The sequence below is a fragment of the Panulirus ornatus genome, chromosome 12, assembly GCF_036320965.1.
Source record: "Panulirus ornatus isolate Po-2019 chromosome 12, ASM3632096v1, whole genome shotgun sequence".
Taxonomy (NCBI): Eukaryota; Metazoa; Arthropoda; class Malacostraca; order Decapoda; family Palinuridae; genus Panulirus; species Panulirus ornatus.
The window spans coordinates 70,117,103-70,261,281 of NC_092235.1; the positions used below are offsets into that span (position 1 = coordinate 70,117,103).

The 144,179-nt window shown below is 48.4% G+C and overlaps 3 protein-coding genes across 11 annotated transcripts; 1 reads left to right on the forward strand and 2 right to left on the reverse strand.

Moving 5' to 3' along the window:
- The first annotated feature begins 7,941 nt into the window (after positions 1 to 7,941).
- Positions 7,942 to 66,169, forward strand: LOC139752222 (uncharacterized). Of its 2 annotated transcripts, XM_071668236.1 has the most exons (13): positions 7,968 to 8,072; positions 35,407 to 36,330; positions 42,541 to 42,665; positions 44,182 to 44,358; positions 44,999 to 45,311; positions 47,757 to 47,890; positions 48,334 to 48,427; positions 50,155 to 50,294; positions 50,661 to 50,798; positions 51,977 to 52,410; positions 55,529 to 55,675; positions 58,113 to 58,191; positions 61,335 to 66,169. In XM_071668236.1, the coding sequence occupies exons 2-13, from the start codon at positions 36,303 to 36,305 to the stop codon at positions 61,416 to 61,418; spliced, it is 1,893 nt and encodes a 630-aa protein (XP_071524337.1). In that variant the 5' UTR covers positions 7,968 to 8,072; positions 35,407 to 36,302; the 3' UTR covers positions 61,419 to 66,169. The 2 variants fall into 2 exon arrangements, with proteins under 2 accessions (XP_071524338.1, XP_071524337.1); XM_071668237.1 differs by lacking the exon at positions 35,407 to 36,330 and having other exon boundaries at positions 7,942 to 8,072.
- A 307-nt stretch (positions 66,170 to 66,476) lies between these two features.
- LOC139752221 (uncharacterized) lies at positions 66,477 to 116,934 on the reverse strand. Of its 4 annotated transcripts, none has more exons than XM_071668233.1 (10): positions 116,777 to 116,934; positions 88,611 to 88,992; positions 87,580 to 87,658; positions 86,786 to 87,010; positions 81,611 to 81,750; positions 81,134 to 81,271; positions 74,860 to 77,579; positions 72,658 to 72,816; positions 70,250 to 70,328; positions 66,477 to 69,021 (listed from the first exon to the last, which is right to left on the reverse strand). In XM_071668233.1, the coding sequence occupies exons 2-10, from the start codon at positions 88,689 to 88,691 to the stop codon at positions 68,941 to 68,943; spliced, it is 3,702 nt and encodes a 1,233-aa protein (XP_071524334.1). In that variant the 5' UTR covers positions 88,692 to 88,992; positions 116,777 to 116,934; the 3' UTR covers positions 66,477 to 68,940. The 4 variants fall into 4 exon arrangements, with proteins under 4 accessions (XP_071524334.1, XP_071524333.1, XP_071524335.1 ...); XM_071668232.1 differs by having other exon boundaries at positions 116,694 to 116,934; XM_071668234.1 differs by lacking the exon at positions 116,777 to 116,934 and adding an exon at positions 105,461 to 106,000.
- Positions 116,935 to 124,381: 7,447 nt separating this feature from the next.
- On the reverse strand, positions 124,382 to 142,341 carry LOC139752224 (uncharacterized). Of its 5 annotated transcripts, XM_071668238.1 has the most exons (11): positions 141,437 to 141,510; positions 139,853 to 140,047; positions 136,833 to 137,795; positions 134,374 to 135,421; positions 133,603 to 133,827; positions 133,192 to 133,331; positions 130,046 to 130,183; positions 128,365 to 129,149; positions 126,775 to 127,179; positions 126,009 to 126,138; positions 124,382 to 124,716 (listed from the first exon to the last, which is right to left on the reverse strand). In XM_071668238.1, the coding sequence occupies exons 3-11, from the start codon at positions 136,884 to 136,886 to the stop codon at positions 124,636 to 124,638; spliced, it is 3,006 nt and encodes a 1,001-aa protein (XP_071524339.1). In that variant the 5' UTR covers positions 136,887 to 137,795; positions 139,853 to 140,047; positions 141,437 to 141,510; the 3' UTR covers positions 124,382 to 124,635. The 5 variants fall into 5 exon arrangements, with proteins under 5 accessions (XP_071524339.1, XP_071524341.1, XP_071524340.1 ...); XM_071668240.1 differs by lacking the exons at positions 139,853 to 140,047; positions 141,437 to 141,510 and adding an exon at positions 142,113 to 142,341; XM_071668239.1 differs by lacking the exon at positions 139,853 to 140,047 and having other exon boundaries at positions 141,437 to 141,512.
- Between the last annotated feature and the right edge of the window lie 1,838 nt (positions 142,342 to 144,179).

A 144,179-nucleotide genomic window follows, 5' to 3' on the forward strand; every position in this document is an offset into this window, starting at 1 on the left:
GTCTGTCTGTCTGTCTGTTTGTATGTCTGTCTGTCTGTCTGTCTGTCTGTCTGTTTGTCTGTCTGTCTGTCTGTCTGTATGTCTGTCTGTCTGTTTGTATGTCTGTCTGTCTGTTTGTATGTCTGTCTGTCTGTCTGTCTGTCTGTCTGTCTGTCTGTCTGTTTCGCAAGTTTTCAAGTGACAATAAAAATGAAAAGCGGGAGTCTCACATGTGCTACCAATATGACACTTTGACTATACTCTGCCTTGGGTCTTATGTGGTCCATCAGTATGACCACTAACATGACCACCAACATGACCACTAACATGACCACTAACATGACCACTAACATGACCACCAACATGATCACCAACATGACCAACAACATGACCACCAACATGACCACCAACATGACCACTAACATGGCCACTAACATGACCACCAACATGACCACTAACATGACCACCAACATGACCACCAGCATGACCCCTAACATGACCACCAACATGACCACTAACATGACCACCAACATGACCACCAACAAGACCACTAACATGACCACCAACATGACCACCAACATGACCCCTAACATGACCACCAACATGACCCCTAACATGACCACCAACATGACCACCAACATGACCACTAACATGATCACCAACATGAACACCAACATGATCACCAACATGACCACCAACATGACCACCAACATGACCACTAACTTGACCACTAACATGACCACTAACATGACCACCAACATGACCACCAACATGACCAATAACATGACCACTAACATGACCACTAACATGACCACCAACATGACCACCAGCATGACCCCTAACATGACCACCAACATGACCACTAACATGACCACCAACATGACCACCAAGACCACTAACATGACCACCAACATGACCCCTAACATGACCACCAACATGACCCCTAACATGACCACCAACATGACCACCAACATGACCACTAACATGATCACCAACATGACCACCAACATGATCACCAACATGACCACCAACATGACCACTAACTTGACCACTAACATGACCACCAACATGACCACTAACATGACCACCAACATGACCACCAACATGACCACTAACATGACCAATAACATGATCACCAACATGACCACCAACATGACCACTAACATGACCACTAACATGACCACCAACATGACCACCAACATGACCACTGATATGACCACCAACATGACCACCAACATGACCACCGACATGACCACTGACATGACCACCAACATGACCCCCAACATGACCACCAACATGACCCCCAACATGACCACTAACATGACCACCAACATGATCACCAACATGACCACTAACTTGACCACCAACATGACCACTAACATGACCACTAACATGACCACTAACATGACCACCAACATGACCACCAACATGACCACCAACATGACCACTAACATGACCACTAACATGACCACCAACATGACCACCAACATGACCACTAACATGACCACCAACATGACCACCAACATGACCACCAACATGACCACCAACCTGACCACTAACTTGACCACCAACATGACCACCAACATGACCACTAATATGACCACCAACATGACCACCAACATGACCACCGACATGACCACTGACATGACCACTGACATGACCACCAACATGACCCCAACATGACCACTAACATGACCACCAACATGATCACCAACATGACCACTAACTTGACCACCAACATGACCACTAACATGACCACCAACATGACCACCAACATGACCACTAACATGACCACCAATATGACCACCAATATGACCACTAACATGACCACCAACATGACCACTAACATGAACACTAACATGACCACTAACATGACCACCAACATGACCACCAACATGACCACCAACATGACCACTAACATGACCACTAACATGACCACCAACATGACCACCAACATGACCACCAACATGACCACCAACATGACCACTAACATGACCACTAACATGACCACTAACGATCACCAACATGACCACCAACCTGACCACTAACTTGACCACCAACATGACCACCAACATGACCACTAACATGACCACTAACATGACTACCAACATGACTAGGGAAAACCTCAGAAATGTATCTGTACAAAACTCGTGACTTCTTGCTTTAGGATCTCTGGCACTGGTAATCAGGCTTGCACACCTGCCTTCATAACTCACACCTCATAAAAAAAACAATGGCGTAGATTTTGAGTTACAGAAAGTCTCAGGGAAGGCCAGGTAGTCCCAGTGAGCGGGGGAGCACAAGGTGCGGGGGATAAGGGAGGCCAGAAGGTGCGGGGTTGAGGGTGGCCAGGTGGTTCGGGGGTGAGGGTGGCCAGGTGGTGCGGGGGTGAGGGTGGCCAGGTGGTCCGAGTGTGAGAGTGACCAGAAGGTGCGGGGGTGAGGAAGGCCAGGTGGTCCGAGTGTGAGGGTGCGGGAGTGAAGGAGGCCAGGTGGTGCGTGGGGGGGGGTATCGCTGGGAGGGTGTAGTAAGGTAACGTTTCAACACAAGAGTCAAGGAGAAGAGAGGTACGTCCGTACTGTATGTATGTATGTATGTATGTATGTATATATGCATGTATGTATGTACGTTGAAGATGGAATGATTCATTCATTCTAGTGAACATGTAAGTTTCCTTGTAATTCTTAAAGATTATTAGAAACATCATAAACCATTATCCTCAGAATGGATGGTCTTCAGTGTCCGTTCTATGACCTTTATTAGCAAGTCAGTATGACATGTCATATACAGGAAGACCAAGAGCGCTGGTAACAGACGTAGCTGGGAGAGAGAGAGAGAGAGAGAGAGAGAGAGAGAGAGAGAGAGAGAGAGAGAGAGAGAGAGACTAATATCAATTTCCAGTCACTATCATTACCAGTTTTTAATTCTTTCATGTCAGTGATCTAGTCGTAGTATCAACAGCTGTTTGTATTAAAGCTGGTAGTTACCAACATTTGTTACTACTGATAGTAGTGGCTGCCAATAGTTATCAGAGATACTTTTGGATTACTATCTAAGGCATCGTTGTAGTCTCTCTCTTGGATCACCATCTCAGGTCTCGTTGTAGTTTCCATCAGTAAAGCTGAGAAAGTTATCATACACACAGTCACAGTGACAGCGCTCGTCTCCCACTTAGGCTCCGATCTTAAGGTCTACTCTGTGGGTACACACATCCTCCCCATACACATTAATGCACCCGTATACACGAATATACATGAATGGTACAGACGGGTCCTTCTACCACTATACATGCTAACCTTCCTGCGGACGTAAAGTGACTAATATCATCTATGTGAAGTTCCACTCACAGCATGTAAACTTCTCGAAGTCCCATGACTTGATGTCGCTATCTATGCATATGTTGGACTCGGTACATGTAACTAGTATGCATATACGTCAGGATGGGAACATGCGGGGGGCGTACATATGTCAGGGCTGAGTGGGAACATATGATCAGTCAATGTATGAGGGTAAAGACATGAGTTGCGTGAGGAACGCACGCCAAGGACCTCTGCAGGTGATCTAGTCTCAGCAGGAGAGGTTCGCCACCGCCTCACGTGAGTCGTTTGACTCAGTTCAGTACACCAAAATACGCCGACCTAATTTTCTCTCACTACCGTCCGTGGCTGTCTGGCATCCGTCCGTGGCTGACCTACTACCGTCCATGGTTGACCTTTCACCATCCATGGCTTACCCACAAGTGTCCATAGTTGACTCTGCTGATTGGTTACGGACGAATCACAAACTATGCAAATCTCAGCCAGTGACACGACATGTACCTCACATTACCAGGGCTACCAGGCACTCGACAGATACCTCAAATTACCAAGGGTACCAGTGACTCCATAGGTACCTCAAGTTACTAGTGGTACCAGGGCCACGATAGGTACCTCACATCATCAAGGGTACCTGTGATGCGACATGTACCTCAGGTTACCAAGGGTACCAGTGATGCGACAGGTACTTCACGTTACCAGGGGTACCAGTTGCATAAGCTGACCCATATCTGACGTAACGAGGAGTAGCAGGGAAGTACCCAAGACTACTTGACCTTCAAATAATGACCTATGACCCTCAGTGTGTTGCCGAATGACCTTTTGAGATGCAACAATGTTCTGCATCTGAACTAGGAAGTTATAGCGAGTATACTTGGCAGTTATATCACAAGACAAATATAGGAAGTATACCTTGAGGTTATACCCCATGAGGCGATTCTAGGAAGCATACCAGACAGTCATACCACACATGGTGGCTCTGGTTAGCGTGCCAGGTAGTAATACCACTCACAGTAGTTCTAGTTAGAATACCAAGCAGTCATACCACACATGGTAGCACTGGTTAGCATACCAAGCAGTCATACCACACATGGTAGCACTGGTTAGCATACCAAGCAGTCATACCACACATGGTAGCACTGGTTAGCATACCAAGCAGTCATACCACACATGGTAGCACTGGTTAGCATACCAGGCGATCACACCACACATAGTGGAATGTGGTAGCGTGGACACCAAGAGAGGATACCGGGCCACGTAGTATGTCCCACACAGCAGCCGTAGCCTTCAACAGCCCTGTCCTCCCACAGCCCTGTCCTCCCACAGCCATATCCTCCCACAGACATATCCTCCCACAGCCCTGTCCTCCCATAGGCCTGTCCTCCCACAGCCATATCCTCCCACAGACATATCCCCCCACAGCCCTGTCCTCCCACAGCCCTGTCCTCCCAAAGCCATATCCTCCCACAGACATATCCCCCCACAGCCCTGTCCTCCCACAGCCCTGTCCTCCCACAGCCATATCCTCCCACAGACATATCCCCACAGCCCTGTCCTCCCACAGCCCTGTCCTCCCACAGCCATATCCTCCCACAGACATATCCTCCCACAGCCCTGTCCTCCCATAGGCCTGTCCTCCCACGTTCCTCCACCTCTACAGACCTTTCCCTCAGCTACCACCAAGATGGACTGGTGGTGCAAGTACTAAGGTTTATTGTGGGAGGTATAGAATGTTGCAGGTTGTGTGGGGCGTGGGCGTGGCTAGGTGTGATCATTTGTGCTGGTTGTAGGCCAGTTGTGTGGGGGTGGGTATGGTCGTTCCTGGGTCTGATAAGTGTAGCGTGGCCATGTGTGTATGGTGAGGGTGTGGGTGTGGTCAGGAGCCCTAAGTGTGGGTGTGGCCAGGTGTGTGTGTATGTGTGTGTGTGTGTGGGCGTGGCCAGGTGTGCTGAGCATGAACGTTACCAGGTGTGTGGTGTGTGGGCGTGGGCGGGTCAGCACAAGGGTGCCTGGGGACAGACAGTCCCGGTCTGTCTTCAGTTTTTGTTTCTCTCTTGCAAATACCACCAGCCTGGAGGCCCATCACAATACCACCAGCCTGGAAGCCCATCACAATACCACCAGCCTGGAAGCCCATCACAATACCACCAGCCTGGAAGCCCATCACAATACCACCAGCCTGGAGGCCCATCACAATACCACCAGCCTGGAAGCCCATCACAGTACCACCAGCCTGGAAGCCCATCACAATACCACCAGCCTGGAAGCCCATCACAATACCACCAGCCTGAAAGCCCATCACAATACCACCAGCCTGGAAGCCCATCACAATACCACCAGCCTGGAGGCCCATCACAATACCACCAGCACCTTTAGGAATACCATAATACCAAGTCATTTGGGTACAGACACGCCCACACACCCACACATCTACAGCCACGCCCACACATCTATAGCCACGCCCACACAACCACAAATTTGCAGCCACGCCGACACCCAAAGTCATGATCCCACTTGTAGGCACGTTCACACAACTGCTGGAACCACTGTTGTTGCTGGAGTATGTGTGGGCGTGGTTGTATATCTGTGGGCGTGGTTGTAGGTGCATGTGCGAGTTTATAGGTGCATGTGCGTGGTTGTAGGTTTTGGGCGTGCTTGTAGGTAAATGGGCGTAGTTGTAGGTATATGGGCGTAGTTTTAGGTATATGGGCGTAGTTGTAGGTGTGTGGGTATGGTTGTAGGTGTGTGGGTATGGTTGTAGGTGTGTGGGTATGGTTGCAAAGATGACTGCAAATGCATAGGAGTGACACCCACCTTCGAGGTAACCATCATGGGCACTGTTGCCCACATTAAGGTAACCATCATGGGCACTGTTGCCCACATTAAGGTAACCATCATGGGCACTGTTGCCCACATTAAGGTAACCATCATGGGCACTGTTGCCCACATTAAGGTAACCATCATGGACACTGTTGCCCACATTAAGGTAACCATCATGGGCTGTCTGGTCTGATGGGACAAGTGTGTTACCTCATCATTTGTTCAGATAATGAACGTGAGGGAACGATCCGTGGAGAGGAGGAGTCGGTCTGAACGTAAGGTGTTCCACAGACTGGCTGTGGAAGGTAAGAGGTCCACAGACTGGCTGTGGAAGGTAAGAGATCCACAGACTGGCTGTGGAAGGTAAGAGATCCACAGACTGGCTGTGGAAGGTAAGAGATCCACAGACTGGCTGTGGAAGGTAAGAGATCCACAGACTGGCTGTGGAAGGTAAGAGATCCACAGACTGGCTGTGGGATGAAAGAAGTGGACGTTGAACCAGTCAGACCTCGGCTTGACAACTGTCACTCATTACAAGTCGGACGTGGAGGGCCGCCGGCTACTGCCTGACCCAGCCTGGTCGGGGAGCACGCAAGCAGCCACCTCTCGGGGCAGGAAGCACGCAAGCAGCCACCTCTCGGGAGCAGGAGACGTGCAAGCAGCCACCTCTCGGGAGCAGGAGACGTGCAAGCAGCCATCTCTCGGGAGCAGGAGACGTGCAAGCAGCCATCTCTCGGGAGCAGGAGGCATGCAAGCAGCCACCTCTCGGGAGCAGGAGACGTGCAAGCAGCCATCTCTCGGGAGCAGGAGGCATGCAAGCAGCCACCTCTCGGGAGCAGGAGACACGCAAGCAGCCATCTCTCGGGAGCAGGAGACGTGCAAGCAGCCATCTCTCGGGAGCAGGAGACGTGCAAGCAGCCATCTCTCGGGAGCAGGAGACGTGCAAGCAGCCACCTCTCGGGAGCAGGAGACGTGCAAGCAGCCATCTCTCGGGAGCAGGAGGCATGCAAGCAGCCACCTCTCGGGAGCAGGAGACGTGCAAGCAGCCACCTCTCGGGAGCAGGAGGCGTGCAAGCAGCCACCTCTCGGGAGCAGGAGACGTGCAAGCAGCCATCTCTCGGGAGCAGGAGACGTGCAAGCAGCCATCTCTCGGGAGCAGGAGACGTGCAAGCAGCCATCTCTCGGGAGCAGGAGACGTAAGAGAAAGAGAGAAGCAAGTGTGCGTTGAAGGAAAAAGTGGTTCAGATTGAGGAGTGAGAGAGGAAGGTAATATTTCTCTCGAGTAAACTGTGTCTGGCACTTGCCCAGATGTATGGACATGAGCAGCACAGCACACAGGGACGGGTCGAACCTACTACGTTGTGTGGTGACAAACTTGTTTACTCCATCACTATATAGTGAGTGACCACAACAGAGAGAGAGAGAGAGAGAGAGAGAGAGAGAGAGAGAGAGAGAGAGAGAGAGAGAGAGAGAGAGAGAGAGAGAGAGAGAGAGAGAATATTAAGGCGAAATTTGGTTTTGGAAGCAATGAGGGAGAGTGGATCATGTGGTGTTCAGCCGGAGATGTGGTCAAAGTGTGAGGTGAGACAAGTGGTGAGAGTGGGTGGGTTGTGTGATAAATGCCTGTACTGGAGGTGGCCCAGTCCTTGCATGTATTGCTGGGGTAGTCCTGGCTGTGTGGTACAGACAGGGATGGTCAACGTTGTTGTGGGGGTTGGATGTGGGTTGACCTGTGGTTGGGTGGGGGCGGGTGGGTGTGGGTGTGGTCCTAAGGCAGCCTTGGGTGGGGGTGGGGTGCCCTTGTCTCCACCACTGCCGTGGCTGGTCACCTGGTGGGGCAGTGCTGGCCCGCCTCCCACGCCCCACCAGTATCACTCTGACACTCTGGCCAAGCGGACCTCCCTCCTCCCGCTCTACTGTGGCTTGCCACGCGCCGTCTGCCTCCACCACAACACCCGCGTGAGTACCTATGCCAGCCACCATGTTTACTAACCACAGTTACGACTACTCTATAAGATATATATATATATATATATATATATATATATATATATATATATATATATATATGGCGTTTGCGGTTTGAATGGTTATTTGTATATATTCTCTGCAGTGTAAATCTTTTGTGTTGTTTACAGTGTAACTGGTTGTTTGGATTTGTTGTTTATAGTATCAATGGATATTTCTATTTGATATTTGCATTGTAAACAATTATTCATGTGTTGTTTATAGTGTCATTGATTGTCTGTACGTGTTGTTTGCTCTGGTTTGTGCCAGTGTCCCCTGCCTGTGTGGCTGCAGGAAAACAAGACAGTTAGTTCACTTGACTACCTGACATACTGTGGCTTTGTCGCGACGTGTATGTACCTGGTTGTGTGTATACCTGGTTGTGTGTGTACCTGGTTGTGTATGTACCTGGTTGTGTGTGTACCTGGTTGTGTACGGACCTGGATGAGTGTGTACCTGGTTGTGTGTGTACCTGGTTGTGTGTGTACCTAGTTGTGTATGTACCTGGTTGTGTGTGTACCTGGTTGTGTGCGGACCTGGATGAGTGTGTACCTGGTTGTGTGTGTACCTGGTTGTGTGCGGACCTGGATGAGTGTGTACCTGGTTGTGTGTGTACCTGGTTGTGTGCGGACCTGGATGAGTGTGTACCTGGTTGTGTGTGTACCTGGTTGTGTGTGTACCTGGCTGTTTGTTAACTTGGTTTTGTGTGTGTGTGTGTGTGTGTGTGTGTGTTTGTGTGTGTGTGTGTGTGTGCGTGTAACTAAGTATGTGATTGTTTATCTTCACATAATGGGAGGGAGACTCATACACTGGTGGTGTCCCATCTCTCATACAGTCCAGCCAGAGGTTTACAGTCGTTGGGTCTCATCTCTTAAACATTCTCTGCTGTCATACAACTTCGTAAACATATGTGTGGTGTCTCCGTTAACCAGGTGTCATCGATCATTCTTTTCCTATAAAGATGTTTATTTACGTCCTTATTAAGAAGTGCCTTCCTTGATTTCATGCTATGTCTTTTGGTTGCTCTGTCCCTACATATGTGAGAGAACTGTTCACAGTCCACTTCGTGTACTTCTTTTAAAAACTTAATGGTTGTGATCAAGTCACTCCTCACTCTTCTCTCTTCCAAGATGGTTAAATCTAAAATCTCTCGCCTTTCCCTGTGACTTAGCTTGTTAAGTCTGGTATCATGTTGATTGCTCTCTTCTGAACCTTCTCTATCAGCTCTTTATCCTTCTTTATGTTCAGTGACCAAACATGAGAAGCATCTTCTAGTCTTGGCCTTATGTAGGATGTGAACAGCTTACTAAATATTGTGAGTGGTGTACAATGAATATTGTGAGTGGTGTACAATGAATATTGTGAGTGGTGTACAATGAATATTGTGAGTGGTGTACATTGAATATTGTGAGTGGTGTACATTGAATATTGTGGTGTAATATTTAAGTGTGAACGATCTTCCTGAATTATGTCACACTTAACTGCGATCACACTGGGATCATGTCCCACAGTAAACTCTGGACAAGTACCACAATAAGCTGGACTCAGCTACCACAGCAAGCTGTGGTCAAATACCCCATTAAGCTGAGGACACGCACCACAGTAAAGTGGAGACAGATAGTACAGTAAACTGGGATATGCATCATAGTGTGGTAGAGACACTTTCTGTGTGGTAAATGTGACATTACTATGGGCTGTGTCATCTGCAGTAAAGGTAATGTAATGTTTGTTGTACCACGGTGTTGTGACTACTGTAAGCAAGTCACTAAGGTGGTCTGTTGTGACAGTGTTGGGGGGGGGGGGTACCGGAAGGTAAGGGTACGGTTCAGTTCCTGTAACTATATGAAGACAGATGACTGAGGGAGGGTAATGCAGGCACCAGGTCAGCTCCTGGACCTGGTGCAAGGTGTAATGCAGGCACCAGGTCAGCTCCTGGACCTGGTGCAGGGGGTAATGCAGGCACCAGGTCAGCTCCTGGACCTGGTGCAGGGGGTAATGCAGGCACCAGGTCAGCTCCTGGACCTGGTGCAGGGGGTAATGCAGGCACCAGGTCAGCTCCTGGACCTGGTGCAGGGGGTAATGCAGGCACCAGGTCAGCTCCTGGACCTGGTGCAGGGGGTAATGCAGGCACCAGGTCAGCTCCTGGACCTGGTGCAGGGGGTAATGCAGGCACCAGGTCAGCTCCTGGACCTGGTGCAGGGGGTAATGCAGGCACCAGGTCAGCTCCTGGACCTGGTGCAGGGGGTAATGCAGGCACCAGGTCAGCTCCTGGACCTGGTGCAGGGGGTAATGCAGGCACCAGGTCAGCTCCTGGACCTGGTGCAGGGGGTAATGCAGGCACCAGGTCAGCTCCTGGACCTGGTGCAGGGGGTAATGCAGGCACCAGGTCAGCTCCTGGACCTGGTGCAGGGGGTGATGCAGGCACCAGGTCAGCTCCTGGACCTGGTGCAGGGGGTAATGCAGGCACCAGGTCAGCTCCTGGACCTGGTGCAGGGGGTGATGCAGGCACCAGGTCAGCTCCTGGACCTGGTGCAGGGGGTAATGCAGGCACCAGGTCAGCTCCTGGACCTGGTGCAGGGGGTAATGCAGGCACCAGGTCAGCTCCTGGACCTGGTGCAGGGGGTAATGCAGGCACCAGGTCAGCTCCTGGACCTGGTGCAGGTGGGTACTCAGGGGAGAAGTACCACTTGACTTACCCAGACTGGGATTGTTCTGGTGCGCCAGGAAGTCGTGTTTCCGGTCTGGTGTGCTTCCTAATCAATTATCGTCAAAGTAATAATAAAAACTGGTAACGATGCGATGTCAAGCATGTAACACACAGAGAACAACACTTGCACAACATGACGCAAGCAAGGATTTCTTTTTTATTCTATCTTTTTCTCGCCTTCTTCTTTGTTCCGTAATTTCTTCTCGTTTTTTAATGTAGTAGTTCCTGGTCTTGCTTGCTTATCACACATATACTTCTATATTTCCCTCTTGCTCTGAGCAACACGTGTGGCGGCTGGCAGCCCCCCCCCCCCGACCTTATCTGTCTAGCGGAAGTACAGTAACAATTCACCCACCCCCACCCACCCCCACCCACCTACCCACCCCCGCCCACCCCCGCCCACCCCCGCCCACCCCCACCCACCCCCACCCACCCCCACCCCACCTACCCACCCCCGCCCACCCCCGCCCACCACCACCCACCCCCACCCACCCCCACCACCACCCCAACCCCCACCCACCCCCACCCCACCTACCCACCCCCACCCCACCTACCCACCCCCGCCCACCCCCGCCCACCCCCACCCACCCTCCACCGATGCGTATGAGAAACATGTCACAGATTCATTGCCAGCGTTACAGGACCGCGTGTGCACCAGGTGGTAATATATGACCACATGTTCACTAGGTGGTCACTTACAACCACGTGTATATGAGGTTGTCATATACGACCACGTGTATATGAGGTTGTCATATACGACCACGTGTACATCAGTTATTATATACGACCACGTGTACATCAGTTGTCATATACGACCACGTGTACATCAGTTATTATATACGACCACGTGTACATCAGTTGTCATATACGACCACGTGTACATCAGTTGTCATATACGACCACGTGTACATCAGTTGTCATATACGACCACGTGTACATCAGTTGCCATATACGACCACGTGTACATCAGGTTGTCACAAATTGAGTATAACTTAGACCAGGTGGTAGACAGTAGTTAACATCTACCATTTAAAACAAGAAAGTAGTTTACATCTACTATGTAACAGTAGACAGTAATCAATATCTATCATGTAACAGTTGACAGTAGTAAACATCATCTACCATGTTACAGAAGACAGTAGTAAAAATCTACTATGTAACAGTAGGTAGTAGCAAACATCTACCACGTAACAGTAAACAGTAGTAAACATCTACCACGTAACAGTAAACAGTAGTAAACATCTACTACGTAACAGTAAACAGTAGTAAACATCTACCATGTAACAGTAAACGGTAGTCAACATCTACTATGTAACAGTAGAGGGTAAGTAACATCTACCATGTAACAGTACACAGAGGTCAACATCTACCATGCATTACTACATACATCTTAACCGTCAGCTACAATAGTATTTGACCTAATATTAAACACGTGTTGTGACAGGTGTCGTGACAGGTGTTATGACAGGTGTTGTGACAGGTGTTGTCTCCTGTGCTGGTGACTGCTCACCCTCATGTTGACTCACACAAGCGGCCACTGGTCCCCCGCTGTATTGGAACTGATGATTAACTTTTTATGATATTAGTAAACTCTGTTGATCGTGGGAGTTGCATTTCCGCCTTGAGATGACTGTGTACTGAGCACACCAGCAGGGCGGCCCGGGTTGTGAGCACAGCAGCAGGGCGGCCCGGGTTGTGAGCACAGCAGCAGGGCGGCCCGGGTTGTGAGCACAGCAGCAGGGCGGCCCGGGTTGTGAACACAGCAGCAGGGCGGCCCGGGTTGTGAGCACAGCAGCAGGGCGGCCCGGGTTGTGAGCACAGCAGCAGGGCGGCCCGGGTTGTGAGCACAGCAGCAGGGCGGCCCGGGTTGTGAGCACAGCAGCAGGGCGGCCCGGGTTGTGAGCACAGCAGCAGGGCGGCCCGGGTTGTGAGCACAGCAGCAGGGCGGCCCGGGTTGTGAGCACAGCAGCAGGGCGGCCCGGGTTGTGAGCACAGCAGCAGGGCGGCCCAGATTGTGAACACAGCAGCAGGGCGGCCCGGGTTGTGAGCACAGCAGCAGGACGGCTCGGGTTGTGAGCACAGCAGCAGGGCGGCCCGGGTTGTGAGCACAGCAGCAGGACGGCTCGGGTTGTGAGCACAGCAGCAGGGCGGCCCGGGTTGTGAGCACAGCAGCAGGACGGCCCGGGTTGTGAGCACAGCAGCAGGGCGGCCCGGGTTGTGAGCACAGCAGCAGGGCGGCCCGGGTTGTGAGCACAGCAGCAGGGCGGCCCGGGTTGTGAGCACAACAGTAGGGCGATCCGGGTTGTGAGCACAGCAGCAGGGCGGCCCGGGTTGTGAGCACACCAGCAAGGCGGCCCGGGTTGTGAGCACAGCAGCAGGGCGGCCCGGGTTGAGAGCACAGCTGTAGGGCGTCCCGGGTTGTGAGCACAGCAGCAGGGCGGCCCGGGTTGTGAGCACAGCAGCAGGGCGGCCCGGGTTGTGAGCACAGTAGCAGGGCGGCCCGGGTTGAGAGCACAGCTGTAGGGCGTCCCGGGTTGTGAGCACAGCAGCAGGGCGGCCCGGGTTGTGAGCACAGCAGCAAGGCGGCCTGGGTTGTGAGCACAGTAGCAGGGCGGCCCGGGTTGTGAGCACAGCAGCAGGGCGGCCCGGGTTGTGAGCACACCAACAGGGTGGCCCGCGTTGTGAGCACAGTAGCAGGGCGGCCCGGGTTGTGAGCACAGCAGCAGGGCGGCCCGGGTTGTGAGCACAGCAGCAGGGCGGCCCGGGTTGTGAGCACACCAGCAGGGCGATCCGGGTTGTGAGCACAGCAGCAGGGCGGCCCGGGTTGTGAGCACAGCAGCAGGGCGGCTCGGGTTGTGAGCACACCAACAGGGCGGTCCGGGTTGTGAACACAGTAGCAGGGCGGCCCGGGTTATGAGCACAGTAGCAAGGCGGCCCGGGTTACGAGCACAGCAGCAGGGCGGCCCGGGTTGTGAGCACAGCTGCAGGGCGGCCCGGGTTGTGAGCACACCAGCAGGGCGATCCGGGTTGTGAGCACAGCAGCAGGGCGGCTCGGGTTGTGAGCACACCAGCAGGGCGGCCTGGGTTGTGAGCACACCAGCAGGGCGGCCCGGGTTGTGAGCACACCAACAGGGCGGCCTGGGTTGTGAGCACAGTAGCAGGGCGGCCCGGGTTGTGAGCACAGCAGCAAGGCGGCCTGGGTTGTGAGCACAGTAGCAGGGCGGTCCGGGTTGTGAGCACAGCAGCAGGGTGGCCCGGGTTGTGAGCACAGCAGCAGGGTGGCCCAGGTTGTGAACACAGTAGCAGGGCGGCCCGGGTTATGAGCACAGTAGCAAGGCGGCCCGGGTTATGAGCACAGCAGCAGGGCGGCCCGGGTTGTGAGCACAGCTGCAGGGCGGCCCGGGTTGTGAGCACAGCAGCAGGGCGGCCCGGGTTGTGAGCACAGCAGCAAGGCGGCCTGGGTTGTGAGCACAGTAGCAGGGCGGCCCAGATTGTGAACACAGCAGCAGGGCGGCCCGGGTTGTGAGCACAGCAGCAGGGCGGCCCGGGTTGTGAGCACACCAGCAGGGCGATCCGGGTTGTGAGCACAGCAGCAGGGCGGCTCGGGTTGTGAGCACACCAGCAGGGCGGCCTGGGTTGTGAGCACAGCAGCAGGGCGGCCCGGGTTGTGAGCACAGCAGCAGGACGGCCCGGGTTGTGAGCACACCAACAGGGCGGTCCGGGTTGTGAGCACACCAGCAGGGTGGCCCGGGGGTTGTGAGCACACCAGCAGGGTGGCCCGGGTTGTGAACATAGTAGCAGGGCGGCCCGGGTTGTGAGCACAGCAGCAAGGCGGCCTGGGTTGTGAGCACAGCAGCAGGGCGGTCCGGGTTGTGAGCACACCAGCAGGGTGGCCCGGGTTGTGAGCACAGCAGCAGGGCGGCCCGGGTTGTGAGCACGGCAGCAGGACGGCCCGGGTTGTGAACGCACCAGCAGGGCGGCCCGGGACCCTGATCCATATAGCCCCCCGCCATGCAACTCACCGCCCAGTTTTTTGTAAGAACGTAACTGGAACATTCTTGTTCACTGTATGAGTGTAGCAGTGCGTACTGTACTGTAACGTCGGCTTACCTGGATACAGGATGACGTGGGTACAGTATACCCATACTTTACTGTAGCGTCCGATGACGTGGGTACAGGTGGGCGGTATCTTCCTATACTGTAACGCGTGATGTCGTGGGTACAGCACTACCACACCTTGGTCTGTCTTATATAAGGTATCAACATGAAGGGCATCACTTGGCTCCCACCTTTCACACAGTGGCCACACACCAGGGCTGGGAGGTAGGCACACCAGCTCAACCCTCAACTTTCATCATCACATTGGAGAGGTGTATACACCTGACCACGCCCCGCTGCTCCTCATACACCTGACCACGCCCCGCTGCTCCTCACTTGTACAACAGATTCCTTGTCCACAACACAGTAACCCTCAGTGTTACCAACACAAGCAATGATTCAAGAGAACCATCACAAGTAACGCCCTCAGTGTACCATCACAAGTAACGCCCTTAGTGTACCATCACAAGTAACGCCCTTAGTGTACCATCACAAGTAACGCCCTCAGCGTACCATCACAAGTAACGCCCTCAGCGTACCATCACAAGTAACGCCCTCAGCGTACCATCACAAGTAACGCCCTCAGTGTACCATCACAAGTAACGCCCTTAGTGTACCATCACAAGTAACGCCCTCAGCGTACCATCACAAGTAACGCCCTCAGTGTACCATCACAAGTAACGCCCTTAGTGTACCATCACAAGTAACGCCTCTGATAAAAAACAAAACAAAAAAAAAACGCAGTTTCATGACGAAGAACAAGGGCATAGTGGAGGAGGCGAGGCCGACCTGACCCCAGCCACAAGGGCATAGTGGAGGAGGCGATGCCGACCTGACCCCAGCCACAAGGGCATAGTGGAGGTGGCGAGGCCGACCTGACCCCAGCCACAAGGGCATAGTGGAGGTGGCGAGGCCGACCTGACCCCAGCCACAAGGGCATAGTGGAGGAGGTGAGGCCGACCTGACCCCAGCCACAAGGGCATAGTGGAGGTGGCGAGGCCGACCTGACCCCAGCCACAAGGGCATAGTGGTGGTGGCGAGGCCGACCTGACCCCAGCCACAAGGGCATAGTGGAGGAGGCGAGGCCGACCTGACCCCAGCCACAAGGGCATAGTGGAGGAGGCGATGCCGACCTGACCCCAGCCACAAGGGCATAGTGGAGGTGGCGAGGCCGACCTGACCCCAGCCACAAGGGCATAGTGGAGGTGGCGAGGCCGACCTGACCCCAGCCACAAGGGCATAGTGGTGGTGGCGAGGCCGACCTGACCCCAGCCACAAGGGCATAGTGGAGGTGGCGAGGCCGACCTGACCCCAGCCACAAGGGCATAGTGGAGGTGGCGAGGCCGACCTGACCCCAGCCACAAGGGCATAGTGGAGGTGGCGAGGCCGACCTGACCCCAGCCACAAGGGCATAGTGGTGGTGGCGAGGCCCACCTGACCTCAGCCACATGTCTGGCACCAGTATCGTCCCTGTCTGAATATATTTTGTCTTGTGGTTGTTGTAACATTGTGGTTGTTGTAACATTGTGGTTGCTGTAACATTGTGGTTGTTGTAACATTGTGGTTGTTGTAACATTGTGGTTGTTGTAACACATGGCATGTCTGTATCATGAATCTGCTTTACAAAACTTACAGTTTGTGATCAGGTTAATCCTCATCTTTCTTTCTTCAATGGTGTTCACACTGGTGTTCACAATGGTGTTCACACTGGTGTTCACAATGGTGTTCACACTGGTGTTCACAATGGTGTTCACACTGGTGTTCACAATGGTGTTCACACTGGTGTTCACAATGGTGTTCACACTGGTGTTCACACTGGTGTTCACAATGGTGTTCACACTGGTGTTCACAATGGTGTTCACACTGGTGTTCACAATGGTGTTCACACTGGTGTTCACAATGGTGTTCACAATGGTGTTCACACTGGTGTTCACACTGGTGTTCACAATGGTGTTCACACTGGTGTTCACACTGGTGTTCACAATGGTGTTCACACTGGTGTTCACACTGGTGTTCACAATGGTGTTCACACTGGTGTTCACAATGGTGTTCACACTGGTGTTCACAATGGTGTTCACAATGGTGTTCACAATGGTGTTCATACTGGTGTTCAGAATGGTGTTCACACTGGTGTTCAGAATGGTGTTCACACTGGTGTTCACAATGGTGTTCACACTGGTGTTCACAATGGTGTTCACACTGGTGTTCACAATGGTGTTCACACTGGTGTTCACAATGGTGTTCAAGGTTTGTAGTCTTTCCCTGTGACTCATATCTTTTAAGTCTGGTGTCATCTTTAATGCAGTCCTCTTGTAAGTATAAGTACTTCTTTAGCCGCGGTGACTAGCGTGAGAAGCATATCGTAGTTTTGCCTTATAATTACTGGATAAAAACAACTTGCTAAATATTTCCTCATCTTCATACATGAAAGTTACTCTAATATTTACCAGGAGAGTTTGTCTCATTTTCTGTTCATTTAATGTGGGACTCTGGCTATAGGGCAGGGACGAAGTCAGCTTCTAAATCCCTTCCACGCATAGGAAAAGTTCTGATCTATCAACAGAAACAGAACAGACGAGCAAGCACAGGTGCAAGTTCAGAGGCACACTCTTTCAGTACACGGGGATGGATGCCATCAGGACCATAAGCCTTGTGGTGTCCACAGAAAGAAGGGCTTTTCGAACAGTCCGAAAAGAGATTACGGGAAGGAAGAGAGGATTAGCACACCAGCTGAAGGCATGTTAGTCATCCAAGGTGGAGTTAGAGGAGAAACGGGAACCAAAGACAGTTGCGTTATCTACGGGAGAGACAGCTATAGTACCGTCAGAACAGAAAAGTGAAGGAAGTTCTTAGCGATGCCCTTAGCTAAAGACCAGAGAGATCTGTAAGTGCATGACGAGAAGTTATCGCTCTTCTTTTAGATAAATGAACGCTTGGCCTCACGGATAACGTGCTTACAGTGATGACGGGCACTGATAAAAGCTGAATGGCAGCCAGAGAAAGGAGAGTTTTTCCAAGCCTGATATGCCTGATACCTTGCCTCAATGGCCTTGGAATAGGAACGGTTGAACCGCTGACTAGATGAAGAGGTCGTCTTGTAGAAGGAGGGGATAAATGCTTCCATTCCAGCAAGAATAACCTCTGCTATGCTCTCAGCGGAGACAGAAGCATCACCACATAAAGGACAATCATTTACCCAATCATTTAATGTCTGAGCCATCCCTCTCACTGACAGTAGAGTCTGGCGGGAACCCAGAAATTCTTAGCACCTCATGATGCCGTGGACTAGGAGGCCATAAGTTTGTTGGACTTGATCATAATTACATTTAGAAACGAATGTGTAGACAGGAGATGGCATGAGAACTTATGTGAAGAAAATAAGCAAAGTTTGAGTAGGTGTGAGCTGCTTGTAAGGAGAAGATGGCAGGACTAGCCCGGTGATCGTGGTTTGATGAGACACAAAGTAAGACCAGCAATCAAGGATGTAAGATGGTTCCGGTCACCACTTTAACGCTCCTCACTCAGGAGGGTAGTACCAGCCTGGCCGCTCCTGCCATCACACCATTACCTAAGTGATTTGTGATCATATACCAAGGTCAAAATTATGACAGAAAGATAGAGGCAGGTTATCGTTGTCTGTTGTCTTGTGTTGCCCAGCCTAGTATACAAACACCACAAGACTCAACTGTGACGTCATGGTAAGGTTCCTGCCTGATGGTCCGATCAAGAGGGACACATGTTCCTGTGAGGTATCCACAGGCCACAGCCTGCACCACCTCATGGTACATACAACATGGCTTCTTCAATACAAAACAATAGTATATCAATTCATGTTACGTTTTCTATATCACTACAAACTAACTGTCCTCTGAAGATGTGGTAATACACGAAAGCGCGCAGGATCTCGTGTTTCCTTTTCCATGTATATATATGTATATATATATATATATATATATATATATATATATATATATATATATATATATATATATATATATATATATATATATATATACACACACACACACACACACACAGACTTATTTCCTACCCTAAGAGTCCCTTCTGTCCTTATGAGACTCCTGCAGCGGCCAGGATGCTGGCCACGGTCATGTAACGTGATGTGCGGATATTTAGGACAGAAAGTGCAAGGAATTTGAACAGTAAATCGTTGTTGTCTGCCTTATCGTAACTGCATCCTGGTCATAAAATGTCCCAGGATATATTGACATCGTGTATGTATTACTGGCTAATGCTCAGAGCGTAAGCGACAAAGTGTGAATCGTGTTTGTGTGGGGAGTGTGGCTCCTGATGAGTGTATGTCTATTGGGTCCGAGTTTAAGACTGTGTTAACAACTTGGTTTGGTTTTGCTTGTCGGGTTATTTCGAGGTGTGTGTGTGTGTGTGTGTGTGTGTGTGTGTGTTTCGTTTGCTGTACATTTGCCTGGGATGGGGGGAATTGTGAGCGGAGGTCGCTAAAGTGTGAGGCAGAGGTAAGCTTTTAATTTCTACTTGTGGGTTGGTTATGGAGGGGTTAGTGTGGTAGGTGTCTAGTGATCTGGCGTAACACTGTGTGTCGAGTATGCTGAGGTGGGACTCTACTAGGAGGATCTTTGGTTCATCGGAAAGGTGTTGAGTGTCCATGGTTGCTGGCTCCCAGGGATTGCTCTGAGTGTATCATTTTGTGTGGGTTACACATTGGTTATATTTGCTCTTAAGATTGTGTAATGTAGAGGTGGACGTCCGATGTGGCTACTGTGGCACCAGGGCCATGTGCAGTGACTGTCAGGCATGTCATCTGCATATATAAGGAACTTTGAAATTCCCTGAGTTACTTGGAGACCGTGTAGGAATATATATATATATATATATATATATATATATATATATATATATATATATATATATATATATATATATCATATACTTGATCACCTTTTCCCGCGTCAGCGAGGTAGCGCCAGGAAACAGACGAAAGAATGGCCCAACCCACCAGCATACACATGTATATACATACACGTCCACACACGCACATATACATACCTATACATCTCAACGTATATATATATATATATATATATATATATATATATATATATATATATATATATATATATATATATATTTATTTTTATTATACTTTGTCGCTGTCTCCCGCGTTTGCGAGGTAGCGCAAGGAAACAGACGAAAGAAATGGCCCATCCTCCTGCGCACAACTCTATCCATAGCCCACGCCTCGCAACCATACAACATTGTTGGAACCACTATTCCTTCAAACATACCCATTTTTGCTTTCCGAGATAATGTTCTCGACTTCCACACATTCTTCAAGGCCCCCAGGATTTTCGCCCCCTCCCCCACCCTATGATCCACTTCCGCTTCCATGGTTCCATCCGCTGCCAGATCCACTCCCAGATATCTAAAACACTTCACTTCCTCCAGTTTTTCTCCATTCAAACTCACCTCCCAGTTGACTTGACCCTCAACCCTACTGTACCTAATAACCTTGCTCTTATTCACATTTACTCTTAACTTTCTTCTTCCACACACTTTTCCAAACTCAGTCACCAGCTTCTGCAGTTTCTCACATGAATCAGCCACCAGCGCTGTATCATCAGCGAACAACAACTGACTCACTTCCCAAGCTCTCTCATCCCCAACAGACTTCATACTTGCCCCTCTTTCCAAAACTCTTGCATTTACCTCCCTAACAACCCCATCCATAAACAAATTAAACAACCATGGAGACATCACACACCCCTGCCGCAAACCTACATTCACTGAGAACCAATCACTTTCCTCTCTTCCTACACGTACACATGCCTTACATCCTCGATAAAAACTTTTCACTGCTTCTAACAACTTTCCTCCCACACCATATATTCTTAATACCTTCCACAGAGCATCTCTATCAACTCTATCATATGCCTTCTCCAAATCCATAAATGCTACATACAAATCCATTTGCTTTTCTAAGTATTTCTCACATACATTCTTCAAAGCAAACACCTGATCCACACATCCTCTACCACTTCTGAAACCACACTGCTCTTCCCCAATCTGATGCTCTGTACATGCCTTCACCCTCTCAATCAATACCCTCCCATATAATTTACCAGGAATACTCAACAAACTTATACCTCTGTAATTTGAGCACTCACTCTTATCCCCTTTGCCTTTGTACAAAGGCACTATGCACGCATTCCGCCAATCCTCAGGCACCTCACCATGAGTCATACATACATTAAATAACCTTACCAACCAGTCAACAATATATATATATATATATATATATATATATATATATATATATATATATATATATATATATATATATATATATATATATATATATATACACACACAGACACATACATATATACACATGTACATAATTCATACTGTCTGCCCTTATTCATTCCCGTCGACATTCCATTCTCACCCCGACGGCGAGAATGGATGAAGACAGCATGTATGAATATGTACATGTGTATATATGTGTATGTCTGTGTATGTATATGTATGTATGTATACGTTGAAATGTATAGGGATGTATATGTGCGTGTGTAGGCGTTTATGTATATACATGTGTATGTGGATGGGTTGGGCCATTCTTTCGTCTGTTTCCTTGCGCTACCTCACTAAGCGGGAGACAGCGACAAAGTATAATAAAATGATATATTTGTATATATATATATATATATATATATATATATATATATATATATATATATATATATATATATATATATATATATCTTTTCTTTCATACTATTCGCCATTTCCCGCATTAGCGAAGTAGTGTTAAGAATAGAGGACTGGGCCCTTTAAGGAATATCCTCACCTGGCCCCCTTCTCTGTTCCTTCTTTCGGAAAATTAAAAAAAAAAAAAACGAGAGGGGAGGATTTCCAGTCACCCGCTCCCTCCCCTTTTAGTTGCCTTCTACGACATGCAGGGAATACGTGGGAAGTATTCTTTCTTCCCTTATATATATATACATATATATATATATATATATATATATATATATATATATATATATATATATATATATATATATATATATATATACCCTGGCCTTGACTTGACCCTGGCCCTGATACAGTTACTGATAAATATGTTAGAGATGTAGTGCCCCAGTAGAGGGGCAGGCGGGCGCCCCACGCCTCCCCCTGGGGCAGCGGTCCGGCCGCTGCAACAGCTGGAGTTTTTGCCTCGAGTGGACCAGGTTAGTGTATGTAGGTCAGGCTCACCGTTGCTGCCCTGGTTACCGCTGGCGTCCCTCCCGCCCGCATATCTCCTGCAGGCGGAGGCTCCTGGTTCACCAGGCGGTCAGAAACAGGGAGAAATGTGAGATAAATCCTGATACACATGTGAGCAGAGCCTTACTCTTGGTATGTGTGGGACGGCCGCCCCCAGACGATTATTCTACTGTCAACAAAATCATTAGAATGAAAGTTAATTTACAATGATGATGAGTGCGTTATTGTCTTATGATGATGGAGATGAGTGCGTTGCTGTCTTACGATGATGGAGGTGTTTGTTTTGTTCTCAACTTGCAATAAACTCACGATTTTTACCTTGTGGTGAGGAGAAGGTCATCAACAAGGCAGAAGGGTAACCTTGCTTCCTGTGGAGAATGTTGCTAGTGCAGTTTATGTGCAGGGGTCTCACATGGCTAAACGTTTGTATACATGTGGCTTGTGGGCACACCAGTGTCTGAGCTCCGTGTCTACAGTGGATACAAGCCGGCATTAGCCGACCTCAAAGACCCCACACAACAGGTACCCCCGGCCTGGGTGCTCATACAGCCTCCACCAAGATGACTTCCAGACTTGTGACGCTAGAGGTGTGGTGCGCTCAGCTCACACGATCCGTTAAGTGGGTGCGGTGTTGTGTGCTTGACGCACGTCATGGGAGGAGATAATCACGTACAGAACCGGGGAAGTGGGTGACCCATTCAGCCGACGTCCGTTGGTTCTCCATTAACCATGCCACAGTCGCCAGCACCTCGTCCGTTGCATGGTAATGCTTGTCCCCTGGGGTCGGCCGCTGTCCCCTGGCCAGGGGCGCCAGCCACCGTCCTGGCCTTCCTGCAGCTGCTATTCCTCAACATATCTATGGCCCAGTTTCCAGTTTGTCTAATGTTTCTTATGAGACGGCACGGACAGCTGAGGCCCTAATCAAGGCCGTCCCATTAACGATATATATATATATATATATATATATATATATATATATATATATATATATATATATATATATATATATATTTTTTTTTTTTTAACTATTCGCCATATCCCGCATTAGCGAGGTAGCGCTAAGAACAGAGGACTGGGCCTTTTTTGGAATATCCTCACCTGGCCCCCTCTGTTCCTTCTTTCGGAAAATTTAAAAAAAAAAAAAAAAAAAAATGAGAGGGGAGGATTTCCAGCCCCCCGCTCCCTCCCCTTTTAGTCGCCTTCTACGACACGCAGGGAATACGTGGGAAGTATTCTTAATCCCCTATCCCCAGGGATTATATATATATATATATATATATATATATATATATATATATATATATATATATATATATATATACACTAGTACCCATTTTATCGACCAACCCCTATGGGTGGATGAACAGCTGGATTGGTTGTGGACCGTCTGCCGCAACCAGCATTCGAACCTGTGTGTTCAACGATGGGCGGTCCGTGAATGCATCACAGTCAGGAGTGCTACACCACGGGAGTCCATAAGACATTTAGAATATCTTATCAATGACCACAGTGTTAACCATCTTATCAATGACCACAGTGTTAACCATCTTATCAATGACCACAGTGTTAACCATCTTATCAATGACCACAGTGTTAACCATCTTATCAATGACCACAGTGTTAACCATCTTATCAATGACCAATGACGGTAAGAAAAGCAAAATATTCACAAACAAACACCAGTTCTTTACTTGAGAGGTCAAGAAGGCTGGGTTATGGCACAGCAGGGTAGCGGAAGGTCACACTAGGTCACGGGGACTGGGTCATCCTTTGGTGGGGAAGTTTAGGTCAGCCATGGGAAGCCCAGCTTACCGGGGGAGTGAGGGGGGGGGGGGCGGGGGGGTGAGGCTGGAGACTGGCGGCGGGGGGGGTGTGGGTGGCTGGGGACGGTACTGGGGGTCAGAAGGGAACCAAGATCAGTGTATGTACTGCTGCTCATTGTTTACTTCCGTGTGATAACTTGTCAGGATCAGTGGATGTGTGACTCGGTGACCAGCTGCATAATGCATGTGACACGTTGGAAGAGCGAGCAGGTGAGGCTTACTGTAGGGTGGGGTAGTTGACATGTTTTTGGAGGATGTTGAGAGGTTCTTGTTCTTGTCCAGATCTGTTGACGAGAGAGAGAGAGAGAGAGAGAGAGAGAGAGAGAGAGAGAGAGAGAGAGAGAGAGAGAGAGAGAGAGAGAGAGAGAGAGAGAGAGGTGGAAGGGAGTGAGGGGGTGGGGGAGGGAAAGATGGGTCAGAAAGCGATGGAATTTCGTTACAGACGATGCCGGCAGGAAGTTCTCGTGCCTCTGGCTGCAACGGTTTCGTGAAACCTACATCTACCACACTGATATGTACAGGCCAAGGGTATGTACAGGCCAAGGGTATGTACAGGACAGGATGTTCACAGGCTGAGGTTCGTATATAACCAGACATTAGATCGTCACCGTAGAGATGAAGTGATAATGACAGGACGTATAACACAGCTGATCATGATGCCACACACTAAGCCACTCCTCCTCCTCACACATTGTAAACATCCTATGAAGGACAAGCCTCTGGCAGTCTGCAGCAGCTATCGTACATACAGATTATCATACCGGAGATATCATCTGTCAACGTGCAACAATATCTCTATATCTATCTGTCTGTATCAGTATCTCTAACTGTATATCCGTCTGTCTCTGTCTGTACACCGTCTATATATCTCGACTGTCCATCTTACTATCGATTTCTTGTCATCTTTTCGCTTGCTGATCTGTTTCTCTGTTGACACTGAGGTGAGACATGTCAATACTGAGGTGAGACATGTCAATACTGAGGTGAGACATGTCAATACTGAGGTGAGACATGTCAATATCTGAGTGAGAGACAGGTGGAGGGATGTCTTCATGATACAGATGTTGCTCCACCGGTGATCATGTTAGAGAAGGTAGTACTCCAGATAGAGAGTCTATCATGAAGAGATAAATACACCATCAGGATCACTGGCTGTTCTCTATGATGTACATAACCAACTGTGGTGTAGTGTAGGCTGACCACTGCTCCTGCAGCACAGCTGGCCACACCAGCGTTTACCAACTGCTGAACATACCAACTTAACCTGTATAGGTCAACTTAACCTGTATAGGTCAACTTAACCTGTAGAGATCAACCTAACAGGTAAAGGTCAACTTAACCGGTCTTGTGTGCGGACGGACGACCTAGATTACCGAACCAAATAATTTGATTCTCACTACATCTGGGAGGGGGGGGGGGGACCATCCTACCTGATATGCAGACTTAATGAACCACGTCCGTTACCTCCCCCCCACCCCCCACCCCCCCGCCCGTCCACCACGTCCTTCCTCTTCCGTCTCCCCTGGTCTACTGGGCATGCCTTGGCCACGCCCACCTGTGACCTTCGCTGGTAATAATCATTTGTCTTTCACACATTCTCTACACAAACATTACGTCACGTACATTAATGTTATGTCACGTACATTAATGTTATGTCACGTACATTAATGTTATGTCACGTACATTAATGTTATGTCACGTACATTAATGTTATGTCACGTACATTAATGTTATGTCACGTACATTAATGTTATGTCACGTACATTAATGTTATGTCACGTACATTACGGTTATGTCACGTACATTAATGTTATGTCACGTACATTAATGTTATGTCACGTACATTAATGTTACGTCACGTACATTAATGTTATGTCACGTACATTAATGTTATGTCACGTACATTAATGTTATGTCACGTACATTACGGTTATGTCACGTACATTAATGTTATGTCACGTACATTAATGTTATGTCACGTACATTAATGTTACGTCACGTACATTAATGTTATGTCACATACATTAATGTTATGTCACGTACATTAATGTTATGTCACGTACATTACGGTTATGTCACGTACATTAATGTTATGTCACGTACATTACGGTTATGTCACGTACATTAATGTTATGTCACGTACATTAATGTTATGTCACGTACATTAATGTTATGTCACGTACATTACGGTTATGTCACGTACATTAATGTTATGTCACGTACATTAATGTTATGTCACGTACATTAATGTTACGTCACGTACATTAATGTTATGTCACGTACATTAATGTTATGTCACGTACATTAATGTTATGTCACGTACATTACGGTTATGTCACGTACATTAATGTTATGTCACGTACATTAATGTTATGTCACGTACATTAATGTTACGTCACGTACATTAATGTTATGTCACGTACATTAATGTTATGTCACGTACATTAATGTTAGGTCACGTACATTACGGTTATGTCACGTACATTAATGTTACGTCACGTACATTAATGTTATGTCACGTACATTAATGTTATGTCACGTACATTACGGTTATGTCACGTACATTAATGTTATGTCACGTACATTACGGTTATGTCACGTACATTAATGTTATGTCACGTACATTAATGTTATGTCACGTACATTAATGTTATGTCACGTACATTACGTTTATGTCACGTACATTAATGTTATGTCACGTACATTAATGTTATGTCACGTACATTAATGTTATGTCACGTACATTAATGTTATGTCACGTACATTACGGTTATGTCACGTACATTAATGTTATGTCACGTACATTACGGTTATGTCACGTACATTAAGGTTATGTCACGTACATTACGGTTATGTCACGTCCATTAATGTTATGTCACGTACATTACGGTTATGTCACGTACATTAATGTTATGTCACGTACATTACGGTTATGTCACGTACATTAATGTTATGTCACGTACATTACGGTTATGTCACGTACATTACGTTTATGTCACGTACATTAATGTTATGTCACGTACATTAATGTTACGTCACGTACATTAATGTTATGTCACGTACATTAATGTTATGTCACGTACATTACGGTTATGTCACGTACATTAATGTTATGTCACGTACATTACGGTTATGTCACGTACATTACGTTTATGTCACGTACATTAATGTTATGTCACGTACATTAATGTTACGTCACGTACATTAATGTTACGTCACGTACATTAATGTTATGTCACGTACATTAATGTTATGTCACGTACATTAATGTTAGGTCACGTACATTTCCTATAGATCACCCGAATTTCCGATGTTTTGTGCGCGTGTGCAGAGGCTCGCCCGGTGCTGCCCCGCCCGGTGCTGCCCCGCTCGGTGCTGCTTCGCTCGGTGCTGCCTCGTTCGGTGCTGCCCCGCCCGGTGCTGCCCCGCTCGGTGCTGCCTCGTTCGGTGCTGCCTCGCTCGGTGCTGCCTCGTTCGGTGCTGCCCCGCTCGGTGCTGCTTCGCTCGGTGCTGCCTCGTTCGGTGCTGCCTCGTTCGGTGCTGCCTCGCTCGGTGCTGCCTCGTTCGGTGCTGCCCCGCTCGGTGCTGCCTCGTTCGGTGCTGCCTCGTTCGGTGCTGCCTCGCTCGGTGCTGCCTCGTTCGGTGCTGCCTCGTTCGGTGCTGCCTCGTTCGGTGCTGCCCCGCTCGGTGCTGCCTCGTTCAGTGCTGCCCCGCCCGGTGCTGCCCCGCTCGGTGCTGCCTCGTTCGGTGCTGCTTCGCTCGGTGCTGCCCCGCTCGGTGCTGCCTCGTTCGGTGCTGCCCCGCTCGGTGCTGCCCCGCCCGGTGCTGCCCCGCTCGGTGCTGCCCCGCCCGGTGCTGCCCCGCTCGGTGCTGCTTCGCTCATCATAGGTTTGATCCCATTGTAAATCTTGTCCAGTTCCGCCCTGGGTGGGGTCAGCCATGCATCACGATGGGTGTGTCATTCATGTGTTGATCGCCTCCTGCCAGGCCAGCCTAGCTCCCTCGCGTTCAGATTCTCCGTTGATCACGTCACCTCTGGTGGCGCTCATGTGAGTCCCTGGCCTCGGCCCGGCACACTTTATAACAGAACAGGAAACTTACTAATGTGTCACTATCACCCATGAATGTTTCCCACAGGTCGCCCACCGTGTGTTAGTGTGCTGGGGTTATAATGAACGTCAACATTATATTGTACAGAATATACAAGACATTGCGGGAAAGATGGCATCACAGGATATACCTTCATACCGGATGACTGACCCACATTGTCACCTTCAGACCAAACGTCCGCCACACAAAAATAGGAAAAATCCTCGACAAAAACTGTCCTGTCACAACCAGGAACAAGTTAGCTCCAGGTGAGGACGTCTACGTAGCACCGTCATGCTGGAGCGACTATCTTGGCGCAACCTTGACTTTATCAGACATTCCCAGTGAAACAGCGTCACACCTGGCCCTCCAGTCACTGACCGACCTCACCTGCTCACCTGTCACCACAACATCCGTGGAATGAGCCGTGCTACCACAACATCCGTGGAATTAAACATAGCATCAGGTGGCGTTTAACATAGCATCAGATGGCGTTAAACATAGCATCAGGCGGAGTTAAACATAACATCAGGTGGCGTTAAACATAGGATCAGGCGGCGTTAAACATAGCATCAGGTGGCGCTAAACATAGCATCAGGCGGCGTTAAACATAGCATCAGGCGGTGTTAAACATAGCATCAGGCGGCGTTAAACATAGGATCAGGCGGCGTTAAACATAGCATAAGGTGGCGCTAAACATAGCATCAGGCGGCGTTAAACATAGCATCAGGCGGCGTTAAACATAGCATCAGGCGGTGTTAAACATAGCATCAGGCGGCGTTAAACATAGCATCAGGCGGTGTTAAACATAGCATCAGGCGGCGTTAAACATAGGATCAGGCGGTGTTAAACATAGCATCAGGCAGCGTTAAACATAGGATCAGGCGGCGTTAAACATAGGATCAGGCGACCTTACAGACCAAATCGATCCTCGTTAAGCCTCATACTGCACAGCCAAACAAGATTTAGTTTTACTGAACTATGTAACTGTACACTGATCACCTTCACCATACACTGTCACCCTCGCTCACCATACACTCTACCTGGCCACCCTAGCAACGCCCACCTGGCCACCCCAGCAACACCCACCTGGCCACCCCAGCAACGCCCACCTGGCCACCCCAGCAACGCCCACCTGGCCACCCCAGCAACACCCACCTGGCCACCCCAGCAACGCCCACCTGGCCACTCCAGTAATGCCCACCTGGCCACCCCAGCAACGCCCACCTGGCCACCCCAGCAACGCCCACCTGGCCACCCCAGCAACACCCACCTGGCCACCCCAGCAACGCCCACCTGGCCACTCCAGTAATGCCCACCTGGCCACCCCAGCAACACCCACCTGGCCACTCCAGTAATGCCCACCTGGCCACCCCAGCAACGCCCACCTGGCCACCCCAGCAACACCCACCTGGCCACCCCAGCAACGCCCACCTGGCCACTCCAGCAACACCCACCTGGCCACCCCAGCAACGCCCACCTGACCACCCCAGCAACGCCCACCTGGCCACTTCAGTAATGCCCACCTGGCCACCCCAGCAACGTCCACCTGACCACCCCAGCAACGCCCACCTGGCCTCCCCAGCAACACCCACCTGGCCACCCCAGCAACGCCCACCTGGCCACTCCAGTAATGCCCACCTGGCCACCCCAGCAACGCCCACCTGGCCACCCCAGCAACACCCACCTGGCCACCCCAGCAACGCCCACCTGGCCACTCCAGTAATGCCCACCTGGCCACCCCAGCAACACCCACCTGGCCACCCCAGCAATGCCCACCTGGCCACTCCAGTAATGCCCACCTGGCCACCCCAGCAACGCCCACCTGGCCACCCCAGCAACACCCACCTGGCCACCCCAGCAACGCCCACCTGGCCACTCCAGCAACGCCCACCTGGCCACTCCAGTAATGCCCACCTGGCCACCCCAGCAACGCCCACCTGGCCACCCCAGCAACACCCACCTGGCCACCCCAGCAACGCCCACCTGGCCACTCCAGTAATGCCCACCTGGCCACCTCAGCAACGCCCACCTGGCCACCCCAGCAACGCCCACCTGGCCACCCCAGCAACGCCCACCTGGCCACGCCAGTAATGCCCACCTGGCCACCCCAGCAACGCCCACCTGGCCACCCCAGCAACACCCACCTGGCCACCCCAGCAACGCCCACCTGGCCACTCCAGTAATGCCCACCTGGCCACCCCAGCAACACCCACCTGACCACCCCAGCAACGCCCACCTGGCCACTCCAGTAATGCCCACCTGGCCACCCCAGCAACGCCCACCTGGCCACCCCAGCAACGCCCACCTGACCACCCCAGCAACGCCCACCTGACCACCCCAGCAACGCCCACCTGGCCACGCCAGTAATGCCCACCTGACCACCCCAGCAACGCCCACCTGACCACCCCAGCAACGCCCACCTGGCCACGCCAGTAATGCCCACCTGACCACCCCAGCAACGCCCACCTGGCCACGCCAGTAATGCCCACCTGACCACCCCAGCAACGCCCACCTGACCACCCCAGCAACGCCCACCTGGCCACGCCAGTAATGCCCACCTGACCACCCCAGCAACGCCCACCTGGCCACCCCAGTAATGCCCACCTGACCACCCCAGCAACGCCCACCTGACCACCCCAGCAACGCCCACCTGGCCACGCCAGTAATGCCCACCTGACCACCCCAGCAACGCCCACCTGACCACCCCAGCAACGCCCACCTGGCCACGCCAGTAATGCCCACCTGGCCACCCCAGTAATGCCACACAGAGGAAGGTCATGCAGAATGTCATGACCTTACATAAGGCTGGCCATGAGAGTCTGACCAGCTTTTGCCCGACTCCGTTATGTTGTTATGAGACCAACCCCGTTATATGGATGTTGTTATGAGACCAACCCCGTTATATGGATGTTGTTATGAGACCAACCCCGTTATATTGTTACACCTCAGCTGGTGCCCGTACAATGGACGTGGGATAAGTGGGGTCTTGTGAGTGGGAAGAAAGCCTTGCTGATAATGGTAATATGTGCCGTACATATGTAATGTTGCTCCAGCGTGTGGGGGGGGGGGGGATTTGTTATTCTTCTTCGCCCTGTATATATATATATATATATATATATATATATATATATATATATATATATATATATATATATATATATATTGGAAAGAATCGCAATTTCGCGCGTGATCAAGATATTCCTATGAGTTCACGGGGAAAATGAAACACGATAAGTTCCCAGGTGCACTTTCGTGTGATAATCACATCATCAGGGGAGACACAAGAGAGAAATATAAAAATCAGTTGATATACATCGAAGAGACGAAGCTAGGACGCCATTTGGTAAACATGCGATTGTCCAAGACAATCGCATGTTTACCATTAGTCAAATATATACATATATATGGTCATTAGCGGACACAGTCTGGGAGACGTTATATTGTATATGTAAAGTTATCGTTAGCGAGACTGTGTCAGTGGCAATACAGAGTCTCGTCCAAGAAGGTAGCACTATTAAGGGGTCTACATACCCCAGGTGTTGGAGGTCACACGACCTCTGCCTCTACGTGTCTGTAGCAAGTAGTGTTGTGCGAGCATAAAGAAACTTGAGAATATTTATTTCTTGCTTCAATATGTGAAGGCAGCGTTGCCAACGATCTTGATATTACTGTTGTGTAGGATGTTACGAGCAGTGTGGGTCTTCCCTCATGGTTAAGTACATCAACTGTTCTCTCCTCCTGTATTATCTTCAAAAAACCAGATGAGTTTTTGTTTATGTTTTTCAAGTTACACACTTGTGCGGTGTTGTTTCCCACGTATCTCCTGTTGGCGTCTGAACTGCCATTTTCTTTGATGTTTCCTGCATTACGCAGCGACGCCTCACGTCAGAACGTGGTGTGGTCACTTATTCTAGGGTCATTACCTCAGTTGATGGTGTGCTGGAACATGAGGCTTCATTCAGAAGTAACATGTGTGTGTGTGTGTGTGTGTGTGTGTGTGTGTACGTGTAAGTGTTGTGTGTTAACCTTGTGGTGCAGGAACTGCCGCTGTGTGGTGACTCACAACACCAGCCCCAGCCTTCAGGCGGGTTCACCACACCACCTCTCTGCCTCTCTACTCCATCTCTTGCGTCATAGCGATATTTTCTCCACATTTGCGCCGCTTGAACTGTATCTGTTTACTGTCTCTAATACTTCTTCACAATTTACTAATCGTTTTACAAGTGTGTGTGTGTGTGTGTGTGTGTGTGTGTGTGTGTGTGTGTGTGTGTGTGTGTGTGTGTAATTACTTATTTGTATATTGTCAAGAGGAAGGTTTCCACTCGTAGGGACTTATTTTTCAAACCTCTATTAACATACAACCTTTTAGAAATTGTTTACTGTCAACATTCATTGTTAACATTCAGTTTTCTGTTTTTTTCACAAAAATGTAAATACTTGTTAACATCTCAACTCTGGTGTTATCTTTGTTGCTCTTCTCTGGACGTTCTCTATCAACTCTGTGCTTCTTAAGATGCGGTGACCAAACTTGAGAAACATGTTTTGGTTTTCATGTTGTTTACAATATGAACAACTTCCTGAACATTTCCTTACCCATACCACCCACATTACCCATACCACCCACATTACCCATACCACCCACATTACCCATACCACCCACATTACCCATACCACCCACATTACCTATACCACCCACATTACCCATACCACCCACATTACCCATACCACCCACATTACCTATACCACCCACATTACCCATACCACCCACATTACCTATACCACCCACATTACCCATACCACCCACATTATCCATACCACCCACATTACCCATACCACCCACATTATCCATACCACCCACATTACCCATACCACCCACATTACCCATACCACCCACATTATCCATACCACCCACATTACCCATACCACCCACATTACCCATACCACCCACATTACCCATACCACCCACATTACCCATACCACCTACATTACCCATACCACCCACATTACCCATACCACCTACATTACCCATACCACCCACATTACCCATACCACCCACATTACCCATGCCACCCACATTTACCAACAGACTTTTTGTGTGCTTTACAATGATCTCCTCAGGGTAGGCTTCAGTGACAGGTTACGAACGCTGTCGACTCCTATGTCTGCCTCACACACACACATATTGCCGCACTTGATTTCCTTCTGCACAATACTTATATCGAGGACTTGACGTACCGCCTTCCATCGTCATCACTTTGCATTTACTCAAGTTGGATTTCATCAATCATATTCTAGACCAGTTTGTGCAGGTCGCCTGGTAAGTTGATGGAATTATCATTATGCTTTATTTTCTTCACGACCTCAACATCATCTGCAAACGTCCTCATGCATGAGGCAGACCTTCAGGTAAGTCACTTACACAGTTCATGAAGAGGAACAATGACACAATGATCCTCGCCACACCTCACTCATCACCACAACACATTTCGGGAGGTTCCAGTGACATGTGTTGTATATTCCCTCCCAGTATGGTAATATTCCCTTCCAGTATGGTAATATTCCCTCCCAGTATGGTAATATTCCCTCCCAGTATGGTAATATTCCCTTCCAGTATGGTAATATTCCCTCCCAATATGGTAATATTCCCTCCCAGTATGGTAATATTCCCTCCCAATATGGTAATATTCCCTCCCAATATGGTAATATTCCCTCCCAGTATGGTAATATTCTACACATCCAAGGAGTTCCCTTCATCATTACGTAAGGACCTACCTACCTTCCCCACCTCCTTCCTGTGTGACACAGCGTCAGACGCTGTCTGGCACTCCATCTTCACACCATCCACCTGGGGTCACTGGCTCATACAGGCCTTACGCTAAGATGTGTTGAGCTTGACCTCCTGTCCCTAAATCCTTGTTGTCTGTCAGTGAGGTAACGGCTCCTCTGCAATTAGTCAGACGCCTGCTTATGTTTATATATGTTCTTCAGTGCTCTACACACTCACTGTCTTACACCCCCACCCCACCTCCCTACACCCTCTTCAAGTGAAATGCTAAGCAATAGTTCAAGCGACTATCAAGCGTTTCTACAGTTTCTTGTGTCACATATGGAATGGTGTCATTACGACCCTGAGCCGTGGACGGGTCTTGACCCTTATGTGGTCTGCCAAATTTTGTTGTACATTTTGAATGTTTTGCCGGACCTGCTGCCCATCTCGTCTCATCAAAGTGTGTAACACTGTCCGTTCTCACTGGTGCTGGACTATAGTGTCTTACACACCGAAAACTTGGGAACTTGTCATTCATCTCACAACATATCCTTACGTCATCCTGTGCAAATCTTCCCTCAGAATCCCTGAGCAGGATTAGCTGCTCTGTAATCGCCGATTTACTCCAGGTGAATCAATGGCAAGTTTTGGATGTTCACTTGTGTCTGGCCCACAACAAGAGTCTCTTCATAATCTCTCTACGACTTGTTTATCTTGCTTGACTTCTCTTCATACTTCTTCATGCTTCCTGGCCTTTGTTGTGCTTCATGCTTCCTGGCCTTTGTTGTGCTTCTATTTCCTCCTTCCGATCCTGTTTTGACACCTGTTATGAACCATACATCTTTATCAACCTTCTATCATTGTGTATAGCCATAGGTTGATATATTCTAACTCCTTCTTCACACATCATACACAACGTTCTATAATAATTACTCTTATTATGGCTATGTGATTTAGATTCTTGATTCATCGTCCCCCCCCAAAAAGAAAAGAAATTTCAACATTATGTATTTGCAAGATTTTTTTTTTACATTTCACAGTTCCTTGATAGCTTCAACCATTTCTTTATTTTTTCATCCACTTGTTGAAAGGTTCAATACTGTGTCTCTCTCCTCAACGCTATTTCTTCCTTCTCTCGTCCACCAGCTGATTCATCCTTCATTCTTTGATCTTTTGTCCTTCCAATATAGAACCATCAAAATTCCGGCACCCACCCCCTTCCCTACCAACCTAGTCACAACCGTGTGGTCATGTGTGTGTGTGTGGACGTGCGGATATGTGCGGGTATATGCAGGCGTAATAAGTGCTTACTGGCGTGTGTGTGTCAGCATGTGAGGAAGTATGGAGGTGAGCGTGGAGATGGGTGTATGAGGGGCCACGTGGGCGTGTGAGAGAGCGTGTAACATGGCGTGTGGGCGTGGGAGATAGCCTAGGAGTTTGTGGGTGTGGGAGATGCTGGTGGCGGCAGCCTGCCCATACCCAGGGCAGCCCCACACCTGCCCCTCACTCTGTAATTTGTACACTTATACTTCACAGGTTCCCACCAACTGACCTGACTGTCCACGGTAATTACTCGTTGACCTGACTCTCCTGATGAAGTGACCTGCTGAGCTATCCATCTGACTTGTTCCGCGAGGTGACGACTGATGGTGTGATTCATTGTATGTACAACCTGTGGACTGACTTCCCACCTGCCTGCATCTGATGGCCGAACCCAACCACTGGAGAGACGAGACGTTCCACTAGGGCGGCCTCGGTCACTGCTCGTCAATGATCAGACGGAATTACAGTAGTGATCAGGTGTCGCTGGTCACAAGCGACCAGATTGTGTGGCTGAGGGTGTGAGGACCTGTACGTGACCTCACCATTGTGAGGGATATAAGGTGTGACGCTTCACTCACACGACCCACCCACTCAATGACACACTACAGCCTAAACTTCGTGGACGTGAGAGAGAGTGTATGAGGAGGGACTGGTTGCATGATCTCATCACAATAAACTGGCTATACTGACAAATATCATTCTCTCCTCCTCAGTAAGTCAGTACATTTTATGGTCTGACTGACGATCATATTGTGGCTTGAAGATTGTCATCAAATGTCATGACACTGGCTCATTACATGCAGAAACAAGAAAGATTGATAATTTGAAATCTTGGAATACGAAATTTTCACAAGTTTACGTTTATAGAGAAGATTAGTTGATGATGCTCATCCTAAGCAATAGTTGATTATCATTAACCTGTTATTTACCAACATAAACCTGAGTGTATCCAGCCGGACATACGTTTTCTACAGTAACTGACCTGACCAGACGTCAGTCAGAGACAAAGTACGACACCTTTGCTCTGCTTGACCCAGCACTTCCTCTGACGACGTGTGGGAGACCAGCGTAGTGTCAGGCTCCCCCCCCACACACGGTACACATCTAACATGGTGTACCTTCCCCCAGGACATGGAGGTGAGTACCCACTATAATGACCACTGTACCATACACTCCTGCTGCTCTGCCCACACTCCCACCATACACTCCTGCTCCTCTGCCCACACTCCCACCATACACTCCTGCTCCTCTGCCCACACTCCCACCATACACTCCTGCTGCTCTGCCCACACTCCCACCATACACTCCTGCTGCTCTGCCCACACTCCCACCATACACTCCTGCTCCTCTGCCCACACTCCCACCATACACTCCTGCTGCTCTGCCCACACTCCCACCATACACTCCTGCTCCTCTGCCCACACTCCCACCATACACTCCTGCTCCTCTGCCCACACTCCCAACATGGACAACACACATCACATCAGCCAACACAATCTCAGGTTCATGTCATTCTTTAAAACATCAAATGTTCAGTCTTGCTGGCTGCTCACACCTCAGTCAACCTCGTTTTGTTGGCCGAGAGAAACCTATTGCCTTGACAGTGTGTCAGCCTGCTGGTCTGTCTGTCAGCCAGGCTGGCGCTCTGATACCGGGGCGGATTTACGTTTTCTTATTGATAAATGATAAACATCTTCAAAATACTTATGAATTTGATTAACATGAATGACACAGCTTTCTAAGACATGTGGGAATCTTAAAAGTACTTACATTTATCAAACGATTCTTATGCAGAAAACAGCACTCCAACCACAACACCTGGTATATGATGACTGAGTGTCTGCTGCTTCACAACTGCTACAGTGGCAATGACTTCGGCCTTGCTTAAGCTGTCAAAATTACGAAACAGTTAATATACATAAATCAATAATTCATGTGTCTCGGTTCTTGCAAGAGCTTTTTCCTGATGATATATATATATATATATATATATATATATATATATATATATATATATATATATATATATATATATATATATGAGAGAGAGGCTCACTTGCTACCCCCGAAGGCAAAGGCTGAGCTTACGAGTATCGAACGCAGGATTTCAAGTATATTGGCGGGAACATATTTTGACTCACCAACATGGGAACGATTGACGCAGGAATGACTGGAAATTGAGGAGGACCTTGACCTGGGCGGGTCAGAGGGCGTTACCATGGTTGACGGTACCACGTGACGTAAGTCGTACACACATACAACACACCTACAGCAGGTCAGTCTGTAACACAGGAACATCACAAGCAGGTTATTGGCCAACTGCTTGTCCCAGGCCTCACACACCCGGCCACCCACCGTGATTCATCCCTGAGTCCCGGCCGCCCACTCCTGTGCTCCTCCCACCCACTACTGGCTCTTCCTGTACATATCATTTCCTTCGTAAACCCGAGGAATTCTGTCGTGTGGCTGAGCCAGCGGTTTGATGCGTGAGGCAACGTACCAGCAGGAGACGTTTACAATTTTCCTCAGGCATCCTCCTCCTCCACCAGGACACTTTCTCGGATCTTGGATTTGCATTACCATAACATTACCTTGTTTCACTTTGCATTTATTTCTTCATTATAACGTCAACAAATAGTTATATGTGTCCTTACAGTTTCCACTGCACATGACACATATTAGTAAGCCATAACCCATGTTACTGATCCATACATAGACCACGTGAGTGATATATAACCCAGGTGATCCATGATCCATGTAGGTGATTCGTGATTCATGTAGGTGATCCGTGATCCATGTAGGTGATCCGTGATCCATGTAGATGATCCGTGATCCATGTCGGTGATCCGTGATCCATGTAGGTGATCCGTGATCCATGTAGGTGATCCATGATCCATGTAGGTGATCCATGATCCATGTAGGTGATTCGTGATTCATGTAGGTGATCCGTGATCCATGTAGGTGATCCGTGATCCATGTAGATGATCCGTGATCCATGTCGGTGATCCGTGATCCATGTAGGTGATCCGTGATCCATGTAGGTGATCCATGATCCATGTAGGTGATCCATGATCCATGTAGGTGATCCATGATCCATGTAGGTGATTCGTGATTCATGTAGGTGATCCGTGATCCATGTAGGTGATCCGTGATCCATGTAGATGATCCGTGATCCATGTCGGTGATCCGTGATCCATGTAGGTGATCCGTGATCCATGTAGGTGATCCGGGATCCATGTAGGTGATCCATGATCCATGTAGGTGATCCGTGATCCATGTAGGTGATCCGGGATCCATGTAGGTGATCCGTGATCCATGTAGGTGATCCATGATCCATGTAAGTGATCCATGATCCATGTAGGTGATCCGGGATCCATGTAGGTGATCCGTGATCCATGTAGGTGATCCATGATCCATGTAGGTGATCCGTGATCCATGTAGGTGATCCGGGATCCATGTAAGTGATCCATGATCCATGTAGGTGATCCATGATCCATGTAGGTGATCCGTGATCCATGTCGGTGATCCGTGATCCATGTAGGTGATCCATGATCCATGTAGGTGATCCATGATCCATGTAGGTGATCCGGGATCCATGTAGGTGATCCATGATCCATGTAGGTGATCCGGGATCCATGTAGGTGATCCATGATCCATGTAGGTGATCCGGGATCCATGTAGGTGATCCGGGATCCATGTAGGTGATCCGTGATCCATGTAGGTGATCCGGGATCCATGTAGGTGATCCATGATCCATGTAGGTGATCCGGGATCCATGTAGGTGATCCATGATCCATGTAGGTGATCCGTGATCCATGTAGGTGATCCATGATCCATGTAGGTGATCCGTGATCCATGTAGGTGATCCGGGATCCATGTAGGTGATCCGTGATCCATGTAGGTGATCCGGGATCCATGTAAGTGACTCACTGTTGAATAATGTGACCCCGGCCCCACCCCCTGGGCTATGTGTAAACCCTCCCTCTCTACACCCCAGGTAAGGACGATAATCCACATCTGTTCCACCCCATTACTCCCTCCCCCACACCATTACTCCCTCCCCCACACCATTACTCCCTCCCCCACACCATTACTCCTCCACCCAATCATCCTACACATACTCCTCCCCCACACCATTACTCCCTCCCCCAACCATTACTCCCTCCCCCCCAGACCATTACTCCCTCCCCCACACCATTACTCCCTCCCCACACCATTACTCCCTCCCCCACACCATTACTCCCTCACCCACACCATTACTCCCTCCCCCCACACCATTACTCCCTCCCCCACACCATTACTCCCTCCCCAACACCATTACTCCCTCCCCCACACCATTACTCCCTCCCCCACACCATTACTCCCTCCCCCCACACCATTACTCCCTCCCCACACCATTACTCCCTCCCCCACACCATTACTCCCTCCCCCACACCATTACTCCCTCCCCCACACCATTACTCCCTCCCCCACACCATTACTCCCTCCCCCACACCATTACTCCCTCCCCACACCATTACTCCCTCCCCCACACCATTACTCCCTCCCCCACACCATTACTCCCTCCCCCACACCATTACTCCCTCCCCCACACCATTACTCCCTCCCCCACACCCATTACTCCCTCCCCCACACCATTACTCTCTCCCCTACACCATTACTCCCTCCCCCACACCATTACTCCCTCCCCCACACATTACTTTACTCCTCCCCCCACACCATTACTCCCTCCCCCACACCATTACTCCCTCCCCCCACACCATTACTCCCTCCCCCACACCATTACTCCCTCCCCCACACCATTACTCCCTCCCCCACACCATTACTCCCTCCCCCACACCATTACTCCCTCCCCCACACCATTACTCCCTCCCCCACACCATTACTCCCTCCCCCACACCATTACTCCCTCCCCCACACCATTACTCCCTCCCCCACACCATTACTCCCTCCCCCACACCATTACTCCCTCCCCCACACCATTACTCCCTCCCCCACACCATTACTCCCTCCCCCACACCATTACTCCCTCCCCCACACCATTACTCCCTCCCCCACACCATTACTCCCTCCCCCACACCATTACTCCCTCCCCCACACCATTACTCCCTCCCCCACACCATTACTCCCTCCCCCACACCATTACTCCCTCCCCCACACCATTACTCCCTCCCCCACACCATTACTCCCTCCCCCACACCATTACTCCCTCCCCCACACCATTACTCCCTCCCCCACACCATTACTCCCTCCCCCACACCATTACTCCCTCCCCCACACCATTACTCCCTCCCCCACACCATTACTCCCTCCCCACACCATCACTCCCTCCCCCACACCATTACTCCCTCCCCCACACCATTACTCCCTCCCCCACACCATTACTCCCTCCCCACACCATTACTCCCTCCCCCACACCATTACTCCCTCCCCCACACCATTACTCCCTCCCCCACACCATTACTCCCTCCCCCACACCATTACTCCCTCCCCCACACCATTACTCCCTCCCCCACACCATTACTCCCTCCCCCACACCATTACTCCCTCCCCCACACCATTACTCCCTCCCCCACACCATTACTCCCTCCCCCACACCATTACTCCCTCCCCCACACCATTACTCCCTCCCCCACACCATTACTCCCTCCCCCACACCATTACTCCCTCCCCCACACCATTACTCCCTCCCCCACACCATTACTCCCTCCCCCACACCATTACTCCCTCCCCACACCATTACTCCCTCCCCCACACCATTACTCCCTCCCCCACACCATTACTCCCTCCCCCACACCATTACTCCCTCCCCCACACCATTACTCCCTCCCCCACACCATTACTGCCTCCCCCACACCATTACTCCCTCCCCCACACCATTACTCCCTCCCCCACACCATTACTCCCTCCCCCACACCATTACTCCCTCCCCCACACCATTACTCCCTCCCCCACACCATTACTCCCTCCCCCACACCATCACTCCCTCTCCTGAGTAACGTGACCAGGGTAATCCTTCCTCCCTTGTGTATTCCATCGGTGGATGACCTCCTGGCCTGGCTCGGGTAATGAGTCATCAGTAATACCATCTACGATGTCTGCTGCTATATCCCCCCCCCCCCTCCTACTCCCCCTCCTCCTCCTCCTCCTCCTCCCCCTCCCCCCATCTTTGGCAATGCCGTCTTGTGAACGTGACGTGTGTGGCTCACATGACCTCAGCGAGGGTCGTCCTGCCAACATGACCTCAGCGAGGGTCGTCCTGCCAACATGACCTCAGCGAGGGTCGTCCTGCCAACATGACCTCAGCGAGGGTCGTCCTGCCAACATGACCTCAGCGAGGGTCGTCCTGCCAACATTTCCTTGACTATATGACTGGTGCATGTATGACCTCCCTGACCCTTCCCCACTTGGTGCATGACCTCCCTGACCCTTCCCCACTTGGTGCATGACCTCCCTGTCCCTCCCTCACATAGTGCATGACCTCCCTGTCCCTCCCCCACTTGGTGCATGACCTCCCTGTCCCTCCCTCACATAGTGCATAACCTCCCTGACCCTCCCCCACATAGTGCATGACCTCCCTGTCCCTCCCCCTCATAGTGCATGACCTCCCTGTCCCTCCCCCACATGGTGCATGACCTCCCTGTCCCTCCCCCACATGGTGCATGACCTCCCTGTCCCTCCCTCACATAGTGCATGACCTCCCTGTCCCTCCCCCACTTGGTGCATGACCTCCCTGTCCCTCCCTCACATAGTGCATGACCTCCCTGTCCCTCCCCCACATAGTGCATGACCTCCCTGTCCCTCCCCCTCATAGTGCATGACCTCCCTGTCCCTCCCCACATGGTGCATGACCTCCCTGTCCCTCCCCCACATGGTGCATGACCTCCCTGTCCCTCCCCACATGGTGCATGACCTCCCTGTCCCTCCCCCACTTGGTGCATGACCTCCCTGTCCCTCCCCCACATAGTGCATGACCTCCCTGTCCCTCCCCCACATGGTGCATGACCTCCCTGTCCCTCCCCCACATAGTGCATGACCTCCCTGTCCCTCCCCCACATGGTGCATGACCTCCCTGACCCTCCCCCACATAGTGCATGACCTCCCTGTCCCTCCCCCACATGGTGCATGACCTCCCTGACCCTCCCCCACATAGTGCATGACCTCCCTGTCTCTCTCCCACATGGTGCATGGCCTCCCTGCCCCTCTCCCACATGGTGCATGACCCCCCTGTCTCTCTCGCACATGGTGCGTAACTTCCCTGTCTCTCTCCTACATGGTGCGTGACCTCCCTGTCTCTCTCCCACAGGGTACATGATCACAGAGGTAATCTCCCTGTCTCTCCCACAGGGTACATCCCGTTCGTGGAGCTGCCGTGTGAGCGGTATATCGGCGAGACACTTCAGTGGATTCTTACCCTGAGTCTGTCTCCCTTGACCTGCCCCATTGTTCCGTGGCTCTGCTGTCCCCTCCAGGTAACTCACCCTCATCTGGTGCCTCAGGTAACCCATCCCTCACCTGGTACCTCAGGTAACCCATCCCTCACCTGGTACCTCAGGTAACCCATCCCTCACCTGGTACCTCAGGTAACCCATCCCTCACCTGGTACCTCAGGTAACCCATCCCTCACCTGGTACCTCAGGTAACCCATCCCTCACCTGGTACCTCAGGTAACCCATCCCTCACCTGGTACCTCAGGTAACTCACCCTCACCTGGTACCTCAGGTAACCCATCCCTCACCTGGTACCTCAGGTAACCCATCCCTCACCTGGTACCTCAGGTAACCCATCCCTCACCTGGTACCTCAGGTAACCCATCCCTCACCTGGTACCTCAGGTAACCCATCCCTCACCTGGTACCTCAGGTAACCCATCCCTCACCTGGTACCTCAGGTAACCCATCCCTCACCTGGTACCTCAGGTAACCCATCCCTCACCTGGTACCTCAGGTAACCCATCCCTCACCTGGTACCTCAGGTAACCCATCCCTCACCTGGTACCTCAGGTAACCCATCCCTCACCTGGTACCTCAGGTAACCCATCCCTCACCTGGTACCTCAGGTAACCCATCTCTCTCCTGGTACCTCAGGTAACCCATCCCTCACCTGGTACCTCAGGTAACCCATCCCTCACCTGGTACCTCAGGTAACCCATCCCTCACCTGGTACCTCAGGTAACCCATCTCTCTCCTGGTACCTCAGGTAACCCATCCCTCACCTGGTACCTCAGGTAACCCATCCCTCACCTGGTACCTCAGGTAACCCATCCCTCACCTGGTACCTCAGGTAACCCATCTCTCTCCTGGTACCTCAGGTAACCCATCCCTCACCTGGTACCTCAGGTAACCCATCCCTCACCTGGTACCTCAGGTAACCCATCCCTCACCTGGTACCTCAGGTAACCCATCCCTCACCTGGTACCTCAGGTAACCCATCCCTCACCTGGTACCTCAGGTAACCCATCCCTCACCTGGTACCTCAGGCAACCCATCCCTCACCTGGTACCTCAGGTAACCCATCTCTCTCCTGGTACCTCCAGGTAACTCATCCTACACCTGGTCCCTTTAGGTAACTCATCCCTCGCCTTGTAACTCCAGGTAACTCAACACTATGTCATAGATCAGGACCCCCAACAATATGGTTGTTGTAGAGAGATCAGGACCCCAACAATATGGTTGTTGTAGAGAGATCAGGACCCCAACAATATGGTTGTTGTAGAGAAATCAGGACCCCAACAATATGGTTGTTGTAGAGAGATCAGGACCCCAACAATATGGTTGTTGTAGAGAGATCAGGACCCCCAACAATATGGTTGTTGTAGAGAGATCAGGACCCCAACAATATGGTTGTTGTAGAGAGAGCAGGACCCCAACAATATGGTTGTTGTAGAGAGATCAGGACCCCAACAATATGGTTGTTGTAGAGAGATCAGGACCCCCAACAATATGGTTGTTGTAGAGAGATCATGACCCCAACAATATGGTTGTTGTAGATCGAGGAGACGGCCATTACCATCAGCAACGAGCTGGGTTGTGAGGATCCCGGGGCAGTGTACGGGTCTACAGCATTCTGGACCATGGAGGTGGTGTCTGTGTTCGGCCTCATCTTCGCCATAGCCAGCCTGGGGGAGTGCGCCGCCAGACTGGCCACAGGAGCCCAGGAAGAGGAAGTCAGTATCTCGATGGCAATGCTCCTCTCTCTCTCTCTCTCTCTCTCTCTCTCTCTCTCTCTCTCTCTCTCTCTCTCTCTCTCTCTCTCTCTCTCTCTCTTAATGAATCACATTTTCATCAAACTACTTGCCATGAGTCTCATTTTCCATACATTCCCGACCCAAACATCCAACATCTGCCACCCATCATCAACACATTTACACATCTTAAGAACACTCACTCCACCACCTCCTCACCACATCATTACAACTTTCTCATTTGTCTTCTTCATTAATACTCATATTTGTTGTCTTGTTTTTCTCATACTATTATCTTCCTTCCACAACATCTTATTCTTCCTAATGTTTGCTGATGCTCGCTCACCCCATTTCTCATTTACCCTCTTTAATTCCCTTCATCCTGACTTATTCTCGCTTTCTGTACATCTCACAGTTACTTAGCCTTCTTCCTGCCAGTAACGCCTGTATTGTATGAAGATGATGCTTAGGATTTATTTCGCCAATACAAAAAGTGTTCATAGTTGATGCCCAGGTGTACCTCTTATTTCATGTATAATGTGTATATCCGGGTGATGGTTACATGACAATAATATACACCGTAGACTGTGTATGCTGACATATGTCTCCCGCTCCACGGCAGGGGGCGCCCACGATAGCACTGTCGCTCGATCTGCCACAATTGACGAAGGAGGTGCTCACTGGCATTGATGTCAAGACGGTAGAGGAGGAGGGCAAGCTGAACTTTATCAGGAAGAAGGTGGTGCACCTCCTGCAGGAGACTTACATGAAACACCTCAACAAACAGCAGATACAGAAGGAGCAGGACACAGGTCAAGAGATACAAGAGCTACTTTCCAAGGCTGACAATGGGTCACTGGCGGAAGCCGTTGTCTCTAGGAAGAGGAGACAGGTGGTGAACGTGCCCATCCCAACACTGCAGGGTTATGTGCCAGGTGAGGGCCACTTTGTGCGGCTATGGACCAGATAAGGGCCAATTTGTGGGGCCATATGCCAGATGAGGGCCACACTGAAGGGGAAAGCGGGGGGACGTGCCAGGCGAGCGCCAAGATGGGTTTTAGCAGGTGAGTGCCTGGTGTGTGGGACTGTGGGACTGGCCAGCGCCAAGGTGCAAAACTGTGTGGAAAGCGAATCTAATATTGCAGGGTCATGTAACTGGGTGAGCGTAATCACCTGTTTGTATTGTCCACGGAGGGAGTTCTGCACTTATGAGGCCCCCATCTCTTGGCCACTTTCTTCTATCATTAAACTTTTTAAACTTGTATATGCTGTCTGGTTTTCATTTTCGACATTCAGTTTATTCCATTCATCTTTATATCTTTTTAACAAATTTCATGCTTAATCTTATGTCCTCAGGTTATCATCTCCCTGTATTGCCTCAGGTTATCATCTCCCTGTATTGCCTCAGGTTATCATCTCCCTGTATTGCCTCAGGTTATCATCTCCCTGTATTGCCTCAGGTTATCATCTCCCTGTATTGCCTCAGGTTATCATCTCCCTGTATTGCCTCAGGTTATCATCTCCCTGTATTGCCTCAGGTTGTCATCTCCCTGTATTGCCTCAGGTTGTTATCTTCCTGTATTGCCTCAGGTTATCATCTCCCTGTATTGCCTCAGGTTGTTATCTTCCTGTATTGCCTCAGGTTATCATCTCCCTGTATTGCCTCAGGTTATCATCTCCCTGTATTGCCTCAGGTTATCATCTCCCTGTATTGCCTCAGGTTGTCATCTCCCTGTATTGCCTCAGGTTGTTATCTTCCTGTATTGCCTCAGGTTATCATCTCCCTGTATTGCCTCAGGTTATCATCTCCCTGTATTGCCTCAGGTTGTTATCTTCCTGTATTGCCTCAGGTTATCATCTCCCTGTATTGCCTCAGGTTATCATCTCCCTGTATTGCCTCAGGTTGTTATCTTCCTGTATTGCCTCAGGTTGTCATCTCCCTGTATTGCCTCAGGTTATCATCTCCCTGTATTGCCTCAGGTTATCATCTCCCTGTATTGCCTCAGGTTATCATCTCCCTGTATTGCCTCAGGTTGTTATCTTCCTGTATTGCCTCAGGTTGTTATCTTCCTGTATTGCCTCAGGTTGTTATCTTCCTGTATTGCCTCAGGTTATCATCATCCTGTATTGCCTCAGGTTGTTATCTCCCTGTATTGCCTCAGGTTGTTATCTTCCTGTATTGCCTCAGGTTATCATCATCCTGTATTGCCTCAGGTTGTCATCTCCCTGTATTGCCTCAGGTTGTTATCTTCCTGTATTGCCTCAGGTTATCATCATCCTGTATTGCCTCAGGTTGTTATCTTCCTGTATTGCCTCAAGTTGTTATCTTCCTGTATTGCCTCAGGTTATCATCTTCCTGTATCGCCTCAGGTTGTTATCTCCCTGGATCGCCTCAGGTTATCTCCCTGTATCGCCTCAGCTTGTTATTTCCCTGCATTTTGGAAGAATTGTTCACTGATGACGTCATCAAAGTGGTTTGAAAACTCGTGTTTGTGTTCGTCAGTTCTCGATCCTGAACCATCTTTGTTTTCCTCCTCTAGACCTTCTCTATTGTTCTCTGTGCTTCTTTAGGTGCGGTGATCATACTTGAGTAGCTTTAATGTAGGATGTAAACAGCTTTCTCATTATTTCTATATGCACAACGCACTGGAATGCACTTCTATTATTTACCAGCAGACAATTTGTCTCCTCGGGTGGGATTACGGCGACGGGTCACCTCTGGCATCATCCCTCAAGTCCTCCTCACATATAAGTTCATGAACGTATTTCATGTTAGATGATATTCATAGTGAGGACTTTTCCTTCTGCGTCCCATGCTCTTTAGTTTGCAATTAGTCAGTCAAATTTCGTCATCCTTGTACCAGACCAAGCTTGGAGCCTGCCTGGTTCCCCTTGTAAGTTGATGGAATCCTGCTAGCACTGTAGCTCCCATCATGACCTGGACATCGTCATCAAACATATTTACATAGGGTTCCCATCCTTATTTACATAGGGTTCCCATCCTTATTTACATAGGGTTCCCATCCTTATTTACATAGGGTTCCCATCCTTATTTACATAGGGTTCCCATCCTTATTTACATAGGGTTCCCATCCTTATTTACATAGGGTTCCCATCCTTATTTACATAGGGTTCCCATCCTTATTTACATAGGGTTCCCATCCTTATTTACATAGAAGAAAGAAAGCAAATGTCCCAGGAAAGATCTCTGCGGGACGACACTCATGATAGCCTAGAAGGCTGGTCACTTGTGTCCGGCGTTGCCTTCCATAAAATAATCTTCCTAATTGCCTTTTTATGTGGTAGTCCAGATACAGACAGTCCACCTGGCTCTCTTACAGCATTACCCTCCGTAGGTCATACTGTATCATCCTCCTCAGGTGCTGACGACAAGAGAGTGGACACATGTGAGAGGGATGAGGTGTTGCTGGAGGACGGTGAGTGCCAGCAGCTGCTGACCCAGGGCCCCTGTGATGAGGACGAACTGATCCTCATGGACACCAAGACTAGGAAGGTCAGTCCCTTCCTCTCTTGCCTGCTGCCTCACTTCCCTCCTCTCCTTTCTGCTCCCTCATACCCCACCCCTCTTGCCTACTGCCTCACTTCCCTCCTCTCCTTTCTGCTCCCTCATACCCCACCCCTCTTGCCTACTGCCTCACTTCCCTCCCCACCAGCTTTCTGCCTTCACCAGCAACACTTAGTAGTGTGCAACTGGGGACTGGTGCCCTCGGTAGCAACACTTGGTAGTGTGTTGCGAGGGACCTCCTCCCCACAAAACTAACCTCTGTCTCCACACAGGGCTACTGTGTGGGACCTCCTCCCCACAAAACTAACCTCTGTCTCCCACACAGGGCTACTGTGTGGGACCTCCTCCCCACAAAACTAACCTCTGTCTCCCACACAGGGCTACTGTGTGGGACCTCCTCCCCACAAGACTAACCTCTGTCTCCCACACAGGGTTACTGCGCTCCTCGGCTGTGTGGACCAGACCGGGTCTTCTTGTTCAGCGATCAACAGTGCCATGATCCGCGCGAGAAGAACCTCTGTCCTCGTGAGTACCTGGCATGGCTGGTGGGAGGTGATGGCTCATGGTGGCCTGATATCTGATGGCTGACGGATGATGGCTGATGACTGGCTGGCTGTTGGCTGATGTCTGGCTGTTGGCTGATGACTGGCTGTTGGCTGATGACTGGCTGTTGGCTGTTGGCTGGCTGTTGGCTGATGACTGGCTGTTGGCTGATGACTGGCCGTTGGCTGATGACTGGCTGATGGCTGATGACTGGGTGATGGCTGATAACTGGCTGTTTGGCTTTCTGGTTGCCTGACTGAAAGGTTGATTTATTGATTGAGAGCTTTGATGTGATGCTACCGGACTCCGCCTGCTTGAGGGTACACTGCGACTGGAAAGTTGATTTTGATGACGTTGTATCATCGTCAGCTGACGTCGCTGTATCATCGTCAGCTGACGTCGCTGTATCATCGTCAGCTGACAGATCATAGTACAGTGCAGTCAAAAAACTCCTCGCTTCAGGAAGTTGATCCTGACCTTATTACTGAGCGTAGCGCAGCCTTGGTGTTGAACGAGCTCCTGCAGGCGGGTCACTGGGTCATGAAGGTGGCTGACTAACTGTTTTGTTCGCTTCTGTAAAGAGCTCTCTCTCTCTCTCTCTCTCTCTCTCTCTCTCTCTATATATATATATATATATATATATATATATATATATATATATATATATATATATATATATATATATATATATATATATATATATTCCTATGAGTCCAAGCGGAAAATGAAACACGATAAGTTCCCAAGTGCACTTTCGTGTAATAATCACATCATCAGGGAAGACGCTTAAGCGAGGTAGGATCAAAAACAAAAGTAATTATTTATCAAAACTGACTGATCTTTTAAGTGATAACACAACATACATTCAACTCAGTAGAAATCCTCTAGAAGCAGTTAATTCTTATTTCAATAAAGAACTGAAGTTGTTGTTAAAAGGTAATGGTTCTCTTATCAAAAGTTTGTCATCTTTGTCCCCATCATTGCCATATATGTATGGACTTATCAAAACACATAAACCATACTTTCCAGCAAGACCTATAGTGAGTTCAATAGCCTCCATCACATACAGATTATCAAAATGGTTCGTTTCTTTATCAAGCCCATTAGTGGGTAAGATATCAAATTCTGATATCATGAACAATGTAGATTTAGTTAACAAGCTTGATAATATCAATGTTGATTTTTATTTCAAACTTGTAAGTTTTGATGTTTCATCAGTGTTCACAAAAGTTCTAGTTGATGACAGAATATTTGGTTGATGTCTTGGATAATATTGGTTTACCTGTTTCAAGTTCTATGTATATTGAATTGATAAAATTATATATAAAAGACTGTGCATGTCAGCATAATGGAGAAAATTATGCTCAAAAATTTGGTATGGCAATGGGTAACACCTCTTTCACCTGTATTAAATAATCTTTGCATGGAATTCTTTGAAACAAAATTACTAATTGTTATCTTCCCCACTAAAGCAATTTGATTTAGGTATGTAGACGATGCTCGCTGTGTTTGGCCTACAAATGAAAACTTACAACCATTTCTTCCTTTACTTAACAATGAAGTACCTTCCATTAACTTTACCGAAGAAACTGTAAATGATGGTATGACCATTTTTAGATTGCATGATCCACAGGGATGGAAACAAGTTTAGCATGTACATGTATATATATATATATATTCCTGTGACTAAGCCGCACCTACCTTACCAGCGGGGCGGCAGCTCTTCACCACCAGCTTCGGGACGCCCGTGTGTGGCTGTCCGGACGGCACCTACGAGGAAGACGATGACCTGGACGACGACGTGTGTGAACCCATCCTGGGCAAGATCTCTGACTGTCCCTCAGGAGAGGTGAGCTCCCGTCTGTTGTCCCTCAGGAGAGGTGAGCTCCCGTCTGTTGTCCTTCCAGGCATATGAATCCATTTTACTGTCCCAGTACATATGACGCTCCACAACTGTCCCAGTACATATGATGCTCCTCAACTGTCCCAGGACAGATGAGACCCGTCTACTGTCACAGAATCACGACAGGTGAGCCATGATCTGGTATCCTGCTAAATAAGACCTTCTGACTCCAGCTGATGGGATGAGTCATGTGTATTCTGCAGCTGCCCGCTCCCCCGTGGTTCCGTAAACAGCATTAGTAGCCCTCTCCCCTGGGGTTGCCCCCGTAGCTCCCCCAGGTCAACGTCCACTAACCGTTCCACTTGTCTTCAGGTTTTCTGGTTTAGCGACTTCCGTCTACCCCCGGAGTGCCGTCCTGACCCTTGTAAGGACATGAACCTGAAACGTGGCCCTAAGGACCTGCCCTACGTGCCTTCCTACCTGGATGGAATCTGCTACCAAGTTGGCACGGTTAGTGTCCTCCTTGCAACGCTACCTCCTCTGCCATATATATATATATATATATATATATATATATATATATATATATATATATATATATATATATATATATATATATATATATATATGGCAACTGAGAGTGTAATTCAGGAGTATGTGGTATTCAGTATTATAAATGGAAATGGTGAACAGTTAATGGAGCTGTGGTAGAAAAGGACAAGTGATTAGGGATACCAGAATTGAAAGGAGGAATATACACAAGAATTCGTATGTGAGTAGGAGAGATGGTCAGCGAGCATTATTGGATTTCATATCAATTGATAGGCGTGTAAAAGAGACTTTTGGATGTAAATATGATGAGATGGGCAGCTGGAGCGATGTCTGATCACCATCTGGTGGAGCCGAAGGTGAAGATTTGTCGTGTTTTTTTGGAATAAAGGAAATATCATCGGTGAGAAGAAAGTGGTTAGAGTAAGTGAGCTTGGAAAAGAATTATCAAGGGATACAGAGTGTAGAATGGCAGAAGATGAGGATGAATAAAGCAAGGGGAGTGGGTGAGGAATGGGCTGTATTTTGGGAAGCAGTTTTGGCATGTGCAATAGATGCATGTAGCATGCGAAAGCTGGGAGGTGGGCGGATCAAGAAGGGTAGTGAGTGGTGGGATGAAAAGGTAAAGTTGCTAGTGAAAGAGAAAAGAGAGGCATTTGGACGGTATTCAAAGGGAAGGAGTGCACATGGTTGGGAGATGTATAAGAGAAAGCGGCAGGAGATCAAGAGGAAGGTACAGGGGTTGAAAAAGAGGACAAATGAGAGTTGGGGTGAGCGAGTATCAGTTAACTTTAGGGTGAATAAAAAACGTTTTGGAAGGAGGTTCATAGCGTGCAAAAAACAAAAGAACAAATGGGAACGTCGGTAAAGGGGGAAAAAGGGAAAGTGATAATAGGTAGTAATGAAGTGAGGAGATGAGGTGAGTATCTTAAAGGACTGTTGAATGTGATAGACCCACAGTACCCTACATTCGCCCTCAGCATAGCCTCATTTATGGCCCTAGAATACCCTACATTTAGCCTCAACATAACCTTAGGTATGGCCTTGGAAGCACCCTACATGCAGCCTCAACATAAGCTTAGATATGGCCCAAGACACTCCCAGTCAGCTGGAGTGTACATCTCTGAACTCTCCCACAGAGGCCGCCATTCTGTTCACCGGACCAGTTCTACTCGCTCTCCCTGGAGCTGCTGCGAGGTGTTTGCGCCTCCCTTGAGGACGCTGGCTATCTGGTTCTCGACTCCGACGAGCTGGAATACTTTGTCAAGACCTACGGCAACCCTCTACCCAAGGAAGGAGCCGCTAAGCCCTACAAACCCAGTAAGACCAAGATCACACCGGCCGGGACGACGCTGCTGCGGTGGCCGGAGCTCGGTGCGCCTGTCATGCGTGCCCCTGATCATGAGGAACCTCCAGCCTTCTACATCGGGCAGTCGGTCATGTCCAAGCATCACCCGGCACATAATGAGTTGGATGAAGACTTTGTGTCGCTCTTTCCGACCCATATGAATGCCTTCTCTCCCCCCTACATCACCGTGAATGGATCCTTAACTCTTCTTGGGTTTACCGGAGGGTAAGTATAGATCTTTGTACATATTGCAGTTTCTCCTCTGTACTTAGCATTAATTGGTGGCTGACTATGACCAGTACAGTGGTGGGTGCCCATGACCGGGACATTGAGGGACGTTTCAAACCATAACTTGACTCCTTTTCCATTTATGATCGTCAAAATCTAATGTGTTTCCGGCCTTTCATCTCTTCATTATTCACACTTATTGCAGACAGATTTCATGGATCAATTTCCCGTGCAGGAGTGCGTCTTGGCCGGGTCTCGTAACGTCTCTAATGTTCCAAACTTCCCTGATAAGCTTAACATGTCTCCATCCATAATGGTTTCTCATTCCACCTCCCCTGAGGAGCATGTGTACAGATCACTGGCTCCAACACACTCACGCTCTGGGTTAGGTTTGCCCAGTTGAAAGTGTTACCTTCGACCCATGGTTCGTCCCTCCCTCAAGTATGACTCGATCCGTGGTAATGATCCATCAGACTTGGATGTAACTATCCTCATGATCATCCCAAGGATGACGCCATCACACACCTCCACCCACTACTGTACACTCCACCCACTACTGCACACTCCACCCACTACTGCACACTCCACCCACTACTGCACACTCCACCCACTACTGCACACTCCACCCACTACTGCACACTCCACCCACTACTGTACACTCCACCCACTACTGCACACTCCACCCACTACTGCACACTCCACCCACTACTGCACACTCCACCCACTACTGTGCACTCCACCCACTTCTGTACACTCCACCCACTACTGCACACTCCACCCACTACTGCACACTCCACCCACTACTGCACACGCCACCCACTACTGCACACTCCACCCACTACTGCACACTCCACCCACTACTGCACACTCCGTCCGCTACTGTACACTCCACCCACTTCTGTGCACTCCACCCACTACTGCACACTCCGTCCGCTACTGTACACTCCACCCACTTCTGTGCACTCCACCCACTTCTGTACACTCCACACACTACTGCACACTCCACCCACTACTGCACACTCCACCCACTACTGTACACTACGTCCGCTACTGTACACTCCACCCACTTCTGTACACTCCACCCACTTCTGTACACTCCACACACTACTGCACACTCCACCCACTACTGCACACTCCACCCACTACTGCACACTCCACCCACTACTGCACACTCCACCCACTACTGTACACTCCGTCCGCTACTGCACACTCCGTCCGCTACTGTACACTCCACCCACTACTGCACACTCCACCCACTACTGCACACTCCGTCCGCTACTGTACACTCCACCCACTTCTGTGCACTCCACCCACTTCTGTACACTCCACCCACTACTGCACACTCCACCCACTACTGCACACTCCACCCACTACTGCACACTCCACCCACTACTGTACACTCCACCTACTACTGTACACTCCACCTACTACTGTGAACTCCACCCACTACTGTACACTCCACACACTACTGCACACTCCACCCACTACTGTACACTCCACCTACTACTGTACACTCCACCCACTACTGTACACTCCACCTAATACTGTACACTCCACCCACTACTGCACACTCCACACACTACTGCACACTCCACCCACTACTGTACACGCCACTCACTACTGTACACTCCATCCACTACTGTACACTCCACACACTACTGTACACTCCACCCATTACTGTACACTCCACACACTACTGCACACTCCACACACTACTGTACACTCCACCCACTACTGCACACTCCACCCACTACTGTACACTCCACCCACTACTGCACACTCCACCCACTACTGTACACTCCACCCACTACTGTACACTCCACCCACTACTATACACTCCACCCACTACTGCACACTCCACCCACTACTGTACACTCCACCCACTACTGTACACTCCACCCACTACTGTACACTCCACCCACTACTGCACACTCCACCCAATATTGTACACTCCACCCACTACTGTACACTCCACCCCCTATTGTACACCCACCCATTATTGTACTCTCCACCCACTACTGTACATTCCACCCACTACTGTACACTCCACCCACTATTGTACACCCACCCATTATTGTACACTCCACCCACTACTGTACACTACACCCAATACTGTACACTCCACCCACTACTGTGCGCTCCACCCACTATTGTACACCCACCCATTATTGTACACTCCACCCACTACTGTACACTCCATCCACTATTGCACACTCCACCCACTACTGTACACTCCACCCACTATTGTACAACCACCTATTATTGTACACTCCACCCACTATTGCACACTCCACCCACTACTGTACACTCCACCCACTATTGTACACTCCACCCACTACTGTACACTCCACCCACTATTGTACACCCATCCATTATTGTGCACTCCATCCACTACTGTACACTCCACCCACTACTGTACACTCCACCCACTACTGTACACTCCACCCACTTATCTCCATTGGAGGATCATGACATCGGACTTTCTACTAAATGCATGACGGATAGCACTACCCCTGCCCCCCCCCCCGTACTACCCCTCAATACAACCCCCTAATACTACCCCTGAGCACTACCCCCCCCAGGAACAACCCCTGAGCACTCCTCCCCCCCGGAACAACCCCTGAGCACTCCTCCCCCCCCCTGGAACAACCCCTGATCACTCCCCCCTGGAACAACTCCTGAGCCCTCCCCCCCTGAAACAACCCCTGAGCACTCCCCCCTGGAACAACCCCTGAGCCCTCCCCCCTGGAACAACCCCTGAGCCCTCCCCCCTGAAACAACCCCTGAGCACTCCCCCCTGAAACAACCCCTGAGCACTCCTCCCTGGAACAACCCCTGAGCACTCCCCCCTGGAACAACCCCTGAGCACTCCTCCCTGAAACAACCCCTGAGCCCTCCCCCCTGAAACAACCCCTGAGCCCTCCCCCCTGAAACAACCCCTGAGCACTCCCCCCTGAAACAACCCCTGAGCCCTCCCCCCTGGAACAACCCCTGAGCACTCCCCCCTGGAACAACCCCTGAGCACTCCCCCCTGAAACAACCCCTGAGCACTCCCCCCTGGAACAACCCCTGAGCACTCCTCCCCCTCCTGGTCAACACTCTCTCCTGCCCACAGAGTGATGTCCTACGTGGCTCACCCAAGGCACCACAGGGAGCGCCGGGCCCCGCTGCCCTTCGCCTCCCCGGCCAACGTGGTGGAGCCTGGACTGTCAGCGTGTCGTGCTGGAGCCCGCAGGGATGGCAACGCCAAGTGTCGCGGCACGTGAGTACTGGGCCACCTGGGCCACCGGGGCCACCTGGGCCATCTGGGCCACCTGGGATCATATGAGCTGATCATGGGCAGGTATCGTCGGGGTCGGGGAGGGCCAGGGTCCTGAGCAGTTATGTTGGGAGAACTAAACTGCCGTATGGCTGAGCTGGGCCTCACACAGTGGTGTGGGGTCATGCTGGGTCATGCAGTGATAGTGCATGGTGGCATGGATCGAGGTAAGGTAGTATAAGGCTCCGGCCGAACTCACGGTCAGCCAGGGCTGGGCTGCATGAAACCATATCAGGAGCAGGTGAGGTTGTGCGCAGCGCCAGCCACCTCATCACCACTAAGAACATGTACATCAGGGTGGCTTACTTCACACACACACCGTCCACCTGTGGTGGGCGGCTGAGTACAGTGTAGTGACCTGTGGTGGGCGGCTGAGTACAGTGTAGTGACCTGTGGTGGGCGGCTGGGCACAGTGTAGTGACCTGTGGTGGGCGGCTGAGTACAGTGTAGTGACCTGTGGTGGGCGGCTGGGCACAGTGTAGTGACCTGTGGTGGGCGGCTGGGCACAGTGTAGTGACCTGTGGTGGGCGGCTGGGCACAGTGTAGTGACCTGTGGTGGGCGGCTGGGCACAGTGTAGTGACCTGTGGTGGGCGGCTGAGTACAGTGTAGTGACCTGTGGTGGGCGGCTGAGTACAGTGTAGTGACCTGTGGTGGGCGGCTGAGTACAGTGTAGTGACCTGTGGTGGGCGGCTGAGCACAGTGTAGTGACCTGTGGTGGGCGGCTGGGCACAGTGTAGTGACCTGTGGTGGGCGGCTGAGCACAGTGTAGTGACCTGTGGTGGGCGGCTGGGCACAGTGTAGTGACCTGTGGTGGGCGGCTGGGCACAGTGTAGTGACCTGTGGTGGGCGGCTGAGTACAGTGTAGTGACCTGTGGTGGGCGGCTGGGCACAGTGTAGTGACCTGTGGTGGGCGGCTGAGCACAGTGTAGTGACCTGTGGTGGGCGGCTGAGCACAGTGTAGTGACCTGCGGTGGGCGGCTGAGCACAGTGTAGTGACCTGTGGTGGGCGGCTGGGCACAGTGTAGTGACCTGTGGTGGGCGGCTGGGCACAGTGTAGTGACCTGTGGTGGGCGGCTGGGCACAGTGTAGTGACCTGTGGTGGGCGACTGAGTACAGTGTAGTGACCTGTGGTGGGCGGCTGGGCACAGTGTAGTGACCTGTGGTGGGCGGCTGGGCACAGATTAGTGACCTGTGGTGGGCGACTGAGTACAGTGTAGTGACCTGTGGTGGGCGGCTGAGTACAGTGTAGTGACCAGTGGTGGGCGGCTGGGCACAGTGTAGTGACCTGTGGTGGGCGGCTGGGCACAGTGTAGTGACCTGTGGTGGGCGGCTGGGCACAGTGTAGTGACCTGTGGTGGGCGACTTAGTACAGTGTAGTGACCTGTGGTGGGCGGCTGAGTACAGTGTAGTGACCTGTGGTGGGCGGCTGGGCACAGTGTAGTGACCTGTGGTGGGCGGCTGGGCACAGTGTAGTGACCTGTGGTGGGCGGCTGGGCACAGTGTAGTGACCTGTGGTGGGCGGCTGAGTACAGTGTAGTGACCTGTGGTGGGCGGCTGAGCACAGTGTAGTGACCTGTGGTGGGCGGCTGAGTACAGTGTAGTGACCTGTGGTGGGCGGCTGAGCACAGTGTAGTGACCTGTGGTGGGCGGCTGAGCACAGTGTAGTGACCTGTGGTGGGCGGCTGAGTACAGTGTAGTGACCTGTGGTGGGCGGCTGAGCACAGTGTAGTGACCTGTGGTGGGCGGCTGAGCACAGTGTAGTGACCTGTGGTGGGCGGCTGAGCACAGTGTAGTGACCTGTGGTGGGCGGCTGAGCACAGTGTAGTGACCTGTGGTGGGCGGCTGAGCACAGTGTAGTGACCTGTGGTGGGCGGCTGAGTACAGTGTAGTGACCTGTGGTGGGCGGCTGAGTACAGTGTAGTGACCTGTGGTGGGCGGCTGAGCACAGTGTAGTGACCTGTGGTGGGCGGCTGAGCACAGTGTAGTGACCTGCGGTGGGCGGCTGAGTACAGTGTCAGCTCATGTTGGGTGCCGTCACTGCTCATGACGTCATGCAGGATGACGTATAAACATCGGGGCCCATGTGAGGCCAGGTTTCCTTGAGGTATCAAGAGTCTAAGAAGGTCATGTGCAACCATGTAAGGTCATGTGAGGTCACATAAGGTCATGAGAGGTTATATAAGGTCATAGTGAGTGCTACAGACTCACATGGCGCAGGGGAGGGAGCCTAGACCAGCTGGTGACACACGGATAATTATGTGTGAATATCATATATATAAATAGGTCAACACACACACACACACACACACACATACACACATACACACACACACACATACATACGTGTAAGTTTGTGACATGTGTGACGTCATGTTACAGGATCCTGCCCAGCAGTTACCCACCATCACGATCACGGCGAGACGTACCACCTGTCCCCCCCTCACCAGCCTGCCCGCCTGTAAGTATACATACCTAGTGTTGTGCATGAACAACCATGCATGGTATACATACCTAGTGTTGTGCATGAACAACCATGCATGGTATACATACCTAGTGTTGTGCATGAACAACCATGCATGGTATACATACCTAGTGTTGTGCATGAACAACCATGCATGGTATACATACCTAGTGTTGTGCATGAACAACCATGCATGGTATACATACTTAGTGTTGTGCATGAACAACCATGCATGGTATACATACTTAGTGTTGTGCATGAACAACCATGCATGGTATACATACTTAGTGTTGTGCATGAACAACCATGCATGGTATACATACTTAGTGTTGTGCATGAACAACCATGCATGGTATACATACTTAGTGTTGTGCATGAACAACCATGCATGGTATACATACTAGTGTTGTGCATGAACAACCATGCATGGTATACATACCTTAGTGTTGTGCATGAACAACCATGCATGGTATACATACCTAGTGTTGTGCATGAACAACCATGCATGGTATACATACCTAGTGTTGTGCATGAACAACCATGCATGGTATACATACCTAGTGTTGTGCATGAACAACCATGCATGGTATACATACCTAGTGTTGTGCATGAACAACCATGCATGGTATACATACCTAGTGTTGTGCATGAACAACCATGCATGGTATACATACCTAGTGTTGTGCATGAACAACCATGCATGGTATACATACTTAGTGTTGTGCATGAACAACCATGCATGGTATACATACCTAGTGTTGTGCATGAACAACCATGCATGGTATACATACCTAGTGTTGTGCATGAACAACCATGCATGGTATACATACCTAGTGTTGTGCATGAACAACCATGCATGGTATACATACCTAGTGTTGTGCATGAACAACCATGCATGGTATACATACTTAGTGTTGTGCATGAACAACCATGCATGGTATACATACCTAGTGTTGTACATGAAGAACCATGCATGGTATACATACCTAGTGTTGTGTATGAAGAACCATGCATGGAATACATACTTAGTGTTGTGCATGAACAACCATGCATGGTATACATACCTAGTGTTGTGCATGAACAACCATGCATGGTATACATACTTAGTGTTGTGCATGAACAACCATGCATGGTATACATACTTAGTGTTGTACATGAACAACCATGCATGGTATACATACTTAGTGTTGTGCATGAACAACCATGCATGGTATACATACCTAGTGTTGCGCATGAACAACCATGCATGGTATACATACTTAGTGTTGTGCATGAACAACCTTGCATGGTATACATACCTAGCGTTGTGCATGAAGAACCATGCATGGTATACATACCTAGTGTTGTGCATGAACAACCATGCATGGTATACATACTTAGTGTTGTGCATGAACAACCATGCATGGTATACATACCTAGCGTTGTGCATGAAGAACCATGCATGGTATACATACCTAGTGTTGTGCATGAACAACCATGCATGGTATACATACCTAGTGTTGTGCATGAACAACCATGCATGGTAGACATACTTAGTGTTGTGCATGAACAACCATGCATGGTATACATACCTAGTGTTGTGCATGAACAACCATGCATGGTATACATACCTAGCGTTGTGCATGAAGAACCATGCATGGTATACATACCTAGTGTTGTGCATGAACAACCATGCATGGTATACATACCTAGTGTTGTGCATGAAGAACCATGCATGGTATACATACCTAGTGTTGTGCATGAACAACCATGCATGGTATACATACCTAGTGTTGTGCATGAAGAACCATGCATGGTATACATACCTAGTGTTGTGCATGAACAACCATGCATGGTATACATACCTAGTGTTGTGCATGAACAACCATGCATGGTATACATACCTAGTGTTGTGCATGAACAACCATGCATGGTATACATACCTAGTGTTGTGCATGAACAACCATGCATGGTATACATACCTAGTGTTGTGCATGAACAACCATGCATGGTATACATACCTGGTGTTGTGCATGAACAACCATGCATGGTATACATACCTAGTGTTGTGCATGAACAACCATGCATGGTATACATACCTAGTGTTGTGCATGAACAACCATGCATGGCTGGGTCTACCATGCATCACCTCATCCTCCACACCTGGCAGGCTTCATATCCTAGTCTGATTCCATGTTCGTCTTGCAGAATGACCTGACCTGATCTGACCTGACTGTATTCCCCAGTATGACCTCCCGTGCACACTGGTCGCCACTTCGTTATGTATACTGTATCTTACAGTTATCAGTAATACATATTCTGTTGTATCATTCTAAAACAGGAAATGTAAAGTCAGTATTATAAAGATATTCATAATAGAAAATAGTTATAGTTATTAACTATGATCATAATGATAAAAATAATGATAATAATAGTAATAATGATAATAATAATAATAATGGTTAACAGTAATAATTAGAATAGCAGCAATAATGAAAATATCAATGATAATAATTATCATAATAGTAATAGTAATGATGATAATAATGGTAATAGTAATAATCAGAATTGCAGTAATAATGAAAATGATAATGATGATAATAATGGTGATAGTAATAATTAGAATAGCAGCAATAATGAAAATGATAATGAAAATTAGATAGAGAATGACAAAGACGGTCTTTATGTTCTCATTTACATGTGAAATTATTGATATTCGAGGAGAGAGTATGTGTTTCTGGGGCACACCTGTGTGTCTCCTGCATGACACGGCACACGGCACTCCTCTGACCTTCCCAACCCACTCATCAGATATATGTTGACCCGAGGTAGATGTTGTCAGGTGACCCCGAGGTAGATGTTGTCAGGTGACCCCGAGGTAGATGTTGTCAGGTGACCCCGAGGTAGATGTTGTCAGGTGACCCGAAGTATCAAACCCATGATTATTGCGGAGTTGTGAGGTGCGTGGTGAGGTCTGCTGCAGCCATGTGTAGTTCTAGCCTCACTTAACGTAATATTAACTACCTTCACTACACGACAACCCTCAAGGGGAACCTAACTTCCCTCAAGACTAACCCTACAGTCACCCTAGCCTGCCTGCCAGCCTGCCAGCCTGCCAGCCTGCCCCGGGGATGATCGTTAATGTTATATTTCCTCCACAGGGAACCCTGAGGGACGTCAAGCGGGGCTGCTCCTCCAGCAGCAGCGGCATCGCCTCCTCCATCAACGCCATCGGACTCGGATAGGATGGTTCAGGACGCTGGCTTGGCAGGGCAGGGCTGGCTGCTGTCTGGCAGGGCAGGGCTGGGGGTACATGCCAGGCTTGCCATCTGGGCAACATAGCCTAGCATGGCCTGCCGATCGCCTGTAATTTAGTACCATTAGTATTATGTGTATAGTAAGGTAATGTGTATTGTGTAGTGTGTATAGTAATATAGTGTGCATAATGTAATGTGTATAATGAGGATCGAATGTATAACGTGCTAGAGGTCACGAGCGTGACCTGGCAGACCAGGAAGTTGACCTAGGATGAGTAGAGTGAATGTGAATTGTTTGTATGTACAACTGATGTGTCATTATGATGTAAAGGATTGAAGTATGTACAACTGATGTGTCATTATGATGTAAAGGATTGAAGTATGTACAACTGATGTGTCATTATGATGTAAAGGATTGAAGTATGTACAACTGATGTGTCATTATGATGTAAAGGATTGAAGTATGTACAACTGATGTGTCATTATGATGTAAAGGATTGAAGTATGTACAACTGATGTGTCATTATGATGTAAAGGATTGAAGTATGTACAACTGATGTGTCATTATGATGTAAAGGATTGAAGTATGGGTAGTGGCAACACTGTAGGCTTACCATGTGGCTGGCTACCGTGTGTGTCCGGCCACACCAGAACCACCACCAGCCCGGGATGGTGTGAGAGTCTTCAGCGTTACATGGTGTGACAACGGCTGACCCAGATAAGGTTTATCCGAGGTCACTGAAGGATACGATGATACGATGATTGTTAAAACGTTGACTGATATTTACAATAAGTCACTTGTTGCGGGAAATGTTTCGGAGGATTCATATAAGGTCATAAATCACTGCCTGGGAATTATTGTCCAATTGGCTTAATATCTGTACTTGGTAAACTACTGAAAACCAACATTTGCGATAAGACTGTCAACCATTTAGAGGACCACCACTTAATGAACGATTCTCAACATAATTTGCGAAGAAATCGATCATGTTTGACAAATCTGCTTGATTTTGTTTATGAAATAATCAATACGTATGACTAAAGTAAAGCACTTGGTGTCATCTATTTACATTTAAAAATAACCTTCCATAAAGTTGCTCATCAAACACAAGTGATATGGTATAGATGATATGGTACAGATGATATGGTATAGATGATATGGTATAGATGATATGGTATAGATGATATGGTATAGATGATATGGTATAGATGATATGGTATAGATGAAGTTGTACTTCGATGGTTAGCAAACTGGTTGGCTGGACGTAAACATAGAATAGTAATCAATGGTCAAACCTCAGAATGGTTAGAGGTAATAAGTTGGTGTGTCGCTGGGATGAATGTTGGACCGCTTCTCTAGCCCTTATACATTACTGATATTGATGATGAACTTATACATTACTGATATTGATGATGAACTTATACATTACTGATATTGATGATGAACTTATACATAACTGATATTGATGATGAACTTATACATTACTGATATTGATGATGAACTTATACATTACTGATATTGATGATGAACTTATACATTACTGATATTGATGATGAACTTATACATAACTGATATTGATGATGAACTTATACATTACTGATATTGATGATGAACTTATACATAACTGATATTGATGATGAACTTATACATAACTGATATTGATGATGAACTTATACATTACTGATATTGATGATGAACTTATACATTACTGATATTGATGATGAACTTATACATAACTGATATTGATGATGAACTTATACATTACTGATATTGATGATGAACTTATACATTACTGATATTGATGATGAACTTAAACATAACTGATATTGATGATGAACTTATACATTACTGATATTGATGATGAACTTATACATTACTGATATTGATGATGAACTTAAACATAACTGATATTGATGAACTTATACATTACTGATATTGATGATGAACTTCAATGTAACATATCTAAATTCGTGGGTGATACAAAATTGGGAAATAAGTCTACAACAGAAACTGGACGTCTGCAGCATCAAATTGAACATGTACAAACTGATGGAGTGGCCGAACAAGTGGAGAATAAATTTTGGTATTAATAAGGGCAAAGATGTGGATGACACTAATGAAGATGAAAAGGCCAGCTACAGTAGGAATCCTGCTGAGCTAGCAACGGTCAGCCAGGAAGAGGAGTTGGGTCTAATAATTTCAATCAAACAGTGAACAGACGCTGTACAAACAGTGAACAGACGCTGTACAAACAGTGAACAGACGCTGTACAAACAGTGAACAGACGCTGTACAAACAGTGAACAGACGCTGTACAAACAGTGAACAGACGCTGTACAAACAGTGAACAGACGCTGTACAAACAGTGAACAGACGCTGTACAAACAGTGAACAGACGCTGTACAGTGAACAGACGCTGTACAAACAGTGAACAGACGCTGTACAAACAGTGAACAGACGCTGTACAAACAGTGAACAGACGCTGTACAAACAGTGAACAGACGCTGTACAAAGGACGAACAAAAGTCATGAACTCACAGGAAGGGCCTTCTTGAACATTGTGTTCAGTTTGGGTCATCCTACTTGAGGAACGACAGACATGGTGAAGAGGGTACAGAGGTGAGCTACCAACATGATTTCCGTCTTTGGAAATACTTCCCATGACATGAGAGGCGATCAATCCATTAACGCAGAAGTTGAGAGGTCACGTAATACAGGTATTCACACTCATCAAAAGCTTGGATAATGTCGCTCTAACAGCCTAGTGCAGTAGAGATTCCTCTGATTTCACTCGTCGTAATGGGCAAACGTTTTACCTCGAATGAGGCAAACGTTTTACCTTGAGTGAGGCAAAGTACTTTATTTTCAGTAAAACTGTTAACTCATAGAATGATGCACTAACTACACTTATTGAAAGCAGTACTACAGACACGTTTAAACATAGACATGATAAATAGTTCCCTTTAAATCCACGACTGACTGACATGATTTGTACTGTCTTAGCTGCACGATAAGGTTACACGACTTTCGTTCTGAAAACATTTGTGTATGTGTCTCTGCTCCTCCCACAATAGTCCATGTTTCTGTTCTTTTCCACTATCACAAACATCCTCGTTAGGACCCAGTGGTCTGTTGCTATCTGATGCTGCCCCATTACGTACATATGGGTGACGCTGCCCCATCATGTACACATGGACTTTGCTGCCCATCATGTACGCATGAGCGTTGCAGCCCCATCATGTACAAAAGTTTTTGCATGGAAAATGTTCAGCGCAAGACACCACTGCATGGAGAATATTCATAACAAGACAGCATTACCAGGAAGACGGACAACACAAGACAACACTATAGCAGTATAGAGAGAGTATATAGAGGCAGATAGCACACAGAGCCGTAAGTTAGGGTTGAGGACTATGAAGACAGGCTGATGGCAATGTTTAGGACATAACTGTAGGGAAGACAACATGATGATAATGTTGTGGAACCTGGCGCTGGGGAAGATGGAGGTTGACACTGCAGCTGTGTCTGGTGTAACACTGCAGCTGTGTCTGGTGTAACACTGCAGCTGTGTCTGGTGTAACACTGCAGCTGTGTCTGGTGTAACACTAACTAAACTCTTCATTTGGTCTCCCACTTCTCGTTCCTTCCACCTCTGACACATATATCCTCTTTGTCAATCTTTCCTCACTCATTCTCTCCATGTGACCAAACCATTTCAAAACACCCTCCTCTGCTCTCTCAACCACACTCTGTTTATTACCACACATCTCTCTTACCCTTTCATTACTTACTCGATCAAACCACCTCACACCACATATTGTCCTCAAACATTTCATTTCTAACATATCCACCCTCCTCCGTACCACCCATGCCTGCAACACATCCACCCTCCTCCGTACCACCCATGCCTGCAACACATCCACCATCCTCCGTACCACCCATGCCTGCAACACATCCACCCTCCTCCGTACCACCCATGCCTGGCAACACAACCACCCTCCTCCGTACCACCCAAGCCTGCAACACATCCACCCTCCTCCGTACCACCCATGCCTGCAACACATCCACCCTCCTCCGTACCACCCATGCATGGCAACCAGGCAACACATCTAGAACACTGTGCCTTAACACGTCCATCTTCGTCCTCCCAGATGACGACCTCTTCCTCCACACATTCCTTACTGACCACCGAACCTTCTCCTCCTTACTTACTCTATGACCCTATTTATCATACGACCCTATGTATATATAAACCCCAGCTTGAGCCAAATACTGACTGGTTATAAACCAAATTACGGATAAACGAGAAGATAAGCAGTTGGTTTGGCTGTGCTCCGGCTGCTGACACTGGACCGGCCGAACTCGGGTTCATTTGTTTCGTTGTTCGTGATGATAACCAGAGGGGCGCGCCCTCTGCTCTGCAACACTGGCGGGTTTGCTATGTTGTGGAGCCATAGTAGTATGATGGTTTGCCTTGCCCTGTGCGAGTGTTCGCGGTATCATATGTTCTTTCAAGCAGGTCGACTTCCTGGAAGGTAATAACATGATGTTTGAAAGCTGTACCGTGTGCAGAGCTCACTCGAGAGGTGTGTGCTGTGCAGCAGGTGTCAACACCAGACAATGTGGACGACAAATCTGTATGTACAAGTTCATGTAAGATAGGCGATGAGAGGAGAGCGTCTGCTGCCGACACAGTGTTCCTTATGTCAACTGTAATTATAAGATGATCAAGATAGAGAGCCAAGTGTTTTATTTACCACCAGGGAAGCAAGAGAGAGAGAGACAGGGTGATATACAGACATTTACTTTCCAAGGAGAATAGAACACTAGAGATAACAACCACTTTATTGTCTTTACTAACACTAGAAATAGAAATAAAAAAACAAGAACACATTCATTTATCCTTTATATTGTTGAAGATACATATGGCAACAGTAAGTAGGAGACAACAAAATAGGTGAAGGAAAACAACAGTGGGGCATGGGAAAGACAATGATAAGAACAGGCAATAAGTGAGCCAAGATGGGATGATCATATGTAATGGAATTAGAGAGAGAGAGAGAGAGAGAGAGAGAGAGAGAGAGAGAGAGAGAGAGAGAGAGAGAGAGAGAGAGAGAGAGAGAGAGTGTAGTGTGCCACAAGAAAACCATCCACCAGCCTCTCCTGTATCCGAGAAGTGTTCCTCTACCTCCGCCCCTGGGGCCTCCCTACGCTACCTCGGACTACCGCACGTCTGCACCCGGATTACTGTGCCCCACAGCGGGTGTCAGGTGCACGTAATGCTATGCAGAATTACTCCAAGCATATTGGTGCATCATCAGTGCCGGCACAGGGCCACTGCTCGTGATGACGCCTCATTCTTTCCCTAACTGCATGCAGTCTGGACTCATCCCTGGAACACAGTGACTCACCCTCCCTCCCTCCCTCCCTCACACACACACACACACACACACACACACACACACACACACACACAGTGCGTGTCAGGAAGCTACGGAAGATACAAGAACCAGCGACGTTGCTGCACCATCCCTGCTGGACTTGGCTTACACATTATAATTTGGAAACAATATATATAAGATATGAAACACCTGTTGAAGATAGTGATCATGTAATGCAGGAGCTTGAGGATGTGCTTCAGGAAGACGTAAGAGGAGGATTAGAGGCAAGCAAGACGCAAACACGAAATGTCTTTCAAAACTTGTTGGTGGTAAACACAGTTTAGGAGCCGAGGTGCAGCAGTTCGGGCAGCCTCGCCTCTGAGCTGCCATTATCCTGTACTTAAAACATTGTCGCAGGAACCGTGTTCCTGGCCCCAACTCCAGGTCGCTCACTCACCAACAAATCAAGCGTCACAAAACACAAGACTCAGTACACATGCTGACCCTCATGTGGTGTGTCCTCCTGTTGTTATCACCTTACATTATTATTCATCATATAATAAAACTGACTGGATAATGTAACATTATTTATCATATAATAAAACTGACTGGATAATATAACATTATTTATCATATAATAAAACTGACTGGATAATGTAACATTATTTATCATATAATAAAACTGACTGGATAATGTAACATTATTTATCATATAATAAAACTGACTGGATAATGTAACATTATTTATCATATAATAGAACTGATTGGATAATGTAACATTATTTATCATATAATAAAACCGACTGGATAATGTAACATTATCTATAATATAATAGTACTGACTGGATAATGTAACATTATTTATCATATAATAAAACTGACTGGATAATGTAACATTATTTATCATATAATAGAACTGATTGGATAATGTAACATTATTTGTCATATAATAGAACTGATTGGATAATGTAACATTATCTATAATAATAGTACCGACTGGATAATGTAACATTATTTATCATATAATAAAACCGACTGGATAATGTAACATTATCTATAATATAATAGTACTGACTGGATAATGTAACATTATTTATCATATAATAGTACTGACTGGATAATGTAACATTATTTATCATATAATAGTACTGACTGGATAATGTAACATTATTTATCATATAATAGTACTGACTGGATAATGTAACATTATTTATCATATAATAAAACTGACTGGATAATATAACATTATTTATCATATAATAGTACCGACTGGATAATGTAACATTATTTATCATATAATAAAACTGACTGGATAATGTAACATTATATTCACAGTCATTTGAAAGTAAAAAACTTGTCTAAATTCCTTCACTTGTGATACAGCAGAGGATGTCATACGCTCCAACTGTCGCGTGGATCTTTGGCAATGTTAACATCTAGCAAGTACTTCCTCCCATGTGGCTAATGCATCTTTATAGCTACTTAGATTAACTGATCCTTCCTCGAGCAGCAACACGACCAGTAGTGCAACGTAATGGACAGAAGAGAATTAGGAGAGAGAGGATTAGTGAAATGAGGATGTATGAGGCACTGTGAAATAAAAGGGAGAGAACTGAAGGTGTACAAGTGTGAGAGAGACAATTAAAGAAGACCATAAGAGTAAGGAGAGAAGAACTAGAGACAATGATGAGAGAACCCGACAGATGTAGAAGTGTGATGTAGAGATAGAGGAGCAGGTATGATGGGGGAGAGAAAAGTGGATATCGTAGGAGTAGGGAAGATAACGTCAGAGATTCTTTCTTTGAGAACGAACGAAAGACACTTGGAAAGTAAGGAAAACATTTGAAGAGTTGGAATGTGGGAAAAAAAATGACTTTGTGAGTGTGATGGAGAGAGAGAAGAAATGTGGAAGATTGGAGCACGAAAGCAAACGACGTAAGGGAGAGGCCACAAACGTGAGTGTGGGAGACCACAGACTGTGGGAACGACAGATGGAAAAAGAAGGTATTCCGACGAGTAACAGATGTACACCACGGGTCTCAGTAATGGAGTCAGGTGCTGAAGGAGAATTTTGTGATTCTTTGCAAGCAGGAACAACTTGTTGGCCCAGAAGCGGCAGGCTGGTTCCATCAGCCCAGGTTGAAAGCGTTGATAGACTCGATGGCATTGGCCTTAGAAGTACACATCCGCTGGATGTTGAAAGACTGACCCTGAGGAAAAAGGAAAACCATGAGTGTCCTTCATGATAGTTAACTATGGTACACTAATCACTTGTGAGTAATGAGAAATCCTGTGTGATACAGGTATTACATAACTGCACACCTGTCCGTGTCAGTTCAGGGCGCACATGCATAACATAAGACCTGATGTTCTAGGACGAGACGATGTCATCTGCTACAGGAGACTGATACATTCCTAATCACATAGATCAATGTTCCCCAACCTGGGCGGCGTGACGTGGATGCGGGAGGTCAACCATGTGTTAAGAATGACGGATTTTGTTTGAATGAGTTTGATAAGGAAACTCTGCAGTGTTGTCATTCAAGACAAGATTTACTCTCATTATAAAGTTGCCACAAATCCTTGCAAAACAAAACATAGTAGTGACCCTTAACTCGTGTGTGTGTGTGTGTGTGTGTGTGTGTGTGTGTGTGTGTGTGCGTATGTGTGTGCACCACATCTCTCCTCACATGTTCAGTACACGTCACGGCTACCATCACACTTGAGTGATCGTTCACCACAACCACCTACCTTCCCTCACCCTCACGTACGTTACCACACACAAGAGATTACGAAATACAAACATGAAGTGATAATGACCAGTGAGCTGATCCTCAGCAATACTAAGATATAATACAGGAGGTCAACCAGTGAGCTCATCCTCAGGTCAAATTTGTAAAAATGAAAGAAATGTATGGGGAGGGAGGGAGGGAGGAAGGGTGGGGGGGGGGACCATTGATGAAGATGAAGACAGGACAGCAAAGGAGAAAGCTCGGTGTTATGTGTAACATCTGAAGGTAGAACTCAATGTTATCTGTAACATAGAAGACTAGAGAACTTTATCCAGAGAGTCATGTGCATTTTCTGTTGTTAGTTTAATGTCTTCTTAAGAACTTAATAATTTGTCTGGTTAATGTTTCCATCGTTCTGCCTAAAACCAAAGTATGGCTGTTGGCCTCACGATTTGTGTGGCACAGTTACACTTACCGGGGAACACCAGCTGGGGAGGCCAGGGAACACTTACCGGGGAACACCAGCTGGGGAGGCCAGGGAACACTTACCGGGGAACACCAGCTGGGGAGGCCTGGGAACACCAGCTGGGGAGGCCGGGAACACTTATCGGGGAACACCAGCTGGGGAGGCCTGGGAACACCAGCTGGGGAGGCCAGGGAACACTTACCGGGGAACACCAGCTGGGGAGGCCGGGGAAACACTTACCGGGGGACAGCGGGGGTGGGGAGGTACGGGTGGAGTTGCTCTGGTGGCCCTGTTCGGTGGGGATCGAGCTGGTAGAATCCTGTAATAAATGCGATAATGATACTACTGATGACGAGGATGATCATGATCATGATAATAATAATAATAATAATAATAATAATAATAATAATAATAATAATAATAATAATAATGAAAATAATAATAGCCAAATTATGAGGTTCAGTAGGGTTGAGGAGAATTGTTAATTGTGAGGTAAGTTTGAATGGAGAAAAACTGGAGGAAGTGAAGTGTTTTAGATATCTGGGAGTGGATCTGGCAGCGGATGGAACCATGGAAGCGGAAGTGGATCATAGGGTGGGGGAGGGGGCGAAGGTTCTGGGAGCGTTGAAGAATGTGTGGAAGTCGCGAACGTTATCTCGGAGAGCAAAGATGGGTACATTCGAAGAAATAGTGGTTCCAACAATGTTATATGGTTGCGAGGCGTGGGCTATAGATAGAGTTGTATGGAGGAGGGTGGATGTGTTGGAAATGAGATGTTTGAGGACAATATGTGGTGTGAGGTGGTTTGATCGAGTAAGTAATGAAAGGGTAAGAGAGATGTGTGGTAATAAAAAGAGTGTGGTTGAGAGAGCAGAAGAGGGTGTGTTGAAGTGGTTTGGACATATGGAGAGAATGGGTGAGGAAAGGTTGACAAAGAGGATATATGTGTCAGAGGTAGAGGGAACGAGAAGAGGTGGGAGACCAATTTAGAGGTGGAAGGATGGAGTGAAAAAGATTTTGAGTAGTCGGGGCCTAAACATACAGGAGGGTGAGAAGCGTGCACGGAATAGAGTGAATTGGAACGATGTGGTATACCGGGGCCGACGTGCTGTCAATGGATTGAACCAGGGCAGGTGAAGCGTCTTGGGTAAACCATGGAAAGTTCTGTGGTGCCTAGATGTGGAAAGGGAGCTGTGGTTTCGATGCATTACACATGACAGCTAGAGACTGAGTGTGAACGAATGTGGCCTTTTTTCTGTTTTCCTGGCGCTACCTCGCTGAAGTAGGGGTTAGCGATAGTCCTGTGTGGCGGGATAGCGCCAAGAATGGGATATGTACATGTGTATATGTGTATATGTCTGTGTATGTGTATTTATATGTATGTATATGTGTATATGTTGATATGTTCGTGTATGGGCGTTTATGTATATCATATAAGAGCATATGAGTGGTTGGGTCGTTCTTCGTCTGTTTCCTGGCGCCACCTTGCTGACGCGGGAATCGGCTAAGTATAATAATTATGATAATAATAACAATAATGATAATAATGATAATAATAATGATGATAATAATGATGATGATAGATATGAATGTGCTTTGTGTGTGTGTGTGTGTGTGTGTGTGTGTGTGTAGAAGCATGTTCAGGTCTGGACGAAGGGTCAGACGTGAACCTGTGTAGCGTAGTGAAGATATAGGGTTGTGTGAAGGTGAGGGTGTCGTGTGTCGTGAATTGGGTTCAATGATGACAAGTTAAAGTGAAGGTGGCCATTTTGACCGGACCCTTAAAATGATGCCAACTTGGTTCAAAGGCTGGCTGTAGGTCGGTGTGAGGATGTAGTAGCAATAATAATGATTAATGAGAAAGATTATTATGGCGAGGAAGAACAGCTTGACGTGCTGCCAGTGAGACGACCCGCGCTGTGGTATGGTTGGTGAGGTGACGACCCCGCGCTGTGGTATGGTTGGTGAGGTGACGACCCCGCGCTGTGGTATGGTTGGTGAGGTGGCGACCCGCGCCGTGGTATGGTTGGTGAGGTGACGACCCTGCGCTGTGGTATGGTTGGTGAGGTGACGACCCCGCGCTGTGGTATGGTTGGTGAGGTGACGACCCCGCGCTGTGGTATGGTTGGTGAGGTGACGACCCCGCGCTGTGGTATGGTTGGTGAGGTGACGACCCGCGCCGTGGTATGGTTGGTGAGGTGACGACCCCGCGCTGTGGTATGGTTGGTGAGGTGACGACCCCGCGCTGTGGTATGGTTGGTGAGGTGACGACCCCGCGCTGTGGTATGGTTGGTGAGGTGACGACCCGCGCCGTGGTATGGTTGGTGAGGTGACGACCCGCGCTGTGGTATGGTTGGTGAGGTGACGACCCCGCGCTGTGGTATGGTTGGTGAGGTGACGACCCCGCGCTGTGGTATGGTTGGTGAGGTGACGACCCCGCGCTGTGGTATGGTTGGTGAGGTGTGGTAGCGAGTACACCGGGCCCGACAGAGGACCATTAGATATGGTCTTACTAGTGCCATGCCTTAGAATATGAGAGAGAGAGAGAGAGAGAGAGAGAGAGAGAGAGAGAGAGAGAGAGAGAGAGAGAGAGAGAGAGAGAGAGAGAGGTGGGGGAGGAGCTAGACCTTCCCGCCTGCATCACTTACGTGTTCCTGCACTTAGCGTTGATGTCTCTCTGAGCGCCTGCTCGGCAGCCCACCAGACGGGTCTCGAAGACGTTGCCAGGGGTGGCGTGTGGCAGCGGGGAGCGTTTCCTCCTGCGGTGAGCCTGGCTATTCAACAGGTCAGTCATGATGCTCCTAACCCTACAACACAACAACACACGCATGAGGAGAAAGGAAGCCGGGGGGGGGGGGGGGGGTATACACCGTACATCACCCAGTGTACAACCACAAGTCTCTACAAAGGTTCTTAAAACGTAGGATTAATCATCACACATAAACGAAAATATAATTATTAACTGTCACTTGAGAATATAGAGGACCTCCAGGCCAGGCAGGCCAGCACTTAACTTACTTGCTGCCGTCTTGTGGCTCTGGGTCATCATTAACACAACAGAATCATCAATAAACCAAAACGAAGTTACCGTACACAGGAACACCTTAGTTACCGCACACAGGAACACCTTTATAGCAAGTGATCAAGAACAATATAAATATATGTAGCCAAGATTCCAACCTTGTTAACTTGTCAACACAACTTCATATCCTTCACGAATCACTCAGACATCATATATTCATATATAAACATGAAGCACACATAATACAACATGTAGCACACATAATGCAACATGAAGCACACATAATAGTAGCACACATAATGTATCATGAAGCACACATAATACAACATGAAGCACACATAATGCAACATGAAGCACACATAATACAACATGTAGCACACATAATGCAACATGAAGCACACATAATACAACATGTAGCACACATAACGCAACATGAAGCACACATAATACAACATGTAGCACACATAATGCAACATGAAGCACACATAATAGTAGCACACATAATGTAACATGAAGCACACATAATACAACATGAAGCACACATAATGCAACATGAAGCACACATAATACAACATGTAGCACACAAAATGCATCATGAAGCACACATAATACAACATGTAGCACACATAATACAACATGAAGCACACACAATACAGCATGAAGCACACATAATGCAACTTGAAGCACACATAATGCAACTTGAAGCTCACATAATACGACATGAAGCACACATAATACAACACGAAGCACACATAATACAACATGAAGCACACATAATACAACATGAGGCACACATAATGTAACATGAAGCACACATAATACAACATGAAGCACACATAATACAACATGAAGCACACATAATGCAACATGAAGCACACATAATGCAACATGTAGCACACATAATACAACATGAAGCACACACAATACAACATGAAGCACACATAATGCAACTTGAAGCACACATAATACAACATGAAGCACACACAATACAACATGAAGCACACATAATGCAACATGAAGCACACACAATACAACATGAAGCACACATAATACAACATGTAGCACACATAATACAACATGAAGCACACACAATACAACATGAAGCACACATAATGCAACTTGAAGCACACATAATACAACATGAAGCGCACATAATACAACATGAAGCACACACAATACAACATGAAGCACACACAATACAGCATGAAGCACACATAATGCAACTTGAAGCACACATAATACAACACGAAGCACATATAATACAACATGAAGACATAATACAACGTGAGGCACACATAATGTAACATGAAGCACACATAATGCAACTTGAAGCACACATAATGCAACATGAAGCACACATAATGCAACATGAAGCACACATAATGCAAGTTGAAGCACACATAATACAACATGAAGCACACATAATGCAACATGAAGCACACATAATGCAACATGAAGCACACATAATGCAACATGAAGCACACATAATACAACATGTAGCACACATAATACAACATGAAGCACACATAATGCAACTTGAAGCACACATAATGCAACATGAAGCGCACATAATACAACATGAAGCACACATAATACAACATGTAGCACACATAATGCAACTTGAAGCACACAAAATGCAACATGTAGCACACAAAATACATGAAGCACACATAATGCAACATGAAGCACACATAATACAACATGAAGCACACATAATACAACATGAAACACACATAATACAACATGAAGCACACATAATGCAACTTGAAGCACACATAATACAAAAGTATATATTATCAGTGTGAAAGATATACAAAAGTTGACTGACCCATTCATGAATCCGTGAAGTCTGTGTTCCCTGGGGGCTTGCACGAAGCTTAGATCATGGCCACCTGGCGGTCCAGACCCCGTCACCCCCGTCAGACCTGCTACCAGTTCACCCATCACTATGCTCGATTCTGATCCAAGGGTTCCTTGGGTGGGGTTAGGGTGGCTAGGAGCCTGAGAGAAACCATGGCCTGGGGGAATCGCTATGACATTGTCAGGACCCACAAACACCTCCAACGACTGCTGCTCGTTGCTGTACATGAAGGGTGGTGCGGCCGCCCCAGAGTTCAGGTGGTTAGGCTGTCGTCCTGAGAAGCTAGGATGTCCTCTCGTGATGACACTCCCAACATGTGACTCTCTACCACGGGAGATTGTGGCAGTGTCACCCCTTGTGTGGATGTCTAACCCTTGACGTCTAAATGACCCTCGAGTACCATTACTAAATCCAACATTAGATGGTTCATGGCCACCAAAAAAGTCTTGTCCAGTGGAAACTCTTGAATGACCATGAAAACTTTGACCAGCAGTTCTAGAAGAACCAGAAAAGCTTTGACCACCAGAAACTGTTGAAGGATGGGAGAAACTTTGACCACCAGTAACTGTTGAAGGCTGGGAGAAACTTTGACCACCAGTAACTGTTGAAGGATGGGAGAAACTTTGACCACCAGTAACTGTTGAAGGATGGGAGAAACTTTGACCACCAGTAACTGTTGAAGGCTGGGAGAAACTTTGACCACCAGTAACTGTTGAAGGATGGGAGAAACTTTGACCACCAGTAACTGTTGAAGGATGGGAGAAACTTTGACCACCAGAAACTGTTGAAGGATGGGAGAAACTTTGACCACCAGAAACTGTTGAAGGATGGGAGAAACTTTGACCACCAGAAACTGTTGAAGGATGGAAGAAACTTTGACCACCAGAAACTGTTGAAGGATGGGAGAAACTTTGACCACCAGAAACAAGAGAGGGATCAGAAAAACTTCGACTTTTAGAAACAGCTGAAGAACCGGATGTCCGGTTAACAGTTGAAGCAGAAGAGCTTGGGCCACTAGTGACACTGGGAGGAGTTGACAGGGTAGACCCACCCGACACAAGTGATGGCCGAGACACTCGCTGGGTATGAAAAGAACGCAAGACTTCCTGGTCACCTGTGGGTCTAGTGAACTCTTGCCCATTAATGACATTTAAAGACTCAGAAAATCCCTGGCTAGAGGACGGGATAGACGATCTTGGATCAGTTGAAGAGGCAAGGGAACCATGGCTTGGAAGGGGTGATGAACCTTGGCCTACTGAAAAACCAAGTGACCCCTGAGTACCGGAACCAGCTGAAGTTCTGAAAGGCCCCTGGGTACCAGAACCAGCTGAAATCCTAAACGACTCTTGAGGAACAGGTCCAGATGAAGGACGAAGGTTCCTTTGTCCACTAAAGGCAATCGGTGAAAGAGTGAGGTTAGCACTAGCGGCAGAGCTGCCGGCGCTGGTAACTCTGGAACCTGGAATATCGGGGCCAAGACCTTCTGGCTTTGAGGCGCCGAGGCCTGAACCTGAGGAGCGGGATAAAGCAGTGATTGAAAGTGGCTGGCTGGGAGTACCATGGCCGGCAGCTGCTGGGCTAAATGTTCTGAGGTTAGCTGTTGAGGTGAGATCACCAGAGCTTGTAGTTACAGAGCTAGACGGGCCTGTTCCTGAAGGGCCAGACAGGCTAGTACCTGCAGCTGTGGGGCTGGACAGGGTAGGACCTGCACCTGTTGGGCTGGACGGGCTGGAACCTACGCCTGTAGGGCTGGACAAGGTAGAACCTGCACCTGTGGGGCTGGACAGGCTAGAACCTACGCCTGTGGGGCTGGACAGGGTAGAACCTGTACCTGCGGGGCTCGACAAGCTGGAACCTACGCCTGTGGGGCTGGACAGGGTAGAACCTGCACCTGCGGGGCCGGACAGGTTGGAACCTACGCCTGTGGGGCTGGACAGGCTAGGACTTGCACCTGCAGGGCTGGATAGGCTGGAGCCTACGCCTGTGGGGCTGGACAGGCTAGAACCTGCACCTGCAGGGCCAGATAGGCTAGAACCTACGCCTGTGGGGCTGGACAGGCTAGGACCTGCACCTGTAGGGCCAGATAGGCTAGAACCTACGCCTGTGGGGCTAGACAGGCTAGGACCTGCACCTGCGGGGCTGGACAGGCTAGGACTTGCACCTGCGGGGCTGGACAGGTTAGGACCTGCACCTGCGGGGCTGGACAGGCTAGGACCTTCACCTGCGAGGCTGGACAGGCTAGGACTTGCACCTGCGGGGCTGGACAGGCTAGGACCTGCACCTGCGGGGCTGGACGGGCTAGGACCTTCAACTACGGGGCTGGACAGGCTAGGACCTGCACCTGCAGGGCTGGACAGGCTAGGACCTGCACCTGCAGGGCTGGACAGGCTAGGTACTGCACCTACGGGGCTGGACAGGCTAGGACCTGCACTTGCAGGGCTGGACAGGCTAGGACCTGCACCTGCAGGGCTGGACAGGCTAGGACCTGCACCTGCAGTAGATCCTGCTGCTACAGGAATGGCCGGGGTGCTTTCCTTGGAGATTGGAGGTCCGTAAATCTGGTTGAAAGTGTTGAGCGTCTGCTGGTCCAGGACCTGGTACCCGGCGTCCTCCAGGCTGCTACAAACACCCTGAAGCTTCTCCAGCGCCAGGGAGTACCAGGTGTCCTGAGGACACACGCCGCCCATCTGGCAGAAAACCAAGGTGTCAAGATCAATCATTTATACTGGATGACGGTGACAACATTACTATATATATATATATATATATATATATATATATATATATATATATATATATATATATATATATATATATATATATATATATATATTGTATTGATTGAGAGGGTGAAGGCATGTACAGAGCATCAGATTGGGGAAGAGCAGTGTGGTTTCAGAAGTGGTAGAGGATGTATGGATCAGGTGTTTGCTTTGAAGAATGTATGTGAGAAATACTTAGAAAAGCAAATGGATTTGTATGTAGCATTTATGGATCTGGAGAAGGCATATGATAGAGTTGATAGAGATGCTCTGTGGAAGGTATTAAGAATATATGGTGTGGGAGGAAAGTTGTTAGAAGCAGTGAAAAGTTTTTATCGAGGATGTAAGGCATGTGTACGTGTAGGAAGAGAGGAAAGTGATTGGTTCTCAGTGAATGTAGGTTTGCGGCAGGGGTGTGTGATGTCTCCATGGTTGTTTAATTTGTTTATGGATGGGGTTGTTAGGGAGGTAAATGCAAGAGTTTTGGAAAGAGGGGCAAGTATGAAGTCTGTTGGGGATGAGAGAGCTTGGGAAGTGAGTCAGTTGTTGTTCGCTGATGATACAGCGCTGGTGGCTGATTCATGTGAGAAACTGCAGAAGCTGGTGACTGAGTTTGGTAAAGTGTGTGGAAGAAGAAAGTTAAGAGTAAATGTGAATAAGAGCAAGGTTATTAGGTACAGTAGGGTTGAGGGTCAAGTCAATTGGGAGGTGAGTTTGAATGGAGAAAAACTGGAGGAAGTAAGTGTTTTAGATATCTGGGAGTGGATCTGGCAGCGGATGGAACCATGGAAGCGGAAGTGGATCATAGGGTGGGGGAGGGGGCGAAAATTCTGGGGGCCTTGAAGAATGTGTGGAAGTCGAGAACATTATCTCGGAAAGCAAAAATGGGTATGTTTGAAGGAATAGTGGTTCCAACAATGTTGTATGGTTGCGAGGCGTGGGCTATGGATAGAGTTGTGCGCAGGAGGATGGATGTGCTGGAAATGAGATGTTTGAGGACAATGTGTGGTGTGAGGTGGATTGATCGAGTGAGTAACGTAAGGGTAAGAGAGATGTGTGGAAATAAAAAGAGCGTGGTTGAGAGAGCAGAAGAGGGTGTTTTGAAGTGGTTTGGGCACATGGAGAGGATGAGTGAGGAAAGATTGACCAAGAGGATATATGTGTCGGAGGTGGAGGGAGCAAGGAGAAGAGGGAGACCAAATTGGAGGTGGAAAGATGGAGTGAAAAAGATTTTGATCGGGGCCTGAACATGCAGGAGGGTGAAAGGAGGGCAAGGAATAGAGTGAATTGGAGCGATGTGGTATACCGGGGTTGACGTGCTGTCAGTGGATTGAATCAAGGCATGTGAAGCGTCTGGGGTAAACCATGGAAAGCTGTGTAGGTATGTATATTTGCGTGTGTGGACGTATGTATATACATGTATATGGGGGGGGGTTGGGCCATTTCTTTCGTCTGTTTCCTTGCGCTACCTCGCAAACGCGGGAGACAGCGACAAAGTATAAAGAAAAAAAAAAAAAAAAAAATATATATATATATATATATATATATATATATATATATATATATATATATATATATATATATATTTCGTATACTTTGTCGCTGTCTCCCGCGTTAGCGAGGTTTACCTCAGACGTTTCACATGCCCCGGTTTAGTCCATTGACAACATGTCGACCCGGTATACCACATCATTCCAATTCACTCTATTCTTTGCACGCATCTCACCCTCCTGCATGTTCTGGCCCCGATCGCTCAAAATCTTTCTCACTTCATCCTTCCACCTCCAACTTGGTCTCCTGTTTCTCCTTGTTCCCTCCACCTCTGACGCATATATCCTCTTTGTCAATCTTTCCTCACTCATTCTCTCCATATGTCCAAACCATTTCAACATACCCTCTTCTGCTCTCTCAACCACACTTTTTATTACCACACATCTCTCTTGTCTTTTCATTACTTACTCGATCAAACCACCTCACACCACATATTGTCTTCAAACATCTCATTTGCAGCACTTCCACCCTCCTCTGCACAACCCTCTCTATAACCCATGCCTCGCTACCATGTAATATTGTTGGAACCACTATTCTTTCAAACATACCCATTTTTGCTCTCCGAGATAACGTTCCTTCCTTCCACACATTCCTTATCGACCCCAGAACCTTTACCACCTCCCCCACACTGTGACACTTCCGCTTCCATGGTTCCATCCGCTGCCAAGTCCACCCCCAGATATCTAAAACACTTTCCTCCAATTTTTCTCCATTCAATCTTACATCCCAAGGAACATGTCGCTCAATCCTGCTGAGCGTAATAACCTTGCTCTTATTCATATTTACTCTCAACTTTCCCCTTTCACACACTTTTCCAAACTCAGCCACCATCTGCAGTTTCTCACCCGAATCAGCCACAAGAGCTGTATCATCGGTGAATAACAACTGACTCACTTGCTGGGATTGCTGGACCTTCAAACATACCTATTTTTATCCTCCGCGATAACGTTCTCTCTTTCCGCACTTTCTTCAGCGCTCCTAGAACCTTAGATACCTCATCCGTCCTGTGACACTTCCGATTCCATGGCTCCATTTGCTCTCATGTCTGCTCTCAGATATCTAAAACACTTAATTTCTTCCAATTTTCCTCCAAACTCACACCCTAACCAACCTGTCTTTTAACCCTGGTGAACTTAATAACCTTTACTTCATTTACATTCGCTTTATTCCTCCTTTCACACAAGTTTTTAACTCAGTCACCAACTTCTTCACTTTTTCAGTCGAATCAACCACCAGTGCTGCAACATTAGCAAACAACAACTGATTCATTTCCAACACCCTCTCATCCCTAAGAGACTGCATACTCTTGCCCCTATCTAACACTTGCATTTAGCCCCCTCACTACTATATCCATCCACCAGCAACCAAGGTAACATCGCACACCCCTGCTGCAGACCAACCCTCACTTGGAACCATTCCCTCTCTTCCTACTGGTACACATGCCTTACACTCTTGAAAAGATGTCGCACGGGGGACTCCTCCGTCCCAGCTGGTGACACACGTGGGACTCCTCCGTCCCAGCTGGTGACACACGGGGGACTCCTCCGTCCCAGCTGGTGACACACGTGGGACTCACCTGTTCTAGCTGGTGACACACGTGGGACTCACCTGTTCTAGCTGGTAACACACGTGGGACTCACCTGTCCTAGCTGGTAACACACGTGGGACTCACCTGTCCTAGCTGGTAACACACGTGGGACTCACCTGTCCTAGCTGGTAACACACGTGGGACTCACCTGTCCTAGCTGGTAACACACGTGGGACTCACCTGTCCTAGCTGGTAACACACGTGGGACTCACCTGTCCTAGCTGGTAACACACGTGGGACTCACCTGTCCTAGCTGGTAACACACGTGGGACTCACCTGTCCTAGCTGGTAACACACGTGGGACTCACCTGTCCTAGCTGGTAACACACGTGGGACTCACCTGTCCTAGCTGGTAACACTTGCCGTCGACGGCGGAGGGGAGGAAGGGGAGGCTATTTACGGGACGGTTGAGGTTTTCTCCGCTACATGGGTCTGGCAGGCACTCTGGCGGGAGCATGAAGTCATTGAACCACAGCACCTGTAGGACGACCAACCTTCATGATAACCAAATGAAGAACCTTAGAAAATGATCCAAGAGAGAGAGAGAGAGCCCGTCTTGTGCCAGCCTGAGCAACGCACCAGACCTCTCTCTCTCTCTCTCTCTCTCTCTCTCTCTCTCTCTCTCTCTCTCTCTCTCTCTCTCTCTCTCTCTCTCTCTCTCTCTCTCTCTTCCACCGACTTATGTAATTAACCCTAACATCCGTTACTGGCAATACTGACGTGACAAATTTCATATCACGTGACCCCCTGGCCCCTCCTCCACCCAGCAGTTCACACACACACACACACACACACACACACACACACACACACACACCTGGTTGATGGGGCAGCTGAGAGTCTGGCCCAGGATGGGGTCACACACGTCGTCGTCCAGGTCATCGTCACCCTCGTAGGTGCCGTCCGGACACTGGCACACAGGCGTGCCGAACGCTGTCTCGTACAGTTGCCTGCCCGCTGTGGGCAGAAGACTGGTTAGGAGATGGAGGGGAGTGGAGAGAAGGAAGATAGAGGACATTGGAGGGAGAGATAACTGGAGATCTGATGTATGATGACAGGTATAACTTAGGTGCAAGGCAATCATATTCTTCTTTGACCACCACTCACTCTGGCTCAACTGTCATCAGGAAGGAGGACCATGAAGTATGAAGGACCATGAAGTATGAAGGACCATGAAGTATGAAGGACCATAAAGTATGAAGGACCATGACGTATGAAGGACCATGAAGTATGAAGGACCATGAAGTATGAAGGACCATGAAGCATAGGGGACCATGATATATGGAGGATCATGAGGTATGGAGGACCATGAGGTAAGAAGAACCATGAAGCATGGAGGACCATGAAGCATGGAAGACCATGAAGCATGGAGTACCATGAAGCATGGAGGACCATGAAGCATGGAGGACCATGAGACATGTCTTAAGATAAACACGCTACGCTCAGGAGTATTAAGGTTAACACTGGGAAGATGAAATCTGGAAAGATAAAATTGTAAGTTAAGAATTATTTAGAATAGGTTTTCCTTTTTAAAAATGTTTATTTAATGATAGTGGATATCACGGGTGTATTTGTTAAGCAGTGTTACCGGATTCCTCCTGCTTGACTTAATACCGCAAGTGAAAAGTCACTTCCGGCGAGGTAACACCATGAACAGTGGACGTTAAGAAACATAATATCTTCCAGGAACTTTTCGCTTTTAAGGAGTCCACCATCCCCTGCTCCTGCTGGAGCGGAGCTCCCAGGTTAGGTGGATACCATACAATGTCTTCAGCCATGTGTGAGAGATGCACATGGTCGTGACACAGGCAACATGTGTGAGAGATGCACATGGTCGTGACACAGGCAACATGTGTGAGAGATGCACATGGTCGTGACACAGGCAACATGTGTGAGAGATGCACATGGTCGTGACACAGGCAACATGTGCTGTAATCCACCTCAACATACTTTGTTCCATCTCAGTTCTACATATGTTTTCTTTGTCATTTCAAACTGTTTTTGTTTCTGAAGGTGAAGAACACCCATTGTGTGGGGTGGGTCCAGGACCCGACCAATGGTGGCCACTGTCTACATTATACACTTTACATTTATAGTTATGGTAACCCAACATTTATAGTTATGGTAACCCAACATTTATAGTTATGGTAACCCAACATTTATAGTTACGGTAACCCAACATTTATAGTTATGGTAACCCAACATTTATAGTTATGGTAACCCAACATATCATTTAGTATATACACCAAACATTCTATGTTCTATATTCTACATTCAATATTCTATATTGACCATACATTTACTTTTCATTTGTCTACACCGAAGACCATTTGTAGTCTTCGATCACTTCATTAATTGCTAAGTTCTTTTTCAACCCTCTGTGTCAGCCTTCCCTCGACAGCTTTATATCTCAGTTTTGTGTTATCAGTAAATTCTGAAACTCAGCTGTTGAGTCCGTGTGTCCCCGGGGACCAGTGATGTACATGCTGATCATACGAGGTGACCCTTGTGATGCCCTGGTTGTCCCCAGGACCTGCCAGTCCGCTGTTCCTTGACTGATCTCACCGCCTGGAACCACTCTGTAACCCACCCCACCACCTACACACACACATACACACACACTCGCCCCACCACCTACACACACACATACACACACACTCGCCCCACCACCTACACACACACATACACACACACTCGCCCCACCACCTACACGCACGCACCTACCCCAGCACCACCTACACGCACACACATTCACCCCACCACCTACACATACACACCCACCCTACCACCTACACACACACACATCCACCCTACCACATACACAAACGCACCAACCCCACCAGCTACACACACACACACACACACACACACACACACACACACACACACACACACACATTCAGTTTCTCATGTTGAAGTTTTTTATATTTTACGTAATAACGGTTTTTTTTTTTAGTTTAAGTATGAAAAGTCTGAGGACATTATTATGTATAAATCTACAAAAGTATACTGGTCTTGTTATGGGTTATCACGGAACCCATGTTGATCATGGGTTATCACGGAACCCATGTTGATCATGGGTTATCACGGAACCCATGTTGATCATGGGTTATCACGGAACCCATATTGATCATGGGTTATCACGGAACCCATGTTGATCATGGGTTATCACGGAACCCATGTTGATCATGGGTTATCACGGAACCCATGTTGATCATGGGTTATCACGGAACCCATATTGATCATGGGTTATCACGGAACCCATGTTGATCATGGGTTATCACGGAACCCATGTTGATCATGGGTTATCACGGAACCCATGTTGATCATGGGTTATCACGGAACCCATATTGATCATGGGTTATCACGGAACCCATGTTGATCATGGGTTATCACGGAACCCATGTTGATCATGGGTTATCACGGAACCCATATTGATCATGGGTTATCACGGAACCCATGTTGATCATGGGTTATCACGGAACCCATATTGATCATGGGTTATCACGGAACCCATGTTGATCATGGGTTATCACGGAACCCATGTTGATCATGGGTTATCACGGAACCCATATTGATCATGGGTTATCACGGAACCCATGTTGATCATGGGTTATCACGGAACCCATGTTGATCATGGGTTATCACGGAACCCATGTTGATCATGGGTTATCACGGAACCCATATTGATCATGGGTTATCACGGAACCCATGTTGATCATGGGTTATCACGGAACCCATGTTGATCATGGGTTATCACGGAACCCATATTGATCATGGGTTATCACGGAACCCATATTGATCATGGGTTATCACGGAACCCATGTTGATCATGGGTTATCACGGAACCCATGTTGATCATGGGTTATCACGGAACCCATGTTGATCATGGGTTATCACGGAACCCATATTGATCATGGGTTATCACGGAACCCATGTTGATCATGGGTTATCACGGAACCCATATTGATCATGGGTTATCACGGAACCCATGTTGATCATGGGTTATCAAGCTATCATCATCTGTAATTACTGCCTGTAACACAAGCAAGGCTGATGGCCGGTAATTTGGAGTAGATTCATCGTGCGTGTTTTCGCTGATAACAGTGGTTTGGCTCTGCTTTCTGATACTAATTTCTTGAATGTTTTGATGGACTGAAACGCTTCTTTTCGAGTGGCATGCTTCAGTGTCCGGCAGACGCGCCAGCATCACCTGCTTTATTCAGATTTGATTATACTAAATAATGAAGCATTTCATAGATCGTAATTTTGGTTCATTCAATTATTTTCATTTTTTATTCCAGGACGAATGTCTTGTGTTTATAGTAAATGTCAGCAATATTCTTTATCAACATTAAATCAAAGTTGTTATTTAGTAAGGAAGGAAGCAGATACTTTACCGTTCCCCTCAAGATTATGAAGAAGAACAGGAGGAGGAGGAGGAGAGGAGGAGGAGGAGGAGGAAGCATGAAGAAAGAGAATAGGAAGAAAAATAGCAACAACAAAATAATATAAGAACAAACAAATAACGGGTCAGCCAGACAGACTCAGTGTTCACGGGGAGAGCGTCCTGCACAGTGGCTACATGAACTTGGCTCTTGATGCAGAACCTGGCTACCTGGCTGACCCCTAACCCCATGCAGGATGATCCTCCAGTGACCTGCATGGAATAATAGACCTCTCTAAGAAATGGTACATGAATGACCTAATATTACTGGAGTAGAGTGTGTGGCGCACTCAACACGGGGTTACTGGAGTAGAGTGTGTGATTATCATATTGATCATATGAGAGTAAGGTTGACTTACTGGTGAGAGATGTTAGTAAAGTGTTTGTGTCTCGTTGATGTGTTGTTTTTGGAGGAAGGTTAAGCCAGTCCTCCCTCCATCATGTGAGATATAACCGTCCACATTACACGTACACCTATCCTTCATTAGCCTACGTGATATTTTTGTAAAGTAGGTTAGGTTAGGTTGTAAAGTAGGTTAGGTTAGGTTAGGTTAGGTTGTAAAGTAGGTTAGGTTAGGTTGTAAAGTAGGTTAGGTTAGGTTAGGTTGTAAAGTTGGTTAGGTTAGGTTAGGTTAGGTTGTAAAGCAGGTTAGGTTAGGTTAGGTTGTAAAGTAGGTTAGGTTAGGTTGTAAAGTAGGTTAGGTTAGGTTAGGTTGTAAAGTAGGTTAGGTTAGGTTGTAAAGTAGGTTAGGTTAGGTTGTAAAGTAGGTTAGGTTAGGTTGTAAAGTAGGTTAGGTTAGGTTGTAAAGTAGGTTAGGTTAGGTTGTAAAGTAGGTTAGGTTAGGTTAGGTTGTAAAGTAGGTTAGGTTAGGTTGTAAAGTAGGTTAGGTTATGTTAGGTTAGGTTGTAAAGTAGGTTAGGTTAGGTTAGGTTAGGTTGTAAAGTAGGTTAGGTTAGGTTGTAAAGTAGGTTAGGTTAGGTTAGGTTAGGTTGTAAAGTAGGTTAGGTTAGGTTGTAAAGTTGGTTAGGTTAGGTTAGGTTGTAAAGTAGGTTAGGTTAGGTTAGGTTGTAAAGTAGGTTAGGTTAGGTTAGGTTGTAAAGTAGGTTAGGTTATGTTAGGTTAGGTTGTAAAGTAGGTTAGGTTAGGTTAGGTTAGGTTGTAAAGTAGGTTAGGTTAGGTTAGGTTAGGTTGTAAAGTAGGATAGGTTAGGTTGTAAAGTAGGTTAGGTTAGGTTAGGTTAGGTTGTAAAGTAGGTTAGGTTAGGTTAGGTTAGGTTAGGTTGTAAAGTTGGTTAGGTTAGGTTAGGTTAGGTTAGGTTGTAAAGTTGGTTATGTAGTATTTTGACCACTTCTCTCAGGTCACCTTGCAGTTTGGGATATTCAGATCTAATCCTTCTAACTCCACACTGTCACTTGCCTCACAAGGCCGACTACTTCTGTGAATTCTATCGTTGATCATTGATCAAGTCTGGTGACCAGAGCTACGTGGCCTGCCCACACACACTACCTGGGCCGGCATACCTCCCTCAGTCAGCCCCTACGTACGTGGACACAGATTGGTGTTGACGGGGTCGTGACACAGCTGGTCGCTGAAGACAAATATCCTGTCAGGGGCGCAGAGTCTGGGGGCGCAGTACCCCTGGCGGGTGTCAGCGTCCAACAGGACGTACTCCGTCACGTTGCAGGGTCCCTGCGTCAGGAGCTGGTGGCATCCTTTGTCAGACACCTGCACCTCGTCCCTCATGCATGAGTCTACATTTTCGTTGGGGCCTGCAGGAAGATGGAGACTTGGTAAGTATGGTGATGACTATGGCCGTGAATATGGTGGTACGTATTATGGTGAAGGAGTGTATGGCGGGTGAATATGGTGGTGAGTATAGTGGTGAGGGGGAGCATGGTGGTGAAGGGAGTATGGTGAGAGTGGGGGAGTATGGTGGTGAGGAGAGTGTAGTGGTTAGGGGAGGCAGGTGGTGAGGGGAGTATGGTGGTGACGGGAATATGGTGGTGAGGGGAGTATGATTTTGAGGATGGTGCGTGTGGGAAGATCCTACGATGTGAGGCAGGTAAGGCTATGCGCCGACGTGTTCCCTCTGTGCTGCAATTGTGGAACATTATTTGGTACAACGGAAATAATGTGAAGATGAATTGAACTTTATCAAGAAATGATTAACATGGGAGAAGTGTGTCCAGGCCTCACGTATACTGGGCACAGGTCATAAGCACACATCAACCCTCAAGATAAAGAAGGAACACTATAGATGTTACTCAGGAAAAGACAGAGCTTGAGGGTTGACTAAGTGAGGTCGTCCCTCCGACCAGCGACAGAGCTACGGACGTACCCATGTAGTGGCCGATGGACGTAGGTATGGGCGGGTTTCGGATGGGGGCGAGAACCTGTCGTCTGTCCCTGCCGACCACCTGTCGAGGCAAGATGGTACTAGTGTTACTCGTTGCCTCAGTTATCTTCAAGCTTCTCCCATACTTTGTGGTCTGCTTCTCTTGGGTATGAGGCGAGTGGTGTCACTTTTAATCGTTCGTGTTGTTGTTGTACAGTATTGTCAGTGTAGCCATATCTACAACATCAGGGTCAGTGTTGCAAGTTTAGGGTACAACAGTATAGCCAGTGTGGCCATGTTAACTTCTGGCAAGTGTATAGTGTGAGGCATCGCTGTAACCTCAGCTACTCCTTCAATACATGATAAACTTGTGCAAGCCAACAGGATATCCAAACAAAGATAATTCTTATCTTACATTTCATAAACATCATTTCCTTGTACAAATTACATTCTAAAGTCAATAGTAATCCAAAGTTTATATGTCTGAAAAATCGAGTCTACATCACAAAGTGAAACTATGAGGTTACCAGTGAGTTGTGTTGATCATGCAGGATTCCGACACAAAGAACTGAACTGTTCAGGCGACGTAAGACCAGAAACAGACTCACACTAACAAGAAGAATATACATGATAGAAATGTTAACTATATAATACATTCTGTATATTGTGTAGACTGGTGTAGGGTGGTGTAGGTAGGTGTGGGGTGGTGTGGGTAGGTGTGGGGTGGTGTAGACTGGTGTGAGTAAGTGTGGGGTGGTGTAAACTGGTGTGGGTAGGTGTGGGGTGGTGTAGACTGATGTGGGGTATTGTAGGTAATGTGTAGGTTGAAGAAGCCAGATACAATGTGTAGGTTGGTGTAGACAGAGATACTGTGTAGGTCGGTAAAACCAGACGTGACAAACACTTACTGTGAACTGGATAATTCAAGTGAAAAACATTAAAATCATTGCCAGGGTTGGGCGACTCGTGGACCTGTGTATTAAGTCTATATGTATACACATAGTTGATTTAGAACCAATCGAAACAACACTTACATTCCCACTCGTAGCTTCAGAGCTGAGTACACAGTGTAGAGAGGCCCCGAGCACCAGGACCAGGTGGACGGTGCTCGCCATGCCCAGCGGGACGACCCACTTCTCGTCTTCAAGATTCTCAAATTTTTCAGCGGGACTTGACGCGCCGCCGTGGCCTCACCGCTGTGTTCCAGTACCAGTCTGGTCCTCAGCAGTACTCGCTCCCTCTCTTTTGTCTGTCAGGCCTTCAGCAACGAGGCCTGCAGTGTCCTGGGGCCCCTGTAACCTACGAAGGCGACACTCACGTTGTCCTCAAACCTCCGAGTTCTCGAGGATTCCTCCTCCTGCGACCCCAGCTCCGTGCTCGTCAGATACCGGCTTCCCACACCCCACCAGACAGGTTCTGTTAGAGGAAAAGTCATGTTTCTTAATCTATACTTTTTGTTAATTATGAGAACCACATGATTCACGAGGGCCAACCCTACCCACCACATGGTTCACCAGGGACCACTCTGCCCACCACATGGTTCACGAGGGCCAACCCTACCCACCACATGGTTCACCAGGGACCACTCTGCCCACCACATGGTTCACGAGGACCAACCCTACCCACTACATGGTTCACCAGGGCTCACCCTGCCCACCACATGGTTCACGAGGACCAACCCTGCCCACTACATGGTTCACCAGGGCTCACCCTGCCCACCACATGGTTCACGAGGACCAACCCTACCCACCACATGGTTCACCAGGGACCACTCTGCCCACCACATGGTTCACGAGGGCCAACCCTACCCACCACATGGTTCACCAGGGCTCACCCTGCCCACCACATGGTTCACGAGGGCCAACCCTACCCACCACATGGTTCACCAGGGCCCACCCTGCCCACCACATGGTTCACGAGGGCCAACCCTGCCCACCACATGGTTCACCAGGGCCCACCCTGCTCACCACATGGTTCACGAGGGCCAACCCTACCCACCACATGGTTCACCAAGGCTCACCCTGCCCACCACATGGTTCACGAGGGCCAACCCTACCCACCACATGGTTCACCAGGGCCCACCCTGCTCACCACATGGTTCACGAGGGCCAACCCTGCCCACCACATGGTTCACCAGGGCTCACCCTGCCCACTACATGGTTCACCAGGGCTCACCCTGCCCACCACATGGTTCACCAGGGCCCACCCTGCTCACCACATGGTTCACGAGGGCCAACCCTGCCCACCACATGGTTCACCAGGGCCAACCCTGCCCACCAAATGCTTCAGTAGGGCCCATCCAATCTGCAGCATACATGTAACCACAAGACACCCTTTACGAGACTCCTGTAGACTTTTCACTCGACCACAAGGAAATGAAGCGCGTTAGCATTGTGTGTGTGTGTGTGTGTGTGTGTGTGTGTGTGTGTGTGTGTGTGTGTGTGTGTTGTGGTAATCATTCTTTTCCATATATTAATATATCACTTCAGAGTCTACTACCAAATCCTGTGAGCTGTACTACATGAGGATGTCATCAGCAAGAACTAAAATAAATAAGAAAGAATTAGTAGGAATAATATACATAGCGGATCTCGGGCACGTATGATATACATAGCGGGCCTCGGGCATGTAATTGTCAAAGTAGAGGCCTTGAAGTCTGATTGTGTAAAGTCAAGTGAGGAGTAGCCGGGAAATTTGATCATTTAGGATATGTATGTATGGTTGTATGTATGTATGTATGTATGTATGTATGATACTGATTATGTGGCAGGTGATGTATGTATGGTATTGATTATGTGGCAGGTGATGTATGTATGGTATTGATTATGTGGCAGGTGATGGCGGTAGATGAGAATATACCTTCAGTAGTGATATAGACAGTAAGGCACCACTAACTGACTACCACAGACCATACCAAGACGTACCACACCTGAACCATCCAACCTTCACACCTGCTGCACCAGATGCCTTGCTCGCCACACCAACTTGTTTTTGTTTCTCTGGAAAAAAAAAAAGTGGCGTGTTGCTGGTTATTGCAGGTGAGGCTGGTTTACTGGCCAGGAAGGAGGTTACTGGCTTACCTGACATTCCTGCCCGCTAGTCCAACATGATGTGAATGTAAGGTAGACGCTCATATCTGAAGACTATTTGACCGCCACCCTTACCCCCCTCTCAGGTTCAGTGACCTGCAGACAGCGATGCTGCACCATCGACTCAGCCAAGACCCCGGTGGACACCAGACCTGTTGATGACATCTTGTGATCACCGCACACCTCTTCATGCCCTGGTGCCGGGACAATGCTGACGACCCTGGCTTCATGCCCTGGTGCTGGGACAATGCTGACGACCCTGGCTTCATGCCCTGGTGCTGGGACAATGCTGACGACCCTGGCTTCATGCCCTGGTGCCGGGACAATGCTGACGACCCTGGCTTCAGAACACCGCTCCAGCAGGAGGTAACTTGTTCAAGAAACGTGTTGTATCCTGTTGTACGTTCTACACGCTATGTGTGTCAGTTACATGTAGGTACTAAAAAGTATAGAAAACGGAAGATGGACAGGTCTATCAACATTTACTATAGCAAACAGATAGTTGAACATCGGCTGCCCAGGTAAGTATTATCGAGGTGTTGGAGTGATGCGTGTCTGGCTCAGCAACAATATTTCATTTTAGGAATGACTTTCTCTGGTCCTCGGGGAACTAGACGTTTGTTCCCGCCGTCATGTAAGTGAGCTTTGTATACACAGGTATACTGAGATGTTGTCCCTCACAGGTGAGGCATAACCCTGGCCTACCAGCTACACCAAGTGTGGCGTCCACGTCTCATACTGTTAGCACGTGGGACACTTCTCTGTAACGGACGAAACATGAACCTCCATGCCAACAGTTCTCATGGCAACACGTGGTGAGTCGTGCTCTCGTGTCACACGTGGTGAGTCGTGCTCTCGTGTCACACGTGGAGAGTCGTGCTCTCGTGTCACACGTGGTGAGTCGTGCTATCGTGTCACACGTGGTGAGCCGTGCTCTCGTGTCACACGTGGTGAGTCGTGCTCTCGTGTCACACGTGGTGAGTCGTGCTATCGTGTCACACGTGGTGAGCCGTGCTCTCGTGTTACACGTGGTGAGCCGTGCTCTCGTGTCACACGTGGTGAGCCGTGCTCTCGTGTTACACGTGGTGAGCCGTGCTCTCGTGTCACACGTAGTGAGCCGTGCTCTCGTGTTACACGTGGTGAGCCGTGCTCTCGTGTCACACGTAGTGAGCCGTGCTCTCGTGTTACACGTGGTGAGCCGTGCTCTCGTGTTACACGTAGTGAGCCGTGCTCTCGTGTCACACGTAGTGAGCCGTGCTCTCGTGTCACACGTGGTGAGCCGTGCTCTCGTGTCACACGTAGTGAGCCGTGCTCTCGTGTTACACGTAGTGAGCCGTGCTCTCGTGTTACACGTGGTGAGCCGTGCTCTCGTGTTACACGTAGTGAGCCGTGCTCTCGTGTTACAAGTGGTGAGCCGAGTTCTCCTGGTCTACCATCATCTCTATGTCTTTATAGCAACATTTATGAATAATTTTCTAAATGTTCACTTTTTTGTATTTACTTTTCTATTTTCCCTTAATTGATAGAAATCAATTTTTTTTTTTCATTTTTTGATAAAGTGTTCCATGAACCCCCTCCAACGATAGCCATTTACGGTTTATGGACGAATGTGAAGAGTGCGGGAGAGACAGACATCATTACCCAGGACCCACCTGCTGAGGGCAAGCCACAAGAAGGACCTGCACCTGAACCACAGGTGGGTGGTAGCTGGTGGTGACGGCGAAGGAGGGAGTATATCCCGTCCCTCAGTACACAAGGCTCCAGTGTGTCCTGTGTACCTCCCGTGGCCAAGTACAAGGTATATCCTCGGGAGGCAGTTCCTCCGCCAAACTAGCAGATGCACGTATGAGTGAACATAACAGACATCTCCAGTGTTATGAGATTACAACAGCCTCATTGGTGATGCTGGCTCACATGCCAGGGTGACGCCCACCATTATCCTTGGCCAATGTCCGGCATGATGACCGAGCCGCGAGGCACACGGCAGCCTAGGGAGTGGAGGGCGGGGAGCCAGCCTGACACAGTCCCACACCTTCCACCCCACAAACCTTCGAATTCCTAGAAGGCCAACATGATTATAAGACACACCAGTTCTTTGAAGCCTAAAGAACTAGAATCAAAATGGCCAACTGGATACTGGCCAAGAAAAGGACCAACAAGGACGAAAGGTGGACTAGCTGGGCCAGGACAGGGCCAGCTAGGCGGGATGTGGGAGACTCCCCTTCAGCCACACAGCATCGAACATGTGCAACAAAGTAAACAAAGAGGGAGTGACTCTGGGGAATTCATAAGTTTGTGTGACAGAATGTGAATGTATAACTCTGTATCTACGTACGGAAATAGGTAGTCACACATCTGGACAACCCCCGACATCACATTAGACCTTGACATTTTTCAGGTTGTCACAGACTTCGAATTTCTTGTCACAGTAGACGACGATTTAGATTGGAAGTCACGTCAGTACCATCCTGCAATCTTCCTCATACCGTCTGTACCTTCTCCGTCAACTGAAAGCAATAGGCGTCCCACCAATTGAGCTCAGGAATGTCTTTTCCATCTTCGTTTTACCGAAACTCAGCTACACCTCCCCAGGCGGGTCCTCCCCAGTAACAGCCACACAGAGGGACCAGCTGGAAAGAGTTCAAGAAAGGGTTTGCAGGATCACCCTGGACCCTTCTTACGCCAACTAACAAGAGGATCTCATCTCGTTGAATCTGTCCAATAACCGCTACCGGCAGCTCATGCGGCAGTTTGGCAACTAGATTAGTGACACGCCACCGTCACACAAACCTCTTCCTTTCCCTTCACCACAGACCACCGCTCGTCACCACAATCGACTTGTCCCAGTCCGAGTTCGTACTGACATATAAGAACACCCGTATACCTACCATTGTGAACTTCATAAAGAATCTATGAACAAGTGCAGAGCTGCAAGTGAACAGCATTTTTCTGTCAGTCTGCTTGGTATGTCAGCTACTGTATTATTGTACCTAGTCATCACTTAATGTTCAATCAAGTTCATTATATATAAACCATACTCTTCATTCCGTAAACTTCCCAGTATATCTGCCACCCTGACTGTCATGGTGTACCTCACACATATCTTTATCCAAATGGATAATGTGGAACTGTCCAGCTCATCCTAATCTTTACCTCTTGCATGATTAGTTATAACTACCACGACCTCCCACTTCTGTGATATCTATAATAAATCAACAGTGTATTTTCTGCAGTTTGGCTGTCTGAATCCAAAGAACCGTTATTCATTCATTTATCTAAACACACACACACACACACACACACACACACACACACACACACACACACACACACACACACGTCATGTGTGGGGCTGCATTACGAGGTAAAAAGTAATAAATGGAAAATATCAAATCAAAAGGGGACCCAGTATCAGGCAAGGGGCCCAAGTTTCAAGTGAGGGCCCCAGTGTAAGGGAAGGGTACGAAATTGGATGAGAGGCCCTAGCATCGGATGAGGGATCCCAGGAGTGGATGAGTAGCCCCAGTATTGGCTGGGGACCATGATACTGGGTCGGTATCCCGGTAACGGATGAAGGCCCCAGTGTCGGGGTCTGGGCTCAGCAGAGACCTTGGCATTCTGTTTACAAAAACTTTTTCAGGTTTGTAGCAAAACATTGACTTGATTATCCTGTGTGACGAGTGGAAGGGGGGGGGGGGGAGTCTGGGATGAGTGAGAAGCTGGTGGTAAGTAAGGGAGTTGGGTGAGTGAGGGGGATGGTTGAATGAGGGGGCTGGTGAAAAGTGAAAGGACTAGAGTGAGTGAGAAGTCTGGGGTGAGTGATTGGGCTGGTGGTGAGTGAGAGGGTTGGGATGAGTGAGTGGGCTGGGGTGAGTGAGTAAGCCCATGGTGAGTGAAAGGGCTGAGGTTATTGAGAGGATTTGGGTTTTGAGAATGCTGGGGTAAATGAGGGGGGCTGGTGGTGAGTGAGAGGGCTGGGTTTAAGTGAGAGGGCTGGGGTTAGTGAGCGGGCTTGGGGGTTAGTGAGCGAGTGTCTCGCTCTGTGGCCTGCGCCTAGAAGGTGGTGCGGGCGTGTCCAGCTTACTGCTGGAACCTGTCTGAGGTTCAACACTCACCTGGCCACAGGGTCAGGTCACCTGGGACGAGGAGATTTAAATCTCTCGTTAATGGACTAGCCCTGGTGGGAGGCCCAGCCTCTGGTTGGAGATTCAGCGGCTGGGAGGTGGGTCAGCAGCTGGGAGGTGGGTCAGCAGCTGGGAGGTGGGTCAGAGGAGGCGTGGCCCATGCCCAGGATGGACTTGCGGCAAGGTGAGGTCCAAAGGACAACGGTCGGGGAGAGTCTTCCCGCTGACTGGAAGCTGGGTGAGGGAGGAGAGAGAGTGGCTGGAGGGAGTGGCTAGAGGGAGTGGCTGGAGGGAGTTGCTTGTGAGAGGTGCAGGGTGGAATGGCCGAAGGGAGGTGTAGAGGGAAATGGCTGGAAGGAGGAGCGGGGGAAGGGGGGGGGGGTGGCTGGAAGGAAGATGAGGAGGGAGTGGCTGGAGGGAGGAGAAGGAAGGAACGGCAGGAGGGAGGAGCAGGAGGAAAGGCTGGAGCGAAAAATAGGAAAAGGTGGCTGGAAAGAGTAACATGGAGGGATGGCTGGAGGGAGGGATAAGAGTGAGTGGCTGAGGAGAGTAGTTGAAGGAAAGGGAAGAAGAAAGTGGTTGGAGGAAGAGGCAGGAGGGAGTAGCAGCTGAAGAAGAAAGACATGATGGAACATGGAACAAACATATCATTAGAATAACAACATGACAGAAATGATTAAGAGAATCCTTCATAATAAATGACATTAAAGATGAAGATTATTGTGATATTTCAATGTACTGAAGAACCTCCTGCTACTTCCAATAATAACCAAGACTCTCCTTCTGTAGTTATATAACATAACCAAGACTCTCCTTCTGCAGTTATACAACATAACCAAGACTCTCCTTCTGTAGTTATACAACATAACCAAGACTCTCCTTCTGTAGTTATACAACATAACCAAGACTCTCCTCTGTAGTTATACAACATAACCAAGACTCTCCTTCTGTAGTTATACAACATAACCAAGACTCTCCTTCTGTAGTTATACAACATAACCAAGACTCTCCTGTAGTTATACAACATAACCAAGACTCTCCTTCTGTAGTTATACAACATAACCAAGACTCTCCTTCTGCAGTTATACAACATAACCAAGACTCTCCTTCTGTAGTTATACAACATAACCAAGACTCTCCTTCTGTAGTTATACAACATAACCAAGACTCTCCTTCTGTAGTTATACAACATAACCAAGACTCTCCTTCTGTAGTTATACAACATAACCAAGACTCTCCTTCTGTAGTTATACAACATAACCAAGACTCTCCTTCTGTAGTTATACAACATAACCAAGACTCTCCTTCTGTAGTTATACAACATAACCAAGACTCTCCTTCTGTAGTTATACAACATAACCAAGACTCTCCTTCTGTAGTTATACAACATAACCACGATTCTCCTTCTGTAGTTATACAACATAACCAAGACTCTCCTTCTGTAGTTATACAACATAACCAAGACTCTCCTTCTGTAGTTATACAACATAACCAAGACTCTCCTTCTGTTGTTATACAACATAACCAAGACTCTCCTTCTGTAGTTATAAAACATAACCAAGACTCTCCTTCTGTAGTTATACAACATAACCAAGACTCTCCTTCTGTAGTTATACAACATAACCAAGACTCTCCTTCTGTAGTTATACAACATAACCAAGACTCTCCTTCTGTAGTTATACAACATAACCAAGACTCTCCTTCTGTTGTTATACAACATAACCAAGACTCTCCTTCTGTAGCTATACAACATAACCAAGACTCTCCTTCTGTAGTTATACAACATAACCAAGACTCTCCTTCTGTAGTTATACAACATAACCAAGACTCTCCTTCTGTAGTTATACAACATAACCAAGACTCTCCTTCTGTAGTTATACAACATAACCAAGACTCTCCTTCTGTAGTTATACAACATAACCAAGACTCTCCTTCTGTAGTTATACAACATAACCAAGACTCTCCTTCTGTAGTTATACAACATAACCAAGACTCTCCTTCTGTAGTTATACAACATAACCAAGACTCTCCTTCTGTAGTTATACAACATAACCAAGACTCTCCTTCTGTAGTTATACAACATAACCAAGACTCTCCTTCTGTAGTTATACAACATAACCAAGACTCTCCTTCTGTAGTTATACAACATAACCAAGACTCTCCTTCTGTAGTTATACAACATAACCAAGACTCTCCTTCTGTAGTTATACAACATAACCAAGACTCTCCTTCTGTAGTTATACAACATAACCAAGACTCTCCTTCTGTTGTTATACAACATAACCAAGACTCTCCTTCTGTAGTTATACAACATAACCAAGACTCTCCTTCTGTAGTTATACAACATAACCAAGACTCTCCTTCTGTAGTTATACAACATAACCAAGACTCTCCTTCTGTAGTTATACAACATAACCAAGACTCTCCTTCTGTAGTTATACAACATAACCAAGACTCTCCTTCTGTAGTTATACAACATAACCAAGACTCTCCTTCTGTAGTTATACAACATAACCAAGACTCTCCTTCTGTTGTTATACAACATAACCAAGACTCTCCTTCTGTTGTTATACAACATAACCAAGACTCTCCTTCTGTAGTTATACAACATAACCAAGACTCTCCTTCTGTAGTTATACAACATAACCAAGACTCTCCTTCTGTAGTTATACAACATAACCAAGACTCTCCTTCTGTAGTTATACAACATAACCAAGACTTTCCTTCTGTAGTTATACAACATAACCAAGACTCTCCTTCTGTAGTTATACAACATAACCAAGACTCTCCTTCTGTAGTTATACAACATAACCAAGATTCTCCTTCTGTTGTTATACAACATAACCAAGACTCTCCTTCTGTAGTTATACAACATAACCAAGACTCTCCTTCTGTAGTTATACAACATAACCAAGACTCTCCTTCTGTAGTTATACAACATAACCAAGACTCTCCTTCTGTTGTTATACAACATAACCAAGACTCTCCTCCTGTAGTTATACAACATAACCAAGACTCTCCTTCTGTAGTTATACAACATAACCAAGACTCTCCTTCTGTAGTTATACAACATAACCAAGACTCTCTTTCTGTAGTTATACAACATAACCAAGACTCTCCTTCTGTAGTTATACAACATAACCAAGACTCTCCTTCTGTTGTTATACAACATAACCAAGACTCTCCTTCTGTTGTTATACAACATAACCCAGTCTCATCTGCTGTTACATCATAACTAAAACACAACATCATCACAATATAATATCTTAAGAACGCCTTTCATCTGCTGACCTTGACCCTTGATTCATGAAGCTTCACAGTCTCCTCTGCTGCAGTAATTATAGCACTATTGGCCCGAGCAACAGACGCGTATTGTCTGTGTAACACCAGTGACGTCATTCTATGTCATTCATGATTCTGTTGAGTTGACAGCTCAGGGTTAGCAGCGCCCCAAGATCACAACCAGAGACTGAGGGTTAGCAGCGCCCCAAGATCACAACCAGAGAGTGAGGGTTAGCAGCGCCCCAAGATCACAACCAGAGAGTGAGGGTTAGCAGCGCCCCAAGATCACAACCAGAGAGTGAGGGTTAGCAGCGTCCCAAGATCACAACCAGAGACTGAGGGTTAGCAGCGCCCCAAGATCACAACCAGAGAGTGAGGGTTAGCACCGTCCCAAGATCACAACCAGAGACTGAGGGTTAGCAGCGCCCCAAGATCACAACCAGAGACTGAGGGTTAGCAGCGCCCCAAGATCACAACCAGAGAGTGAGGGTTAGCAGCGTCCCAAGATCACAACCAGAGACTGAGGGTTAGCAGCGCCCCAAGATCACAACCAGAGACTGAGGGTTAGCAGCGCCCCAAGATCACAACCAGAGAGTGAGGGTTAGCAGCGCCCCAAGATCACAACCAGAGACTGAGGGTTAGCAGCGCCCCAAGATCACAACCAGAGACTGAGGGTTAGCAGCGTCCCAAGATCACAACCAGAGACTGAGAGGTTGCAGAGTCTTAGGTCAAGATCACAAGTAAAGACTCAGCGTTAGTGTTGTGTCATGTTCATATGATAACAAAAGAATCTTGGTGACAAATGTGTCAAGTTAGGATCGTTGACAAACGTCTCCCAGTGTGTGGGTCGTGCTTATGGGAGTTGGGTCTCCCAAGGCCCTGACGTCGGTTGTAAGTGGATAATGACGTGGTCCTTATGACTGTAGATGACAGACCAGACTGGACACCTGACTACTACTACACCATATCCTCTGACAGTTGTCTCTTATCTTCACCTTATGGTGAAGGCGAGGACGAGTCTGGCACATTAAGACATTACTTGGACCACCAAGTCGCTAGCATGGAGGGTGCGAATGTGATAAGACGATCTCTCTCTCTCTCTCTCTCTCTCTCTCTCTCTCTCTCTCTCTCTCTCTCTCTCTCTCTCTCTCTCTCTCTCTCTCTCTCTCTCTCTATCCACACATGTATACATTCATACATCATATATACATACATACATACATACATACATACATATGTTTATGGTCTTGAACTTGTAGGGTTGTGGAGGCCGGCGAAGTGCGACAGTAAACATGGCGGGTGTCAGAACTGACCGTAATAAATGAACACACTGACTCATGACGAACTTTGGAAAGTTTCATATTATGACTATCCTGGTATGTCTGACCCTGGTACGACTATCCTGGTATGTCTGACCCTGGTATGACTATCCTGGTATGTCTGACTCAGGTATGACTATCCTGGTATGTCTGACCCTGGTATGACTATCCTGGTATGTCTGACTCAGGTATGACTATCCTGGTATGTCTGACCCTGGTATGACTATCCTGGTATGTCTGACCCTGGTATGACTATCCTGGTATGTCTGACTCAGGTATGACTATCCTGGTATGTCTGACCCAGGTATGACTATCCTGGTATGTCTGACCCAGGTATGACTATCCTGGTATGTCTGACTCAGGTATGACTATCCTGGTATGTCTGACTCAGGTATGACTATCCTGGTATGTCTGACCCTGGTATGACTATCCTGGTATGTCTGACTCAGGTATGACTATCCTGGTATGTCTGACCCAGGTATGACTATCCTGGTATGTCTGACTCAGGTATGACTATCCTGGTATGTCTGACCCAGGTATGACTATCCTGGTATGTCTGACCCAGGTATGACTATCCTGGTATGTCTGACCCAGGTATGACTATCCTGGTATGTCAGACCCAGGTATGACTATCCTGGTATGTCTGACCCTGGTATGACTATCCTGGTATGTCTGACTCAGCTATGACTATCCTGGTATGTCTGACCCAGGTATGACTATCCTGGTATGTCTGACCCAGGTATGACTATCCTGGTATGTCTGACCCAAGTATGACTATCCTGGTATGTCTGACTCAGGTATGACTATCCTGGTATGTCTGACCCAGGTATGACTATCCTGGTATGTCTGACCCAGGTATGACTATCCTGGTATGTCTGACCCAGGTATGACTATCCTGGTATGTCTGACCCAGGTATGACTATCCTGGTATGTCTGACCCAGGTATGACTATCCTGGTATGTCTGACTCAGGTATGACTATCCTGGTATGTCTGACCCAGGTATGACTATCCTGGTATGTCTGACTCAGGTACATCAAGATGTATACTTCTTATCTTATCTTAACTACGTACATGTAACGATAAAGTTTTCAAGGCTTGGCAAGTTACACTGGGGGCAGACCACGTCTCTGGGGTGACGCCTGGCTAACATGAACAACACCAGTGTGCCCAGGGAATGGGCACATGTATGGTATGGTGGGGTGGGGAGAGAGGTCGTCCCTCGTTGGTCCTTACTATTATTTCATTATCAGAGTTTGTTACCACCATGTGCATCATCCAACCTGCTCCTAAGCGGCAGTCATGCCCAGTGGCACAACAGCAGCCAGCCACACTGGGGGTGTTCCTGGTGCGTTAACGGTAGGTCAGCACGACCCTGGATGCAGGTCAGGTGAGAGCGCTTATGTGATCAATGTTGATTAGATGCACTTAGCGTGTGTGTGGTGTGTGGCACATCACCAGCTGTGAACTCTTGGAACTCAACAACGCTGAAGGTAATGGTACGACCCAAGGTAGTTAATCATTACGATTCATACACGACTTTTCCACTACCACTAAATGTTGTCAAACGTATACAGTGACATGGGTATACAGTGACATGGGTATACAGTGACATGGGTAGTGACATGGGTATACAGTGACATGGGTATATCTGGCAATATAGCATTTTAGAAAAGGCTTGACAATGTCATGATGAGGGCGAAGATATGATTGTTAGTTATCCAGACATAAAGGTGTTTCCATAAAATTGTTTGACTTTGTTCTCTGTACAACTGGTAGCTTGAAATGATATCCAGACACTTGACAATATTTGGACTACACCTGTAGCGAAGTCTGATCATGATTATGAAGCAACATCACTTACCACCACGCTGGCTGATACGGTAACACACACACACACACACACACACACACACACTGCTGCTCACTCTCAACACGCAGCCTGAACCAGTTCTTTTAAACATAAGCAGAAAATCTGAAGTGTAAACAGCATAACATAGTACACCTCTCCTGACGTCTCTCCTCACTCTACCTGCCGCTTGGAAGGTTGTCACTATAACGCGGTCTAGTGGAACTGCAGGAGAGAGGAATGTTAGAATGAATACCTAGGTTTCCCGCACACAAGCTGAACTGCTGCCATCAACTTCGCGCATAAGTTGGCCGAAAGTACAACCATATGACACAGTGGGACTCTCTCGTGACTCATGTTGTGGACACTGTGAGACCAGAGGCTAGTAAGTAAACCCTGTCATTATTGAAGTTATATACAGTCACGTTACTGGTCAAGTGTTACAAGTCACAGTTTGTGGATTCCTTCTCACATTATATCTCAGAGAACACGAAGAATGTGATGCCTTCAGCCACAATTGCACTAGACAAAAAGGCCGTTAACAACAAAATTGTGTGGACACACAAGAACTGATATTCTGTGATGAAGAAAGAACTGCCAAGTGAATGTGAAGCAAGGAGAGTGCAGACATGCGCCGGCAGAGCCTCTGACACTCGAAATGAAATGCCAAGAGAAACACGTGTATGGAGGAGGAGGTACCCAGTTCAGTTGATCAAAGCATGATGTCACATCTGCATCAAGGCTGGTGTTTCTCTCTCTCTCTCTCTCTCTCTCTCTCTCTCTCTCTCTCTCTCTCTCTCTCTCTCTCTCTCTCTCTCTCTCTCTCTCTCTCTCTCTCTCACCGATATTCTACGAAGGCTGGAATATCGAAGGTTGGAAACCTAATTTCTTGGGTAAACTCGAGTTCGGGGACGCCTCATCATGTTCTGGGCTGCCTCCTCGGGTTCTCAGCCGCTTCCCCAGGTTCCGGAATGCCCCTCAGGATCCTGAGCCACTTCCCCAGGTCCCGGGATGCCCCTCAGGGTCCCGGGCCGCCTCCCCAGGTCCCGGGATGCCCCTCAGGGTCCCGGGCCGCTTCCCCAGGTCCCGGGATGCCCCTCAGGGTCCCGGGCCGCCTCCCCAGGTCCCGGGATGCCCCTCAGGGTCCCGGGCCGCTTCTCCAGGTCCCTGGATGTTCCTCAGGGTCCTGAGCCGCCCCTTTACACACCTCCCTCCCCAAGGTACGCCCCGCCCTCTCCGCTACTGACCCACCTCCTCAATTTCCTATCCACCGACGGACGCCTTGGCCCACAGGCGTCCTTTGGCGTCCTCGGTGTTCCCCGTCCATAGGGCGATGGTGGAATGTTGGGGAATGGGAGATGAAAGTTTTTCGACACCTTTCCAAGGAATATATATATCAAAGGAGCATTCGCCCACTGAAGGTTAGCTGAAGGTTAGCTGACCCATCAGCAGGGTAGGTTGACACCTTGAAATAATAATCTACAAGAGTGCGGGGGGCAGAGCGGTAAAGCACGACATAACACTGTCTGACACTTGGTACATCATAGAGGTAGGCAATGGGGCGTGGGGCAGAGGCACTGGGGTGATGGGGCGTGGGGCAGAGGCACTGGTGTGATGGGGCGTGGGCAGAGGCACTAGGATGATGGGGTGTGGGGCAGAGGCACTGGGGTGATGGGGCGTGGGGCCGAAGCAACGAGAGGAAGCGAGGGAGGTGAAAGCTATGATAGAGGTTGCCACAATACCATGCTAGCAGGAGGAAGCAGCACACGCTGGTGGTGGAGGTCAGCTGAGGCAGATGATACGATTGGGGTTAAAGGAGGTCACTGGACGAGGTCCGTCTAGCACCAGCAACATATTCGAGATGTTCTCTCAAAGGTCAAACACGAGAACTGACCTAGACTTCCATGGCAACACACCAGGTGAGGTAGAAGGAGGACACACACACCAACTGCAGTGTGTTGTGGGTGGAGGTCAGCAGCGGAGTACCGCAGGGTTCTGTCCTGGCACCATTACTCTTCTTGATCGATGTAAATAACATGTCAGAAGGTGTAAACTTCTTTCTTAAAATGTTTGATGCAGAGGTCATGAGGGAAGTGAACAGCGACCAGGACGGCATCAGTTTACAAATGGACTTTATAGATTCCAAAGTTGGTCTGATCTATTGTTGATGAAATTCAGCCCGAGTAAATGTCAAGTAATGAGGCTGGATCACGGTGAAGGAGAACCTCACAATCAACATTATGTAGCAGGAGGTTAGCTGCAGGAATCTGTGTGAGTGTGAGAAGGACTTTGGAGTTGACATCGTCCCTGACCTATCACCAGGATTTAGCACAAGGGAATACATAAGGAGACAAACTGTCGTCTGGCAAGTATCATAGTGGTATTCGTGTATATGGATATGGCAATATTCAGGAAGCTGTTCACACCCTGCACGAAGGTAAAACCAAAAGTGTGCTTTTCAAGGCTTGGCCGCTGCCCCTACAGAGATCGACAAAGAACCAATAGAGGAGGTCCAAAGGAAGGCACCAAAGATAATACCAGAATTAAGAGAGCTGAGTTACAAAGAAAGGCCGGATGCTTAAATGTACCCACCGTGGAAGAGAAAAGAGTAAGAAATGAGCTGATCATGGTCAGTTCTTCGAAAGTAACATAGACACAACAAACAGAGAACGTAACATAAAGATGAACTTGTTAGAAAGTATTACAGAGGTAATTGTATAGTGTTGGTAGGTGTAGCAGATGAATGGAACGAACGAAACACGTGGACAACACATGCAAGTTGCCATAGTGGAGATATGGGCCCACCAGTGTAACTCCCTCCCTCCTTGTGTAGCACCTTCCTCCCTCCTTGTGTAGCACCTTCCTCCCTCCTTATGTAGCACCTTCCTCCCTCCTTGTGTAGCACATCCCTCCCTCCTTGTGTAGCACCTTCCTTCCTCCTTGTGTAGCACCTTCCTCCCTCCTTGTGTGGTAAGAGCACTTGTTGTCGTATTAATAAAAGAGAAAACCTGACACCAACACTCCCTCCTGCTCCACCACACCTGCTCTTGTGTCCTACCATCACACTAACCACCACCCTCACCACCACAGTAACCACCATCCTCACCACCACAGTAACCACCATCCTCACCACCACAGTAACCACCACCCTCACCACCACAGTAACCACCACCCTCACCACCACAGTAACCACCACCTTCACCACCACAGTAACCACCACCCTCACCACCACAGTAACCACCACCCTCACCACCACAGTAACCACCATCCTCACCACCACAGTAACCACCACCCTCACCACCACAGTAACCACCACCTTCACCACCACAGTAACCACCATCCTCACCACCACAGTAACCACCACCTTCACCACCACAGTAACCACCACCCTCACCACCACAGTAACCACCACCTTCACCACCACAGTAACCACCACCCTCACCACCACAGTAACCACCACCCTCACCACCACAGTAACCACCACCCTCACCACCACAGTAACCACCACCTTCACCACCACAGTAACCACCATCCTCACCACCACAGTAACCACCATCCTCACCACCACAGTAACCACCACCCTCACCACCACAGTAACCACCACCTTCACCACCACAGTAACCACCACCCTCACCACCACAGTCATCACCACCCTCACCACCACAGTAACCACCACCTTCACCACCACAGTAACCACCACCTTCACCACCACAGTAACCACCACCCTCACCACCACAGTAACCACCACCTTCACCACCACAGTAACCACCACCTTCACCACCACAGTAACCACCACCTTCACCACCACAGTAACCACCACCTTCAACACCACAGTAACCACCACCTTCACCACCACAGTAACCACCACCCTCACCACCACAGTAACCACCACCCTCACCACCACAGTAACCACCACCCTCACCACCACAGTAACCACCATCCTCACCACCACAGTAACCACCACCCTCACCACCACAGTAACCACCATCCTCACCACCACAGTAACCACCACCCTCACCACCACAGTAACCACCATCCTCACCACCACAGTCATCACCAATACACAATGCCTATGAAACCTCCTACTTGGCCTGCCAATACTGGACACCATACATACTACTGTAGATTTCACCACAGTATACCACAAAGCACGGCGTTGTCCACCACACATCGTGAGAGCTTCACCACAGCTAGGGGCAAACACAGGCAAGTTACATACATACCCGAGCAATGGTGCCTGAAGGAGGCTGCTAACCAATGACCGGAGCTCGTAACACCTGATCCGTGGAGAAGCGGCCGCCCCACGCGTCCTAACCCTCCATGCTACACCAAGTGGCACGTTACAAACTCGCATGATTGTTGACATTTGCCACTACCAGGATGTTGACGCATGAAGACCAAGTTCAAGGACAAGTCTGTGACATCTTTTTGTCGTATCTGTGACCTACCAGTTTCTTGTTTTGGTGTAATGGCCACCTGACAGTGTAGAGTTGTCAGATCTACCAGTATACATACATACATACATACATACATACATACATGCCACCACTGGTGTGTGTTATCATAAGATGATCAGCGTCATGATGACATGCACCAAGCCGCCCGCCTCCAGGCTACGGGGACGTCTTGCTCCGCCTCCCGCTCTCATGTGCTACCTGCTCCAGTGAGGTAAACCGGACGGATCCTGAGGGAGCCCAGCAAACCTCTGGTTAACGATGAGGAATCCCTGTGAGGCCATCTACAGCCTTGATGGTTACGTTTCATGATATCCCCCCCCCCCCGGCCCTCAGTGCCAGATGCACCCACCTGCTGCTGACATTGCCTCCCCCGGCCCCACATACTAGTCCTTCGCCCTCCACCACCACTACACTTACTGCCGTGAGGACTTGTGCTCTCCTCCTCAGGTCACAAAGGACCTGTGGACACAGCTACAGGTCACGAAGGACTTGTGGATACAGCTGCAGGTCACGAAGGACCTGTGGATACACCTGCAGGTGGTCACGAGGGACCTGTGGATACAGCTACAGGTCACGAGGGACCTCGTACCCTCCACTACTTTTGCTATCACTGATTTATCATGCTTTACTCTCTCTCTCTCTCTCTCTCTCTCTCTCTCTCTCTCTCTCTCTCTCTCTCTCTCTCTCTCTCTCTCTCTCTCTCTCTTTGAGATTCTCATGGTAAGTACTTGTACATAATTAATTATTCCCTTTCCTCACCCTCACCCCCGTCACACATGACTGCCTAGGAAGACGCTTGTTAACCATCAAGATTAAAACGCATTGTTATGGAGAGTTTGCTGGGTCACCATGACGTTGCAGGCCTAGTTTTTTTCCATTACGGAACAATAGCGTTACAGAGGCAGCGTTACTACCGTCAATCCCGCAGTTATAATGGCGCTAGAATGAAGTCACATGTATGTCGGTACAGCAGGTGAGAGTCAGCAGTCACATGTATGTCGGTACAGCAGGTGAGAGTCAGCAGTCACATGTATGTCGGTACAGCAGGTGAGAGTCAGCAGTCACATGTATGTCGGTACAGCAGGTGAGAGTCAGCAGTCACATGTATGTCGGTACAGCAGGTGAGAGTCAGCAGTCACATGTATGTCGGTACAGCAGGTGAGAGTCAGCAGTCACATGTATGTCGGTACAGCAGGTGAGAGTCAGCAGTCATATGTATGTCGGTAGTGCGCTACACACATCAGAAGAACCTACGTCATGCTTCCATTTACTGCCCGGAATTGTTCTGCTCAAGTTGTAATGCTCTCTCTCTCTCTCTCTCTCTCTCTCTCTCTCTCTCTCTCTCTCTCTCTCTCTCTCTCTCTCTCTCTCTCTCTCGTGCGAGTCTGGTTCACGTGGAGTATCACCACAAGGGCCACTGGTGCCTCTGCAATGGTGTCATCTCGGTTGGGGCGTCTTGACTTCCCAGTCAGGTGCTGGACCCTACTTGCCTCCTCCTCCTCCTGGTACTGCCTCGTACACTCCTACAGAACTGACGTGATTCTTGTAACACTTGCAGAACTGACGTGATTCTTGTAACACTTGCAGAACTGACGTGATTCTTGTAACACTTGCAGAACTGACGTGATTCTTGTAACACTTGCAGAACTGACGTGGTTCTTGTAACACTTGCAGAACTGACGTGATTCTTGTAACACTTGCAGAACTGACGTGATTCTTGTAACACTTGCAGAACTGACGTGGTTCTTGCAATAGTCTCAGAGAACTGAAGTGGCTGAGATTAGTTTCAAAACAGACGTGATTGTGAGAAGTATCACATAATTCAACTGGTTGTACGAAAATTCTTAGAAAATTGATGTGTTTGGGGGAATGTTGTCAGTAAATTGACGTGGATTTGGGAACGTTCTCTGAGAATTAACGTGGTTGTGGGAAAGCTGGTATAGAAGTGAAGTTTTTTCTGTCGAGTGAGCGGGAGAGCACGGCAGCAGATGCCCTTGTGAAGCCAGTGAGCGGGAGAGCACGGCAGCAGATGCCCCTGTGAAGCTCTGGTGGCAAGATGAAAAGAGAAGTGTGAGCTTCAGCAAGACTCCGCTGGCGTTTGTCGACAGATTCTTCAAGGTTGAGGTGGACTGATGAAAGAAGAGAATTCTATAGATTGGCTGCTCCACGGAAATATAGATATTATGACATTGTGGGAACATCTTAGAAAACATGATGAGGGTTGGGGGAAGCCATCCATCATATGCATGTGCAGCAGGTCATGAGGCGTCTTCCTGTATTATAACATCTGCCGAGATATCTTCACCAGACCAGCTAGTGGCGTTGCGCTGTTCTTTAGTGTCGCCTTGTCAGCTGTCAATCGCTGTCTGTTCCTTTCGGGATCCAGCTGCAGGAGGGTCAGCTGGCTTATACCGCGCCACAGCTGCAGGAGGGTCAGCTGGCTCATACCATACCACAAAGAATCGTTCATGCAGCCGCAGGTCACTGCTCAGCACCGCGACCATCTGCTGGGTGTGGGCCATCTGCTGGTTGTGGAACTAGTGGGAGAGCAACCTTGCTGGTCTCACGTCGGGTCGTCCAATTATCTGGAACATTTGATGTCACCACATGGAACGTTCGGGCTAGCCACCAGGAACGTGTCACTGGGAGGACAGTGTGCGACCCGCTCAAGCTGTGGTCCGTGAGTGAGGAGGAACGACACTTTCACAAGTTGCCACAAGGAGGATCCCTTCCCTGCGACCTCTGCCTAACACTTGGGGTCCCATCCACCACCGGTCAGCCAGGTACGTGGGACGATGGTTTAGGCGGGTCTCCACTCTGACACTTGACACAAAAGTTATGACTTCGTTAACATATGACCACACACTGGACTACCCTACCTCACACCGGGAGATATGCTCTGTACTCCTCCTCTCACTAGTGATGTACTCCTCCTCTCACTAGTGATGTACTCCTCTCACTAGTGATGTACTCCTCCTCTCACTAGTGATGTACCCTCTGTATTCCATCAGATGTTAATCTATTAGTAAACTTCTTGGTGATATCAACACATCAGTTATATTTCTTACCCAAGTCGTATTCCCAATCATTCTGCCGCAGTAGCTGGTGTTGTAACATCCCTCCCAATCATTCTGCCGCAGTAGCTGGTGTTGTAAGATCCCTCCCAATCATTCTGCCGCAGTAGCTGGTGTTGTAACATCCCTCCCAATCATTCTGCCGCAGTAGCTGGTGTTGTAACATCCCTCCCAATCATTCTGCCGCAGTAGCTGGTGTTGTAAGATCCCTCCCAATCATTCTGCCGCAGTAGCTGGTGTTGTAACATCCCTCCCAATCATTCTGCCGCTGTAGCTGGTGTTGTAACATCCCTCCCAATCATTCTGCCGCAGTAGCTGGTGTTGTAACATCCCTCCCAATCATTCTGCCGCAGTAGCTGGTGTTGTAACATCCCTCCCAATCATTCTGCCGCTGTAGCTGGTGTTGTAACATCCCTCCCAATCATTCTGCCGCTGTAGCTGGTGTTGTAACATCCCTCCCAATCATTCTGCCGCAGTAGCTGGTGTTGTAACATCCCTCCCAATCATTTAGTCTTCCTCTCCTTTCCACAGTGAGGTAACCTTTGACCCACCTACACCTTCATGATGGGAACCAGTTCTACAAATTAGTGTCGTGAGTCCTGTTCCAGTCAGCCATGATAGTCTGATAACCAGTGTTGCTATCTTAACCTCACGTCCAGACTGTTCCAGTCAGCCATCACCATGATAGTCTGATAACCAGTGTTGCTATCTTAACCTCACGTCCAGACTGTTCCCATCACTTCCACTCACCAACACGAGTCACACATCAGATAAGATCAAGCCTCAAAAGTTATAATCACCACTGGTCTGTTAGTATCATCTGCATCACGTTAACAACATACATACCTATTGATATCGCCTGCATCATGTTAACAATATACATAACCTATTGATATCATCTGCATCATGTTAACATACATAACCTATTGATATCATCTGCATCATGTTAACATACATAACCTATTGATATCATCTGCATCATGTTAACAACATACATAACCTATTGATATCGCCTGCATCATGTTAACATACATAACCTATTGATATCACCTGCATCATGTTAACATACATAACCTATTGATATCATCTGCATCATGTTAACATACATAACCTATTGATATCATCTGCATCATGTTAACAACATACATAACCTATTGATATCATCTGCATCATGTTAACAACATACATAACCTATTGATATCATCTGCATCATGTTAACAACATACATAACCTATTGATATCATCTGCATCATGTTAACATACATAACCTATTGATATCATCTGCATCATGTTAACAACATACATAACCTATTGATATCATCTGCATCATGTTAACATACATAACCTATTGATATCATCTGCATCATGTTAACAACATACATAACCTATTGATATCGCCTGCATAATGTTAACATACATAACCTATTGATATCATCTGCATCATGTTAACAACATACATAACCTATTGATATCATCTGCATCATGTTAGCATACATAACCTATTGATATCATCTGCATCATGTTAACAACATACATAACCTATTGATATCATCTGCATCATGTTAACAACATACATAACCTATTGATATCATCTGCATCATGTTAACATACATAACCTATTGATATCATCTGCATCATGTTAACATACATAACCTATTGATATCATCTGCATCATGTTAACATACATAACCTATTGATATCATCTGCATCATGTTAACATACATAACCTATTGATATCATCTGCATCATGTTAACAACATACATAACCTATTGATATCATCTGCATCATGTTAACATACATAACCTATTGATATCATCTGCATCATGTTAACAACATACATAACCTGTTAAGTTATATTCATCAGAAGGTTAAGATGTGAGGGAGCCAGCCAGCTACCCCCTCGTGACCAGGTACTGCCCTACCTGTGAACACATCCTCCACATCATCATCTCATAATATCTCTCATCACACACCTAAGCCACGTTCCCCCTCACCTGCGATAGCATCATGGAGGCCTCGCAAGACAATTTCACAATGCCACTGTGCCATAGACTGGGTCAGACACTTGCAGTAAACCAGGTCAGGTAAAATATATTATCATTATGATGCCCGGGGTTAAGTGATGACCTACAATGTCATGCGGGAGAAGTGCCCACCACAGAGGTCAGTCAACCCATGTGTGAGGGGAGGGACGGGCGGGGACGACTCTCACAGCGTGACTCGGAACTCATGCGAGCCACGACTCCCTTCCTGATGCTCAGCAAAAACAATGTGAGGTAATCTAGACTGGTTGGCTGCCGGCGTGAACGCTGAAGATGACCAGGGAGGAACCGAGAGCTATGCCTACGTTCATACGGGAGGGATCTGAGGCTGTGGCTGGGTACGTGAGGGAGGGACCCGAGGCTGTGTACATGATACAAAGACACATAACAGAGGAATGCCATGGTTAGTAGTGGATTCAGTGATGTGTCAACAAAATAAAAGAATGTTACAAATGTAGAAAAATCATACCTCCTGAATTCAGTAATCAAACAAAGATGCACAACAAGAAACATGCACGCATGGAGCCAGGGAGAGCAAGAAGACGTACACACATGCAGCTAGGGAGAGCGAGAAGACGTACACACATGCAGCTAGGGAGAGCGAGAAGACGTACACACATGCAGCTAGGGAGAGCGAGAAGACGTACACACATGCAGCTAGGGAGAGCGAGAAGACGTACACACATGCAGCTAGGGAGAGCGAGAAGACGTACACACATGCAGCTAGGGAGAGCAAGAAGACGTACACACACCTGCCTGACACCTAGGGAGTCTGGCAACAGAGCAAAATAGAACAATAACATGAAGTCAGAAGGACTGCGGATTAGGCAGGTGAGCCAGAGGCAGATGGGGAGTCGGGGAGGTGTGAGGAGTGGCGGTAGCCGGGGGTCCCGCCTGCAGGGGAAGACCTCGCCAGTCTGAACCTGGACGCCACACACACTCACCAGCTGGGTCACAAGTGGTGGCAGCCAGCAAGACTGCTACCAAGAGAGAGAGAGAGAGAGAGAGAGAGAGAGAGAGAGAGTACATAAATTGTGTCTGTCTTGCTTGAAGGAATGTATGATGACTGATGCAACCATCCTAGTGAAAGCATCGTAAGGCACAGGCTAAGCCCCAAGTGTACCCCTTATTCAGTATCATTACTCTCTCTCTCTCTCTCTCTCTCTCTCTCTCTCTCTCTCTCTCTCTCTCTCTCTCTCTCTCTCTCAGCCCATGAAGGAGGTATACCTTAGAAACACTTTCACTGAGACCATCCGTGGAAAGCCTGACCCCAACAACTCGCAACCCTCACACAACCCTCACAGTGCGCAGGACGCCGACCTTACGTACCCTCACAGTGCGCAGGACGCCGACCTTACGTACCCTCACAGTGGGCAGGACGCCGACCTTACGTACCCTCACAGTGGGCAGGACGCCGACCTTACGTACCCTCACAGTGCGCAGGACGCCGACCTTACGTACCCTCACAGTGCGCAGGACGCCGACCTTACGTACCCTCACAGTGCGCAGGACGCCGACCTTACGTACCCTCACAGTGGGCAGGATGCCGACCTTACGTACCCTCACAGTGCGCAGGACGCCGACCTTACGTACCCTCACAGTGCGCAGGACGCCGACCTTACGTACCCTCACAGTGGGCAGGACGTCGACCTTACGTACCCTCACAGTGGGCAGGACGCCGACCTTACGTACCCTCACAGTGGGCAGGACGCCGACCTTACGTACCCTCACAGTGAGCAGGACGCCGACCTTACGTACCCTCACAGTGCGCAGGACGCCGACCTTACGTACCCTCACAGTGGGCAGGACGCCGACCTTACGTACCCTCACAGTGGGCAGGACGCCGACCTTACGTACCCTCACAGTGAGCAGGACCCAGACCTTGCGGACCCTCACAGTGATCAGGACCCAGATCCTGAAGGCCTCTCACACTAAGCACAACCTCCACGCTCTCCCCCTCACTCTGAGTATGACACGCTCCTTCATCTCCTCACATTTTGTATGAGTCGAGATGGTACCAAGCTATGCACAACCATGGACCACTGTACCATGCCATAACCAGTATTTGTACCACCATGGACCACTGTACCGTACCATAACCAGTTATGTACCACCATGGACCACTGTACCGTACCATAACCAGTTATATACCACCATGGACCACTGTATCGTACCATAACTAGTTATGTACCACTATGGACCACTGTATCGTACCATAATCAGTTATGTACCACCATGAATCACTGTACCGCACCATAACCAGTTATGTACCACCATGGACCACTGTATCGTACCATAATCAGTTTTTTACCATCATGAACCAGTGTACCGCATCATAACCAGTTATGTAACGCCATGGACCATTGTGCCGTATCATAAAAAACGACAGTGAATGATATCACAGCGAGTACCACAAGACTGAGTTGCAGAAGGTAAACAACATCCACGTGAGGACAGCAAACAACATCTACGTGAGGACAGTAAAAAACATCCACGTGAGGACAGTAAACAACATTCACGTGAGAAAAGTAAACAACAATCACGTGAGGACAGTAAACAACATCTACGTACGTGAGGACAGTAAACAAAATTTACGTGACAGTAAACATCTACGTTGGGACAGTAAACACCATCTACGTAGAACAATAAACAACATTCACGTGAGAACAGTAAACAACATCTACGTGAGGACAGTAAACAACACCCACGTGAGGACAGTAAACAACATCCAAGTGAGGACAGTAAACAACATCTACGTAGAACAATAAACAACATTCACGTGAGAACAGTAAACAACATCTACGTGAGAACGGTAAACAACATCTACGTGAGAACAGTAAACAACATCTACGTGAGAACAATAAACAACATCTACGTGAGAACAGTAAACAACATCTACGTGAGGACAGTAAACAACATCCACGTGGGGACAGTAAACAACATCTACGTGAGAACAATAAAAACATCCACGTGAGAACAGTAAACAACATCCACGTGAGAACAGTAAACAACATCTACGTGAGGACAGTAAACAACACCCACGTGAGGACAGTAAACAACATCCAAGTGAGGACAGTAAACAACATCTACGTAGAACAATAAACAACATCTACGTGAGGACAGTAAACAACATCCACGTGGGGACAGTAAACAACATCTACGTGAGAACAGTAAACAACATCTACGTGAGGACAGTAAACAACATCCAAGTGAGGACAGTAAACAACATCTACGTGAGAACAATAAAAACATCCACGTGAGAACAGTAAACAACATCCACGTGAGAACAGTAAACAACATCTACGTGAGGACAGTAAACAACACCCACGTGAGGACAGTAAACAACATCCAAGTGAGGACAGTAAACAACATCTACGTAGAACAATAAACAACATCTACGTGAGGACAGTAAACAACATCCACGTGGGGACAGTAAACAACATCTACGTGAGAACAGTAAACAACATCTACGTGAGGACAGTAAACAACATCCAAGTGAGGACAGTAAACAACATCTACGTGAGAACAATAAAAACATCCACGTGAGAACAGTAAACAACATCCACGTGAGAACAGTAAACAACATCTACGTGAGGACAGTAAACAACACCCACGTGAGGACAGTAAACAACATCCAAGTGAGGACAGTAAACAACATCTACGTAGAACAATAAACAACATCTACGTGAGGACAGTAAACAACATCCACGTGGGGACAGTAAACAACATCTACGTGAGAACAGTAAACAACATCTACGTGAGAAAGGTAAACAACATCTACGTGAGAACAATAAACAACATCTACGTGAGAACAGTAAACAACATCTACGTGAGGACAGTAAACAACATCCACTTCAGGACAGTAAATAAAGCTCGGGCACAGACAGTAAACAGTATCCACGTGCAGAATATAACACGTGCGTCAGAGCAGCAGGTCAGTGTGTGAGCAGCGTCCATCATGGTCGGCATTTCCTTGTGTGATGTAACGGTTCTCGAGATCTGCTCAGAAAAAGATCATTCTGGAGCCTTGGATGGACCGGCTACAAAAAGGTCAACAAATCGTAGAAAAAGCTCAGGCTCTCGCTATCTTGCGTCAACATTGGTGGGTGGTGCAGAGAGTCTCCTACTGTGGTTCCTGCGTCATGCTCATTCCACCTCATTTGTTCCATTGATTCTCTGTTTCTTGTGTGAATGGTTTAACACGTCACGTTCTGTGCTTGGTTTAACGTCACCCTAGTAGGTTTACAGTTAGTATGCATAGGTCTCTTGTGTTCAGGACGGTTGGTTTAATGTTTTATCAGAAACAGTTTATTTCAGGGTGAGGCAGGACCTGCCAGTACAGTGATCATCTCAAGACCCTCATAAAACTCATCATTATCTCCCTCTCTCTTACAGGCTCTCACACTCTGATCAAACTTGCTCCTCCGTCAGGTAGGTCCTAATTGAGTTATGTCACCATAAAGCAAGAAACCCTTAAGGAAGGTCACCTTCAGGCAGCTCCTGCTTCAGGAAAGTTTCATCCAGGAAGCCCCTTCAGGCAGGTCTTCCCTGAGGAAGGTTTCCTCCAGGTAGATTTCTCCTTCAAGTAAGTTTCCTCCAAGTAAGTCTTTCTTCAGATGAATATTCTCCAGGGAGGTCCTCCTTCAGGTATGTCCCTTTCAAGCAAGTCCTTCTTGAGTTATGAATGCTTGGAAAAACTTGGTCCATTACTGGGTGAGCCAGCCATATGTCCAAATCTATTCTTATCTATATCTTTCCTCTTCCGCCGACACTTCTCTTACCCTCTCTCTATGTTACTTTTTTTCTTATCTTTTTGTGTATGTCACGGGTCCTTCCCTCTTGATGTGTGCCTGAGTCGCCGTGTTCAGGTTGGGTTACATCCTCTGCCCTAATCTATACGCCTCTTTCTCCGCACGTTCCTCACACGTTCTGTTGCACTTCTCTGTAATCCTTCCCATTACCTTCCCTCTTTTGTCACCTCTCCCCTGCTCTCCTTCCCTCTGCTACCATTCTCTAGCACCAGCTCTATTGACATACATCACCGTAGGTAAAGGGCACCAGCAGGCCCAAGGCTTCAGTCCCCAGGCTCGCCTACAATCGCCAGGCCCATCCACAGCCATCAGGCCCCTTCCTGCATCTTATCCCAAAACCCACACAAAAATATGACTTAGTTCAGAGTACATCAATTTCTTGCCACTATATATTCTCTCTAACAGCGTCCTGAATCTTTATTGTGTGAATGGATTTATACGGCACAGGTTTTTTATATGGACTACGATATACTTATTTTCCTACATCATACTTACGAGAAGCATGAAAGACATTTTCGTTTGGCAAGACCAGGCGGACTTGAAAGTGGAGCAAGACAATAAAGGAACGATATCAAACGTTACACGAACTGCTCCCGCCAGACCGTAGTGTCATTTAGCTGTTAAGACGGCGGCAAGTAACAGTGTTGTGGCGACTAGTGAAGGAGAGAGTGTACCTCTCCGGATCACCAGTCTAATACTTGTACTGCCAGGAGTAAACACTGTATGTCATGCTTAGAACAACAAAAACAACTGTATAAGTGCCAAATTATGTAGCAACAACAGCAGCAGGAATGTAGCAGTAACAGTACCAGGTAACGAAGGTCAGTCTGAATACGTTTACAAAAATTCAGTTATAATCAACATTAGAGTTACTGAGACATACAGAACCAACACGGGGCTGCTAATAGGCAGTGGCCTGGTCACTACAACTCCTTAAAAAAAAAAATAACTGTCGTAAACCTTCAGACAAATGTCATGTGGACTAACCAACAACACATGTTTACGTCATATCTTACTAATGCACAATTCATGTGTAGAACTCAGTAGAGAGGAGTGTGTGTGTATACTTACTGTAGAGCAAGGTAGGTGTGGGTCGCTGGGTAGTTACCGGGCAGGAGTGGTGGAGTGGATTGTGGTAGACGTCCAGTACTCACCAGTCAGGTCGCACAGGTACTGGGAGGGCAGGAAGGCGACCAAGACCAGAGGTGTGTGCGCTGTGAAAAGGCATCCAGTGCACAGTGACTGGTGAGAGGACCTAGTACCTGGGAAGGTGCACAGACAGAACTTGCTGCCTCTACGGCGGCCAGCACCGTACTGCCCACCTCCCCGCTCCCGCACATGACTGAACTCGCACCACGGACACGCCCACCACGTGCACCTATCACGGACACACCCACAACGTGCACCGAACAAGAGTTATTCTGAGTGGCAGAATTCGCTATATTTTCTATCCCTTGTACATGAGGAAGTCTGTTGACCAGAACTGAACAGCTTATTGTAAGTGATGGCTGAGCAGGAGGTGGTAAAGTGATGGTTGAGCAGGAGGTGGTAAATTGATGGTTGAGCAGGAGGTGGTAAAGTGATGGTTGAGCAGGAGGTGGTAAAGTGATGGTTGAGCAGGAGGTGGTAAAGTGATGGTTGAGCAGGAGGTGGTAAAGTGATGGTTGAGCAGGAGGTGGTAAAGTGATGGTTGAGCAGGAGGTGGTAAAGTGATGGTTGAGCAGGAGGTGGTAAAGTGATGGTTGAGCAGGAGGTGGTAAAGTGATGGTTGAGCAGGAGGTGGTAAAGTGATGGTTGAGCAGGAGGTGGTAAAGTGATGGTTGAGCAGGAGGTGGTAAAGTGATGGTTGAGCAGGAGGTGGTAAAGTGATGGTTGAGCAGGAGGTGGTAAAGTGATGGTTGAGCAGGAGGTGGTAAAGTGATGGTTGAGCAGGAGGTGGTAAAGTGATGGTTGAGCAGGAGGTGGTAAAGTGATGGTTGAGCAGGAGGTGGTAAAGTGATGGTTGAGCAGGAGGTGGTAAAGTGATGGTTTCGTTGTATAGTTGATATTCTTAAGTATAAACTGAACATTCTGCTTGGTTCATTATAAGGAGGTCGCCGTTGTCTTGCAATTATTTTGTCGTTATTGATCATTGGTAACATCTGTTTCATGTTATTGATCATTGGTAACATCTGTTTCATGTTATTGATCATTGGTAACATCTGTTTCATGTTATTGATCATTGGTAACATCTGTTTCATGTTATTGATCATTGGTAACGTCTGTTTCATGTTATTGATCATTGGTAACATCTGTTTCATGTTATTGATCATTGGTAACATCTGTTTCATGTTATTGATCATTGGTAACATCTGTTTCATGTTAATGATCATTGGTAACATCTGTTTCATGTTATTGATCATTGGTAACGTCTGTTTCATGTTATTGATCATTGGTAACATCTGTTTCATGTTATTGATCATTGGTAACATCTGTTTCATGTTACTGATCATTGGTAACGTCTGTTTCATGTTAATGATCATTGGTAACATCTGTTTCATGTTATTGATCATTGGTAACGTCTGTTTCATGTTACTGATCATTGGTAACATCTGTTTCATGTTATTGATCATTGGTAACATCTGTTTCATGTTAATGATCATTGGTAACATCTGTTTCATGTTATTGATCATTGGTAACGTCTGTTTCATGTTATTGATCATTGGTAACATCTGTTTCATGTTAATGATCATTGGTAACATCTGTTTCATGTTACTGATCATTGGTAACGTCTGTTTCATGTTATTGATCATTGGTAACATCTGTTTCATGTTATTGATTATTGGTAACGTCTGTTTCATGTTATTGATCATTGGTAACATCTGTTTCATGTTATTGATCATTGGTAATATCTGTTTCATGTTATTGATCATTGATAACATCTGTTTCATGTTAATGATGATTGGTAACATCTGTTTCATGTTACTGATCATTGGTAACATCTGTTTCATGTTAATGATCATTGGTAACATCTGTTTCATGTTACTGATCATTGGTAACGTCTGATTCATGTTATTGATCATTGGTAACATCTGTTTCATGTTACTGATTATTGGTAACGTCTGTTTCATGTTATTGATCATTGGTAACATCTGTTTCATGTTATTGATCATTGGTAACATCTGTTTCATGTTATTGATCATTGATAACATCTGTTTCATGTTAATGATGATTGGTAACATCTGTTTCATGTTACTGATCATTGGTAACGTCTGTTTCATGTTATTGATCATTGGTAACATCTGTTTCATGTTATTGATCATTGGTAACATCTGTTTCATGTTATTGATCATTGGTAACGTCTGTTTCATGTTATTGATCATTGGTAACGTCTGTTTCATGTTACTGATCATTGGTAACGTCTGTTTCATGTTATTGATCATTGGTAACGTCTGTTTGATGTTATTTGTCATTGGTAACATCTGTTTCATGTTATTGATCATTGGTAACGTCTGTTTCATGTTATTGATCATTGGTAACGTCTGTTTCATGTTATTGATCATTGGTAACGTCTGTTTCATGTTATTGATCATTGGTAACATCTGTTTCATGTTACTGATCATTGGTAACGTCTGTTTCATGTTATTGGTCATTGGTAACATCTGTTTCATGTTATTGATCATTGGTAACGTCTGTTTCATGTTATTGATCATTGGTAACGTCTGTTTTAGGTTATTTATCATTGGTAACGTCTGTTTCATGTTATTGATCATTGGTAACGTCTGTTTCATGTTATTGGTCATTGGTAACGTCTGTTTCATGTTATTGGTCATTGGTAACGTCTGTTTCATGTTAGTGATAATTGGTAACATCTGTTTCAGGTTCATCTTCTGATGAATCTTTTCATTGCGCCAAGTCCTCACTCTGCCTGCATCTGTGTACGTGGAAATCACCTCCTACGTCTGACCGATCATGGCACAAGTTTGTCTTCATCCCGACCAATCTTCAGTCAGACTTCCTTTCACTTGAATAGATTTCCTGCTATAGTGTCGTCGTCAGTCTGTGTGTCGTCGTCAGTGTGTGTCGTCAATCTGTGTGTCGTCGTCAGTCTGTGTGTCGTCGTCAGTCTGTGTGTCGTCGTCAGTCTGTGTGTCGTCGTCAGTCTGTGTCGTCGTCAGTCTGTGTGTCGTCGTCAGTCTGTGTGTCGTCGTCAGTCTGTGTCGTCGTCAGTCCGTGTGTCGTCGTCAGTCTGTGTCGTCGTCAGTTTGTGTCGTCGTCAGTCTGTGTCGTCGTCAGTCTGTGTGTCGTCGTCAGTCTGTGTGTCGTCGTCAGTCCGTGTGTCGTCGTCAGTCTGTGTGTCGTCGTCAGTGTGTGTCGTCAATCTGTGTGTCGTCGTCAGTCCGTGTGTCGTCGTCAGTCTGTGTCGTCGTCAGTCCGTGTGTCGTCGTCAGTCTGTGTGTCGTCGTCAGTCTGTTTGTCGTCGTCAGTCCGTGTGTCGTCGTCAGTCTGTGTGTCGTCGTCAGTGTGTGTCGTCAATCTGTGTGTCGTCGTCAGTCCGTGTGTCGTCGTCAGTCTGTGTGTCGTCGTCAGTCTGTGTGTCGTCGTCAGTCTGTGTGTCGTCGTCAGTCCGTGTGTCATCATCAGTCCGTGTGTCGTCGTCAGTCTGTGTCGTCGTCAGTCCGTGTGTCGTCGTCAGTCTGTGTGTCGTCGTCAGTCTGTTTGTCGTCGTCAGTCCGTGTGTCGTCGTCAGTCTGTGTGTCGTCGTCAGTGTGTGTCGTCAATCTGTGTGTCGTCGTCAGTCCGTGTGTCGTCGTCAGTCTGTGTGTCGTCGTCAGTCTGTGTGTCGTCGTCAGTCTGTGTGTCGTCGTCAGTCCGTGTGTCATCATCAATCTGTGTGTCGTCGTCAGTCTGTGTCGTCGTCAGTCTGTGTGTCGTCGTCAGTCTGTGTGTCGTCGTCAGTCTGTGTCGTCGTCAGTCTGTGTGTCGTCGTCAGTCTGTGTGTCGTCGTCAGTCTGTGTCGTCGTCAGTCTGTGTGTCGTCGTCAGTCTGTGTCGTCGTCAGTCTGTGTCGTCGTCAGTCTGTGTGTCGTCGTCAGTCTGTGTCGTCGTCAGTCTGTGTGTCGTCGTCAGTGTGTGTCGTCGTCAGTCTGTGTGTCGTCGTCAGTGTGTGTCGTCAATCTGTGTGTCGTCGTCAGTCTATGGTATTCCCTGTACAGTCGTCTCCACACCAGCGGTGTAGATAACGTAATGTAGTGGTGGGAGGATAGAGACCCAGGCTGCACGTCAACCACCGCGTCGCTTCCAATCTTTGTGTCCGCGTGTGTGTGTGTGTGTGTGTGTGTATGTGTGTGTGTAAGACAGTCCGTTGGCCACCCACATATTCCGTATCCTGTGCCGGAAACTTTTCTTTGCCTAACACTTCTGTTATGTGGTACTGTATCGAGAACTTTTTGCAATTCTAAGTGAATTACGTACAAAAGATTAAAGTAGCTGAAAATGCCATTCCTGTAAATCACTTGGAGCCATATCCTGGTAGGACTCTCGGGCAGACGTGCTTAAGCGATACCTCCCCGTACGAAAGGACGGGAGACGGGAACCCGGCGCTCCTACCCGTTTGTGGATCGTCACTGAACGACTCCGTGAGCGTAAGTCAGTAGTTTTAAGTTCAGTCGAGAAGGAACATTGAACAATGAACAGGGTGTGGCATCGGGGTCTCACTCCAAGATCCCCTCTGTTAGCTTCCCTCCCTCACTCTGCTCCTTCATATCTAGCTTCCTCTTTGCTCTCACATTTAAGATGGTTCCAGCTCTGCATCCTTACTTAACAGAGTTGAGTTGAAAACGGTCCGCCTTATAAACTGTCCCAGGCTAACTTCCAAACTTGGCTCCCTTGCCCTACGCCACGATGTTGGTTCACTTCCCCTCTTCTGTAGGTATTACTTTCGTTTTTGTTCCCGAGAGGTGGCTGCTTGTGTGCCCACACCACCACCTAAACCTCGCAATACTCGCCAAGCTGTTGCGTCACATGATTATTGTGTGGCAATCGGCAACTCCAGGGTGGGCCGTTTTGATACATTCGTCTTTCCCTACACGTTGAAGCTCTGGAACTCTCTACCTTCTCATGTCTTTCCCAATAACTATGACCTGCCACACATTTCAAAAGCCAGGTTCTTCACTTCCTCCAAAATTCGTAAATACTTTCCCTTGTCTTTTCTGTTTCCGTTTCATAATTCTCTCTATATTTCAATTAAGGCCCGACCTTGATGTGGACTGTTGTCCGTGACTGCTGCCTTCAACATGATCAAGAAAATAGTTTTGAGGCAAGAGTGAACATATATGAACTGAGAGCGTGAGGTGCAGCGCAGTCAACACTGCTTTATGGCTAATTTACCGCTTGCTTCCTGCCTCGCCTCAAGCATGAACACGTCTCCTTCACAACACCCAAGTCTTTCAGAGACACAATTAAACCAATTAAACTAAACCTACAGGGAAAATTCTCTCTCTCTCTCTCTCTCTCTCTCTCTCTCTCTCTCTCTCTCTCTCTCTCTCTCTCTCTCTCTCTCTCTCTCTCTCTCTCTCTCTCTCTCTATATATATATATATATATATATATGATATGATATGATATGGTATAGTCCATCCTCCGCGAGGCGTGTTTATAAACAAGAGTCAAGGGGAGAAGGACTCGAACCCAGGCATGCGTGATCCACATCAGGAACGTTAGTCACTGCTCCACAACCTGCATCATAAACGTTGTTATTTCTGATTTGATCAACTTTTCTGTATGGAATGATATGACGCACGTACGTCAGGTCATGGCTGTGACCTGACTCCTGGTCAGTGGGCAGTCAACCTCTCAATCATTGGTCAGGTTTGGAAACATTAAGACACGTATGGGGGTGAAAGTGGTCATCCCCCAGAGTGAGAGTGAGGCAGTATGCCGCCTCTCACAACTCAGGAACCTTGAGAACGTGGAAACCTTCCTCTGATAATCTGTAACATGACATTTCACCAATCACCAGGAGCACGGATGACCCTGTGACCTGTACGTGACCCAGGCGTGACGTGTGTGTTCAGGGGTTGGGGTCATCAGCCTGGGTCACCAGGTGCATGACTCGGGCTCAGCATCAGCCGTTACACAGCGGTTCCTGGGTGGAAGCATGCACGAGAGAACGCCGGCGCGGTCGACCGAACACCGACCTACCTTCCTGCAGGAGGCCCACACACCGTCCTCACTTCCTGCTGAGGCTATGGTGGTGGAGAGGGTCGGTCATGGTGGGCTGAGGCTATGGTGGTGGAGAGGGTCGGTCATGGTGGGCTGAGGCTATGGTGGTGGAGAGGGTCGGTCATGGTGGGCTGAGACTATGGTGGTGGAGAGGGTCGGTCATGGTGGGCTGAGGCTATGGTCATTGGGATAAGTATCTTGTCTCGGAAAGTCATCTTGCTACCTATAACCCCCCGCCCCCCACTCCGCAACCCACCCTTCCCCACCACCAGCGCAGTCTTTCCCAACTCACAGGCCTGCGTGCCCACCATTCCTTCTTGGATTCTCGACGTAAAAACCTGGTTGGCCTGGCGGGTGGGAGTTTGCCTTTCTCTTTGCTTTGTGTAGTTCCTTCATCATTTTTTTTTGTCTGGTCTTTGTTAACATCATTTGTTGTTCTGCTTCTCACAGGACAAGTTGAATCACATGTGTAGAATGTTCCCTTACATAACTCCGGGTCATGGTGTACCTGGGGAGAGCTGTGTACCCTGTATCTGGGGAAGACTGGAGCTTGTGTCTGGGGGAGGATGTGTACCTTACACACGCATCCCCCCAGAGAACTATATATCGTATGTCTGGGGGAGGATGTGTACCTTCTACACGCATCCCCCCAGAGAACTATATATCGTATGTCTGGGGGAGGATGTGTACCTTACACACGCATCCCCCCAGAGAACTATATATCGTATGTCTGGGGGAGGATGTGTACCTTCTTCACGCTACCCACTCCCCCCAAGACAAGTGCGTATCGTGTGTATTGGTAGTGTACCTTCTACACGCATCCCCAAAGAGAATTGTGTATCGTGTGCCCAGGGGAGGGTGTGAACCGGTCCTCCATCCCGGAGCCGTGTCCACAAAGCAGCGCCCTCCCTCACTACCTCCATCACACTAGCCTACACACACACAACCGTCTGAACCAAGGTGGTGCAGGTGTGCCAACACCTACAGCAGTGAGGGCAGCTCTAGGAGACAGCAGTAACCCTCACACTGTACTCCTTACACAGACATTGTTCGCCTCTCTGTCTCATTATGACCAGCCTGCTGGGCCAGTAGCCTGCTTGGCCAGTAGCCTGCTGGGCCAGTATTCTGCCGGGCCAGTATTCTGCCAGGCAGACAGACAGACAGACAGACAGAGGCAGAGATGTCGACACAATCACCTCCCGCACTACGTACATACAGTAGCCATACGTGACACATGATCCGAGGCCAGATCCCACACATGATCCCACGCCAGATCCCACACATGATCCCAGGACAGATCCCACACAAGATCCCAAGCCAGATCCCACACATGATCCCACGCCAGATCCTACACATGATCCCACGCCAGATCCTACACATGATCCCACGCCAGATCCCACACATGATCCCACGCCAGATCCTACACATGATCCCACGCCAGATCCCACAAATTAACCCAGGACAGATCCCACACAAGATCCCAGGCCAGATCCCACACATGATCCCAGGCCAGATCCCACACAAGATCGCTCACTATATAAGAAATTAAGAAACAAAATTTTATTTTTCACTTTATTTACAAAAGAATGAAAGATGATTACAACATAGACCCATACGTCGTGAGAAATAGTGAAGCACTTCTAGTGACGACCGGATCTGTGACGTCACAATGTCACTCACCGGTGTCGTCATTGCAATTCATGACGTCAGTCAACTGTTTTACGTCACACTGCCAACAGGCAGCGAAAGTCTACAGAGCCTGGAAACAGTGCCAAGGGCCCCAGCGGGAGCAGGGGGGAGGGCGTCATAGGGTCAGCCAAGGTTGGCGTTGTTGATGGAGGCGAGAGCCGTTGAGATGACTTGACACTGACGACGGAGATCAAAGGCCTGGCCCTATGTGTCGTTAAGAAGAGTTCACGTGAGGTCATTCAATGCACAAGGTCAAGAGACAAACACACATGACAGACATCTTCAATCAGAGAGGAAATAAGACTTTCACAAAAGTTTGGTAACTTTCATCTTGACTATATAACATTACTCTCAGATAATTAGCAAGAATGATGAAGTTTCATAATGATTGGTCAGTTACAGTGTTATATTTATTGGATCATTCAACTTTTGGTTTTACTCTCAAGGTCAGTTTACTCAAGTGGACGACACAATTCATCGTAATAAGTCAGTTGAGTCTGTTAATTATATGTGTTATGGTTATCAGCCTGTAATGACCAGTGGACCAAACCACTCGAACATCTCTTGAACATCTGAGTGTCCAGGGTCAGGGCAGTCGTCCAGGTCGTCGTACAATGTCGTCCTGAGTGTCCAGGGTCAGGGCAGTCGTCCAGGTCGTCGTACAATGTCGTCCTGAGTGTCCAGGGTCAGGGCAGTCGTCCAGGTCGTCGTACAATGTCGTCCCGAGTGTCCAGGGTCAGGGTAGTCGTCCAGGTCGTCGTACAATGTCGTCCTGAGTGTCCAGGGTCGGGGTAGTCGTCCAGGTCGTCGTACAATGTCGTCCCGAGTGTCCAGGGTCAGGGCAGTCGTCCAGGTCGTCGTACAATGTCGTCCTGAGTGTCCAGGGTCAGGGTAGTCGTCCAGGTCGTCGTACAATGTCGTCCTGAGTGTCCAGGGTCAGGGTAGTCGTCCAGGTCGTAGAGACAGACGTGGGTAACATCATGCAGGTGTTGATACTGACTGTAAATCTTAGATACACGAAGCGTCATCTTAACACGATTCTTACGGTTCTGGGGTCAAATGATTTGGCGCAAGACGGTTTTAGGACACTTACCTCAGGGTAGGATGATCACAAAGCTCTCTCCCTCAGGACAGGTTGGTCTGAGGGACACCTGCCTCAGGACAAGTTGGTCTGAGGGACACCTGCCTCAGGACAAGTTGGTCTGAGGGACACCTACCTCAGGACAAGTTGGTCTGAGGGACACCTACCTCAGGACAAGTTGGTCTGAGGGACACCTACCTCAGGACAGGTTGGTCTGGGGGACACCTACCTCAGGACAGGTTGGTCTGAGGGACACCTGCCTCAGGACAAGTTGGTCTGAGGGACACCTACCTCAGGACAAGTTGGTCTGAGGGACACCTACCTCAGGACAAGTTGGTCTGGGGGACACCTACCTCAGGACAGGTTGGTCTGGGGGACACCTACCTCAGGACAAGTTGGTCTGGGGGACACCTACCTCAGGACAGGTTGGTCTGGGGGACACCGGGGCTGCCGCCCGCACGCCTCTGCTCTCGTCCATCCCGCCTGCAGCACCTCCAGCACCTACACTGAGGTCCGTTTGTGTTGGGGTGCTGGAAGGGAGGATCCTGAGGAGAGAAGGAGTGAGAGGTTAGGGGGAGGAAATCCTCAGCAGGGAGAGGGGTTCCTTGTTATATATTTGAGGCGTTGAAAGTGATAAGGGATGGCTCATCATCCTCATATCATTCCTTAAAACACTGTGCCTCATTCTTGTCCTTTTGCACATTCAACTTTCCTGTGTGATACACTGCATCATACACTGCTTGACGATCCTCCTCATACCTTACTTTACATTGCCATCATACACTATGTGATGATTGTCCTCATAGCCTGCTTCACACTCCCCTCATACATTATTTGACAATATTCCTCATGTTCTACTTCATACTCCCCTCATACTTTGCTCCATACTCCCTCATACCCTGTTTCATACTTCCTTCATACCGTGCTTCATACTGCCTGCTCCTCATACATTGTCTCATACTCTCCCTCACACGCCACATTATACCCTGTGCCATACCATTTTTCAAACACCTCCCGTTCATATGCCTCATAATTCACTTTATAAACTGAGTCAAACACCGCCTCATATATCGCCTTCTCCACTCATACTCTGGCAGACTTACCACCCTGTTCTACATCCTACCCCAGGTGGTGGTGGTGGTGGTGTTGAGGACAGATGGTGGTGGTGAAGGAAGACTCACGTGTGACGACATTTGGCGTTCACGTCTCGTCTGGCTCCTGAGCGGCAGGTGACCAAGCGGGTGTCGATCAGGTTCCCCGGTAGGAAGTGAGGTAGTGTCATCCCTCTCCTCACCCGCCGGAGGTCGCCTGACCTCACAACACTTGGGCTCCAGCTAAAGGGGACCCCAGGTGAGCTCATACGACCAGGCAGTGTGCTCAAAAGGCCCTCAGCTGACACCATGTCCTGGGATGTTGAGTCTTGGGAGCTCTGGGCTGACGATATGTCCGGGGTGAATAGGTCTTTTGGGCTGAGGGCTGACCCCACATCCCGATTGAGAGCAGTTATAGATTTTGGGAGGGGTTCCTGGGGCAGCTCAGGCGGCATGGACGTCGTCAGGAAGGTCCTGGAGAGAAGATCTGTCCCGCTATAAACAAGAAGTCAGAGTTAAGTTGAGGAAGTGTTCTGGCCCCCACTCTGGCACAAGGTCGCATCTACAGAAGATAATGACTAAAATTTCCTTACTTTTCCGTTCGTCTTGATCCAATTATCTAGATACTAAAGATAGAGTAAGTGACCAAGAAAATATCATCTTATAATCTTAAACACCAGCGCTTCTGCTCCTCGTTTTTATAACTCTCGATGGTTTGTGTTGTCAGCATATGACCCTACCTCCCGCTGGGCCAGACCTCCACCAAGGGCATGGCACCAACATCCGTCGGAATCATAAAGAGTACAAATGGTTGAAATACATAATATTCAGAAGACGTTTCAACTAGAAGGAATACCATGTTTTTCTTAGTTCCTAACAGCATGACAAGGTAAAGAAAGCAATATTTGACTTATGTGAGATACATAACAACATCTTAATTCATATACAAGTACTGAGCTTGTTGCTGTATGTAGGAAGCGAGGCGATGATATGGTAACAGTGTGGTTACCTGACCCATATTGTGTTCATTACAGCCACTTTGTCATGGGTCTAAGAAGCAAGCTGTCCATGATATGGTCCAGTGGTCTGTTAGCGCGTGTGTGTCGATGTCACACGGCGTCAGATGGCGCCCCTCAGGTAGCTACGACCCCGGGTCAGGTCAGGAACAACACCAATCAGCTGGTGCGGGTTGACACCATTTTAGGGAGACCCTGCCATGCACTACAACTGTCCACGGAGAGTGTCAGGAAGTCACTCACTAGTTTGTCATGATTCAACTGGGTCAAGACTGTGACCCACACACCTCTCTTGCGCCACCTACCTCGCCTGACTCATCTACTTCTCCTGACTCACCTACCTCTCCTGACTCAACAACCTCTCCTGTCCATCTCCTGACCCTACCTCTCCTGACCCACCTGCATCTGACCTACCTACCTGTCCTGACTCACTTACCTCTCCTAACTTACCTGCGCAGCGCGTACCACACTGGGCAGGTACACACCTGACTCCCACCACCATCACCGGTAGTAACACTCTGGACTGGACCCCAAGATGGCGCCATCTATGGAGTCAGAGTGCGTCAGTCAGTCGCAGACCCTTGATCGGCCAGTCTACATCATTCACTCAGCAGCCATCATTTGGGTGGTCAGGTCACCGAAGCAAGACCCCTGCCATACTTACCTGAAACCGGAAAACTTTTCTCCGTCATGAGCCGTGAGCGCTAAAGAGATGGCGGCGTCCAGGTCGCGGGCACTGTCAGGACTGAGGTCGTACGGCGTGTTGCCTCTGAGGGTGACCATGGCCACCAGCTCCCCTGAAACTACTCTCTCAATTACTGTCTTCCTCGCCCCGTGGCCAGAGTGGCTGCCACGGTGAGGAAGGCCCGTCCCCAGAGGTTTCTCTCGGGTGCCTCCTGCTGTTGGTGGTCTGTATAAGGCCCGAGCCATGGTCAGTGGTCGCATAGTCAGTGGTCTCCTGGGCAGTGGCACTTTATCCCTAAAATGTTGTTGCAGAGAGTCCTTAACCAGGGGCCCCCGCGCTACTGGGCCAACTGGTACTGGCCCCTTGGTCCTCAGGCCAGAAACAGGGACGCCCACCCCGTGCCTCACCTCCCCCAGTACCGTGTCGTGCTGGACCAGGGGTCCTCGCACCCCTGTGTGACACGTGGTTCTCCTGGTTGGGTCTTGTCCTCGTATTCTGGCCTCCTGGTCCGGTTCGGTCTCCACTGCAGGAGGGTCTAGCTCCCCGCCGGTAAGCTGCTCTTCCAGAAGCCCCAGCTGGCTGTTCTCGCGAGAGGCCTCGGGCGAGATGTTGGGTATGAATGGTCCGTAAAACTCCTGGAAGAAGGCAAGCGTCTCGTTGTCCAGGACGATGTAACCGGCGTCTTCCAGGGTGATGCAGGCGCCCCGCAGGGATCCCAGTCCCAGGCCGTACAGCGTCCCAGGACCACATATGCCACCGCCCTCCTGCCGGCAGAGATACCAACGTAACACACACACACAAACACACACACACACACACACACACACACACACACTGTTGCTAATTCTTAAATCATAATTGTCACATACACCTAGACATAAATCTAGACATAGACCCAGACAGTCCCAGACACTGACCTAGACGTAGATACATAGAGAACACAACTGCCAATCTTAAGATTTCTTCTCAGTCAGTAGCAATCATAGTAGTAACTTTGTGTGAGTCTATGTGGGAAGAGAACCAAGCAAATAAGTATCAGTAAAGTGATCAATGTCCACCTCATTGTGGTAGTTGCATGAAGAGTTTTGGGATATGTTATGTCAGTACATGTAGTGTTGTAGGCATGAATGACGTCCACAACTTACACGAAAGTGTAAATCTTGGAAATGGTGGAGGGTCGTTAAGACTGAGGTGGGAGGCCGTGCGTATATAATTTGTTAGTGAGAGGGGCTACCTGTTAGTGCAGGTCGGTCAAGGGTAGGTAAGGGTTAAATTAGTAATTTCCACTAAAGCGTTAGTGGTTTTTTATGAAGTGGTTTGGATGGGAGGAGTCGGGTACTAAACAATCAACCTCACCACGTTGACCCTCACACACAATTACCTCTCCTTCCACACACTCAACGCCAGCAGGAGCATAGTCCATGACCCACCCCATGACTCATATCATCGTTCTATCATCTCCTACCACTAAAGCACTACACTTCCCACAGGTCATCCCCGTTCGAGCCCACATTCAACCCCTTCTTCACTTCAGTGCCTTACTCTGTCCACATCAACCATTAGACTCCTCCCTTCATACACTAGTAGACTCACACCCCAGCCGCTGGGGTTGTGAACAACTGACTCATCTGCTCTTCCCACACCTCCCGCATGTTGTTACCTGGCCAAGCTGGTAACAGCGGCCTTCTAGGTGTGAGGGAACGAAGGGCAGCTCAGCGGGACGCCTCCGTAGGTTCTGGCCGCCGCAGGGGTCCGGCAGGCACTCTTGACGGAGGGTGAAATCCCGGAACCAGAGCACCTGACGAAGGGGAGAAGGGTTAGTCCAGGCTACTGCAGGGGAGGGAGCTCTTCCTCTGCGTCTCCAACGATATGCCAAGACTAAATGATAAACCTTAACAAAACCGGAAGGAAACTGATGTGGATGAAGAACAGTCAGACATATTGACCACACGCTAGACATATTGACCATACAACACACATATTGACCACACGCCGTACATGTTGACCATACAGCACATATTGACCACACGCCAGACATGTTGACCATACAGTACACATACTGACCACACGCCAGACATGTTGGCCATACGGCACACATACTGACCCCACATCAGACATGTTGACCATACAGCACACATACTGACCACACGCCAGACATGTTGACCATACAGCACACATATTGACCACACGCCAGACATGTTGACCATACAGCACACGAACTGACCACACGCCAGACATGTTGACCATATTGCAGACATATTGACCACACGCCAGACATGTTGACCATACAGCACATACTGACCACACGCCAGACATGTTGACCATACAGCACACAAGCTGACCACATGCCAGACATGTTGGCCATACGGCACACATACTGACCACACATCAGACATGTTGACCATACAGCACTTATACTGACCACACGCCAGACATGTTGACCATACAGCACAAATACTGACCACACGCCAGACATGTTGACCATACAGCACACATATTGACCACACGCCAGACATGTTGACCATACAGTGCATATTGACCACACGCCAGACATGTTGACCATACAGCACACATATTGACCACACGCCAGACATGTTAGCCATACAGCACACATGCTGACCACACGCCAGACATGTTGACCATACAGCACACATACTGACCACACGCCAGACATGTTGACCATACATCACACATATTGACCACACTCCAGACATGTTGACCATACAACACACATATTGACCACACGCCAGATATGTTAACCATACAGCACACATACTGACCACACGCCAGACATGTTAACCATACAGCACACATATTGACCACACACCAGACATGTTGACCATACAGCATACATACAGACCACACTCCAGACATGTTGACCATATAGCAGACATATTAACCACACGCCAGACTTGTTGACCATACAGCACACATATTGACCACACGCCAGACATGTTGACCATACTGCACACATATTGACCACACGCCAGACATGTTGACCATACAGTACACATACTGACCACACGCCAGACATGTTGACCATACAGCACACATATTGACCACACGCCAGACATGTTGACCATATAGCACACATACTGACCACACGCCAGACATGTAGACCAGATAGCAGACATATTGACCACACGCCAGACGTGCTGACCATACAGCACACATACTGACCACTCGCCAGACATGTTGACCATACAGCACATATATTGACCACACGCCAGACATGTTGATCATACAGCACACATACTGACCACACGCCATACATATTGACCATACAGCAGACATACTGACCACACGCCAGACATATTGACCAGACATCAGACATACTGACCACACGCCAGACATATTACCAGACAGGCAGATATATTGGCCACACGCCATACATATTGACCATACAGCAGATATACTGACCACACGCCAGACATATTGACCACACGCCAGGCATATTGACCACACTCCAAACATGCTGACCATACAGCAGACATATTGACCACACGCCAGACATGTTAACCATACAGCAGACATACTGACCACATCCAGACATATTAACCACACGCCAGACATGTTAACAGTCCAGCAGACATATTGACCACATGCCAAACATATTGACCATAGCCAGACATATTGACCACACGTCAGATATATTGAACATACGCCAGACATATTGACCACAATCCAGACATATTGACCGTACGCCGGATATATTCACCACACTCCAGACATATTGAACATACCCCAGACATGATTAACATACGCCATACATACTGAACACACGCCAGACGTATCAAACATACGCCAGACATATTAGCCATACGCCAGACATATGAAAGAAAATATTGAAAAGACAAATTGTGTCAATTGCTAACGGAGAGGACAGAATGTCTTCTCCAGATGAATGTGGGACCAGCAATACACGGATGGTAAAGTTAAGACGTGTATTGACCCAATGATCACACGCACAGGGGGTGGGGTGGGCTTGCACGGGTTGTGGGGTCGGGAGATACAGGTTGTGGAGATAGATAAAGAGATGTCTCGTCTCATCAGTTTTGTGTCGTGACAGATGGTCAAGTTACGAAGACCAACTCAAATATTAATATGGTATGTGACACAAACAATGAAGTCAAAGAAAATATTCGCCAGACATGGTCTAAGTTACATGATAATGACAACTTTCAGAACGAGAGATAGAGAACTGATGATGAAATGTTCCCTCATACATAGAGGAACATGTGAGCCTGAATGGTATGGTCAACATCACAGTCATCCGAGGTCAAGAGGGTTGAAAGATCCAGTTACGTTGCACGAGGAAAGTCGAGGGAATGGATGGTATGAACCATCATGAGAGGTTAACAAGTGGAACTTTTAGTGTGAGGAAAGAGAAGTTGCTTGGTATCCTACACATAACATAATGAATGAATAACAATATGCAATTGTATCTAAACGTGACATGAAGGAAAAACTATTATCATTTCTGCAAGAAAACCTCGTAATATTCCAAAATGACAACATACAATCCATCATGAAGGACCAACGAGAGAGATAAGATAGTGTAGCACCCGGCCTGTCATGCCGTATGGAAACCGGACGTGGAATCAACATAAGATCATGTGAGAGAAGACTGAGTCATGGTTGAGAACAGCTCCAGGTGAGGGATCTGCCCACCATCAACTCCGTTATGCACCTGACGTAGCGGCACCGAACAACAGGTAGGACACGTGGTGGGCACTACGCGGTACCTCATGATGACGGCATTATCTCGTCATAAGTACAGGAAGTCATTAATGCCTCCCTCCTCACCTGTCCTGGGGGGCAGGCTGGGGTGGGAGCCAGGATGGGGAGACACAGGTCGTCGCCCAGGTCCAGGTCGCCCTCGTAAGTGCCGCCAGGACACTGGCAAACCGGGGTGCCGAACGCCGTCTGGTACAGGTCACGGCCCGCTGTGGGGAGGAGATTGGTCATGTAGGAGGGGGGGTAAAAGGGTGATGGCATGATATGATCAATGTGACACTTGTTCAGAGATGATGACTGTGTCGCGTGTGTGGGGGAGGGGGTGGGGACGGGTCTGGGCTGTCCAGAGTCATCAGTCCGACAGTAGCTTAATGGTCGTCTCTGCAACAACAACAACAACAACAACAACAACATGTGTGTGCCGTAGTTCCTTCCATTGATTGTGAGGTCAGCGGATGGTGAGGCAGGTCAGCCACCCACCTGTACAGAGGTGCGCCTCCCGGGGGTCGTGACACAGCTGGTCGCTGAAGACAAATATCCTGTCAGGGGCGCAGAGTCTAGGGGCGCAGTACCCCTGGCGGGTGTCAGCGTCCAGCAGGACGTACTCCGTCACGTTGCAGGGTCCCTGCGTCAGGAGCTGGTGGCATCCTCCGTCAGGTAGCCTCACCTGGTCCCTCGGGCAGGAGTCGATCCTCACGTCCCTTCCTGAAGAAGGAGGTTTAGTGAGGACCTACCAGCACGAAGACCTCATAACACCTCGCTGCACAGGTCCTCCAGTATTGGACATCCTGTATCATCATGTGGTATATCATCATCCTACTGTATCATAACATACATCCTGTATCATCATGTGGTATATCATCATCCTACTGTATCATAACATACATCCTGTATCATCATGTGGTATATCATCATCCTACTGTATCATAACATACATCCTGTATCATCATGTGGTATATCATCATCCTACTGTATCATAACATACATCCTGTATCATCATGTGGTATATCATCATCCTACTGTATCATAACATACATCCTGTATCATCATGTGGTATATCATCATCCTACTGTATCATAACATACATCCTGTATCATCATGTGGTATATCATCATCCTACTGTATCATAACATACATCCTGTATCATCATGTGGTATATCATCATCCTACTGTATCATAACATACTCTCTGGCACAAAGGTATAAACATACAAGACGCTGCTGCTGCTGCTGCTGCAGGAGACGGCCGTACCGTTATAATATCTGACGGAGGAAGGTAAGGTTGGCGGCCATGGTCCAAGGTGTGGCGGGCCAGATGCTCCCTGCTGGTCCTCTGTGGCCAGGGGGGCCGAGCCTGCTACTGGTGCTGAGGGCTCGCCTAGCACTCGGTCTCCTCTCAGTGTCCCACGTGGAGGACCACCTGGCAACACATGGTCTCGCTGTGTCCCACGTGGAGGACCACCTGGCAACACATGGTCTCGCTGTGTCCCACGTGGAGGACCACCTGGCAACACATGGTCTCGCTGTGTCCCACGTGGAGGACCACCTGGCAACACATGGTCTCGCTGTGTCCCACGTGGAGGACCACCTGGCAACACATGGTCTCGCTGTGTCCCACGTGGAGGACCACCTGGCAACACATGGTCTCGCTGTGTCCCACGTGGAGGACCACCTGGCAACACATGGTCTCGCTGTGTCCCACGTGGAGGACCACCTGGCAACACATGGTCTCGCTGTGTCCCACGTGGAGGACCACCTGGCAACACATGGTCTCGCTGTGTCCCACGTGGAGGACCACCTGGCAACACATGGTCTCGCTGTGTCCCACGTGGAGGACCACCTGGTAACACATGGTCTCGCTGTGTCCCACGTGGAGGACCACCTGGCAACACATGGTCTCGCTGTGTCCCACGTGGAGGACCACCTGGCAACACATGGTCTCGCTGTGTCCCACGTGGAGGATCTCTTTGTAGCTGTTTTTCTATGAGAGTCACTTGTTCTCCACCCACGGGGACTGTCTGTGTTGCAGGTGCCACAGGGGAGCCAGGTGACGGGGGGTCTGGTATAGTCTGTGGTGCAGGTGCCACAGGGGAGCCAGGTGACGGGGGGTCTGGTATAGTCTGTGGTGCAGGTGCCACAGGGGAGCCAGGTGACGGGGGGTCTGGTATAGTCTGTGGTGCAGGTGCCACAGGGGAGCCAGGTGACGGGGGGTCTGGTATAGTCTGTGGTGCAGGTGCCACAGGGGAGCCAGGTGACGGGGGAAGTGGGACTTGTCGCTTCGTTCTCGGGGCCATGGGGTCCTGGGGGATCAAGATATCAAAAATGAAACGAGCGATATACACCATGCACGTCTTACAGGCAGCATACATCATACACGTCTTACAGGCAGCATACATCATGCACGTTTTACAGGCAGCATACATCATGCACGTCTTACAGGCAGCATACATCATACGCGTCTTACAGGCAGCATACATCATGCATGTCTTACAGGCAGCATACATCATGCACGTCTTACAGGCAGCATACATCATGCACGTCTTACAGGAAGCATACATCATGCACGTCTTACAGGCAGCATACATCATGCTCGTCTTACAGGCAGCATACATCATACACGTCTTACAGGCAGCATACACCATGCACGTCTTACAGGCAGCATACATCATGCACGTCTTACAGGCAGCATACATCATACACGTCTTACAGGCAGCATACATCATGCACGTCTTACAGGCAGCATACATCATACACGTCTTACAGGCAGCATACATCATACACGTCTTACAGGCAGCATACATCATACACGTCTTACAGGCAGCATACATCATGCACGTCTTACAGGCAGCATAAATCATGCTCGTCTTACAGGCAGCATACATCATACACGTCTTACAGGCAGCATACATCATGCACGTCTTACAGGCAGCATAAATCATGCACGTCTTACAGGCAGCATACATCATACACGTCTTACAGGCAGCATACATCATACACGTCTTACAGGCAGCATACATCATGCTCGTCTTACAGGCAGCAAACATCATGCACGTCTTACAGGCAGCATACATCATGCACGTCTTACAGGCAGCATACATCATGCACGTCTTACAGGCAGCATACATCATGCTCGTCTTACAGGCAGCATACATCATACACGTCTTGCAGGCAGCATACATCATGCACGTCTTACAGGCAGCATACATCATGCACGTCTTACAGGCAGCATACATCATGCACGTCTTACAGGCAGCATACATCATGCTCGTCTTACAGGCAGCATACATCATACACGTCTTACAGGCAGCATACATCATGCACGTCTTACAGGCAGCATACATCATGCACGTCTTACAGGCAGCATACATCATACACGTCTTACAGGCAGCATACATCATGCATGTCTTACAGGCAGCATACATCATGCACGTCTTACAGGCAGCATACATCATGCACGTCTTACAGGAAGCATACATCATGCACGTCTTACAGGCAGCATACATCATGCTCGTCTTACAGGCAGCATACATCATACACGTCTTACAGGCAGCATACATCATGCACGTCTTACAGGCAGCATACATCATGCTCGTCTTAAAGGCAGCATACATCATACACGTCTTACAGGCAGCATACATCATGCACATCTTACAGGCAGCATACATCATCCACGTCTTACAGGCAGCATACATTTTGAGGGTGAGCGCTAACCTTGAGGATAAGACCCAGACACAGTAGCAGAGCCACAGCGATCATCTTGGCCATGTCTGCCTGGGACTGGTGTTGCGTCTGGTAAAATCACTCTTTCATCTGTGGCCTGTGAGCGTCCCTGGGCAGGTGTGGAGGTCCCGGTAGCCTCCAGTGTGTCAGTGTGATGAGGACAAACTGTCTACGAAGGTTATGATGACATCAGTCGTCATCTGCACTAGCCTCTCCTGCTGAAGGTGTTGAGGTAGAGGAGGAAACACTCGCAGCCCAGATGTGTCACGCCATCCAGACAGACGGATGAACCATGGGATTCATGAGTCTCACCTGCGAGTAATGACTCACGAGATGTGAGGTTCCATCTCAGCTTTCAATGTGTCATCAGTTTGTTAAGCCGACAAGACTGGAAACCATACAACTCTCAATCTTCTTATAACTGGAGGCTCGGAGACCACTTCCACAGACTGAGCCTCACTGGTCAGGGAACTCACGTGAACCAACAGCGGTAGACATAGAAAGTTCAAGAGTTTCAGAAAATGTATTCGGCAACTTCATTAAAGAAAGTATATATTGCAACTGTTTGGGAAACTTCTGAGGCGCAGCAGGAGGAGACCTGACAAGAATTATTGTTGTTACATCAGCAGCAGTTGTTTATGTTGTAGTTACATCAGCAGCAGTTGATTATGTTGTAGTTGTATCAGCAGCAGTTGATTATGTTGTAGTTGTATCAGCAGCAGTTGATTATGTTGTAGCGAGCGTCTGTTGCATGTGTTATGTCTGCTGGCGTGGCCTCTGGTGTGGGGCTGGGGTTCTCCTGAAGCAGATGTTGATCTTCCTCAGCAGGAGCCGCCCCAGTGTACTCCATTCCCTCCGCCGGTCCTCACATCAGTGATCATTTCATACAAGATCAACATCTTATGACCTAACTTAACTGATATTTTCTTGTATGTCTCTCTCGTGACCTCTGACCTGGAAAGAAAAAGAACAAGTTTATGAGTCGAGTCATTTAACAAGACTTGTAGCGTCCAGGAGGCCAGGGCAACAGATGCCACCACACCTCTCGGCTTTTCAAGAACAACACTGAAACAACTGATGATGAACGGCTTGAGCTACAACGATGATGAACGGCTTGAGCTACAACGATGATGAACGGCTTGAGTTACAATGATGAGATGAAACGTGCCAGGAAAACGTTATACTTGTACATACAATTCGTTATACTTGTACGTACAATTCGTTATACTTGTACATACAAGTCGTTATACTTGTACATACAAGTCGTTATACTTGTACATACAAGCCGATATACTTGTAGCCACACGCAGCTGTAATTGTAAATACAAACTGCTGATTACACACCAGCCTCTGTACTTGTAAACACAAGTTCTATACTAGTAGATACAAGGTTCTATACTTGTAGATACAAGGTTCTGTACTTGTAGATACAAGGTTCTATACTTGTAGATACAAGCTGCTATATATCGAAGTCTCTTGAATCAGATGTTGTTGGTCTGGCTTGAGAATAAATATTATGATGATGTTACACATCCAACATGATACAAAATTTCATTTTCTATATTGTCACCCAACTTCTTCCCCTCCTGTGTTATGTAAGACACGCACTCTCTCTGACAGCGTTGATCAGGATCGTTTTTAGAAACATGAATAAGAAAAGGTCCAGCATAATATTCCCAGCGAATATGAGGCTAAAAGCAGAATATGCTACTCAAGTGTTTTCAAGATAATTAAGGAAGCACAGTGAACTTAGAGAAGATCCACAGTAGGACAACAAATATGGTGCCACAGTTAAGATATATATACCATATTGTTGTTGACCATGACACATTCACGGGCCACCCGGGCTGGAGCGCTTAGGTTCAAATCCTTGTTGTGGCAATCAGTTCAGTTAACCTAGCCGTTCATCCTCCTCTAAAGAAATAGGTTCGATGGGGTATACATTTACCCATTCCGCATCAGTACAAAAGAATAAAAATCAACGCCCGCCAGCGGTGTGGCTGAGGGAGTGCTGGTGTGGCGGGCGGGCTTGTGGCAGGTGTCCAGCGGTGTGGCTGAGGGAGTGCTGGTGTGGCGGGCGGGAGGGTGTCTGGTGTCCAGTGGTGTGGCTGAGGGAGTGCTGGTGTGGCGGGCGGGCTGGTGGCTGGTGTCCACCGGTGTGGCTGAGGGAGTGCTGGTGTGGCGGGCGGGCTTGTGGTTGGTGTCCAGTGGTGTGGCTGAGGGAGTGCCGGTGTGGCGGGCGGGCTTGTGGCTGATGTCCACCGGTGTGGCTGAGGGAGTGCTCGTGTGGCGGGCGGGCGGGCTGGTGGCTGGTGTCCAGCGGTGTGGCTGAGGGAGTGCTCGTGTGGCGGGTGGGCTGGTGGCTGGTGTCCAGCGGTGTGGCTGAGGGAGTGCTGGTGTGGCGGGCGGGAGGGTGTCTGGTGTCCAGTGATGTGGCTGAGGGAGTGCTGGTGTGGCGGGCGGGCTGGTGTCTGGTGTCCAGTGGTGTGGCTGAGGGAGTGCTGGTGTGGCGGGCGGGCTGGTGGCTGGTGTCCACCGGTGTGGCTGAGGGAGTGCTGGTGTGGCGGGCGGGCTGGTGGCTGGTGTCCAGTGGTGTGGCTGAGGGAGTGCTGGTGTGGCGGGCGGGCTGGTGGCTGGTGTCTAGCGACATGTGTTCACCAGCCAGGTCCTGCATGACCTCCTTCAACATGTGTGGCACTCTGATGTTAGCAGCTAGTGTGGTAACTTGACTGAACTTACATAACTGTGTCTGGTCAAGTGGTGTCAACTAGTATGTATGTATGTATGTATGTATGTATGTATGTATGTATGTATGTATGTACATATGTATGTATGTATGCATGTACATATGTATGTATGTTTATTGGAACGAGTGTGTGCCATATGGTGAGGGAACCAGGCTAAGATCTGAACTACCATGAGACATGAATCATTATGTAGTGAACAATGATACATAGTTTGAGAGGCACAAGACAAACATATGTCATGAGTGACTGATGAAGTCGGCTCACCTCAGCCTCCACTCCAAGGAAACCGGTTTTCTTTGTTGAGGTTTCACCTGGTGGCAGGTCACCAGGCTGACCAGTCAGGTGGCCATCTTACACCATACCATGACCTAATGTCTTGTTCATGATACAGTTCCACAGTGCAGGCAGTTCTCTGGGCCCAGGTAATGGGCCAACCAGCTCTCCATAACAAGGCTAAAGCTGTTCCACAAATAAGAATTAAGATGATATGATCAGTTAACAATATTTCTGTATCTTTACATGACGTACATATCTATATTTGAGTTCCTGACCTTCGTGTAGTTATCGACCTACTCACCTCCACCTGACCAACCCTCCCAGTACCTGGCCCACAGTGACCGTCGACCATAACCAGCGATCGTGTTTGTCACCTCACCTCCCCCGTCACTCCCTCCTCCACCCAATCCCGACTCAGGTTTTTTTTTTATTGCCTAACACACACATACACACACACACACACACACACACACACACACACGGATCGCTGGGACTTAGTCCAAAACTCACTCTCTCAGTGTAGCGCCTCGCGCTTGACAGCACAACTCGCACAACTGACCATTCATCTTTCTTCTTATGATGAAAATCTTGACAGAACATTACTGAGTGACTGTCCAGTGAGGGACTGGGAGGGTGAGGTCGCTGATGCAGGAAGGTCGGCCCTTCCGAGTGAACCCATGAGCATTATCAAACGACTGTGACCCTCCCATCTCCTCACACAGTGCACCTTAACTTGCTTCTTCCTCACTTCATTTTGCAACATTTGCGGTTTAAAGACTAATCTCCATTTGGTAGATGATCATTTCTCCGTTGCTTCCCTTGATATTCTAGTTTACTGAAGTCCAGCTGTACCAGACTCCTCCTCTGAGCTCAGTACTGATCAGTTTCCAACCATAATGTGCACCACCAGTTATGCCATCATGGCGGCTACTCTGACACAAAAGCTTTTAGCACTCAGTTATAACTTTAAGTTTCATGTGTTATCGCCCAATTCCTCTATGTAAAACTCAGAGTATATGACTTACTGCATGAAGCATTACTCTCATCACAACCACTTGCTGAATCCTCTGAGCAAAAAAAGATTCAATGTTCACCACAAGGATGGGTTAGGTTTGGCTCAGGTTGATCTCTACGGAACCCAGGATTTTTCTCTTCCTCTCCTTAACGATCCAGAGTTATCAAGTAAACATCCAGCATCAGTTCATGACCGACACGACCGCTCTATCTTGATCTATAAGCTTCTCCCTCTATCATCACATTAAGCTTCTCCCTCTATCATCACATTATCCACATGATCACCAGGTATATCCACATAATCACCAGGTATATCCACATAATCACCAGGTATATCCACATAATCACCAGGTATATCCACATAATCACCAGGTATATCCACATAATCACCAGGTATGTCCACATAATCACCAGGTATATCCACATAATCACCAGGTATGTCCACATAATCACCAGGTATATCCACATAATCACCAGGTATATCCACATAATCACCAGGTATATCCACATAATCACCAGGTATATCCACATAATCACCAGGTATATCCACATAATCACCAGGTATATGGACACGTGGGAGGTGAGCGGGTGTGGCCCTCCGTAGCCAACACTCGCGACCATACTGACAACAGTAGGTCATTGTAGCACTCGCTTGCCCCGCTTGTGACGTCACACATGCTCTATGATGTATCACCATTAATAACCGTATGACGTCATAATCTGGTGCGTTTGTGCATGCCCTTACGATGACATCATACATACATATGGGTGAGGAATGATGAGAATGTCACATAATGTTAGTAACGCTGTCGACGATAGTTTGGGCCGAACGCGTTACACAGAGAAGGTACAACCACAACACAACATGAAATGTACCAGAGCAATACAACCCTGGGCTCACCACACGATGGTTGCAATAATAACAACATATAACTTACTAACTCTAAATCTGTTTTCGTTTGTGACATCCTGAGGTGAGACGGACGCCCCCAGCGGGGACTCCTGCCCCAGCTGCTCCTCCTCCGGTGGGGCGGGAGGGAGAGTGGACCCACAGTGGGCACCCGCGTAGGGACTGTGATCAGTTTATAAACTGGTGATGTGGTTGGTTACACTGACAGAGAATCCAACATGGCGGTGGCCCCACCGGTCAAGAGGAAGACAGGTCTGTCATGATAATGGAATATAATACTTGATAACAAGAACTGTAAACCTCATGATTATGATGAAGCCTTACCTCCTCCTCCTCCTCCTGCTGCTCCAGCCAGGCTGCCTGTACAGACGACCTGCCTGCCTGCTACAGGTCACCTGCGGTCACTCTCATCCTGTACCTGTTGTTACAACTGATGTTATAAGGCAATAAATGAGAAAGGGTTTTGGTGACCGTCGAGGGTTGTGGTGACCGTCGAGGGTTGTAGTGACCGTCGAGGGTTGTGGTGACCGTCGAGGGTTGTAGTGACCGTCGAGGGTTGTAGTGACCGTCGAGGGTTGTGGTGATCGTCGAGGGTTGTAGTGACCGTCGAGGGTTGTGGTGACCGTCGAGGGTTGTGGTGACCGTCGAGGGTTGTAGTGACCGTCGAGGGTTGTGGTGGCCGTCGAGGGTTGTAGTGACCGTCGAGGGTTGTGGTGACCGTCGAGGGTTGTGGTGACCGTCGAGGGTTGTAGTGACCGTCGAGGGTTGTAGTGACCGTCGAGGGTTGTGGTGATCGTCGAGGGTTGTAGTGACCGTCGAGGGTTGTGGTGACCGTCGAGGGTTGTGGTGACCGTCGAGGGTTGTAGTGACCGTCGAGGGTTGTGGTGACCGTCGAGGGTTGTAGTGACCGTCGAGGGTTGTGGTGACCGTCGAGGGTTGTGGTGACCGTCGAGGGTTGTAGTGACCGTCGAGGGTTGTGGTGACCGTCGAGGGTTGTGGTGATCGTCGAGGGTTGTAGTGACCGTCGAGGGTTGTGGTGACCGTCGAGGGTTGTGGTGACCGTCGAGGGTTGTGGTAACCGTCGAGGGTTGTAGTGACCGTCGAGGGTTGTGGTGACCGTCGAGGATTGTGGTGACCGTCGAGGGTTGTGGTGACCGTCGAGGGTTGTAGTGACCGTCGAGGGTTGTGGTGACCGTCGAGGGTTGTGGTGACCGTCGAGGGTTGTGGTAACCGTCGAGGGTTGCAGTGACCGTCGAGGGTTGTGGTGACCGTCGAGGGTTGTGGTGAACGTCGAGGGTTGTGATGACCGTCGAGGGTTGTAGTGACCGTCGAGAATTGTGGTGACCGTCGAGGGTTGTGGTGACCGTCGAGGGTTGTGGTAACCGTCGAGGGTTGTAGTGACCGTCGAGGGTTGTGGTGACCGTCGAGGATTGTGGTGACCGTCAAGGGGTGTGGTGACCGTCGAGGGTTGTAGTGACCGTCGAGGGTTGTAGTGACCGTCGAGGGTTGTGGTGACCGTCGAGGGTTGTGGTAACCGTCGAGGGTTGTGGTGACCGTCGAGGGTTGTGGTAACCGTCGAGGGTTGCAGTGACCGTCGAGGGTTGTAGTGACCGTCGAGGGTTGTGGTGACCGTCGAGGGTTGTGGTGACCGTCGAGGGTTGTGATGACCGTCGAGGGTTGTAGTGACCGTCGAGGGTTGTGGTGACCGTCGAGGGTTGTGGTGACCGTCGAGGGTTGTGATGACCGTCGAGGGTTGTAGTGACCGTCGAGGGTTGTAGTGACCGTCGAGGGTTGTGGTGACCGTCGAGGGTTGTAGTGACCGTCGAGGGTTGTGGTGACCGTCGAGGGTTGTAGTGACCGTCGAGGGTTGTAGTGACCGTCGAGGGTTGTGGTGACCGTCGAGGGTTGTGGTGACCGTCGAGGGTTGTGGTGACCGTCGAGGGTTGCAGTGACCGTCGAGGGTTGTGGTGAACGTCGAGGGTTGTGATGACCGTCGAGGGTTGTAGTGACCGTCGAGGGTTGTGGTGACCGTCGAGGGTTGTGGTGAACGTCGAGGGTTGTGATGACCGTCGAGGGTTGTGGTGAACGTCGAGGGTTGTGATGACCGTCGAGGGTTGTAGTGACCGTCGAGGGTTGTGGTGACCGTCGAGGGTTGTGGTGACCGTCGAGGGTTGTAGTGACCGTCGAGGGTTGTGGTGACCGTCGAGGGTTGTAGTGACCGTCGAGGGTTGTAGTGACCGTCGAGGGTTGTGGTGACCGTCGAGGGTTGTGGTAACCGTCGAGGGTTGTGGTGACCGTCGAGGGTTGTAGTGACCGTCGAGGGTTGTGGTGACCGTCGAGGGTTGTAGTGACCGTCGAGGGTTGTGGTGACCGTCGAGGGTTGTGGTGACC

What these genes read in the sequence shown, in the direction of transcription:
- LOC139752221 (XM_071668233.1), bottom strand. Translation starts at nt 88,691, where the DNA reads ATGGCGAGCACCGTCCACCTGGTCCTGGTGCTCGGGGCCTCTCTACAC. An exon ending in CTGAAGCTACGAGTGGGAAT is followed by an intron (nt 87,659 to 88,610) that starts GTAAGTGTTGTT and finishes TTGCCTCGACAG; the next exon opens with GTGGTCGGCAGGGACAGACG. An exon ending in CTTCACGGATTCATGAATGG is followed by an intron (nt 72,817 to 74,859) that starts GTCAGTCAACTT and finishes GTTGTGTTGTAG; the next exon opens with GGTTAGGAGCATCATGACTG.
- LOC139752222 (XM_071668236.1), top strand. Translation starts at nt 36,303, where the DNA reads ATGGTGTACCTTCCCCCAGGACATGGAG. An exon ending in CGAGAAGAACCTCTGTCCTC is followed by an intron (nt 48,428 to 50,154) that starts GTGAGTACCTGG and finishes CTACCTTACCAG; the next exon opens with CGGGGCGGCAGCTCTTCACC. An exon ending in AACGCCAAGTGTCGCGGCAC is followed by an intron (nt 55,676 to 58,112) that starts GTGAGTACTGGG and finishes GTCATGTTACAG; the next exon opens with GATCCTGCCCAGCAGTTACC.
- LOC139752224 (XM_071668240.1), bottom strand. Translation starts at nt 136,886, where the DNA reads ATGGCCAAGATGATCGCTGTGGCTCTGCTACTGTGTCTGGGTCTTATC. An exon ending in GTCTGGGTCTTATCCTCAAG is followed by an intron (nt 135,422 to 136,832) that starts GTTAGCGCTCAC and finishes TTGATCCCCCAG; the next exon opens with GACCCCATGGCCCCGAGAAC. An exon ending in GGAGGCGCACCTCTGTACAG is followed by an intron (nt 133,332 to 133,602) that starts GTGGGTGGCTGA and finishes TCCTCCCCACAG; the next exon opens with CGGGCCGTGACCTGTACCAG.